Source organism: Salarias fasciatus, chromosome 19, assembly GCF_902148845.1.
Source record: "Salarias fasciatus chromosome 19, fSalaFa1.1, whole genome shotgun sequence".
NCBI lineage: Eukaryota > Metazoa > Chordata > Actinopteri > Blenniiformes > Blenniidae > Salarias > Salarias fasciatus.
The window spans coordinates 21,841,254-21,985,432 of NC_043763.1; the positions used below are offsets into that span (position 1 = coordinate 21,841,254).

Genomic DNA, 144,179 nt, shown 5'->3' on the forward strand with positions numbered 1-144,179 from the left:
CCTGCTGGCTGCGTTCGTAGTTTCCGTCATTCGCGCCCACTGGAATCGATAAAGGAACTGAAAGACTGGGAACCGGTTCTCGATCCCCATCCCTACTTCTACGGCTCGGCTGCTGTGTAGTAACGTTACCTGATTCTTGAAAGACCATTTTATGTTAAACTGTAGTTCACCAGTGATACTGTAACAACACATAGAGACTCATGATCTTCCAAAATAGATCTACGGTTAAATGTAGCAGATAGCACAGACGACGCAAAGCCATGTTGAAAAAGAGGTTGGTTTTTATTTCTCTGGTTTTGATTGTTTGCACAGATTTTGTCCTTAAACTTCAAGGTATGGGAGGTGAGATGAAAACAACCAACGCACGCGTGTCCGATATCGACCTCGACCGTCTTCATTATTGCTACATCTGGAAATCTTCTTCAATTGATGCAATCCACCAAAGCAAGCAGTTTATGGTAATGTACACATGTTAAGGTGAGACACAACAGGTGAGCAGAATTTAACCAAACAGTCCAACTTCACTACATTTCAGATTACTGAAGGATAGTAATTACAATTACTTATTAAAAAGAGTCGTGGAGTTCAGAAAGTAACTTGTGTTACATGTAAATGTCTCCTTTAGCTGGATTACAGTCGTTTTACTGGGACATGATAGCTTGTTGAATTGTCATTAAAGCTCCATTAGCTCGAGGGAGGAAGATGCTCTAATCTGAGACTGAGACTTCAGTTACTCTCAAAATGTAATTCTAATACAGCAGCACATTCTTACATCAAAAAATTTAAAAATAAGCTCAGCTCTTGCTTTTTTTAAGAGTTAAAATGACTTTAAAGTTACTTCTCCAAACAAGTTCTTTATTTATATGACTTTTTTTTCTTTTATAAGTGCATGCACTGTTAATTTATCATTAAAAATGATAGTTTTGGTTTGTTTTACCTGAAATCTACACATGAAAATTCATAAATTATCCTGCAATAAATACATAAATATCTGTTTTTTGGAAGTTTTCACTATAAAAAGAAGATTTGATTCATTACATATATTTTTTTCTGTCCTATTTTGAGCCTTAACTGCACGTACCGTCATGGTGATGCACAAGCTGACTTCTCTGACCTTTAAGCCACCACTGCAAGTCTTTTTGTTTTTAGTAAAATCACAACAGCAAGCATAAAAAAAAAACCCTCAAAGTGACTGAATGCATGAACCTGTCGTGTCTCACCTTAAATAACTGATGATACAGCACTGAGCCCACATGTCAGGAGGAGGGAAGAAGGAACATTTTCTGGACTGAGCAACATGCCTCGATGCTAATAAAGCTGTGTTTGAACCTTGTACATGTCGTTTCTTTGACGCAGGTGAAAGGCCGTAGGGTTTCTCCTCCTCTCCGCAGCACATTGCAGATGGCACTATTCAAGGGTTTATAAAAAAAAAAAAGAAAAAAAAAAAAAAGAAAGTTGGATTGTTGTTTTACATTTTGATGAAGTTTGAGGATTGTAGGTTAACAACAGCAGCTGTCGATCATCACCAGGACCTGCAGGACGGAAACAGAGTGTGAGTGTATAGACAAATTCTGAATAGAAACAAGACATTTTACATTTCTATTCACGTTCAATTTTATTCTTGGTGTAGAAAGCCAGTTTTTTTTTTTATTTTTAACACTAAAGAAGCAAAACTGGATCAAACTGAACAGATCGAACATCAGCACGCCCATAAAATGGAGTTGCTTTGGGAAAAAACAAATATAATATTATTTTTAGTCACTTTAAAAACATTTTGCAGTTAAAATGGAGTCCGTTACAGAGCACATTAGACCAGGCACGTCAAACTCATTTCACTTCAGGTGTGATTTGCTCTCAAATGAGCCAAACTGGGAAATGACAGCATGATAACATATAAATAACTACAACTCTAAATCTCTGTCATTGCTTTAGTGCAACAAAGTATTAATAGAAGTTACAGTTTAATGAACTTTCCGTTGACAATTGAATAAAAGAACTGCAATTTCATCACACTGGATTTTATTGCACTATATCTTCAAGGGGAGAAAACATTTTCCACATTTAGCTGGAACTCAAAAATATAGTCAACTAGTTCATATAATGAATAAGTTGTCATGTTCTAGAAATTATCTTTATTATTTAAATTTAAATGATCTACATCTGTGTAGTAATCCTGAGCACCTGAACTCATCACACAATACAGACTGAAGTGCGCCCCTGGTGGTCAAATCCATGTATTGCAGTTTATGTCATAACTCCTTACAGAGGGAATATTTCATCTGGCATTGGACTGTGGTTTGGCATCAATGATTGAGGCCATTATAGAGTTATTTAAGATATCTTTCCAGGTTCAAACTGGCAATAAAAAAAAGTCTGAATAAAGAAAAAACAAGTTTCTTCTTGTTGCGGGTATAGCTTTGTTAATGTTTTCTTCATAATGCATTTTAACAAACTGTGATGTGGATGTGTATTCTAAGCAGTGTTGTTTCTTCCAAGCCAGAAGATCAGCCTTTTTATGGAATTGCTGCATTTTTCCTGGAGTTTTCTCCCTGTGTCAGATCTCCTGCAGACACTGTTCACTGTACTTCCTGTGATCCGTCTGCTGTCTCATCCTCGGCTCTTACGTCACCTCCACATGATTACGAGCCTGGAAGAGTGCTGCTCGCTCGGCCATAAGCCCCTCAGTCCTCTGCTGCATTTCAGGCTCCAGCTTGTATGTCAGCAGTTCACTGGCGTCACGTGACGTCTGAATCTCAGTTCAGTCGACTTCCTGTCTGCAGTGCACTGATTTCACTCTCTGAAGAGCCATGTGAGAATTTTCCTGTCTTCTAAACATATTCAGCTTCAAAATTTTGCTGCATACAGCAAAACTGAACTTTCCTTCATATAATAAATTCAGAACAATTAAGAAATGTTCATAATTAATTTGTGTTGTGAACTTTAAGTTGAGGAATTCTCGTATTCTCTGTAGCGGAGCGCCTGAATGCCAAAACCGTATTAACAAGAGGATTTCATTTGGCCTGAAAAAAGTCAAACTGACAGAAATCTACGACATTTAATCTCTTTTTTTCAGAGTATCTTCTGTTTCCAGTTTGTCAACTGGAGATCACAGCTGGCTGCATTTACAGAGTCACTTTGACATGAATATCATTGACATTTTACAATATAAGAAATCAGAATGATTCAGGTTTAAATACAGAAGATCAGTCCCATAATGCTTTTCAGTGTGTGTGTATGGTTATCACGTTTGTCACGTGTGCACATGATTCCACATCTAGTTTTACCCGAATACGGCCTTATAAACTCATCTAATCGAGTCTGTTATGTGTTCAAACTGTTGAAGCTGTGATCAGAAAGAGCAACATGTTGACATAAAAACATTGTTTTTGTGTTTTTGTTTCAGAAAAGTTTTGCGTTTACATGGCAATGTTTTGAAAATGACGTCTATTTACATGGAAGCAGCAGGAACACTGAAAATGATGTAGTCAGCATGCTGTTCCACTAGTGGGTGCTGTTGTTTGTTTTAATGAAACCAGAACACATTTTCAACAAATTGTGTTTGCCTCCGTTTCCATGGAGACGGACTGGGAGTAGCTGTTGTTTTGTCAGTTTTCTCAGCACCGTTGTCATGTAAACAAACACCCAAAATGTTACCAAAGTTTTCCATTTTCACTTGACAACCTTGCCGTGTGAACGGGGCCTCATGATTCAGCAGAAATGTGGAATACTGTAGCTGTTTTCACCTCTGCAAATGCTGCGGTACTTTTCCTGCCCGGCTCAGATTTCAATGAGATGAGCTGGTTTTTTTCTTTTTTTTCCTGCACAGACGCCTCCTGGATGAGCTCTCCATATTCCCACGCACTCTCCCTGCTCACTTATTCACCTCCTGCTGCTTCATCCTCTTTTTATCACTATGGCAACAGCTGCATGTGAGAGGGGGAGAAAACCGAGAATCTCCTTTTTCTCTCTCTCTTTTTTTTTAATCTGAGAGATTGTAGGATTAGTGCAGCCAGAGGCCTGTAAAACCTGGCGTTGGCTCCCATGTTGGCTCGTGCATTATTTCCTCTGTCTGCACAGTCAAGCTGAGGTCAGTGTGATGAAGAGCTGCTGTTGTGTGTGATTTTTTTTTTTTTAATTGCATTTGCTGAAGGAGAAACGCAGCAAAATAAAAACAGACAGTATTGCATAAGCCAGGGCAGCTGCTGAGGATTCGTACCTGTTGACCTTGGAAGGCGGACGTTTCACTCTGTGCTGTAATCTGACGTGAAGAGGAGTGACGGTGGGAGGAAGAGCGGCCGTGCTGCTTCATCAGCACGGAGCTCGTGTACAATCCCCCTGTGCTGCATTGTCAGCCTTTAACCTTAAACAAAGTGTCCAGCCCAAGGCTTTCCTCCCACATGCTGCATTCCCGCTGCGTCCACGTGCGTGAAGAAAAGCTCGCTCATTCGCTTTGGGGCCTTGGGACCATTTTCTCTTTCTTATACTTAATATTCCCTTACAGGAGTGCTCCCTTAAAAGCCCCTGGAGTTGTCATGGAGTTGTGCTTTCCTGGTAAACAATGACTCTTTTCATTCCTGCACAGCTTTCAGTCCAGTAGCTGAGACACAGAGTGAAGGGCAAAGAGAAGTAGCGAGGAGAGAGGAGGGGGTCTGCTGCAGCCCCCCCCCCCCCCCCCCCCCCCCCATCTAATAGAAAGCTTCATGTGAAACATCTGATGTGGATCGCAGACTCCTTACATCCATGATACAAAATAATTTTGTCTGATTTAAAGAGGACTGATCATAAAAATGGTCAAAAACATGATAAAACCAGCAGATGGGTAAAGATATGTCAGGGAGAAGTAACACTTTGTGTTTATGAGGGGAAGTAAAGCTGTCGAGGGCCACGATGGAGGCAAGAGCCGAGCACATGACCAGAAGAACAAAGCTATGGGTTCAGTTTTTCATCCAGGCTGGCTTTGAGCTGAGCCTCCAGGGCCATCTTATCGAAGGTGCGCATGTTGGTCTCCTCGCGGACTCGGTCTCGCACGTGGAACGAGGCCCGCGCCACCGAGCGCGCGCTCTCCAGCACCGCCTTCTTCTCCCTGAAGATCTGCTCGCTCTTCTCCAGCTTCCTCTCGATGGACTGCAGCAGCTCCAGGCGCCGCTGCCTCTCCTCCTCCTCCACGCGCTGCCTGTTGAGCTTCTGCAGCCGCTCCTTCTCCTGCCGGGTCTGGACGGCCCGCTGGGCCTTCTCCTTGGCCCGCTCCTCGGCCACCAGGGCCGCCTGCTGCGCCCGCTTCTCCGCCTCCTTGACGCGAGCCTCCAGCAGCAGCTGCTGCTGCCGCTCGCGCTTCTCCGCGGCCTTGCGCGCCTTCTGGATCTGCTTCTCCTCGCGCTTGGCCTTCTCCTTCAGCTCCTGCCCCCGCCGCTCCACGATCTGCTCGTAGTTCTCCAGGGAGCGGCTGAGCTTCTCCTCGGCCGACCTCCGGGCCTCCTCGCGCTCCTCCTGCTCTCGGCGGGCGATCTCCTGGATCAGGGCGGCGTGGCGTCTCTTCTCGGCCTTGTTCAGGCCTCGCCTCTCCTCCTGGGCCTGGTGCTCCTTCTCCTGCCGCTTCAGCTCGGCCATGGTGAGCTTCTCTTTGAGCAGCAGCCTCTCCTGCTCCAGCATGGCGGCCCTCTCCTCCTCCAGGGCCTTCAGGTTCTGCTCCTGCAGCGCCTTCTTGTGCTTCTCCTCTCGGGCCCCCTGCTGGAGCCTCAGCAGACGGCTGCGCTCCTGCTGCTCCGCCAGCTCCCTCCACTGCTCCTCCTTCTCCTCTACCTGCCGCATTTTGGCGGCGGCCGACTCCCGCTCCTGCTGGCTGAGCCTCCGCTGGCGGATGGACACCTGCGTGTGCCAGACTCGTTGGCACTGCAGCACGGCGCGCTGCTTCTCCCGATCCTCCTGCTCCCGGCGCAGCTCCTCCATCCTGCGCTCGCTGTCCCACTGAAGGTGGGCCACGTAGCGAGTCTGGCTCATGATGTCTTCCTCTTGGTATCTGGCGAGCATGAGGGCGGCGATCTTTCGGTCTCGCTCCGACACGGCCTTGAGGCCTCGGCGCTTCACCTCCTTGACGATGCGCTCCACCTTCTGCGTGGTCTGAGGAGAGTGGCTCAGGTCGCCCAGGCTGAGGCTGCGGCCCATCAGGGAGTTGAAGGTAGCCAGAGTGCGAGCTCGAGGGCTGGAGACCTTCATCCAGTGGTCTCTCGCACCTTCCCAGCTGTAGGACGAGGAGGCGCCCGACTCCGACGACGTGCACGTGGTGGTGGTGGTGGTGGAGGTTGAGGAGCAGAAGGGATCCATCCTCCGCTGCAGAGACTCCAGCGAATGGCTTTTCCCTCGCACCCTGGGATGAAATCCCAGGTGTCCATTGTGCTGAGAGAACTGGCCCCCCGAGACGCCGTTGAGCGGCGCCCCGGGACTCTGAACCGCCGGCTTCGATACGGATGACGTCAACGTGGAGTTGGCTCTCGGGAAGGAGGGCGGTTTTGGTGTCGATCTGGGAAACGTGTTGGAAGATTTACCTCCAGACGACTTCCTGACGACCGGCGGAGGGCCAGACGAGAGCGGCCTTGAGGGTTTTGATTGCTCCGGTGATGAAGACAAACCATGCTTTGTAGAACTCTGATATCCAACCTTGGAAGATGGTGTTGAACCAGTTTTTGAGGACAGAGTGGATCCTGCATTGACAGATTTAGGAGAGGTACTCAGACTGGAGGCAGGGCCTTTCGATGAAAGAGCTGCTTTTAAGGTTGGACCTGATGTTGTGGCTCTTGAAGATACTCCTGCATCAGGGGGAGAGCTGGATGCTACGAGAGCAGATTTAGGAGGATGGCTGGAGCCAGAAGTGGTTTTGTCCACGGAGGTCGATGACGTGCCGCTGCTGCTGTTGACGGCCGCCTGCAGAATCCTCCTCTTTTCCTCTCTGACAATCCGCTCCCTCTCCTCCCTGCACTGCCTCAGTTTGGCGTGCCTGTCCTTCTCGTAGACCTCGAACAGCCCGGTGGCAACGCGCATGGAGCGGCCGGGAGCCTCCCGGGCGAAGTCGGCGAGCGGGCGGGGCAGCAGCTCCACAGGCTTGACCCCACAGCGGGCACATGCCTCCAGAGAACGGGGGCTGGTTAGGACGTAGCGGCTGCCCTCGGCGGCCGGCGAGTCAAAGTTGTACAGGTCCAGGTGCAGTTTCGGGGCCAGGTCTCTGTCGTTCTGAGCCTGGGGCTGCTGGGGGGCCGTGTCCCCGCCGGCGGTCTCAGATCCCGCCGGGGCGGCGGTGTGGCAGGGGCTGGGCTCCGAGCTGCCAGTGGGCGGTGTCTGAAAAGCGGCATCCCCTTCCTCCTCTGTCGTGGTGCCGTCAGCCTGATCGGGCAGCCGAGGGTCTTCAGTGGCCACGGCAGGGGTGTCGAGGTGCGGGCCTTTACACTTGCTCTGCTCCTCAGCCTCCGAGGGGTCCACCATAGTTGGCTAACACTGCAAGAACAAAGCGTGACGGATGAGGAGGGGGCAGAGATCAATGGAGGCGGGAGGAAGATCGTATGAAACATGGGTGGGACGGGATAAAATAGCGGGGAAAGGTTTCAATTAGAGGATTACAGCTTTCAGACTGGAGCTTAAGACAGATGCAGTCTGTGGGGGAGGGTCATAATGCAGGCTCCGAGATGCATGCATGCATGAGCACATATTCACTGATTTTTACACCAGATGAGACATTTCCCCTTTAGGGAAGTGACATAACAGACAGAGAAACACCACAGTCCTTTAATAGAGGGCCTATTTTTGGCAGAGTTACTAGGCTGAGAGAATTAGATTACTCAGAGCCATATTTTTCACTCCACATCACACAATCAACCTAAAAATACATCTGACATCAGACAGAGGATTGGGATGCATTATTAGCCAGCTGGTTGTAGATTTAAAATAATAAATTAAAGACACAATGGGGGAGTGTGTGGTAAACACGTCTATTATGCTGCTTACAAACAGTGAAGGCCTGGACTTTTCCCCTCTATATCAGCAGGATAACGCCAGCACTTTCTCATTATACACCACTCGGAGTCGAATGAAGGTAAATGGATATATGTTGGTCGGAAAAAAAATGTGTTTGATGCCGGGTTGAACGAGATGAATTTCAGACAAACGTCCACTGACCTGCCAGTGTGCAAATCGATGTCTGAACCGGTGCTTTGTTCCCCTTGAATCCGTGCAGTGTCCCCGGTTCCCCGCATAATATCAGGTTTCAGGGGGAGAGCTGCGGCCGTCGACCCGCAGATGGAGCGTCACATCCCCGCAGCCTCCGGCAGACACGCACGGACACGCGCACGGAGCCTCTCTGCAGCCTGCCAGCCTCGATTAATACCAAAAACACGGCGAGGAATAATCAAAATCTACCCTATGCAATCGATCCCTCTCATCCGGCCTCGTCTGGTCCAGAGTGCGTCCAGTCAACCCTCCACCTGCCTCTCAGCAGCATCCCTCCATCTCTCCTGCGAGGCTCCGCCCGCTTCTGACAAACACAATACTAACCGTGCAATTAAACACACACGCGCTCTCACAGGCTTTCAACGCGCAAGAAAACACCGCTGCATCTTCTCCCCCGAAGCAACAAAAAACATCCTCTTTATTTAAACCGCTCCCCCCCCTCCAGAGGCGTTTATTTATAGGGGGTGTATGTTTGTTCTCATCAAGTTCTCTGCTTCAAAATGTAGTTTTAGAAAGAATAAAATGCGTCTCAAAAAGGAGAAAAAGATCAAATGTGGAGGGATATTTGTTTAATCTTCACGATCAGATCATCAAAAGTCAGATTATTCTGTCAGACAGCCGCCATCTGTCACACTGCATGTAATTACTACATGTCTCCACCAGAGGGCGCTGCGGTACAAAGGATTTGAGTGGTGGTTCAAAGGTGATCTGCAGCCAATCAGAGGAGCCCACGAGAGCTGAACACACTGCAGAAAGGGATCAGAAAACCTCACACTGTCTTTAAGAAAGCATTATTTTAATAATCACTTTTTCCAAGTGATTAGTTACTGTTACATTAGTGTAATCCATGTCTCAGCTTTCAAAATCTTCAGTCACGAGTGATTATATTCACAACTTAATCTGATATTTAATCCCTCTGATCTGTTCTTAAAATCTCTCACAAGGATTAAAATATACTGTTACGTATCTGCAGTTGAATGTTTGATTTTGACACACTTCATCACACATTGTAAAGATATTTTAAAGAATTTCTCTCAGATATTGTCAAAGTATTCCTATTCTCTTTCATTCTGCCACCATTGATTACATTATTGTTAATCGGATATTTGTTTTTGATCTGCTCTTTCCAACTATCTCTCAAAAAGAAAAAAATATGATTCACTAATTTTAATATTTTTCATAGGATTTATCAAATATAAGAAAAATGTTCTTTCAACAGAGATGATTTTAAGAACTTCTCTCTGGGATTAACAAAGTAAGTCTATTCTATTCAATTAAAAGAATATTCCAGTGCTGCTCTTTAGTGTGCAATTAAAAGCAAAAGTACGTAAGTTATCCGAAAAGCACTTTATAAGAACAACAATAAAAAATAATAATAGCAAAAAGAGTGCCTTGATTATTTGTTTTAACAGAAGTACTTGAGTACAGGTCAAAGAAATTGAACTAAAGTTGGAGTTTTTCATTGACTATGTGTAACCACCACGTAAGTCCTGTTTACTACAATATAAGCTTCATATATTTTGTTTATTGAAGCAGCAATGACATTAAATGCCGAAATGTTAAGAAGGTAAATTTGTGGGGAGTAACGTAAAATCCTTGTTACATTTCTAAAACTAATATGGATGTTAAATAAATACAATCATGCCACCTTGATGCTGTTTTAGTTTATATTTTAACTTTATTCATTTAAAGAGTCTCACACACCACACACACTCATTTTCACATCTACTTGTAACTTAATGCCACTGAACAGGTGCATGTTTTTGGCCTGTGTGAGGGAACTTTCTGGTACACAGGCAGAACATGCAGACACCACACAGAAACATCTCCAAGCTTAGAGCTGACCTGTGGATATTCCCTCAGTGCAGATTTTCTCCTTATTGCTCTTATCTCCTCAAATGTAACAGATATGAAGATGTCCTCTGGATATTTCTTTGAAAAGACTGAAGAAATAATCCGATCTTTGTCCACACAAGGATTTAATTCTCACACTTCATGTGTTTGTGATCATTGAAATTCCACAAAGAAATTTTAAAGTGATTTATGGATGAACAGCTTGAACCTCTCTTATTTATTTTTTTTTTCTTTTTTAGTGGCGTGTGTTTCAGTGTTACACACTGTCATAATTGTTATTGTCTGTGATGATTCTTCTGGTAGAGGACATTAAGATCAGATCTTATTCCTAAAGTAAAGCTATAAAAACAGTATCAAGACTCATAATACGATCCAGATATATACTAAGTGTACATGGGAGGGAACAGCTGGAAGGAGGAAATCTCATGGAGGCGGAGATTCCCACTCTGTAAATGTCTTTCATTTCTAGTTTTAGTGCCACAATGTGATAAAATCAAGTAGAGCGAACACTGTAACAGCAGCCTGTAAACATTAAGAAAAACAATTTGTTCTTTATTAACTGTAATTTAGTTGTAGATGTTAACCAGGTGCAATTTATTTTGCATGTTTCACTACATCAGTGGTGTGACAGGTAGTGTTTTAGACAATCACTCACACACCGATGGGAACAGAGCTCAGTGTTTTGGGACTGAATGACGACCTGCTCCACCGCCGGAGCCTCGGCCAGCGTGCAGTAATCACATTTTAATGTTTAATAATAACATGCAGGACTTTCGATGTGTGATAACAACTGCATTTTACTGGGATGTCACTTATTACCAGTGTTATTAAAGCTACTCAGAGTTAGTAATTGATTGGAGTAGAAACTCCGCTGGTACAATAAAACTGCAAAAAAAGTAGTTATTTTGGAAAGCACAGTTAGTTTGAGGAAGACGCTCTGCAGCAGCTGTCAGAAGAAAAATAGAAATTAAATATGGCTTTTGTATTTCCATATTTAATTTACTGTAATGCTAAATTTTTAAATATATTTTGTGCATATTGTGTATATTATCTATAGTGAAATGAAGGAAACCACCTGAGTGACAATGCAATTAAATGTGGTTGAAAACTGATATTTCTTTGTAGTGTTTTTAGTGGAATTTAAACAGTCTGTGTATTGCATGACTGAACACTGAAAGTCCAGTAATTTCTCATTTCTTTGGAATTTAGCTGTTGGTCACGGAATAACTTTCAATATTTTCTTCTGGTTAATTTTCTTCCTCTTTGTCTTGTTTCAACTTGAAAGATTTATTCTTTTTTTTACCACAGCAAATGAAAAACAATAAAAAAGATTTTTTTCAGCCTTACACTTCGTCATCATAGCAACCTGTGAAAATGAATGAATGAATGAATGAATGAATGAATGCACTGGGTTCAGTCAAAGTGCTCTGGTTTGGTTGAACCAGGATTAGATAACTGTGGGTGAGAAGAGCGATGGTGACCCACTAAACTCCTGACCCGGTGTGGGGAACAGTGCGAGTTTAATTGGCCACATCAGGAGGACAGCGGGTAACAAGCCACAACAGAGAACAACGGGGAACAACGGGGAACAACGGGGAACGTGCTGGCTGGCTTGTTAACCCGGGCGGGGGCACGGTGTGGTCGATGCACAGTTCACTGCTGCAGGGGTATGCCAGGCAGAATGGGAGTGTTTTTGTTTTTGTTTTGGGCAGTTCATGAGCCGGGCTGGAGGGGTTCATCGAGAGGTGAGGGGCTCGGATCGGTCATGGAGACCACTGCGGTGCCCAGCTGGTGGTGAGAGCCCTGAGCGGGCCCTCCTCCACTGGGCCTGAAGCCCTCAATCTGGATGTGAGCAAATAAGAAGATAAAAATATATCAGTAATGAGTCTTCACGGATGGATAGAAGTTTGTCTTTTTTGCATTCGGTCAAAAAGTCCGAGATCTTCAGCGAGTTCTGGTAAAACCAAAGATCAGGTCCGTGGGCCAAAACTGGCCTGCAATAAACTCCAATAACCACCAAGGAAACTGTTAATATTTCAAAGAAAACATTGATTTAGAGTAGCGGACACAACACAACACTGAGACTTGAGCTGAGATATCAGTGATGCTTCCATAGAAGACGGGAAACAAGCACCACCCTCAAAGTCATGCTGGCAGGGTGAGTTTGTAAACGAATGCATAATGTAACAGCGACAGGAGAACCTTTCAGTGTATTTTGCACCAAAAGGTTTCATTAAAATTAGCTTGATGATGAGATTAAATTAATCTAATTAAGTGATTAAGTAATTTAACTTCACTACAAAGAAAAACAAAGAAAAACAGCGAAGTTTAAATTTAAAAGTTATTATGACACTATTTTACCAGTTCGGCTCACTAAAGATGAAACTGGGCACCGTGTGTCCCCTGAAATAAGACATGTTTGACACCTCGGCATTACAGCTTAACATATTTCGTCGGCTGATGTAAAGTGTTGCAGATTGTCCTCACATGGCTGCAGGGTCAGAGTATTGGCTTCATCGGTCATTTCTTGTAGAACAGTATAGACCCTTTACTGTTACTGATAACTTCACAATGAAATTAAAACTGCCAGCCCGTTAGTGATACAGATAAAAAAAAATAGATAAAAGGTGAAGGTAGCGAAAATGCTTTAATAAGTAAATAAATAAATATCAGACATTAATTTCATTAGTGAGATATAAGTTAAAGCTGAGCTCAAAAGTAGCATTTTAGTTCTGAGCTTTAAAATGATCCCTTTTTAAAAATATTTTAACAATTAAAAGTGGAAACGTTTCGTGAATCACTGTCTTTTTTTTAAATGAAAACATGAATAAATAAAATCTAACATTTTCAGCCAAAAAAAGTACTTATTTTTTATTTATTTATTTATTTTTAAACCGAAGCAAGCAAGCTCTGAAGTTAGCATTGGACCAATCGGTCATGTAATACCACTTTCCACCAAAGATGGTGTATTGAGTTACTTTATCTTTCTTCCTATATCTAATGGAAAAGCACCTAATGTATTGGTACATTTTCTATATATTCATATGGCGATGCTAACATCCACATTAGCCTAAAAAAATAAAGCCACCATATCGTGTTCATTTTTAAAATCTTCTCTTAAAATCACAGTACCAATTGCATGAACAGTGATAGGAGTTAGTGACGATGTAAGTTTATGGGGTCCTTGCAGTGATCAAAGCTGGCTGTTTTCAGCCTGCGGAAGCTGGAGATCGCTGCTTAACTTGCTCATTTATACAAAGACAATGAATAGAAAGACATGCGGAGTTTTATTCAGTGATTGATTTTTATGCACACTGTACCTTTAAGAGACTGAAAACATCTGCAAGCAGTCATTGAAAAGATCAGTCCGCTCTCTGTTTTGAGAAATGAATCTCATCGTGGAGGAACAATACATAGAGTTTTTTTTTTCTTCTATTTTATTGTTCACATATTGAATATTTCACAAATTTTCCGAACAAAGTTCTTTGAAGTGCGGACTGTTGGAATGATCTGAACGTGGTCTCGTCGAGGCGAGGGATGATTGATTGAGGTAAAAAACACCAACAAAAAACAAATGTGTGTGTTTATGAGGATCTCTGTAACTATTCTTCACACTGAAAGGCTGAATACAGCCAGCAGATCGCAGCCCAGGGGACGATCCACGCTGCCGGCGGTGAGCGTCTGCAGCTTCAGCCCACATCAACTCATCCGTTTCACGTCCCTGCAGGAGGCAGATCTGACAAGTGCACGGATAACGACATGGCAGACTCTTTTACAGGCCTGGAAATAAAAGAGGATGGAGTCGGGCCTCGCTGCACTTCTTATCCAGAGAGCTTCTGATTTTCCACATTATGATATTTTACTGCTGCTGTAGCGGCCGGTGCCAGGAGGACTGGGTGGCTCCTCTCAACCACTCAGGGAACAGTTTACAGTCTGGGACCGCCTCGCTGAACCAGACATCACCTTTCCCTTTCGTATCTTTATAGGCACCTTCACATGTCACACTATACAGTTTAACTTCACAAAAAAAAAAAGTAAAAAAAAAAAAAGTTGAGTATTAGAATTTATGAACAGTGGATGCTCGATTTAAATTAGACACCGAATCTTAGATCAATTTCCTTGTTTTTGTAATAATTTTCAATCAGTGTTTCAATATTTTAGAGTCAAACAGCAAAATTAATCTGACATTACCATATCTACTCAATTATTATTGTTCATACTGTTATTATTAGTAGATGCAGTAGTTGTAGTTCACAATTTTTACAATTTATTTTTAAATGTTTAATGTTTTACCCATTTTTGTCATTTTTACTCTTTAATTATTTTATTTTTTTTTTTATAGCAATTTTAGCAATTTGTGCTATTTTAAGTTCAGGACATTATAATCCTTTCAAAAAGCAACCTGATGTGCAAATGAAATCACGAATCAGAAAAGTTTGTTCATTTAGTACATCTTGAAAAGCTTCAGTGAGCCACAAATCATGATAAACTTGTAGATTCTGCACCTTGAAGTGAAGTCATTGCGGCTCGGCTTAATGTTACACACAGCTCTGAGCGCCAGTCCAACTCAGATTCATCACAGGAGAATAATGTTTCGTGTTTTCCCACCTTAGAATAAACACCATATTGACACTGGGAAACTACAGGAGGAGGACAATCGAACAAACGGCTGTTTTAAAGGACGCCGAGCGGAGTGGGATTGTGAGAAAGGCAGCTCCGGGCCGTGCACGCTGCCCTGCTGGGACCCGCCGGCCCTGTGAAGACGGAGACCTCTGGTTGCCCCCAGTTCACATTTCCAGCCCGCGTTTGCCAACAGAAAGATCCACGTTTTGCGGACAGTTTCAACAACTCCCCCCTCTGACCCCCCACCTCCACCCCCACCACCGCCGCCCTTCATTCTCCCTCCGCTCTGTGTTCTGGTACAGGGGTCCCATACGGCTGTGGAGGGGAAAAGGTCCCAGAGACAGAGCTGTTAATTCAATCAGGAGAGCGGTATGCTCAATTAGGCATCCATAAGGGCCGTGGACGGGTCCGGGGGCCCCGCGGAGGGCAGGCAGCCCCGTCCCCAGGAGGTAGTAATTGTGGATGACAGTGTGTAAACAGTGGGGTGAATAGACAGCGCAGGTGCGGGACACCCCAGTCCAGACTCAATAGACCTTTTCACACCCGTGTCTCTCTGTTGCCACTTTCTCTTTCACTCTCCCGCTCTGCAGAAATCCTCACATCTCTGATTAATGTCACACATAATTTGGCTTTGTGGGCTTATTTATTTGTTGCTGTGCGTTTTCCGTCATCATACATGCTTCTGTCCCACTGTCTGTGTGTGTGTGTGTGTGTGTGTGTGTGTGTGTGTGTGTGTGTGTGTGTGTGTGTGTGAGGGTAATAAGAGGCCAGGTTTGCTGCTGTCCAGAGCCGCCGGCCGGCCGGCCAAGGGCCTCCACACGGCTCCTCGTTTTCAGGAGCTAGTGAAAATTGCGGCCAGTACATGTAAAATATGTGGAATTTATAAAATGAAATCCAGATGACACTTGAAAAGGAGAGGGCTTTCTATCTGACCTCCGATTTTTCCATTCAGCGCACCACCTGCCCCCTCTCCCTCCGTCTGCCTCCCACTCTGCGCTTGGTTTTGTTTGACAGGACAAACTTTTGCAGCTCTCGTTGGACACGATGCACCGTTTAGACTCGGATTAAAAAGCACCAGAATGTCGTAAACTCCACAATTATTCATATATACACACACATAAACGTAATCTTATTTTTTCACTGTTAAAGTTGAGAGCTGATAGGTGGAGCAGTGGTTAACACTTACGCCGCACAGTGAGGATATTCCCGGTTTGAGTCCACATCCTTTTTCGGAAGATTCTTTTAAACTTTTACTGATCCAGCCTCACTCTAACCTCGCTTCGTGGTTTTATCTCATCAGTACCCCAAGGGACGGGTTAAAGACCCCATCTAGAAGACAACGTTTCAGGTGAATCGCATCATTTTAGTGTTTTTATTTAAAAAGAAGTTTCGCATTTACACGGCAATGACGTGAAAATGATGTCTGTTCACACAGAAACGGCTGAAACGCTGAAAACGACGTAGTTTTCGTATTGGGCCGGTAGCGGGTGCCATTGGCTGTTTGTAATGAAACCACATAAACAGATGCACACAGAGAACAATACGTTATAAACATTAACAACGGTGAGAACACAGACTTTCATATGGACAGATGATGAAGATGGATCACCAACATGGGTGACAACCATCTCTGAAACACACAAGTCCCAGAAGAAAATCAATTTAACAATTGAAATATGTTCCACTAGTTAATCTAAATATTATCATAATACAGGTGAATTGAGTCAGACGGGGGCGTTGCAATAAAAGTGTTGTAAAAGTAACTCATACTAAAAGTGCTTTCACTTGATATTCTTAAAATAATTTAATACAACGAAGACAATTATGACTTTTCAAAATGTTTTCATACTTTTACAAGTGTGCATAAGTTTTGCATTGAGCGTTAAGGAAGTAACTTGTGTTTTTTCTTACTATTTCATGTAAAGTCTACACTCTGTGTCCAGGTGACCTGACGGCTGAACATCTGTGCCGAGTCGGCCCCCCCAGCCCCCCCCAGCCCCCCCCGGCCCCCCCGCCCTCAGGTCTCTGGGTGGCCCCTGAGCCGCTGCGTCTGTTTCTGTGTCTACAGACACCTGCTAATTTTGGGCCGTATGTAGTTGCTGTAAGCCGGCGGGGTGGGTGGGGGATGGACTGCGGCCGGGGCGTCTCTGGAAGGGTAGCTGCAGTAATTGGGAAGTACATTTCCATTCAATGTGCCCGTTCAAGCCCCCCCCCCCCCCCCCACACACACACTTTTTTTTTCTTTCATGTTCGGCCAAATGTCAACAGAACTGAAGTGTCGAGCCATGCTTTCCCTACAACAGCTTTACGCCGCTTTGTTTGGGGTGGAGGGTCGAGGCGAGAGAGGGACGAGCAGATATAAACTGATCTCGTTAACATTCCAAGAGACACTCCTCCTCCTCCTCCTCCTCCTCCTCCTCCTCCTCCTCCCTGCTCCTCATCCTCACCTCCCACTGCATTTCTGAGCTCTGATAATGACACCACTCGGCTGCCCCAGCAGTCTCGACGGTGGTCTCTCAGGGCCGCAGTTCAGATAACGCAGCATCACGAGTTCACCCAGGCCTCAGTTTTCCCTCCCATCATGTACAGCTGCGACCCCCCCCCCCCCCCCCACTCCTCCACCACCTCCCCTCCCTGTCCCTCTCTTCTGTTTCGGCCTGACCCCCTTCGTGGATTCACTCCATCCTTTCTGAGAAAAAGTCCTTTACAGAAAGCAGCCAGTGCCCACTGCAATCATTAATGCTGACCCTAATTGTGCCAATTCCACGAGCTCAATAGCTCTAATTACAAGGCTCTTCACTGGAGCACTCAAAAAGCCGCTGAACTGTCAAAACCAACAATTAAAAAATATCTATAGGGACAAAGAGTGAGAGCAGGGGAGTGGGGGGGAGCAGGGGAGGGTGACCGGATGGCCCTTTTCAGCTCCTAAAAGCCCGGTTTCTGTGGACTGAAGCTGGACACCTGCACTAAACACTCGCTCTCTCCTCCCTTTTAACTCGCTCTCAATGGGCCACACAATTCAAATGAAAGGGAAAAGATGAGGAAAAGGAGAAAGAGAGTGTGTACAGGGGAAGAGGACAGGGGTTCATCTGGCATGCTGTTTCTGTTGGACTGAAGAAAAAAAAACACCATGAAAGTGACTGAAAGATGGAAAAAAAAAATAAACACAAAGTGCAAAAATGCAGGAAAAACTGCCACAGAAATGAAAAAAATGTCATTCCTGAGACAATGTTAGAGCCTATTAACTGAGATAATGTGATTAAGTCAGTAATGTGTTCAGCACAGTTAATATTTCATAAAAAAGTTAAAAAAGGCAAACATATTTAACACATTTATTTGAGACAAACATACTTGGTGCAGGTCTGTAATGGGTCAAATGATCAAAAATAATGAAAACGATGGACTTGATTTTAATTTCCTTTAATAAAAACTATCCAAATTCATAATTAATGTCTAATCATTGACATGCATTGTAACTTTTATATTCATTTATTCCAGTTTTATAATATTTTTAACATATGTCCTCAAAATTCTTGTCAATTACAGTCATGTGAGTAATTCTATCAAAAAATAAGCTGATTTTTTATATTTCAGCCTCGTTATTTCAAAATGAGTGTTAATGAGACGTGCAGATGAATGAAATACTGTGTTGGAGACTTTATTTTGGCTGAAACGTGTCATCTTCTCCTCTAAGGAACTTGGTTTATTCTCAGAAAACCTGTCTCATCATGAGCAGTAATTAGGGATAAAATGGCCCAAACAGCTGTTAGTGGCCAATCAACACACGCACACACACACACACACACACACACACACACACACACACACACACACACACACACACACACACACACACACACACACACACACACACACACACACACACACACACACAGACCCCATGCGGTGCCCCTGACAGCTATTGACTTTACTCAATAGATGTTTTCCATTGTAGCCCAAGTACGCAGGCTAAATGTCACGGCAGCAGGATACTCGGCTATTATGGAGCCTCATACGTCTCTGAATGGGGATGAGAACCTAAAATTTGACCTCACAATTGCTTTGCCATTGTCTGCGCTCTCAAAGACGGTTGCTAATACACCGAGCGTCCAGCTGCTGCTGCTCCTGCATCTCCTGCAACTCTTGCAGCTTCTTCTGCATCTCAGGCAGCTTCTGCGGTTCCTACAGTTTCTGCTACAGCTCGTTTTTCTGTAGCTCTCGCGGCTTCTGCAGTTTCTGCTGCACCACCTGCAGTTTCTATCTAAACTACGGCTTCTTCTGCAGACTTTACAGCTGCATGTCAGGCAGTCCTCTCTCTCTCTCTCTCTCTCTCTCTCTCTCTCTCTCTCTCTCTCTCTGTGGGCGTGGCCGCCCCGTCAAACCCTGGCAGCTGATTGGCTCCTGCGAGCGTCAGTCATCCCCCCCCCCGCTCCCCCCCCTCCCTCTTAAATGAAGCTGCAATGGACACACGCGGGACTCGAACCCGTGGAAGCCGCGATGCGCAGTGGATAAACCCCATCACGATGACTTCTCCTCTCACGCGCCGCACTATGTGAATAGAGGTCGCGGATCAGAACAGGAGATCGTCAACGGGGAAACCCTCTGGAGCGTCTTTTTGAGCCGTCTTGAGATTCGGACCTGTGGCTCACCCGGACGCACGCTGTGCGCTCACCCGACCTGCCGCTGGCCGCTCTGCGCTCACCGCCGCTCCATCATGTTGCTGTCCAGCTTCCTCATCCTCACCTCCTCCTACTGCCTGGCGCCTCTGCTGCTCTGCTACCTGCCCGGAGTGTCTGCTCAGAAGCCTGGTCCCAGGGTGAGTGTCCACCTGTAACCCCCCCCCCCCCTGCTTTCCACTGCGCCACTGCAACATGTCACAGTGTAAAAGCTGCATTACAGTCAATTAAGTACTGACAGACTTTCAAGGGAGCATGGGGGATATGCCTGAAGATACAGGAAATGATCGGTTTTCTGTTGGGATTTACACATAAGTTTGCTTATCAGCAGTTACGTTTGCAATTGATATATCCAACCATTTGTTTAATTCAAAACCAAGAATGCATTAAAAACCTGTAAAACCTGCGAAAAATGAGAACCAATTGATGTAAAAGACTGCTGAGTGTCTATCAAGTACCAACAGACATTAGGATGCATGAAGAATATGTCTGCAAAATACAGTAAATGATAGATCTGCTCATAGGATTCCTGCTTAAAGCTGCCTATATTTTGAGTATGTGTGTGGGAAAAAAAGCATTTTGTTATGCTATTTATATTGTAGTTATGTGAACACAGTGCATTTGTTTAACCACATGTCACATTTTTTGCTTTTTTTCAGTGAGATGCATTATTTAGGTGTGTAATGAAAACGATGCTCTGACAAAATGTAACATTGTCTACAAGGAAAATTATCCGTTTTTTTTTTTAAATTTCAGAACATATATAAATGTTAAATCAATTAAAAGTGAGACATGTTGCCCATGGAGGGGTGTTTCAAGACTGATCATGAAATTAACATTAGGTGTCATTACTATATAATTAAATCACTTTAAAAGTGTAAAAGTAACCAACATTATCACTAATCTCTATCTAATAATACACTAATTGTCAGAATTTTAAAAGATTGTTTCATTCAGAAGAAATATTAAAGTAAAAAAAAAACCGAGAGCTTTCTAGAAGCTGTGTGAATCATCAGGCTGGATGGTTTTATAAGCTACAGTTTCACTTTGATAGTTTGTTTGTGAAGTGGTGAAAGACATTAGTAGACATTAAGAAACCACAAAACATACTGAAATGTTAACGTTAGGACTCTCATGGAAGATGTGTGTGTGAGTGTGTGGCACTGCAATGACGAGTATTTTGTTACTACAGTTAGAATTTTCTCATTGTAAGGCAAACTTCACACCGAGTAATGCTCCAATGCTTTCCACTAATCCTATGAGGTGAATCTATTTTGGAATTCTAAACAACAGACATATTTTATCAGTCCCGGAGGGAAACTCAGTGCCGTGTTGCTCCATACAGAGCAAAGTGAAGTTAAAATTCCAGTAAGAAAGGAAAAGTTGGAAAAGCAGTATGAATGCATACAGGGCTAAACAGTGACAGGTGAAAGCATAGAAGAATGAAATTAACAGAAAAACACAAAGAATTTCACTGTTTTTTTTTCTCTTATTATTTTACCTTGACAATCAAGACCTCAAACAACGAGTTTAACCTGGGTTTGGCTAATAATAGTTATTTATTAACTGGAATTGTCCCTGTTACTGATGTGTCTGGTGGCAGAAAAGACACCAAAAAGTCTCTGAACAAGTTGCAATAGTCACTGTTGAAGTAACTTTCAATGAGAATAAATGCATTTTAGAAAATTTTACAATATTTAAAATGTGATTTTTTTGTTCTTTTCATGTATTAAGATTCCTCTTCGTACTGGAGTGATCAACAGTTGCACTGTTTTGCATGCATTTAAACCCGTTGACAAAATTTTTAAGGCTGCTCTCCCTCTTGCACCTGGTTCTTCCTGCTTTAAGCCTCCTGACACTCAAAGAGAGGCTGGGGCCTCAGCGGGTCTCTTTGCAGAGGCTGGGTCATGTTCGTGGTGGAAGATGAGTCACTGGGGGGTGAATATGTAAAAACTTAGACTATTTGGAATGTTTCGCAACATCTTCAACCCCATCCCCTCTTCACCCAGAACTTTAAACTGATGGGATAATTGTTTTCTTGCTGGTTGAGCAGCGATGGGAGTGCAGCGGAGTGTGTGGCGCTGCGTGCTGTTTGATTCCTGTGGCAGATCCCGGCGAGGATGTTGAGGAGGAGAGAGGATTTTCTGCGCTGTTGAGGTTTTGTCTCTGTGTTGTGATTGATTTCCTGCTTATGAAAATTGCTCCAAAGTACATGTCAGTCATCCCGGAACTGTGGTGCTTGACGTGCGAGCGCTCAATAAAAAGAAACAAACGGATTGCACAACGTTCAGCAAACAATCGGAGCATCTTCCTCTAATTTATTTCTATTGGACTGAACTCTTTGTAAATCTTCCCACTCCTTCTTCTTGTCCGGGCATTGATGAGGCACCGAGGAGCGATACTGGCCCCCGGCCTGCTGCACCCCCCCTCCTCTCCGCTCCTCAGCAGATACTTTTAACATTGCTCACGGCTGCAGTCACACCAGCATTCAGCTTTCACGCCCCCACTTTTCACCTTAATATCACTCGATTTTACAGCCGCCGTATAAAAGTTAAATAAGACCTGAGAGGGGCTCAGGGAGCTTGTCTCGTGTTCCTCTGTTTAATGCTCTGAAGAATCTCTGTAGTGGATCCAGCTTATAAAATTTCAATCTTAGCCTCAGAAAAGGGTTATTTTAGTCTCACAAAAATCAAAGACATTTACACAACAGTGATAAAGAGAGACAAGCTATTCCTGTTTGAATGTCCGAAAAAATGGATGAAAAATTGGATGAAAATCTAAATTTGAGTGAGTTTAAAGTTACTCGTGTGTTTTATTCTTGATGCGAGGGAGTTAGCAGCTCTGCCTGACTTGAAGCAGCTTCAGGCCTCGTTTATTCAGCGTTTCAAGCGAAAACTCATCGTTGCTGTGAAGCTGTTTAAGAACAGTTCCACGGTCGCGGAGCAGTGTTTTGAAAATGACGCAGTTACCATGCCAGGCCACTAGTAGGAGCTGTTTGTTTAAATAATGAAACCACACATGCATGTGTGCACAGAACAAAACAATATAAACATTAACAATGGGAGAACACATACATTCCTATAGACAGATGAATAAGTTGAATTGTTATTATGACTGTCAACTCGAAAAATTGAAATCTGCACAATCTCAGGTTTAATCTACACTAAATTACCAAACCATACTTTTATAAGATGCACTTTGTAATATTTGTGTAGCAGATCTGGTGTCTGGTGAAGCAGAAAATGGAAATCCAAGCGAGGACTGCACACTCTGTGCTGCGAGAGCGACGTCTCCATTCTCAGTGGCGGTCGCTTCTGATTCAGCGGCGTAGAGCTGCACTACATATCGTTTGAGCATCGCCAACAGTCACATCGCAGGGCCCTGCAGTGTCGGACACACACACACACACTGTGCACGACGATCCACCAATCACAGCTCGTCGAAGCAGACCACACCCGCCTCAGACAGTGTAGCAGGTAACAAACCTGTAACACTGCTGACATCCCAGTCTGGAGGATGTTCTCATCGATATTTGTACAACACAGTCGAAGCTGCGTTGTATGCAAGTGCCCGATCTGCTCGCACGAATTCTCAGTGTGTAATAATTAGATTTTAAAAAAGGCACAAGGTTCTGATCTCAATGAAAAACTATGTCTTATGAAAGTTAATGTGAAAAGTTGCTTTGTGGCTTGAAGTTCAAATAAATATCCGTCTAATGAGGCAGGTGGTGCATATCTCCGGTTAGGAAGACTTATCTATAAAAAATGAAGATCGGAACCTCGTTCACCCGCACAGCCTGAATCCCCTCATCACATCGACCTGTCCGGATCAGGACGGGAGCATTTTTTGGTTACAGCATCAGTGCGAACTCCCAAAAATCATTAAAAAACAAACACAAACAGCCCGAGTGGCGAAGCAGCCAAGACTGCATACCATCAGCATGGGAAAGAGCAGCTCCGGTTCGAGAGAGGCTTTTATTGGTGTGAGGTAGATCACAGCCACAGTGCAGGTGTGAGAGTGTGTGTGTGTGTGTGTGTGTGTGAGTGTGAGTGTGTGTAAAACGTATGGATGCAGGTGTCAGAGATCTTAACCGTGCTCAGAAAGGAATGAACGGTGTGGAACCGGACTTCACGTCAAATGGTAACAAACAAGAGAAACCTGAATTGAGACACACGACTTATTTTAAGACATGGCTGGTGTTTTTCCTCACACCTGAGAGTGAGAAGAGACGAGCTCACATCTGCCGGAGCAGTAAAATGTGGAACACGAGTGAAGGAGTCCACTTACAGCTGTTATCTGGACGACGTCAAAAAGGAAGATTGAGAGATAAAGAAGTGGATGAAAAGCAGCTGAGGCAGGTTTAAAGGAAAGGAATACACCTCGGATGCACTGCGGCTTGAAGGCGTTTCTCTGTGGAGTTTGCATGTTCTCCCTGTTGCTGGTGGGGTTTGTTTCGCTTTACAACGCATCTGTTGAGAATCACCTCCATTGGAAATCATATGGTTCTCACAATACGCAAATACGGGCAAAGGTTACATGGCCAGTCCATCACATGTGGGAAATGGGCGACGCCCGTCTTCCTCAGGTACATGTCTTTGGACTGTAGGAGAAGCACAAGGAGAAAACACACCTGCAAATCTGAAAACATGCAACTCAACCCAGAAACCTTGAACCTGTGACTCTCTCACTGTGAGATCAAACCACTGCAGCACTGTGTCGTCCAGTCCCAACTACAATATATCAAATTTACATTCCTGACTGGATGTGCACGAACTTCTCAGTTTCTGGCATGAATCACTGGATCCTACATTTCCCATGATGCAACTGACAGCATCATTTTGTTTGGATCAAACTTCCGAGCCCAGGGGTGTCAAACTTAAGGCCCGGGGGTCAAAGCCAGCCCGCAAGAGGCGCCAAACCACCAAGCAAACTGTAAAAATCTCAAGGAGAAAGTACAATAAAGGCACATTGAGCAAATGTGAAGCAAAAGTAAAACAGCTGAAATACCCAGTCATGACAGTTCTTGATTGCAGCTCTCAAATTTCACAAATGCAACATAAATGGCATTTTTTACAGTGCATTTAGCAAACATACACATGTTTATAAGCTGTGTTATCTTTACTCACAAGGCTGAGATGGCTGCAGAAAAACTTGATATGGAGGAAATTTTGCAAAAAATGTCTCTCTTAGTGATAAACGCTGAAGTGAAAGTGTAAAAAACAGCTGATTCACTCAGACAGAACTTAATGCAGTACTAGTTAAATCAATGAGAAAACTTCCTGTTTTTGCCCCAAAACTGAAATTCCTTCCGAAGAAGAGGCTTTAAACCGAATTTGTCATATTTTGTATGAAATTCATCTAACTGTTGTATCGAGCACTTTCTTACTTTTACTCCAATAAAGAACTTGAATAAGTACTTTTTGCAAACAGATTTTACTAATATCGTCTGCATCTCTGCTCAAGTAAAGAATGTGTTTTCTCTTGGAAACTAATAGCTTTTTAATAGGGAGATGAGAAAAACATTTAAATATTTGTCAGTGTGTCTTGTCGAAAACGTTTCCAAGAGGCGACCTGGAGGTAGATCGGTATTACGCACACGTCTCTGTGTTTTTGATTCATTGCTTCATTTAAACTCCCGTGAGTTGTTGTCCCTCGATCATCAACGATCTGGCCGTACGGCAGAAAGATGATGAATTTGAAGGAATTCTAAACATTCCCGCAATGCGCTGGCGTCGCGTCTGTCAGTACTTTGGATGGATGCAGTGAAAACAGACGATTTCTGAATTAAACAAAATCATCTGGCTGGCTTCAATATCATTTTTTAAATTGCAAATTGGAGGAATAAAAAAAGGGATAATATATTCGTGGTCACTGACAATCAAGAAAAAAAGCAACCCTTTTGCAATAAAAGTAAATGCACAAGTAGGAATAAGATGATTTTATCTATTTTCTGTCGCTTTTCATCACCTGTAATGAAGGCGTGCTGTTTAAATTGATCCTGAGGGAACGGCAGTCAAATATTAGCTAAGTGAACCTCATAAATAATAAATACGAGCATTAGAGAGACGTTACAGGTGGTTGAGGACGCTTCAGAAGAGGAGCTGTGATCACAGATGTGAAGTACACATTTCCCCGTTTAGTCTTTATGGGAAAGAAAATAAAAACCCTTCTTGGCAGAGTAGTAAGGTCATAGTTTGGCATCACTGTTTTCTGTGAGAAGCCATGAAGTCCAAACCTTTTAGATCAACTGTGTCCCGACTCGCGGCTCCGCAGCGGTTTCTGATTAAAGGAAAAATCCCTGAAAACTCAGACTGCTGATGAAGTTTGTGGGTTTTTATTGTTGTGCAGTGACGTGATTTCCCAAACCTATACAACAACATGCATATTAATGGATTTATCAGAACTAATGAGTGTGACAGAAACCACAAATTCAGAAAGACTCACCCTGACTTTTAGCTCCAATTAAAACTGTGGTGTCACATTAAAAAAAAAAAAAAAAGACACAATGATCAGCCATAACATCAGGATCACTTTGGGGAGAAGTGAAGAACCCAGATTTATCGTTTATCTCATGGTAATGGGAGAAAACGCAAAAGTGTCAGTTGACAGGCAAATTAGGAGTCAGGAACATCCAACTTGAGACTGGCTGCACAATATATCCCAAATTTATCATTAAAGGTGCATTAAAGAGTTTTACAACCATAAAAATACTTATTTTCCACCATAAATATGTTACACATTTTTAATGACGTGTACAATGTGCCCTGACATATTCATTACAAGTACCTCTAACAGCGCTAAATTGTCACTTGAAAGTCACAGTGCAGGTCCGGCACCAGCATTTTTTTGGGGAGAATTTGAAAGAAATGACGTAATGCACGCGCTGGCTGTTAGGTTTCGTTTTGTCCGCCATTACTCCGCCAGATGCTTAGTGGGCAACAACTGAGCAGGATCTTCCAGAAAGTAAGAAAAGACTGGCTTCTAGCACTGCCACAGCTCCAACACAGACTCCACCAGGTAGAAGACACTTAAATCTTACTTGAGTGCTTCTAAACGAGCGAGGAAGGAGTTCGGTAACACTTTACTTGAAGCCCCCCTGCATAACACATTATAAGTACATTCATAAAGCATTATAATGCCATTATAACATGTGTAGCTGTAGTTATAAACATTCATAGATGATCACAATGCCAGGACCAAACCCTAACCCTAACCCTAACCTTAATCCTATGCTGTATACTGCTGTATAGTGAGTTATAAAGCATTGTGATCATGTATTAGTGTTTATAACTACTTATAATGTGTTATAAAGAGGGGCTTCAAGTAAAGTGTTACCAGGAGTTCTCCTCTTCCGTGCACACGAGCCACAGGGACGTTTTTTTCACTAAGCTGCATTATGCCCAAGGCCTGCAGGGGGCGCTGTTTCACATAAAACGTGCAAACTCCTTAATGCACCTTTAAGATATGCAGCGTACATATATAAAATAAATCAGGAGCTCAAAGCTACAAAAATCAAGAGAAAAAAGAAAAGAAAGTGAAGAAACTGCTGCTTCTGATCGAAACTGAAACTAGCCTGGTGTAAACACGGGGCAAGAGAAAGAGCACTGGGATGAGGAACACATCCATGTTTAACTGTTAAGGTGACTCGATATAACTTCAAATAAAATATCATCCTCAAAGAAATACATAAAAAGGTAAAGGAACCTGGGCTGCAGAAATCAGGCTTTTAGGACTTTTTCCATTCGAACTCAGTAAAACATGAGAAGCTGAGAGAAACGAGAGCCGCACATGAACGGAAGGACGACTGGATCTGGAGAAGGTTCTCATCGACTCCACTCCTGTTTCACTGGACCCTCGCAGATGGTTTCCAGGGCGACTCCGCCAGCGACCAATCAAATTGCTTGCACATGTTGATTCCCGCTGATGACTCTGTGATCAGCAAACGCATTTCATGCTCAATTTCGGGGCTTTCTAATCAGCGTAATGAAAAGCAGTCGGCTCCGAGGAGCACCTCTCATTCCTCCTGCAGATCCTCCAGATAGCTGCGTTCATGTGGCTGTTTACTCTTCTACGGGAGCTTTTCCGTGGCGAGCGCGGAGTTTTCGGACCGCCTGGTGAAAGAAATGTGGCTGTTTGTAATCCCTGGGATTATCAGGCCTGCAGAAACACTTCCTCTCCCCGTCAAACCAGGCCAGCAGATTAGCTCCTGGTCTGTCTCTTATTGAGGTTTGCTTTGATTCGAGCAAGTGTGTGGTCTGAGTTGAAGCATGTGCACTCGCACGTGCACGCGCACGCTTCCTTGCCTTTCGCAGACGTTGCATTGACTTACAGTCATTTATTAAAGCAGAACACAAACTTTAAACCTTAAAATATGTTCCAGGGTTAAACTGAAGAAGTCTGTAAGTGTGTAAAGAGACGCCGGGCACACACAAAAAACATGATTTTATCTTTACTTACATTCATTTCTGAAAGAATTAGTCTTTTTTTTATCTCTTTTTATTTAGAACGCCACCATTCTTCACATACGGTATATCCAGTCATTGTTATTCACGGACATAAAGAAGCATGGTTTTAAAAAGTGCAGCTTTCATTTTTTTATGAGATTTTTCTCCTGTGGGGAACTCGGATTAGCCATCAGACACGTTACATCTTCATTCATGCTACCTGAGGACGACTAAAACTTTAAAGTTCACAAAACCACAAAATTAAACTGTTTCCTTAAATACTGCTACTGCTATTAATTATCATCATACCATGTACTTTTTAATGTTAGTGTTAACATTCAGAGTTAAGTGGTCTGGATAAGTTGAAACTTTTTTCCTTTTTGAGCATTTGAAAACAGAAAGTTGTTAGCTGTTCGTCTGCTTTTTATTTTTATTGGTGTGTGTTGTGTGATTCAGATTCAGCGTTCCAGTGTGCCCTCACATTCAAGTACGTGCTCATGGCATAACTCAATATATCAATCAATAATCGAAGGAAACAAGTACACTTTGCAAACGGAGCAGAGGGAGATTTCTGAACAGCAACACAAAGCCTGATACCACAGATAGCACATAAGATCAGAATTCACACCATCAGAATAAATGAATACATTTCCACGAAAAACCGTGTATCTCACATATTTCCAGTCATGGTTAAGTATTCAAGATAAAAATGGAGTAACTTATTTTTGATCCTATTTGTGTTATTTGAATTAAAACCAACATTGTCAGAAATGAAAGTTAAACTCAGTGTAATGAAGACAAATCGAGACGATCAAACAAGCTGCGGCCATCTGACTTTCATTTCAAAACTTTAAACTTTAAAACATTTTATAAACTGTTGCTAATGGACACAGCCTTCAGCAACAGAATCTTTTCACGTGAAGTCCGACATCAACTCCGAGCGTGCTGGTTCCTGTGAGATTAAACACACCGACATCTGATCTTGGAGGTCAGAGTGCGACTTTCACTCCGGATTGGATTTTAATAAGGCGAAATGTGTTCAAACTCACAGGAAATGAATGATTTTTACCTTCAGTAACAAACACAGACGTTATGTTTTCATGCCTTGGACATTACATTAATACACACACGCACTTCCCAGGACCGGTGGAGCCAGCCGACTGTTCTTTCGCCAGGCCGAAGCATTAGTGACAAACAAGGAATGTTGTTAATCAGATTTAAAGCCATTTCCGCGAAGGAAGGACACGTCTGGCCCCCCTCACTCCTCCTCCTCCTTTTTTTTTTTTAAATCTAAACCTTTGATTTCTTCACACCACTTCAGAGGAACAATAAGGAAGCCACACCGCTTATAAATCATGAGTTTATCTCCTGACCACAGTCAGTCTGACCGCGGCACGCCATGAGAATCCGTGTTGACCACTTAAATCGGATGCGATCAATCTCCTGCACTTCTTAGAGATAATGTGTGAAGACATCTGTATTTTTTTAGTAACAATAGATCAAATGACTGCGTTCAGTCTGAGAGGAATCACATGTGAGCAACACCGACTTCGTAACTGTCTGCAGTTTTTTGTTCTCACACAGAAACTCCACAGTTTTCTCCTCATACCTCTAACACTCCCTCCTTGTCGAGCATGCACAGTCACAGCGTTTCAGAAAAGACGCGTTTGAAGTCGGAGCGCTTTCAAAAATTAGCATTTTCAGTTTTTGCCGAGCACCGCTGTCATGTAAACTTAGAGCCAACAAAAGTTTTCCACTCTTTTGTTCCTGAATAGGACGATGTTCTCGGTACGGCCGATTTAGGATGCTTTCACACCAGAGTAGTCCTCTGACCATCGATCAGTGAGCGCCTGCTCTTCCTCACCACGAGACCGTTTCTAACTCTTTCTTTGTGCGTCTGCTTCGTCCGACTTGCGCCTTTGGATTTGTTTGTTCTGCTATTTAAATGCATTGAGCTCCACATAACGTCCTCTCACTCCAGCTGGTCGATAGTCCGATAGTCTGCTTTGAGACTGGACGATTCGAGGGAGTTTGCCTGAAATATCCAGATCTCAGTTCAGGGGAGCTTTCAAACAGGCACAAATGATGAGGATTTTCCCAGAAAGTCCTGATTTGGTCTAAAATCCGGATTTACAGGGCTGGTGTGTGAACGCTCTTTAAAGCGATATCAACATTAAGACTGACTGAGCTGTGATAAATTATTTACCAAAGCCCATGAAAATTCCCAAAGATCAATTTATCACAAAAATCCTGATTAAAGGGACTTAGGGCAACTTTACAAAATTTACCTCAGTGCTGCTGCGATAGGCGCTGTGGTGGCGCTGCAGCCACCAGCCAAGGCGGCACGGGAGCGCGCACGAACACTTTACAGTGACCGTCTTCACAGCGCTGCACCAGATGGGCCAGTGACATGGGCCATGTCAGCATCCGTTTTCACTCCCAAATGCAGCTGAAGTTCCCACCATGAATCAAACGCATATCCAATATTTATTCGGGTGCCTGCCCGGCTTCGGTCATGTTTTTTTTTTTTTTGACTCACGAGATAATGCTGATAAAGTCCTTTTTTTCTTCGTGGTGGCACTTTTTTGAGGGGCTTTGAGTGGATGCAGGTCGTTTGATGGCTGCTGAAGAATCCATTTGTATCCCAGCAGTGTTTGAGCCCGTGTCCACGGCGGCCATGTTCTTCCTGTTCAAGAGCTGTCGGCAACGCGCGCATACGGCGTCAGTTTAGGTCACATCCCCACGATTGCGCGGGAACTTCGGATGCCGAACTGCAGTCAATTCTGTGGCACACAGCCTGTATAAGGCAACAGACAGATACGCGGATTGGCCTGTTATTTTAGGTTTTTAATGCTTCACAGCCCATTAGCATTGAATAAACTGGAAATGCATGTGTAGTTTTTCACAAATCTTGCCTTAAGTCCCTTTAAGAGCTTTTAATTGACTGAGAGCTGGAAGAATTTCATACCTGGTGGAAACAGGGTGAAAGTCTGAGGCACGAAAATGACCAAAAGCAACAAACACTGTTGGTTAGAAATGGAGAAGCAAAACAAGGTGCAGAAGGAGTAAATCAGGGACAAGAGACAAAACGTTTTGAAGAAATAAATCAAGTCAATATGATAAGGCACGTTTACCTGATACCGAGCAGCACCGACTCTCAGTGCGTTTCAAGAGAATCAGATCTCTCCGTCTGAGTGACGCTTCGATATGAAAGTGAGCGTGTAAACGCAGCTACTGGGCTGGATCGCAGCTCAACGTTTGGAGCTGAATCTCTTCCTCCTGCTATGAAAAGCTCTCACACTTTGCGCCTCCTGCGTGAGGCTCTTCCGGCTCTTTCCCTGGTTCCCACTCCACCATCTGCCACATTTCTGTCTCGAGGGTTTAAGAACTGTTAAATTGCAGGTTTCGTTTTTTTAAGGATGAGACCCAATTAGGAATTTAAGAGGAACTAAGAAGGAGGATACGAAAGGTACATTCCTTTTTATTTTCTGCCCTGTCTTTTTATAACACGGTTAAGTAAAGTGTGTTAAATTAAACAGCGTGAGCAATGGCATTCGGTTTATGGATTTCCTGAAAACTTGATGCTAATTATCGGACAAGAGTGATTACCTCGGCCCGTTAAACGCTCACCACGGTACACGATCAGCCTCAACTCTGGTGGACAGCTTTCATGGGCTTGTTACCTCCGCGGTTCGCTCAGTTTTATCATCCTTCTCTATCTGACTGATCCACTTGTTGGGAAAAATGCCAAAACCACCCGATGATTAATGACGCAGTGACGGCCGTACATGTATGTATTTATGCATGCGTCGGCGTTGTTGCGTTTGTTTGTTGTTGTTGTGCCCAAAGGGCATAATGAGCCCATCACACGTTAGCGTGGAGCTGGCACACAGAGGCTGTAATGGATCCATCTGTGCATGCGGGGGGAAAAAAAAAAAGAAAAGAAAAGAAAAGAGGCTTTTTCTTCGAAGCGCTGATGTCATTCATGTCGAGGTGCGCGTTCCCGTAAGTAGAACCGACAGTTTTTCCAGCGTGCGATATCAGACCGGGATAAGAGTGAAAGTGAGGCTTTGTCGGGATTTGAGCGGACTTCTCCAGATAAAGATTTACAACTACTGGAGGCTTCAGTCAGACTCAGGATCTGGCAAAAGCGCGGAGCCGTACGCTCCGTAATCATGACCACATTGCAGCTCGTGTGTGTGCAGCGCTGCCTCGGGTTCAACAGCGCAGCCAAATGGGCCTAATATGAACAACATCAGGCTTTATGCTGTTAACACTTTCACTGCTGACAGGCTTTGGCATGTGTGTGATGGCTTTGAGGGCTGTTTCAATCAATCCTCTTCTCCCTTTCATGATTTCTGTAAACACTCAAACATTTTTCACGTTCTTGTCTTCGCTTTTGTGTTTGATTGCAGATTATTTTATTTTCTCAATGATCTTCCTTTGAGACAATTTCAGTTTCATCAGCCTGGATGAAAACTGCTGGATCAAGTTTGCTTTATTGATTGATTTTTAATGTAAAGCTGTTAAAAAACCGAGTTTTTCTCTTGTGTGATAAATCTATTTAACTGTAGAAAAGCACAAGTTCTCAAGCGTGAGACTAAACAGAATAGGCCTAAATGAGCCGAAATATTTAAGAGAAATCCTCCCTGGAAAGTAGAGATTAATACTCAATTTAAACAATGATTTTAAGTAAAGATGCAAAACTTCCGTTGCATTTTGGGCGTCTGTTTACATGACAACGACACTCGGAGTCACTGAAAATGCAGCTTTTCTAGAAAGGCTCCTGAGGTACAACTTTCTGAAAACACTCCATCTGCGTTGCCCTGTAGACAGATGGTAGTTTTCATTAACGATTAGTTATAACATTAATAATTGGTTAGAACACTCATGGCATAGCCTTGCAGTTTGTTCTTTTTTTTTCCAGGTATTGTAACATTTGCCGTGTCTTGGTTTTTTTTTCAGATCTGTAGGATTTACCTTTTTAAATAAATGATTATAGAAAGTGAAACGATGGTTGTGCAACTGTGGAATTTTGGCGTTCCTAACAGTGACCGTATCGTAGACTTTGATTCCAGGACGCCGTCTCTCTTCCAGGAAGCCCCTAGAACCCCATCTTCTTCTGGCAGCTCATAAACAAACAGCCCTCAAACCTGACTTTTTTTTTTTTTTTTTTTTTCAAACTCGGTCCTCCACAAAGAAACACAAACTTTCACCAGTTCATTATAAACCGCTGCAGCCACCGCAGATATGCTGACTAACATCATCCGGTGATGAATATGAAGACCACACCAGTGGATCTGCAGGTTTCACCTCCTCACATCACATCCCATGATGCTCCTCCACCAGCGCATTTGTTTTTATTCCTCACATTTGGGTAAAATTGAGTGCGTAAACTCTTGAACCTTGTTTGGACTGAACTTTCAAACTACCACTTTCAAGCTGTGCCGTGCAAACTTTGGGGTTTATTGTTCCAGCCTACTGTAAGAACGATAGTTAAAAGTGTTTATGATGCTTTTTTTCCCGTGCGGATCCGTTTAAGAAGTCGGCACTACCTCTTAATGAAAATGCCAGCTTTAAAAAAGGGCTTAAGGTTCGCTGTGATGAATCATTGGGATTAAGCAGTTTCTAAACCTCCGATCCCGACGGCCATTCAGACTCTTCGGGTCTGATTCTGGGGAAGTTTGTTTGCACTGAACAGAATGCGATGCCGTGGAGCTGGACGCGTTGGAGGAAGTCATCGTTAGTGCAGGGGTGTCAAACACTGTCGTGAGTGGGTCAGACTGGTAATACTACCAGAATAAACTCAGTTTTTCTTTGTTGTGGCACAGAGATAAATGACTAAAGTGTCTTTATTTTCACTAAACTAAATGATTACAGTAAAAAATGACTACAGTTTCAACATCAATCCAGTGTTGAGGAAATCTTCTGGAGCAACGTCTCTTATACACACTCTCTCACACACACCTGATATTACACATTCATGAAAGGAAACATGCTCAGGCTGACAGCGTTCCTCACTCAGCTTCCATGTTCAGTTTCTACACGGTTCCATTTGGTTCCATTGCTGCATTACTTGTCGGCTTTATATAAAGACTTTCACTATTACTATTTGAATTTTAAAAACAGCAGGAGAAAATACAAAGTCTGCACACAGAAGCTTGTGAATGTTTGACGTTGGTGTAACATTTAACCAGTGAGCCGGTTCACCTCTGGGTGAAGTTTGCATGTTTTCTCTGCGTCTTTGAGGAGAAGTTATTGGTTTGTTCACTTGTGATTCCGAAGTCGTCCCTGAACGTGACTGTTTCTGTGTTGTGATGCTTTAGAAGTCTGCTCACTGTGTGTCTGTCTGTTTCAATAAAGCAGATGTGGAGGATGGATCGATGCAGTGTGGTTTTCTCTGGTTCCTCAGTTTCTACAGCGTTGACTTGGTGACCGAATATCTTTCAGAGTGCGGTTAAAGCCTTGAAATCTAAATGTGCCTCACACATAAATTGTGAGTTCTTTGGGTGGATAAGATTTATCTTCAGGTGTGACTGGTGGATAATATGGTAAAATAACAGGTGTAAGTGTGGAAGTATGTGGTTTGGAGGAGATCCTTCTTTTATGGTTGAAGCATTACCGGAGCTGAACTATCATTATCACTTCTGTGGAAAAAAAAAAAAAAAAAAAGAGCAGAAACCATGAATCCCCCTCCGGTATTGTCTCGTTCTGGATAAACTCCACCAAGTTTACTCATCAGAATATGTTTACAGGCCTCCGGGGTGTTTCCGCATGTGCTCAGCGTAAAGCCTTTTATAGCCTTTGTGTGAGCTGCAGCCACTCTGAGCAATGAGCCGGACTCACTGGAGTCGGTGCCGCTTGGCAGAAGGTTGGAGGAACACAAGGTGTGGAGATAAACACAAGTGACTTTTCCACACAGCCGACGCCGACTCTGGCTCTGCCTGGAGGATCATGGTTGACATGAGGATGAAAAACCGCACTGAGGTGGAAACAGACCTCTCAACAAATGATATCAACGAATAAACTACTTAGAGAAGTTTGAATGTGAATTTAAATTGAAACAAGCAAACGGTACATTCGTGGAAAAACAGGAAAACACAACTTAAATGTCAAATAATGTGAGAATTTATAATCAGATGCCAGGGAAATAATTCTTCATTTATCACATTTATTCGAATTCTGTATTATTTAAAAGCTTCCTGCACACACACCAAATATAGAGCAGTAATGTTTTCAAGAAGTCACAGTGCCAAACTTACTCACATTACTCAAAGCACATACTCAAGTTTCTACTTAAGTATAAGTGTGATCATAATTTCTTTCAAATAAAGTTTGATCAGAGCCACAAAACATGTTCAACCTTCAGAATGACAAAATAAATAAATAAATAAAAAAAATAAAAACTCAATAATATTGGATATTTTTTAACCACTTTAACTTCTCTTTAGTCATTTTACCAGTTTTAATTGAGGTATTTTAGGAGTTGAATCTTCCTTATTCTAACCAGATCAGCTGTTTTTTCATCATTAGTGTTTATTTTTGCTGATATGAGCTGATTTGCTTTATTTATTTTTTAACTTATTTAGTTGTTTTTACAATTTTACTTTTTAAAACTTCAGTCAATAAAACATTTTGGAAGATTTTTTAACATATTCAATTTGAGCTATTTTTGTCATTTTTGCTGTTTTATGTTTTTAGCTTAATCAGGTTAATTTTAATTTAATTTATTTGTTGTAATTTTAACTTTTTTTCTCTTTGGGGCATTATAACTATTTTATCTGTTTTAGAGATTAAAGGTTTTTTTTACAGTTTTAACTTTTTTTTTTTTGCCATTTTCTAACCATTTGTTTGTCATCAGTTTTAGCCATATAACCAGTCAGAACTCTCATCATAGAGTTTGGATTTTCGCAGTTTGCTGTGCAACCAAATTAAATCCACAATAAAATAAGAAAAGAGTCACAGAGGTTAAGCTCAATTATGCAAAGTGCTTGTTCTTCATGATTTTGAATTCTCTTGCAAATAAACTGCGAGTAAATGTCACATATCAGGGATTCAAAACCAGCTCAGAAAACTTCAACAAGCCCCACTGAAGCCACAGCTTATAGCTATAATAAAGTTCAAACAGCGATCACAATGTTTGTGTTGTGTTTTACGGCTGTTTTCATTCTTAAAATCTGCTCAGTGAGCGGTAAACCTCACAGCGTTTACTGTAACAGATTTGTTTACGCACTACCTTTGTTTTGTGACGATTCAGACCTGAAAACGAGGAGTTTCTCATCACATCCTCGAGTCTCGCTCCTCCACCACTGCAGGCTGAGCTGGAACTGTAAAAAAAAAAAAAAAAAAAGAGCCACTTTGCTAATGCTGTAATGGTTGCACAATGGGGGTTGCGTTTCACAGATTTTATGAGTGTTGGAGAGTGAGGTCAGAGATCTGTGCCGTTCTGGCGTGGACGCGTGCGAGCTTGTGTATTCGCGGGAGATTTGGCTTGTTAAATGTGAGAATCTCGATGCTCATTGTTTCCCGGTCGAGATATCAGAAGCAAAACATCACGCAAGATGTTTTTTTTTTCGCCCGCAGCTCATCTTGGATTTCACCTCAGATCACACAGCCACAAGCTGAATTTGTGCAATAAAGCTAAAGAAATAAGCACTTATCCTGTTTGGAAATGAGGAGGAGCGCCTCTGAGCGGCTGTGGAAGGGAGACGGCTCCCTCTGGGATGCATTAAAGCCTCCATTCACAGTGTTGTTTGGCTTCTCCGCCACTCTGGAAATGCTTGATATGAAACTTTGAGTCGCGATTCGCAGCGAAGGAGCAGGTTTAACCAATTAGCGACACTCTGGACTACGTGTAATGACTTCTGTGGGACATTAGCCTGTTTAATTTCAGCGTGTTTGTTTGGTTTGGATTAAAGAATCCAGACAGTTTCTGGCTGTTCTTTAGGCTTTCGATACTGCAGCCGCCGACGGCTGTCAAACACGCACTGGCTGAAGTCAAGACTTGGCTTTTCTTCCTTTACCTCGTCTGTACAGTTCAGACCACAAGAAAGAGTCAAAAGGGTGTCGAAAGCTGTGAGACATCAACCCATAAATCTGTACAAATATTGTCATTATAGAGTCAGGAATGTCAGATATTGAACGTTATCTTACAAGATCTCACTCTGGATGATTCTGTAGCCATTAAATGTAAATAAAACTAGTTAAATCTGGTCATTAAAGGATTAAGACAGATTTTTTTTTTCTTTAATGTAATCTGGACTTTCAGATTGCCGGATTACAGATTACAGTAAACTCTCACCAATATTCCGATCACGTCCACTACATTTGTTTTTTTTTTTTTTTTTTTTCCAACAGTCCATCGTCATGTGAAATTGGTTAACAGAACTTGAGATGATTTATTCACAGGTTGACACATTTGGCACTGCGTTTTGCCATATCTGACATTAGTTTGGGATTGTTTTTCGGCTTGTTTTAGACTGATTCCTGTACATTCAGCATCCGTATTGAACATATTCTGAGGAAAACTTTCAGTCAAGCTTTGAACAGATTTTTGGCACATTTAAGAATAGTTATCAGTTTTTTGGTAGATTTTAGACCAGAGTTTTTAATACAGGTTTTCTGGCTTATTTTGCCCCCTGTTTTTGATGAGTTTTACTCAGATTTGTGGATATTTGACTCCAGAGTTTAACTTTATTTCCCCTCAACTTTTACTCTAGTTTCAGACGGCTTGTTATACGAGACCAGTTTTGTGTTGCTTTGATGGTATATTTTATTTTATCTTTGTGCGGTTATTGGTTTGTAAAATGAATGAATTTGATGCCATTTACATTGATTTCTGCATATTTGAATCCAGTATTGTCTTTTGGGGGGTAACTTTAGACTAGTTTTGGACAGATTTTTGGCACTTTTCATAATAATTTTGAACATTTTTTTTTTCTCTTTTGCATTTTTTTATTACCATTTTTCTGACATATTTGAGTCTCCTCTGAGATTGACTTCTATTAGTTTCTAGACTAGATTCGGGCTGGTTTGGGGCTTTTTGGGCCTAGTTTTGGACCGGTATTTGGTCAATCTTAAAATCGGCTCTGAGCTTTATGTGTTTGACACTGACTGATAATGATCGATGTTTCACATCTGTGTCCACTTTAACGCTTTAATTTTGGGGCAAATGTCACCCACGAAACTTTGAGCGACCAGTTTGAGATGTTGACTTGGTTTCCAAATAATCTCAGTTGAATCACAGGGGAAAAAAAGAGTTGATCAAAATGAGTTCACAGAAAACAATGAAGGGAGGAAAATGGTGACAGTAGCAAATATAGTAGAGCTTTTACAAAGAATTGAAGACTCCGGTTAGCAGTATGGGCCGTTAAATGTACGCTAAAGTTGGAGAACAGCCTTTAATGCCTGGTCTTAGAGAAAAATGACAATATTCATACATTTTTCATGGCTGTGCAGTAAATATATAGATATACCTATAGTATGTACATCGGATTAGCTGAAGAATATTAAATATGAAAACACACTGGTCATGATAATTGTTATTTCCTAATTTCTTCTCAGCTTTATGCTCACAAAAACGCAGTAAAATGACTAATGGTGGTTCTCACAGAGAGATCTTCAAGCATATAAACTCTCAAAATGAAAAGTAGCCCTGAACTGATTTCTGATTGTGTCCGGGGTTTTTTTTTCCCCTCCCTTGTCTTTCGACCTTGGATGTCGCCAGGTTAGTTGCTTCCTGCAGTGTTTGCACTAAGCTGAACTGACCGGCTGTTGGCTGTACTCGGTGTACCATCAACATTCACGGAGGAAGTCTAAATAACTGGGAGCTTTCAGGACCACCGGACCGCTTCCACGAGGAGGAGAAAAATACTCAAATTACTCCTCCAATGCAGGAAGGAAACTTCACTTGAAATCTTGAGATTTCAAGTAACAAGTGTCTAAAGCAAAAGAACGCTATAAACACTGACAGACTGCTGTTCTAGTCCATCTACCATTTATCACAGCTGTTGAGGTTTGAGAAAAGTTAAGGTTTCCCGTTTCCAAGGTGACGGAATATGAGTGTTTTCCAAAAGTTACACCTTAGGAGAAAACTGAAAAAGTTGTGTTTTCAGTGACTCGTTTCAGAGCGTCGTGTAGACGAGGCCCGAGCCGAACAGCTTCTCTTTCCACTCTCCAGTCCACATATTGATCAAGCTACACCGCTCTTCTGAACGATGTCTGGAATGACTTGTTTTTCTCTGGTTTTTCTGGACACGTCATGAATCTGGAGCCTGTTGGCTTTCTAGCACTTCGACACCGGCTGGCAAATTATGACTGACTCTCTGAATAGTGACATTATTTCTCTGAACAATGTTTTTTTTACTTCTCTTGTGTACAATTCTATACAAAAGCAGCAGCAGTTGAGTACATTGCACAAATTATAATTTTCCCTGTTTATTACTCCGAAATTGTGTGAAAACTGGAAAATCTGCAAAATGTATCAATGCATATTTTTTAGGCGGTAGTATATTTTTGACCGATTATGCCGACCAGCAGTTTTAAATTGCTGGGTTTTGGGCTTTTTCTGTTCTGAAGTCATGAAATTGTGATTTTTGTTGTTGTTGTTGTTGGTTTGTTTGTGTATTAGTGAACTGATTGGTCTGCAATCTCTTTTAAGAGGCAGTCTGAGTGTCTTTAACTCGTTACATGTATTATTGTCACTCCTGCGTGGTCACTGTCGGCGCCTTGAAAATGAATCAGGAGGCCTTGTTTGAGTCACTTATTCCTACCTTTGAATAGAACTTTTAAAAACGGACTTTATTTGCGGCAGAAGAACTCCCAGCCATAAATTAGGAGAGTCTCTCTATGATGTGCTGGAGTCTCTGGTTTCACCTTTCCAGGAGATGAGTCTGTGGGTGGGAGGCGATGACTAAGAGATGTGGGTAGAAGTGTTTATTTCCACTTACCAGACAATGATTTAGTGCTCTATTATGACGGTGGCGGCGGACGCTGCATCCATTAGGGCTGTGAGTCAGGGACGGGGAGGACAGGTCGGCCAGTGGGCCGAGGCCGGGCGGACACAAGTCACCACTTTGGATCGTCTTTTACCGATTCCAGAGTTAAAAACAGAAACACGCTGCTTTTATTTATATCTCTGAAGTCGAAGACACTATAACCACCTCTGCTGTGAAAGAGATGAGTCACGTCTTTGTGTTAATGATTCTTTTTTTTCCATTTATTTGATATTTTAGGTTCAGTACAACTGAAATAAGAAACATTATGTTCAATTTACATGTTGCAAAGTTTAAATCGGACAAAAAAAATTATACATTTGTATACATTAATATATACTTTAAATCTCTTTTGGATTCATTTGATCTATTCTGCGTCTGTCTACAATTTATGTCTATCCATCTATTATTCATGTTAATTTATCTAAGATTTATTTCTATGTATCCATCTATAATCTATGTCTGTTTATAATCTTTGGCTATCTACAGTCTATGTCTATTGATCTACAATCTATGTCTATAATCTTTGTTTATTTACAATCTATGTCTGTCGATATATTATCTGTCTATCGATCTATATATGTCTGTGAATTTATAATCTATGTCCGTCCATCTATTGAGCTGTCTAATAGCACACTCAGCTCTTTGGCCTCACATGGAGAAAATCCCCGGTTCGAGTCCAATTTGTATCCTCTCTGTGTGTAGTTTCCATGTTCTCTCTGTGCATGTGTGGATTTTTTTTACTGGTTAATTTCTGCTGTTGAAGCATATGTGAGTGAGATCAGTTGGAGTTTTTAAATCGTCTGGATGTGTTCATCCTGTTGTTGCTCCTGCAAGCGATGACCCGGTGACCCGGCGACCCTGAGCTGTGGAAAGATACACTGGACGTTTCACCTGCTGTATTTAACGCTGTAACAACGCTCATAATCCATCACAGTGTGTCCACTCTGGAGGACCAGTCTGCTTTGGAGCATTTGATTTGATAATAAATCGTTTTAGGCCACACACGCACAGGAAGAACATGCAGCCTTCACACTGCCTGGAATCCAGCTGTGGTTGTAAAAAACATATATTTTTTTCGATATATTTAATCAAAATGAATAAAAAAAAGGGAAAACGAACTGACCCTTAAAAAAATCTTTTAGCAAAGTTAATCTGGTTTTATTTATTTTTTTACTTTCTATTAACTGTAAACCTTATATTGTATAAATATCATTATATCTTTGAAGAAATGTGATGCTTTGGGCTTAACAGAGCACCAATTCATCCTCTAACTGTGATCAAATAGGTTACAAACTCCAAAATGAGAGGAAAAAAAACCATGATATAATGTATGTACATGAGTTGGTTGTAGTTGTTTCAGATTTTTTAAAGGACACGCTTCGCTGTGTTTCCTCTCCATCTGCACTTTCTCATATCCGGATTCATTTAGCTGTGAACTATCTGATGAGAGTTTTCTGGAGCTTGGTGCCAAAACCAGAGTCCCATAAAACTGTCTGTTTCTGTACAAACAAGAGCGCTCTTCTCTGTAGGTTTGATCTCAGCTGGTTAAATAATACAGAACTAAAGAAAAAGAAACGCTTCATGAATCACTCATATGAAATGTACAGTATGCTGTTTTTGGCAACTTTTTTCTCTCTTAAACTTATAATTAATCAGCCACTGAAAACACAAGTTTTTGTGAACAGCTCCAAAGGTGGAACTTTTCGACAATTTCTAGAACACCGTTGTCGTGTAAACAGGCAAAAACGGAACTTTCTGGAAACGCTCAGACTCCGTTTCTGTACAAACTGTGGAAAGGCTGCTTCTGTGAATGCACTACATGGTTCGGTGTGGTTTCACTATTAAAAAAAAAAGAAAAGAAAAAAAAACCCATCAACCAATAGCACCCACTAGTGGCCCAACATGGAAATTCCATCTATTTCTGCTGTTTGTGTAAACGTTTTCAAAACATTGCCATGTACAGGTGAACATTTTCTGAAAGGTAAAAGCACAAAGGATCCCTATTCCCTTAAAACTACCAACATTTGTTACCTCCGCCGGGAGGTTATGTAATCATGTCGGTTTGTTGGTTTGTTGGTTTGTTGGTCTGTTAGCAAGATCCCGGAAAAAGTAATGGACGGATTGCAATGAAACTTTGTGGAAAGGTGGGTCTTGGGCTAACTTAGAATCCATTAAATTTTGGTGATGATCCGGATCACTGTCTGGATCCAGGAATTTTTTGAAAGGATTCTTGATCATTGAGAGATAGGGAGTCTTTCACATGGTTGGGCAGGCCCGCCGACGGGGGGCGACAAACGCCTGGTTCACACAGGACAGCCGCTTCCGACGCGGAAGTGGGAAGCGCCGCGCACCGACTGTCAGATCGGCGCCCCCGTTAACCTATCTGACGGGTCATACAGGAGGCGTGGGACAGCGCCGCATACGTAGCGGCTCACGCTGTGGACCACGGCGCTCCGCTCCTCTCTATTTTCTCCGCGAGCCGCGTGCGCCGTGCACCGCCAGTTGTAAAGCTGGACAGAGCAGATCGCACCAGACAGGAAGTCGGGAACGGAAAATACGAGAGAATCCGGTCAATTTTCAAATTAAAATGAAGTAAAATAACATAAATTATGTTGCTTTTCGGTTTTCCTTTTCAGATAAACACACACACACACACACAGGGAGAGAGGGCGACAGAGAGAGGCACCGCACGCTGCAGCGCTCCGCTCCGATCACACCCCCGATCACAATGTTTGATTATATATGGTGTTCTTATGGTTGTTGGTGGCTGATTTGAGCTGTGGCGGAGGTCTGCGCTCTCTGAGTGCCAATTTCTAGTTTGCTTATAAAATCCCTCCAAAGCTGACGTCACATTTGGTTCAGTCTGATTTCTCCCGTTTTGCAATAAAGGCTGTTTGACATTTTTCTCCAAATGAAGTTTTTCTTTAAAACAAGCCAAACAGATGGATTTCTCATTGACAAGTTCACAAAAAAGAAACCATTTTAACAGTGTTTGATGGATGCAGTTTTAAATGAGGCATATTTTCCTGAAATTTAGACCTTAATTGTGATTACTGGCAGAAAAGGCTCGGAATCTGTAAAGTTAAAAACGAAAAACAAAACAAGATGACTCTTATGAGATTTTGTTCTGGCCCGTTATCATTTTCTTCACCATATTTTGGAATTATAACAAGTCTAAAGTCCTGCGTTGCCTCTAGATTTCCCAAAATATGACAAAGTTAATAAAGTTTCAGTTACGAGAGCAACTTCGGAATCTTAATTTGTTTGCAGCGCTGCTCAGAGTTTTTGATTTGTGAACCATTTTGGTGTTTGATAGATTAAAAAATGAGATAAACTTTACACTTGACTCAGCTTTTGCAGACATGAGACAAAGTGAACTGGAAAAATTCACAAGAAAAAAGAAATCAACGACTGATATACAGACTGTGATCAAAGAAAATAAAACTGTCTGGATATAAAAATAAAAACAAAATTTGCTAATTTGTTCAAAAGCCGAAGCTTTATCATTAAAAAAAAAAAAAAAAAATCTTTTTTCACTCTATAGTTGACTGTCTAATATTTTTTGGCATAACTGTATATCTTTCTTGCGTGTCCATTGAATATTACATTAATTCTGATAACATCCTCGCACATGAAAGAAGTTTTATGATTAAATGTAACTTTAGAAGTGAAGAGTAGGTAAGTGATCATTTTAAACATACAAAGAGACATTTCCAGAAAACTAGCATTATTATCGCATATTGTAAATGTGATTTAATTGAAAAATTTCCCAAAATTGTGGCTTTAGTTACATTTTACTGAGGTCATTCAATTCTGGAATTTGGTATTTTAAGTCTCATCTTAATGTCTCTAAAATCTCAGCATCTTTGATCATGATGGAGTGATAAAGGGATTTAACAGCTGCAGCGGTAACATGATTGCGTGCATGTTCTTTGTTTGCATGGGTTTTTTTTTCTATTTTCACCCTGTTGTCCACAATACAAAAACCTGCATGTGCATCTTTAAAAATGAATTTATTTCTACATTTATAACACATAAACTAAGAAGTTCAAATGTTTAACAGTTGTGATAATGTCTTGTTACAAAAAAATATGAAAAATGCTTCAAATATTTAATAGTTTACATTGCTTTTTGATGTCCATAACTTCAGTTATGAGGGAAATAAGCTTCTCTATTGTACTGTATGAGATTCATTTATATGTTGACTGTGAGTGAATGTCTGTGGAAAAAAGAACTACTTCAAGGAGCTAGACAGATTCCCGTGCCCAGGGTCAGTTTGTGCTGATTTGAGTGCTTGATTGCATTGAAATTGTTTTGAGACAAAGTTGGAAAAGAAATGAGTCCAGAAATACCAGAAGTTTTTCCATCAAAAACAGTCCCCACAATGATACCGATACCCGCAGCGGGTATCTGGCCCTAAACTGCACAGAGTGCTTGTACTCATAAAAAAAATGCTGATTCAACCGAACGAGTGTTAACATGACGTCATGCTACATGCTAGGCATGATTTCAGTATGACTCATGAACAATAACATGGAGAAAGCCTCGTCTTCCCAGCAACAAATTAAAGAAAACTTGCAACCAACTTGACATTTACGAGAACAAATCTCCAATGTCCGACTGCAGTGAATGCAGCACGAGACAACGTCAAAGCGGCAAGAGACTATATTGTTGACACATTCCAAAAAAAATCAAATAGATATTTCTGCCGTATGTTTGATCTCACTTGTTTTGTCTGAGAAGGACAGTCAAAGAGCGAGAAAAGCCCGGCGCTAAATATTCACGATACTGTCATTTTTATGTCACACAGAGAACAAGCTGCGGCACATTGAGAATATTTAATATATCGCCCAGTCCTGCTTTATGGCATTTAATAAATAATTGCATCTGTAATCAGTGTCAGCAAGATTAGTATCATAGAGAACCAGTGCTCGTCTCTATAAAGTGTTATCGGCGCCTCCCCAGTGAACAAGAAATAAGATACCCCTCCTCTGAAGTTTAACAACCGCTCTAAAAGAAACAACCTGTTCCTGCGATGGCTCCTCGTACTCGGGGAAAGTTCCTGCGCCAGACTGGTGACGTGTGAAAGATTCATGTTGCGTTTCGCCCACTGTCAGCTGGCTCCGGTCCTTCCATTCACTCCATGACGGATGGATGGAGAACGGCGAGAAAGAGCTCAGACGGGATGAATGCGGGGGCTTTGGTGGCAGACTGCCTCCTCTCTGATATTAGTAACGCTAACGCAAAGGCACCGAGGAGAAAACTCCTATCAGCGCGCTAATCTGCCGGGAGCGTGTTTGATTAAGAGTGTTTGTGTACACGCTCCCTCTTCCTGACGTCAGCTCTTTGGCGTCGTCACGGCCTGCTTTCTGTTCGCGTCCGTCTGATTGTGCTTCATGTGTTTGCAGAAAATCTGTCTCCGGGCAACATGTGTGGTGTTTTTCAAAATACAGTTTGTTGTTGTTGTATTGGCATTAAGCATCGGGGTCAGGAGGGAAACACGAGGTGCGTTTTCGGAAACGTTAGCTCTCAGTTTCCTCCTCCTCCTTCCTTTATACCTTTAATGGGATCTCCTGTGTTGCTTTAGAGGCCTTGGGTGAAAAAACATTTTCTCCTGCAGCGTTTTTCCAACAAATCTCAGTTTATTTCTGTTTTATAAGCACATTCGGACGGACGCGAAATGTTTAACTACCCCATGTGAGATATAACAAGTGAAACGCTCTCGGATAGTCGGAGCCGTTTCCACGGCGGCTGGCTCAGGTAAGTTCTGGTGCTGCTCAGTGCACACCTACTCCCTCTCCCTACTAACCCACAACTCCATCATCCTGGCAACGCCTGCTCTCCCCTCAAATCCTTCAGAGCTTAAATATATTTGAGGCGGCTGCAAAGCCAAGAACCATTACTGCTGTCAGAGAGACGGCCGCTTTCCAGCAGCGGAGCAGAGGGGACTCGCTAATACATCATGAGTTCAGATCTGGACCGACGGGAGGGAGGAAAGATTCCCGTTGCTCCGGAGTTTGGTTACACTGAAGCTCAATCAAGGTTCAGTCTGTTCTGAGCCAAACATCAATTAACATGTAGGTCCAGCGAGGAAGTCGCCTAAACAAAGAGAGGCAGCAGCAGAGCAGTGTTTAAAAAGCACAAAGATGTTTTCAGCAAAACAGGCATGCGACCCTTGAGTCCAATTTGTACATTAGTTTGGCCTCGTCTCAAATCCAGCTGAATGCAGCCTTTGTTCGAATGCAAGGAGCAAGGGAAAGGACAAAAAGAAAGAACAAGGCGATTCATCAAGGAGCACGGAACAGAAAACTCTTACAAGGAAACCTGGTTAGAAATGTCTGCAGGTCTAAACACACTGTACTATTATGCGACGATAACACAGCGTTCTGAGTTAGCTCTGCAGCTAGCATGAGTTCTCAGACCTGAATTATGTCCAGCAAAAAAGATTCAGATCTTAATCAGAAGCATCTCAGTGTAACAAGTGAAGCAACGAAAGTTTCCACTTCAAGTTCAACCTCATTGTCATATCAGATTAGATTTATAACCCTTCCACCTTGAATAAAATAGAAATGTAACCATTTATGTTAACGTACAGCCGATGCCCGAAGCGAGCCTCGGTCCTCATCAGGTGCGTGTTGTCGTTGCAGTGGCTGATTGGAGACCGAGACAGTCACTGCGGGGTGATCTGCTCGCGGACGCAGGGGAAGCCGGTGTGCGGCTCGGACGGGCGGAGCTACGAGACCGGCTGCGAGCTGCAGAGGGCGCGCTGCAAAGACAAGACACTCGCACTGGCACACCGGGGCCGGTGTCGAGGTGAGAACCGGCGCTCAAACGGTCTCTTTCAGGGTAAACCCAATGTATCTGTCCTGTTTTCAAAGAAATATGGGGTTTATTATAATCAACATCATTTCTTTCTATCAGTATTTAAATCTTATCAGGATATTGGCTGGTATTTTATGATCATGATGCATCCTGGGAAACTCAATTGTAAAAAGTTAAGAACATTAATATTGATATTACTATAGTTTATCTCAAAGGTTTAATATAACATGAAATTAATACATATTGCATAAAAATTATGTATGTAAAGAGAAAAATTATAGCATTTCAGCTAATCCTGAAGAATGAAACGGCAATAATGCCATAAGAGGCTAATTTACTGCTGAAAAGGTTCTAAATTAGGGGTATCAGATATAAATCTAGCGGGTCAATATCGGCACACTTTAACCAGGCCCGTCAAATCACCAAGCAAATTGTAAAACATTTTTTTCCTAACAAATTTCTTAAGAGCAGCAGAAACAACAACATGGAGATCCGAGCTGAGATATCGGCATGACAGACCACGACACTGTTGCTCAAAGTCATGCTGTCAGGGCGTGTTTGTGAAAATATATATTTAATGCAACAGCAAAGGGGAAGTTTTTGGATTTTTCACTGTATTTTGCGCCAGAGGTTTCATTAGAATCGGCATTATGTTGACAATGTAGTTATTTTCGGCAGTAATTGCTTGGCAATGTGAAAATAGACATTTTCATCATGAACCATTTACTGATCTTGAAATTTAAAAAAAAAAAGGGAAAGAAAAGGTGTTGCAGAGCGATAGTAGTCCTATTTATCAAAACTCATGTCAACTTAAGCTCTCAACAGCTGTGCTGATTTTGAATGTGGCCCTTCAGGGAAATTACATGCCCTCCCTTGCCATAGGTATCCATTAAAAATTTGCAACGATTAGGTTAAACTACAGTTTTTAATTCAAGAACACTAAATATATACAAAGACAGAAAAAAAGTAATTAAAAGAGTTAAAAGAGAAAGTCACGGTGATATGACAACTGACTTTACCCATAGAGTTTGATCATAATGTTGGAGCCTGAAGGCACAATTCTCTGAAAATTCACCATCTCTCTCAGAACTTACAGTCAACTGAAGCCGAGTTCTTACTAATTGGATTATTTCCTGCTTCTTTCAGGTAAAAACTGGGCCAAAGCAGATCAGGTCCCGGTGGCTCCAGCACCAACGGCCACAGCCGAGGGGAGAGACTTGGAGCTCAAAGGTCAGAAAAAGGAAAACCTCAGCTCAGGTCTTCAACACAGCTAAGTAACGATAACTTAAAATAAGGGTGTTAATTGTTTGGTTTTGAGAAAATAGAGACATTTTCATCACACACACGTTGCATTATGGCAGTTATTGCCAGCTTGTCTGTCCACTCAAGATGAATTTGGCTGAACATGGCCTCCGAACACCCCTGATTTAAATCGTTACTCCGGCACTGATCGCACATTCAGAAAACACACGTTTAATCTGCATGTGGATTTCGCTGCTGCTCGTCACAGCAGCAGCAGCAGAGCGTCGTGAACAAAGTGGAACCGAACGAGAAGATGTCTTTCATTTTCCGCCTCCCTGTAGGCGTGTAAGTTTTTACAGACCAGGATCACACACTTCCTCCCTCTCTGGATGCCAGCCACTCAACAACAGCAGAGATTGATAGGTCCAGAGTCAAGGTTGGAACTTGGCATTTTCACACCCCCCCCCCCCTCCCTTTTTTCAGCCATTAGAAAAACAAAAGGCCAAGCAAATCCATTTTTGGACAGAGTTTTGTTCCCCATGCTGTGTATGGTAATATGTGGTTTTGTTTCATAATAACTGCGGTGTGCCAAGGGGAAGGGAAGGCCGGGCAGAGCCGGGCCAGGCTCTCGCAGATGCAGCGGGCCTGCTTTGTTGCGTTGACACTGCTGCTTTATTTAAGCAGGCAGCTCTGGAGGCAGGCCGTGTTTACAGTGACACAGACCGGAGAAGGCCGGATGAAGCAGCTGGGAGATCAACATCAAACAGAAAAATTCAAATGCATTTTCACGAACTGCTGAAAAAACAACAAAAAAAAAAAACCCCGACCTCAAACGACACTTATTCATGTCTGCTTCATCAAAGGATCAGAACACTGTGAATGAGCGAACACTTAAAGAATCTCAGCTGTTTTTATTAACATTCAGCTCTCAATCTTAGCATGAGTCAAATTTTCCAAATGTTTTGAGGTGTCTGCTCAATCACAGTCACACTGATTCAGGTATAAATACACACCTGTCTGAAATAAAACCAGAAAATCCATTAAAATTAGTCAAATAAAATAGGTCTTATTTATTGGCCAAAACATGTAAACATGAGGTACAGCTTGCAAGGAGCAGGTTGGATCTCCCCTATTTTTTTTTATTTCTGTCAGCATCAGATGGCCTTCATTCTTGGAACCACAGATGTCTTCATTGCGATATTGCTGGAGAACATCTTTTCTTCCACTTCACCCCAAAGGGGTGTTTTTTTTTTTGGACTGAAAAGTGGCGTCTATGGCGGCACACTGTGTCCTTAAAGGGGTGAAAACGGTCAGCAGCCTCAGGCCCCATTGAACCGTTTTTCAGTGAAAGCGGAATGCTGTCGCGTTCCGGGTGTCCGTTTTGAAAACGGCTCCCAAGGTGGGACTTTTTCAAAAAGGCTCGGTGGAAACAGGGGCATTGCAGCTGCTGTGCTCTCAGAGATACGGGTCTGCAGATCTTGGTTGCAAGCAGGGAGGATTTGTGTTACAGTCTGTCAGGCTCAGCGCTGTGTCGTATAAATACTCTTAAGAAATTTGTTAAAAAAAAAAAAAATTAAAAAAAAATCACTTTTCTTTGAGATTGTTACTGTTAGCTTGGTGGGTCGGATTGGATCCTCTTGTGGGCTCGTTTTGGCCCACGGACCTTATGTTTGACACTCCAAATCTATACACTGAATTCCTGCCTTCAGTCGTTTGTGTTTAATGAGTATTTCTCCTAATGAGAGGTTTGCAGAAAACCTTCTCTGAGCGTGCAACACATGCTGGAGCCGACGGTCAGCAGCAGCAGAGTCACTACTGTCATGCTGAGGACGTAAAGCTGATTCTACAGCTCACACACACACACACACACACTCGGCAATTCAACACAGGCAGATCGTTGGCTGGCCTGATGACCATCGATTCCTGCTGCTGCTGCTTTCAGGGCATGGTTTGAACGCCACAGTCCACCTGAGTGGTGTTTCTAGCCTCCAAAGTTGAACAAAGAAAGCTCCACTGGGATGTTTTGGAAGAAGAGACTCACATCAGGGCGTCGAGCCAACAAACGGCAGCAAAAGTGTTTTCCAGTTTTTAGCACCCTGTTGAATCGTTGCCATCACAAAGTTATTCTGGAAAAAGTGTGTCCAGCATGCTACTAGCAAGATATACCTAATATTTTGTGTATATATATAAAAGTTTATGAGCTGCAGCAGCTTAGTTTTGAGGGTGAAACAGGTTTGCAGACTCCTGGACAAAGTCTCCCCCATTACAATAAACTGCGTCTTAACATGAACGTATTAGGTTTCAGTCTCAAACCTGCCAGCAGCTGCTGATTAATTCTCACATTTCCATAAATCTGGTTTATTGTGGTTGTTTTTGCTCTGTCTCCTTAATATGCTGTTTAGTGAGAGTCCGTCTAAGTCCATGTCCGCTCATGTAACCACGTCCCAGCGGCGTCGCCTCGCCGCTCTGGCCTCGTCACTACAGAGGAGACAACATGTCTGTGTCCTCTCGGGTCCACACACCACTGTTTTCAAACTTTTGTTTATCCAGGGTGAATATTTTGCCGAAAGCGGAGGGCTGCGGCCGCGCCGCTCGGCTCCCCCCGGCGTGAATGTGTACACAGGAGCAGCGGAGCGCGACGCTGGACTGTGGACTCGATGAAAAACAGTAGTTCGCTGACGGGATTTTGAACGAGTGACCAGCTGCTGCGAAGTCCACTTCAAGTACCTGACCTTTAAAGCCACTTCCATGTGTGTCCCTCGCGAGCGGAGCGTGTCTGGCTCATCGTGAGCGCAGTTTCCACTGGCATTTCAAAAATATCAACGCTGAGGACATGACGCACTGCTCTGCACTAACAACGCAGCGTCCGTAACCTCCGCTACTTCTGGCACTGCCAATGGCCGGTGGTGGGAAATGCACTGCTTCTATGGGTCCGTCTATCTGCGATGCAAAGATGATTCAAATGTAGATAAATCTGAAACAAGTTAAATAAGGCTGCTGATTGTTCGGTGGCCAAAGAAGCCAAGAGGCTGGAAAAATGGCTGAAAACTGAAAACAGTGGGTGGAATAGGGGAATAGTTCTATTTTCCCTTTATAAATATCGAATCGTGCCCCTGAGCAAGGCAGTGACACGTCACACACTGAGAGGCCAACGGTTGTAAACTGGCCTAATAATCTCCAAGGTGAAGGAAGTTTATTTGTACAGCAACATTCAGGCACAAGGTGATTGAAGGTGCTTTCCAACAGCGTGGAAATACATTAAAAATCTGCTATGCTCCACATTTGAAATGTTCCCGTTCTGCTTTTCAATGCTGTCTGGGTCAAAACTGACCCATTTTGACATTTGGCAGGAGTAAAAATTCCCTAAATGTCACAATTTTACCTTGAAATACTGATCTTAGTACAAACAGTACAACTCTGTGTAAAGGTTTAAACACCGAAGATGTTCTGGGTCAAAACAGTGTTCTCTGAACGTTTCACTGAATCTGATGTTGACAAATGAAGAATTCAAGAAAATTCATTGTCAAAATCGTAAGATCGTGAGAGTTCTGTAGTCTCGATCCACTTCCTGTAGCGTTTCACAGGAACAAGAAGAAGCACACTACACGCATACTGCAGCAGGTCTGACTTCTCCTTCAACACGTTACAGATGCAGGTCAGCTGAAGTGTCGTGTTGACAGGAACCAGGCTCTGGAACAGGCCCGCCGATCTCAGGAGTACACCTTCATCCCAGAATGCAACGAGGACGGAACGTTCGCTCAGGTCCGTATCAGATCATCCACAGCTTTCAGCTCCCCTCTAAATCTTTCACGCTTCATCTTCGCGTCAGTCTCCTGTGAGGCGTCCCACACGTTTTTTTCTTCACCCAAGAAAATGCATCCAGGAGGAATCCAACACTGACGAGACGCTAAAGCTGCTCTTTGAATTATTCAATCCTGAAGTCAATCGATGGATAGAAGGCTTGAGGCTGACACAGAATTTTATCTACAGTATAAAATTTCATAGGAAATCAACTGTAGGGCTGCTTCACCGTCTGAAGAGGGCTGCATGGAGGAGGAGTGGCTAGCACTGCCACTCCCATAGAAAAACCATAGTTTGATTCCACGCCAAGTCTTTTCAAGGTTAAGTTTATCTTTTGAACACAATCCAGATAATTATATAATAATGTCTTTCGCTCCTCCTCCTTGTCTTTGCAGGTCCAGTGCCATACGCTCACAGGCTACTGCTGGTGTGTCAACAGTGACGGAAAGCCTGTGAGTGGCTCCTCTGTGCACAACAGGACCCCGGTGTGTTCAGGTACTGAGGGGTTGGGGGGGCAGCAAAATGTGGATTCTTGTTATCTGGGGAAGAATCATACAGCAATATACAAAATGTTTACATTGCAACCAAAAAGGAAGGATGTGTTCAACTAAATGAAGCTTGAAAGTTTTCCTGTGGTAAACCTCTTGAGATGCATGATTTGTTTTCAAGAGGCCCCACCATAACACAATCCAAGAAACTAAAAGGAAGAATGAAATGACTGGAGAAACGGAAAATAAACAACGCATTTCAACCACACTGTGGCCAAAAACAATGAGAGTAAGCACAAAACACACAATTCAAGAAGACAGAAGCTCCTTGAAAAGCCACTGATGAAGCTTGGTTGGTAATTTTATTTCACTTTGGCATCATGAATGTAACTCATGATTAGTCTTAAACAGATGGCACCAAACAGAAAGATTAATAGAAGTAATATGTCGCAGATAATTTGCAAGACATAATAGTTTAAATTTATATGTATGATAATGACGTCCTTCTGTGTGAGAATGTCAGTTTAAATGCACCAGTATGAGTGAGAAAAGGACGATTCAGAACAAATCAGCAAAGTCTACTGTAAGCAGTGAAAAGACAGTGTTCATGCTTTCTGATAAACATCACAATCTTCAATACCTGAAGTACAAATCAAGTGAGTGGTTAATACAAAAACATCTGTAAAACTATGAATATCAGATAAAATGTTGAATGCCTGAATTTGAAGACGATCGATTGGATTTATATGTGATGGTGTTATCGGTATAAAGTGGAACATAACGGAGAGAAATCAGAGGTCCCCGTAAGGAACCCTGAGGTCAGTGAACTATTGCATAAAGGACAACGTCAGAGACCTTTTCAATTGTATTAACAATTAAGGGCAAAAACTCATAAATCCAAACAAAACTGTAGACTTGATTGAATTTTTTTTCAGAAATTACAATCTCTCCATGTTCAAGTCTTTTTTTCAACTGAAGCCGAAGCAGGAAAAATCTGTGTGCTGAGAGATGCTTTAAAAATAAAACCAACAATTGCAATGTAGTAAGCTTGATGTAAAACCATCATTATGAAGAGTCACAGATCAGTTTCCAGATTGCAACCAAAAATTACAACTTGCAACAAAGCATGCATTGGTTAGGGTTAAGGACGGTTAAGAGTCAGTTTAGGCTTTGTCTGGGCGGGGAGGACCCCCGGTGGAATTTCAGTCAGGTAAACTGGCAGTGAATTAACCGTCCCTGCTGATGAAAGATGAAAGCTGAGCTCAGCCGGCAGATGACGGAGAACTGAACAGCACCTGTGTATTACATGTCATGTGGTGCATAGCAGGTGCAAGGTCAACCAGGAGGCTAATGGCCGTCCACGGAGGGGGCCTCTCGGCCCTCCCGCCCCTCGTCTAAGTGCTCTCAGCAGGCCCGAGCCGGGCTCCGCACACTCATCCTGGATGGGAACACTTTATGATAATCACCATCATTTTCCCTCAGAAGATAATACACAAGAGTTCTTTGCCAAAATTGGATTGCGCAGCCACTACAGCATATGGTGCACATTTTCTGAGGAGAGTGTGGTGAAAGTGGTCGCACGCCCCTCTGAAACTGCTCCACAGACGACCGACGGCTCCCCTCACGCTCCGTCCCTCCCTCTCTTCCCTCTTTCTGTTCCCGTCTGCGTTTTCGGCGACTCCTCATTCCTCCACTTGTCCACTAATCAGCTGTGCTTTATCCTGCCACCTGCCGTTTTCGGAGCAGCGTTCACCAGCCAGTCATACCAGACAGCCTCGATGCTTTCTTCTGTTTTAAAGACCTCAGCGAGGCATTGCAGACGTTCAGAGAGAAGCTTGAGGTGTTTGAATATTTCTGCAGCAAACATTTTGGAGGAAACTATAATTTTCTGTGTATCACACAAACGCAAAACTTTCGTAGTGTTTTGGGTGTCCGTTTACATGCACCGTCTTCATGAAGACGGCGGGAACGCTGCTGCTGTCCGTGTGCACTGTGCACAGCGGCTGTAGTGAACAGTTCTTCTGCACATGTGCTGAAAATTTATCACTGTAGCCTGGACTGTTTTTCTGTTTTATCACAGTGGTGAATCATGGAAGTGAATGTTCTCCACATGAAATATAAACTCATGTTGCTCCAAACTTTGACACTTTTGTGTTTTATTAGTCGCTGCAGACTGTTTATATCTTTTCTTCAGATATCATTTATCCTTAAAGGAACACAAATAAGGATCTTTGACTTTAAGCCTCCAAATTCGTGTTGAAAAAGTACCTTATCTTCCCAGAAAGGGCACCAGGTCTCCAAATTGATCAAACGTGAACAATCGTGAAGAATTACAATCAGAATAGTCAGAACTCTAAATGCTGTCCGTGCATTTGTCACAATACAAATATATAAACACAGGTAGAAGAGTTGAAATAAAGCAATGAAACGCCTAAAAAACACCCAGATATAAAATAGAAACTCATACAACAGTCAGTGGTTCTGTACTGAATCACAGTAGCCATAAAACAAGTGATAAAAGGCACTTTTGATCCACCTCTTGGGATGACTCAACAATATTTATAATATCTTTTGGAAACAGGTGTTGAAATTTCGTATTTATATGCTATTTTTATACATAAATACTGCTCATTTTGTAGCTTGACTTTAAAAAGCTTTGAAAAGAAAACTGATCCCTGAAATATACCTATTGTAGAGTTTCCTGTGAAGAGTGGGGACTAATAAAAGAGAATGGCAGTGCTGTGGATGAACTCTTTCTGCACAGCAGCACACCTGTCCCCGTTCCGTCCTGCATCCTGCTCCACCTGACGTGCTTACCCCCCCCCCCCCCCCCCCCCCCCACTCTGAGTTAACCGCTGCTGACATGCTCAGACGGCCCTGTACACTCTGACCCAAATCAATCATCTTGCATACGTTTGCAGGAAACTTCCGTGAATTTATGGGAACTCATGCTGGGACGAGTGGATTGTCAGGTAGTAAATTTCCTTCTAGTTGCCTTCGTTCTAAGACCCCCCCCCCCCACCACCACCACTTTTATTTTTTTTCTGTCTCACAACTGCACCGTCTAATTCGCCCCACGTGCATCCCTGCATGACAACAAACACCTGCATGCACCACATGACGATGAAAGCTGTCGCAGCAGATCCTTCCGGTTTGTTGTGATCCGGGTGAAGATGATGAGATACGTTTCCAGTACTAATGGAATGAACATTCAACACTATGACCTGCTAAAACGAGATCGGGAAATCTGTGGGAGCTGTTTTTCCGTGGGCGTGTGTCCTCTGTTAACCTGAAGCGGAAGCAAGGGGTGACTTCATTGAAGGGACGCGCATCCTGATCAGAGATGAACTGCCGTCGCTGCCATCCTGTCTTCAACTTTGTTTGTTTTGATTGATTTTTTCCCCCCCTCCTTCACAGGGTCAGTAACCGATAAACCACCAGTGCCACCAAACTCCGGTCGAAAAGGTGAGCTGAGATCTGCTGCATGTCCTGTGTGCTTTACATGTGGATGTCTCTATCCGGCCCCATTTCTGTTCCGTCCGAGACGAGCGAAGTCCGTGTTTGTGCAGAGCGCCGACGTACATCAGCAGCCGCTCACTTTCAGTTCAGGGAGAAAGCTAAAAATAGTGGAGCGGCTCGCTCAAGGTGTTTTTTACCTTTTTTGCTGGTTAGGATGACGTAGAGCTTTCCAAATGAGCCAGATTAGATCTGAAATACATGTTTGGCTCCAGTGTGCAAACACTGAGGAATCCTAATGGGCTTTGGAGTCGCTCATGCAGCAAGTGCACTCACTGGACAATATAGAAAAATCTTTCTCTAAAGTATTTCAACAAAAATACAAGCAAACCTCAAAATGAGAGAAAGGAGCAAAAAGGACGAAGGCAGCAGGGTAAAAATGAAACGCTGAAAGAGCCGTAAGTGAGGTGTAAAAATAATGTCTGCATAAATATCAGAATGTACATTTGGCTGATCCCTTCAGAAAGTCACGACAGCATGCGGCTTCGTCGTGACTTTTTTTTTCTTTCTTTTTTTAAACAAATTTCTAAAGAGCAGCAAACACAACGCAGCACAGAGACCCTAAGATCATTGTGAAAAACTAGTATTATCCTCAAAGCCACGTTGTCTGGGTAAGTTTGTAAAAACCAAATTTCTGTATTTTGCAGCTGAATCATTAAAACTGGCTTCATGTTGGAATTGGAGTCATTTTGAATCGTAATTGTTTGTGAAGACTTTAAAGGTCATTTTGGCACTATTTAACCAGTCTGGCTGTATGTGGTGTCTGAACTAAAACCTCCGTCTTCGGGCTTTCAGGCTGCAGAATTTATATGCTTTTCATAAAAAAAATAATTAAAAAGAAGAAGCATATGTTTGTCTGTGTTTGCATTTGCACAGTGATAAACTGAGAGACTGCATTTGTAACTTTCCTGCACATATAGTGAGCTGGGATCGGCTCCAGCGCCCTGCGACTCTACGTTAGATGTATCTCAGAACATAAGGTTGATTTTCTATATCCTTTTATCCAATAAATTGTTCTTATTTTTCTCCCAAACTTAAGGTACTAAGTATGTAATAGTTACTCCATCTAATGAAAGTCCACAGGACAGTTTTTACACAGGTATGCCACAGACAAAAGCTCTGTAAAATTCCTTTGATGTTTACTGTAATCTCCATAAAAACGTCTTTGGGTCCAGTAAAAGTTTTAAAAAGGGTCTGTTTGAGAAACAGCCTCTCGGTTGTCATACACAGTGGTGCTGGTTGTGGTGCAGGTGAAGTGAGGATGTGCTGTCTCTGCTCACTTGAACTGTTTTCTTCCCCCTCACAGTTTGTAGCACACAGTCCAGACCTGGATCAAACTGTAATTGACACATACTGTAAGTTACATGCTGTTTCTAAACACGCTCAGCACACACCAAGTGGGTTTCAGGGACGAGTGTGAATTCAACTAACTACTAAAACGCTTGTGTTTGGCCCAGGTTTGCACTTGTCTCAGAGTGACCCCGTAACGTTTTCATTCGCAGTCTGACCACGTCGGGTCGGTCTGACCTGCAGTTTTTCAATCAACTCGCATGTTATCTGATTTTGGAGCCCTGTAGTCGTGTTTACGCTGTTTTGCTTTTGACTGAACTGTTTCTCAAGGAAGCTTCCAGAGGCTCCAAAACTACACGGGGTGAGTATTCTAGGCAGCTCAATTCACCATTTTATTCAGGGTTTCATATCAGTTTTTTAAACCAGACACTGACTCTTTCTGCTTTTCAGTTTGTTTACATTTCCCTTTTTATACACTCTTCAGTAGGAAAAGTCAAGATGGAGACGAAATGAAATATTATTATGGAGATAAATTAGCATCATACAGGCCATCGCCACTCCTTCCAGTCTTTAGTTACATTCTCTGTAATTGTAAAAAAAAAAATACATCTCAAAATACTACAATATATCACAATACATGTTTTTTCCATATGCTACCCAGAGGCCACAGTTAAAATTAGTAACTAGAGCTATCCCAATGTTAGAACTTTACTTTTTATATTGTTGGGAGTTACAAATGAATTGACTGTTAATTAACAGCTACACAAATTGTGCTGAAATCAAATCACACAATGTGCCGGTAAAGGCACAAAACCCCCCAAAACAACCTTATAATACTCCAACTTTACATGTTTTCCCGCTGATCTGAAACAAATCACGGTTATTTCTGATAAAGAAAATAAAACCGGCCCGCAAGAGGCTGCATTCCGGCCCCCCAAACCACCAAGACAATCTTGAAAATTTCAAAGAAAACTGACTTCTTTTTTTTTTTTAAAGAGATTTCTTGAGAGTAGCCTGTGAGAGTAATGGCACTGAGCTGAGAGATCAGTGATGCTGAAATGAAAGATGGTAAACTAGCATTAGCCTCAAAGCCATTCTGTCCGGAGCAGTTTGTAAAAACATGCAACGGCTATAAGAGTTTTTTTCTTAAAGATTATACTACACCAGAAAGCATCATGAAAACGGATTATATGGTGACACTGAAAAATTCTCTATTGTTCGGTTTTATAATGATGTAGACTTTTTCGTGACCTATATTTTTCACTACAACAAAGAAAAACATTAAAGTTGAATTTTCAAAGTTATTATATGGAACGATTTTACCAGTCCGGCCCACTCAAGCTTTCAATATAGCTCAACTGGATGAACCTGTAGGTGAACTGGTTTGGAAAAAAGAGTTGAATTTACTTTGAAGGTGAAGTGTTTCTTACTGTCGCCGTTGGCCGCCTCCACACGACCTGTATTAACCTGGGAGCTCACTCAGAACCGAGACCAGGCATGAAGAAACAAACGCATATACAGACTCTAGGAAGTCTCTGCACAAAATGGGTCTGATTGATTAAGATCCTCTATTAAAGTGTGATAAATTGCTAATGCAAGTAGATTAGGCATTCATTCTGCATGCTTTTTGCAGGTGATCCACCGACAGAGTTTTGTGCACATTAGATGATTTACACCAGAACGATGTGTTGGAAACTGCACAGTTGGTTTGCTTGGGTCAGGCATGCAGTGATACTGTGGAGAGGGATGCACTGATGCAGGAAGCCATCAAACATAACAGCAATTTCATCTCAAGTTGGAAGAAAAGGGAAGATGATTGGTCACAAAGACAAAGCTAAAATATATAATGAAATCTACAATAGAAGTCCTGCAGGTGGCAGCTGTGGAAACGCTTATTCCGTTTTCAGACTTTGGACATCACACTGCACGACAGTATGAGTCACTCTGCACTGATCCAGATGTGATCCTCAGTTTTACTTGAAGTCAGACACGTTTCTGACACTGACAGGCCTCCTAAAGTTGATTATACTAAAGGTGCTGTAGGCAGGATTCTGCATCTCCGCCATCTTGCGATTTGACCCATCTAAGATGGCGATTTGAAACCCAGCACAGCCAATCCTGTCCTGTTTTCTCTGACATCACGCCCTTATGCAAGTTAAGCCCCTCCCACAAGAACTTGCAACGAACACCCCTCGACCAATCACGGTTAGAGCCTCAGGGTCTTCTGATTGGTCAAAGATACCTGGAGCTGTGGAGATTCCTTTTCAGTTCAGAACAGAGACAGATGGAAACGCTGCGCCCTCGCGATAGTGCAGTTATGCTACACTCCTAAAGGATTATCAATGGGTACTCTGACATTTAATCCAAAGAAAACACAGAAAAATTAGCATTGACTAGCAAAATCCTGCCTACAGCACCTTTAAGTCATGAGGGTAAAAGTGACATTTTACTTTTATAAAGGTGCGTCGACCGTTCAGGCCCGACAGAGTGCATTTTATTTTATACAGTTATCAAACCATCACAAGGACTTTTTATATTTATACCTTGCAAATAACTCAAACTTACAGCTATGGAAAATTTTGGATTAAAAAAAAAAATATATATATATATATATTGTAATATTTTACATGATCAGATTTCCCCCTCATGTGGAACATGTGTTTACGGTATACGAGTGCTTTATGAGAACATGGACCTGGACCAACCTGCTGACCAACAAAGCGGATCGAGTCGGAGAACTTGTGGTTGGATTAATGTTGGATTCTGTCCCTGTGAAAATGATCTCCATGTGTGCTGCAGTCATGAGGATCCTGACGGGTGTCCTAATGTGAGTGTGTGTGTGAAAAGTGGCAGCCTGAGCGTGTCGGAACGACAGTGTTTTCTGTATTTGTGTGTTTGTTTGTGAACCACACGAGGGTGGTCGTCCTGTGTTTTTCTATCATTCAGTCTCTCTGTCCGTCCGTCTGTCTTTCTACCTGTCTTGTCTTGGCCGGGCCATGTGCAAATCCCAACCATTCAACAGTTCTGGAGAGTAGATTGTATTAACCTCAATAATGGTAGTCTCTTTCCGTTTCTTTCTCACCCTCAACCCAGACGACGGCTCCAAGCCCACGCCCACCATGGAGACGCACGTCCCTCCCGAGGGCGACGGTGAGCATCCTCACAGCGACAGACAAACGTCACGGGCAAACAAAAAAATATGTCTCTGTTTTCGAGTGAAAACACAAAACTTTCATAGCATTTTGCTGGTCTGTTTACCAAACACTGCAAATGCCAATTTTTGAAAAAGTGGCTCCCAAGCTGGAACTCCCAGAAGGCTACATGACACATGATGCATGTAAACCTTCTGTTGGCAAATCTGTACAAAGATGGCCTCTTTTTTTAATTTTAAACCAGAATTTGCCAAACTTTTTTTCCCCCGTTTGAGTATACACTTGGCCGATTTCTCTGATTGTTGCGTCGCTCACATGCTGCTGCACTGAAATCGGTCAGTGACGCTGCAGCTCACAGCTGTACGGAGTCAGACGATTTCTGACACTTTCTGAAAATAACTGTGACGTCTACACGAGGCGAAATCTGTCGCACTGCAAGATGTTCAGCCATGATGATGGATATCTTCACGATTCGCTCATCTTCTACCTGAGACGAACGAACTCACAGAGCGTGGCAGCCTCACACACAAACAAATCAATCTTTAAATTCAAAACGGTCCTAAATGTTTCACATTATAGTGTGAAATATTTAGGAACGTGATTGGCTGTTTTAAAGAAATGAGTAATATAAATACATTGGAAATCTCATTGTATTTATTGTTTTGAGTTTTATCTTTTATTTCAGGAGGTGCCAGCCTAATGCATTCCTATTTTGTGGTTTTTGTGCACATGTCTGGAATTTAGTGTTCAATTTTAATATCACATTTATTAAAATGAATGGGAGGTTAATTGATCCTTAAATGGATGGATGGATGGAAATGCATCATTCGATTTCAAGGAAAACTCCAGAAACCTCAGCTGATACATGTGATTGCTTTGGGAAGACTGAGTGTTTCTCTCTGTCTCTGCAGAGATCACCGCTCCAACACTGTGGATCAAGCAGCTGGTCTACAAGGAGAGTAAACAGAACAGCTCCACCACCAGGAAGCAAGGTGAGACAGACCATTTCCAATGTCCCCTCCCAATACGACAATTATATCTCGGCTCCAGAAGCAATCATTGGATTGTTGTGTAACATGCACGGTAGTAGCGTTTCAGGTTTTTCTTCCCATTTGTTAGCATGTTCTCACAGTTTTCTCATTTTCAGTGGCTCATGGCGCTGAAAACCAGCACAGATGGACAACCAAAACATAACACAAATTATCTCCAAAATAACAGCTTTTGGTATCATTATTAGTCACGACATGTCATTCATCTTCTAAGCCACGTTTTACAGTGCACAGCTGGAGGGTTGCTTCCAAAACGTTGCACTCATTATCAGCCGTGTTTTTTACATCATACTTCTTACAGTAGATACGTAGTAACAGTAGATGTTGTGCTCTGATAACCAGTAGTCCTATTTAATGGCTTTTACCGTAAATCCTCTTATAGCAGCCGGGGCTTTTGTTTATCTCAACTGGATCTGGCACCAGGCTTTTAATGGAAGGAGGCATGTATAAGAGAGAGGCTTATATTTTATAATTTTCAAAAAGTGGTGCAGTTTAGAGCTTGAGCATATATCGAATTAATTCGAATAATTAGATTTTATTTTTTTCAATCGATGTGAAACAAATTATATCTCAACATCAAGTTGAATGTTTTCTGTCCCTCCGCCATTTTTACCGGATGCATGTAATACACACAGTCGCCATACCAGGAGGACTGGCGCTGTAGCACAGACTACTGTCAGTACAGCGCCGTAGCGCTTCACAGAGAAAAAGAAAAAAAAAAAACAGGCTTATAATTGGGAGGCGGCTTTTATGAGTTTTCTTCAAAGATGCACCCGGTCATTAAAGGAGACGGGCTTTTAAAGGAATACAGGTCATTATTAGAGGATTTACGGTACTTGGAAGTCAGCAAAATGAAGGGCCCCAATAGATGAACAAGTTTGTAGTAAAAAAAAAATCTTATCCTTTTGGAGAGCGAGGGCTCTTGAGGGCCCTCTGGTGGTTATCAGCATCCTTTACACCCAAATATGTTGCTCTGCGTCAGACTGGCTCCGAATGTAAGGCTCATTTATGGTCTCCACATGGAAGGAAAAACAGACACACTTCCTTCAAGTGGTGTGAACCTCAACACTTTTATACATCTAACATGTTAAAATGAGAGTTTGGCCTCCGTTCCACTGGAGGACGCTGATCTAAATCTACATACCGGTGTAACACCAAGAGTTCAGCAATCCAAAGTGTCACGCGAAACTCCCTCTTTGACCATTTGTTTTCTAATCTCAACACTGCTCCTGGTGGCTACTGAAGGTACTGCTCTATTGGTGCGTTTCTGTAAGCTTCGACAGAATGAACAAAAGAGTGCAGAAGCAAGAGAGTAGAACCTAAAGTCTAAATTAAGCAGAGGAAGACCCCGCATGAAAAGTGCCTAAGCCACAATGCCATCCTCTTCTCCACCGTGCCACCTTCCCCCATCATTCGAGCTGCATCGCAGCCTGACACTGAGAACTGTTTAGACTAGCCAAGACCCTCCAGTTAATATGATATGTTACACGACCAGCAGAGTGCACACAGCACACTAAATTGAATTGACAGTTTTTCTATGAGCGAAGCCAGATCGAGCCTCTGACAGCCCCTCCTTCCGCACTGCTTACGCTCCGTTTTCAGCCTAAATTATTAAGCACACGCTGAAAACTACAAGATGTGAAAACTACACCAACAAGTTGTTTGAAGCTGGAACAGAGTGTCGCACGTCGGCCGGCTTCGGAATCCCGGCAGCTCGGGACGAAATGTAAAACATTTCCCCGTGCCGCCGGGATTGGGTTTCTCAGTTTCTTTTCCTCTGGTGTAATTTGTTTAGCTTTCTCTGTCTCCTTTTCAATTACAGCCCGACATGTTCACTAGCCTCTGGGCAGCTGGACGGCTTTTACGCTTCTGTACCGAGTCAGCGGGTGAACGGTGGGGGCGGACGCATCGCTCCGGTTTTATTAAAGCTCAGAAAATCTATTAGACATTTATTTTTTTTGACATATTTGACTTTAAACTTTTTATTGGACGATATACCCATCAGCATTTTATGTATCTGAGATACTTTTCACTGTAAGTTACAGTAAAGAAGAAACATGCTTAACATAAGACATAAAAAGCAGTAGGGAGGGGAAATCTTGGGTTAGATTATATTTCACTCTGAAAGTTTAATAGTTTTAATGAGCTTTTAGTCTTAAATAATTCATACCTACTCATAAAAAGTGTTGTTCTTACAATAAAAAAACACAACTCCAGCGTAGAGCTTGGTCAGTGTGTCCATTTATCATGAGGATTATGGATGCATGAGTACTGTAAATGTCTGTAACCCTTTCACTGACTCACTTCTGCAGCACACGCTCAGATTACGTGCTGCTCTGGACCGCACAAACACCTGATCACATTTTGAGGTTCCTGAGACATTTGAATGATGGCGATGTGGTGAGGAGGGGACGAGCGGGCGGTGACTGAGGCTGGGGCCGCGTTGATCATGTTTTAGCTGGAAGATGTCCGCTGTGGCAGCTCTGTGAAACACCACCGCCCTGTTTCCAATTAGCACGCCCCATCCTGACTTTTCCAACTGAAGAGTGTATAAAAAGGGAAATCTAAATATACTGAAAAGCAGAAAGAGTCGGTGTCTGGTTTAAAAAACTGATATAAAACCTTGAATAAAATGGTGAATTGCGCTGCCTAGAATACTCACCCCGTGTAGTTTTGGAGCCTCTGGAAGCTTCCTTGAGAAACAGTTCAGTCAAAAGCAAAACAGCGTAAACACGACTCCAGGGCTCCAAAATCAGATAACATGCGAGTTTATTGAAGAACTGCAGGTCAGACCGACCCGACGTGGTCAGACTGCGAATGAAAACGTTACGGGGTCACTCTGAGACAAGTGCAAACCTGGGCCAAACACAAGCGTTTTAGTAGTTAGTTGAATTCACACTCGTCCCTGAAACCCACTTGGTGTGTGCTGAGCGTGTTTAGAAACAGCATGTAACTTACAGTATGTGTCAATTACAGTTTGATCCAGGTCTGGACTGTGTGCTACAAACTGTGAGGGGGAAGAAAACAGTTCAAGTGAGCAGAGACAGCACATCCTCACTTCACCTGCACCACAACCAGCACCACTGTGTATGACAACCGAGAGGCTGTTTCTCAAACAGACCCTTTTTAAAACTTTTACTGGACCCAAAGACGTTTTTATGGAGATTACAGTAAACATCAAAGGAATTTTACAGAGCTTTTGTCTGTGGCATACCTGTGTAAAAACTGTCCTGTGGACTTTCATTAGATGGAGTAACTATTACGTACTTATTAACTTAAGTTTTGGGGAAAAAAATAGGAACAATTTATTAGATAAAAGGATATAGAAAATCAACCTTATGTTCTGAGATACATCTAACGTAGAGTCGCAGGGCGCTGGAGCCGATCCCAGCTCACTATATGTGCAGGAAAGTTACACAATACACAGTCTCTCAGTTTATCACTGTGCAAATGCAAATACAGACAAACATAGGTTTCTTCTTTTTCATTATTTTTTTTTATGGAAAGCATGTAAATTCTGCAGCCTGAAAGCCCGAAGACAGAGGTTTTAGGTCAGACACCACATACAGCCAGACTGGTTAAATAGTGCCAAAATGACCTTTAAAGTCTTCACAAACAATTACTACTCAAAATTACTACAATTCCAACATGAAGCCAGTTTTAATGATTCAGCTGCAAAAAACAGAAATTTGGTTTTTACAAACTTACCCAGACAACGTGGCTTTGAGGATAATACTAGTTTTTCGCAATGATCTTAGGGTCTCTATGCTGCGTTGTGTTTGCTGCTCTTTAAGGAATTTGTAAAAAAAAAAAAAAACTTCCTTGAAATTTTTACAACTAACTTGGTGGATTTTTGGGCCGGATTGGAGCCTCTTGCGGGTCAGTTTTGGCGCATGGGCCTTATGTTTGACGCCCCGGCGTAGGGAGCCAGGTTTGATCCTGGTCGTGGCAGTGATGGAGACGAGTCGCGTCGATTCTGTCGTGACTTTCTGGAGCGGTCAGCTAAATGGACGTTCTGATATTTATGCAGACATTATTTTTACACCTCACTTACGGCTCTTTCAGCGTTTTATTTTTACCCTGCTGCCTTCGTCCGCTCTGCTCCTTTTTCTCATTTTTTTGAGGTTTGCTTGTATTTTTGTTGAAATTCTTTAGCGAAAGATTTTTCTATATTGTCCAGTGAGTGCACTTGCTGCATGAGCGACTCCAAAGCCCATTAGGATTCCTCAGTGTTTGCACACTGGAGCCAAACAGACACGTGTGGATTGCATTACAGACGTATTTCAGATCTAATCTGGCTCATTTGGAAAGCTCTGCGTCATCCTAACCAGCAAAAAAGGAAATAAAACACCTTGAGCGAGCCGCTCCACTATTTTTAGCTTTCTCCCTGAATTGAAAGTGAGCGGCTGCTGACGTACGTCGGCGCTCTGCACAAACACGGACTTCGCTCGTCTCGGACGGAACAGAAATGGGGCGGGATAGAGACATCCACATGTAAAGCACACAGGCGTCCTCCAAGGACGAGCGACAAGGTCGACTCAGTCGGAGATGTCTTCACGTTTGAGCGATACGTCTGCATCTGCATGTGATTGCATGACCCGTGTGTGTGTGTGTGTGTGTGTGTGTGCGCCTGATTCCTAGGTTTTGCCTGTGTGTGAGAGTTGGGAGCATTAAACTGCTTCTTACTAACGCCTTGTTTACACGACAACTTTTTCAAGTGAAAATGCAAAGCTTTCGCTGCATTTTGATGATTCATTTACACAACGGTGCAGACAGCTCCTGGAAATGTTCATGTAATAAATACCTTACAGCTCCCGGGGCACGCTGACAACAGATCATGCTGAAGTTATCACACTCATCAGCTTCTTTTTCATTACAGTAACAACTGTAGAAGTTCCTCTGAGATTTCTGTATTCCCCTGAAAGGGTTTGCAAACAGAAAAGATCCGCTGAAACCATCCTTCATGTCTTCCCTCCTCCTCCCATACGCACATAAACCACATTTTTCATTCACCGGCTGCGTCTCTGGATGCTCCATAATTGTGATTTAGAGCAATGTGAAGATTGTTGGTAAAGCGTGTTTGCTTAGGCAAAGCGATGCAGGGTCCATTTTTCCTGCGGACGCCCTGCTGCCAGATGTGCTGAAGTCAAAGTGTGCAGAAGCAGAGAAGTTAGTAAGCTCTGCTTCATGCTTGCAGCAAAGCAAACACAAGAGAAACAAATTGCAGAGCAGACGTAATGCAGTCATGTCATTAATTCTGTATAAAAATCGGCAGTGTGAATGTCATCTTATTTGCATGTTTGGTCAGAGGCGGGATGCACTTGTGTTGGATTTTTCTGCACGATACGTGCAAATGGTGTCAAGGTGACGGTGCTATAAAGACAAACATCTGCTCTTCAGACGCCCCCCTCTTCCCAGCATTTGGACAGTTTTAAATGCAGAGGAGAGAGAGAATATTGCAGCGATTAGCACACAGCTGAAAGCCATTGGAGTGAAACCGAGTGGAGGATGGAGGAGAAAGACCAGGAGGAGGTCGCAGAAAGCTGAGAAGAGGAAAGAGAAATATTCAAAGGTGGTTTCACATGGCTTGAATGAACTTTAACTGAACAATGCTGAATAATAGTGAGTTTAAACCTTCCTTACCACTTCATTAAGCAAGTTCATGTGCATTGCATCACAATTTACTCATTGCTACAGAATACAAGAAACTGCATTTCACATAGTTGAATTTACTGGCGATTGTGCAGAAGAAGTATTTAACATGACGGTCGTGCGCATGCAGTGTACATGCGCACATGGATGCGATCTGAGCGCCAGTACAGATGTTTTCAGTGACTCTGAGCTTCGACATCCAAAACGCAACAAAAGAATCATATTTTCACGTTGCATTAAATGGACTCTGGATGTGGGCCTCTTCATGCAGAGGTTGCATGTTCTCCCTGGGCACAGTAATTCAGTGTGTGGGTTTCCCCTCCGCTGTCCTGCCTTTCCCCAGAGTGAGCCCGGCAAACCTCAACCGGACGAATCGGAATAGTAAACAGATGAGTGAAGACCAGTATGTGCCCGATGAAGGGTTGAACAGTCTGAAAATCACCACAAACAGCAAATTGTTACATTTGTTCCTGACTTCTACGTGTGTGGGTTTGGGATAATATTTGTTTTTTTCTTGTTTCTCATCTTTCAGTTCCTTCCAAAGGGAAGAGAAATAATCCACAAAAAAAAGAAAAAAGTTAAGAAACGAAAACAAAAAATAAATAGAGGAGAAATGCAGATATGCGAGGCAGGCGGGGACGATTGAATTTCACACACAGGCAGAAAACCGAAAGGACTGCATTGCAAGCGTCCAGCCTTTTTCCATTTATATGTACAAAAACAATTTTCTTTTGGGAATCCCTGCGCCTGGCGCCAGCAGAACCTCTGTATAATAAACAGTGCTAAATAATTTGGATGTGAAGGAACCTTGGCCAGGAACAGCACTAAGAACACTTGAGTGTGAGTCTTCACAGGAGAAACCGGTTGCTCGGTAGGCAGCGGAGGAAATATGACCTCCCCAGCTCGCTCGCTCGCTCGCTCGCTCTCCCTCTCCTCTGAGTGTGTCGGGGCCCGCCGCTGAACCTGCCGCCACTCTCATCTCCATCTTTATTCACTTAGCCACGGAGGTTAACGGCAGACTATTGCGTTTCCAGTTTGCGGATCATGTTTTAAGAAGTAATTACAGTCAGTCTCTCTGTGGGCAGCGTCTTTATTGGGATTTGTTTTGCATAAGCGGGACTGTTTTAGTGTTTTCTTCCTGTATGAACACGATACACTCAGCGTTAATCCACAACCAGGAAGACCAGCAATCAATGCTGCTTGTGACCAATCTTCTGGTCACAAGCTCATCTTAAGGCTACTATAGTTTAACTATAGTTTATAGTTCAGAAAAAAACTCCATTATTACTATTTTTGAACCCAAAATTGCCAAAAAAAAAAAAAAAAAAAACTTCTCAGCAACATTGAACAATGTGATGAAGAAAACAAGGATTTGTGAGCTAAAAATATATCAGCATCTGCTGGATGAGACTTAAAGAGGGTGCACTTACTTTTCGGCGTAAAAAAGTAATTGTGTCACACACAGTACTTTTTATTTTTAAACGGATGTGACTTATAGGCCAGGAAATATGGCAATAGAATAAAATGTAAAATCCTCATTAATGCGGCTGTTCCTGAGACTATGATAGAAGCTTTAATTTGACCTAATGGAAGGAGGCTCTATCTCTTTTCATTTCATTAATTTTTCAGGGATTTAAAGCAACATTCAAGTGAAAATGCATCGTTTTTGCATTCAGAAAAAAGTTCGTGTTGACAAGGCCACGGTTTGAGAAGGATGTCCATTTACATGGAAATGGCAGAGACTGAAAACAGTGTAGTTTTCATGTTGGGTCACTAGTTGGTGCCGTTTGTTTTTGTAATGAAACCACAGGCACACACACACACAAACACACACGTGTTCAGAGAACAAAATGCTTCAGACATAAGCAATGGGAGAACATAGGCCTTCGTACGGAGGGACGACCAAGCTGCGTTGTCATTTCGGTGACTCTCAGCTATCAAACTACCAAGTCCCACCCAGGAACGCCAGTAACCATAGAGAGATGTGCCGATGTGGTAACGGGTGTGAGCACTCCTCCATAGTTTAGGAATAGAAAATCGACTCCACATATTCGATAATCTCTTTCCGCCTCCTGAAGCTTGGCCTTTGCATCATTTCTCCTTTTTTTATGTTCTGGTTTCTTTGCTGCACGAGACAAAATATTTCGGGCCTGATGTCCTCAACAAAGTCAAAACGTCACCACCTTGAAGCAGCAGCTTCAAAAAGTCGCTGTGACTTTTCTGCTGTTGGTTCCTAATGTTTCATAGTTCACTTGAACGTGAAATGAAGAACAGATCAGGAGTGGTTAGGAGAAAAAAAAAAAAGACACTTCGTCACCATGGTAACACGTTGTGTTGTACTTGTGCTTAAGAGTGAGCAATGGACTAAATGGATGTGAGTGTAAATACAAGGCGCTGAGCGGGGAAAAAAAAGACACTGTAGGAGCATCTTTAAAGAGCCGAGGCCTCTTTTTGAACAGAATCATGGGAGATGCGAGTCTAAGCAGCCAGAAGCCGCCATTTCCGGTGAAGAGCGGCGCTGTTACCGTTACACCAAACTCCTGTTTGTATTTACAAATCAAACGGAAGTTTTTAAAAAGTTTCAAGGACATCTGCACATCTGATTAGTAACAAATCAGCAAACAGACCATCTTCCTCCCACTAACTATTGACGCACTTCGACGTAACTTGGGCCCCGTTAACATGGCGCTTGCTTTTTGTGCTTTTGTTTCAGAGGAGTTTCACGCTTATACAGCAACGGTTTGAAAATGATGCAAACTCACACCGAAACGAAAGAAATGCTGATATCGCTGGCAAACCTGACTAAAAAGTGCCGTTGTTGGTTGTTTTATATTAAAAACAGGCTGGTAAAGGCATTGAGGACGGTTTTTGTGTGAATTGGACCACCAAAATGAAATGAAAGGTTCATTTTCACTTTAAAACATCTTAATCATTGGGTGAATTACTTGTTAGACTGACTCACAGAGTTGACCCACAGCTGAACGCTTCAGAATAACAACAGCTCTTTTTTTCCATAAGAAGTGGTACATGTGCAGAATAAGTTCTGATTTCTCAGCATCAGAGAGAAAAAAAAGCACTAAAAAAATCTCTAAAATACATCACTGAATGAGCCATTTTCCACAATTATCGGTGCCAGAGGTACTGAAATTTGTTATTCAGGTTTTTGTACATGTGATCCGTGTGTTTTTTTGTATTGAGTGTGTTTCTCATGGTTTTAGAGAAAGTTCCCTCTTGTGACCAGGAGAGACAGACTGCTTTGGAAGACGCCCGGCAGAATCCTCGTGAGGCCATTTTCATCCCCGACTGCGGGCCGGGAGGTCTTTACAAGGCGGTCCAGTGTCACCAGTCCACGGGCTACTGCTGGTGTGTCCTGGTTGACACTGGGCGACCCATCCCGGGAACCTCCACCAGGTAAGATTATGGAAGGAAGAAGAAAAAAAAAAGTTTTCATTGAAGAAAAGCTTTGTTCAGTGTAAACTGACTCGTTCGGTGTTCACTGCCAGTGACACTGGTTTACCTGCAAAGCTAAGTGTCTGTTTAGCACTGAGATTATACCTTTTATCCCCGCCCTCTCCCATGTCAACGTAAACAACACTGAACAGTTCATTTGAGGAACTAACAGGATGTAACTCTGAACATGGGCGAGCGGAAAGGAATTTTCTCAGGTACGCTGAAAAATGTTCCTTGTCGAGGCGTAAAACTGAAGAATGATTCAGTACAAACATTTTACAACACATTGTTTGGTGAAGAAAAAAAAAAAAAGAAGAAGAAAACTAATCTGACAATGCCTCATCCTAAATTTTTGTCTTAATGTTCCGAGAGGCATGTCGGTAACAAATGTCTTTTTATGATTCTGAGGCCCAGTTTCAGCTGAAGATGCACTGTTTTTTTTGCTATTTCATTACAGAAAAGTTTTTTGTTTACACAGAAACGTTTTGAAAATGATGTCCGTTTCCATGAAAACCACACAAACATGTGGGCAGAGAACGATACGCTATAAATATTACCAGTGGGAGAACACGGACCTTCCTATAGACAGAATTGCTATTAAGGTGACTGTCAACTCTAAAACTACCAAGTTCCAGGAGAATCTGGACTGGGAGTCATGACAGTCCAGAGGAAAACGTTGAACTTATTGTCCGTCTTCTCACACATGAGCAGAAAAACTGTTTACTACAATCGGTGGCGCGCATGTGCAATAGCAGCGTTTCCACTGGCAAAACAGAGATGGAGCCCGAGCGTTTACAAAAACTTTTTCCATCTACACACAGCATTTTCCAAAAGTTCCACCTTGGAAACCGTTTTCAAAAAGTTGCATTTTAAGGAATGCCTAAATATATTGTGTTGAAATAGTGTATGTCAGCAGCCTGTTTGATTTTACTGCTTTTACTAATTGCGTGTCAACTGTTTTGTTCTTGCTTCCAAGCGAACTCCACCTCCTCAACAGATGGTGTTTCTTTTCTCAGGGACTTTGAACGGAGGCGGAAAAAATAAAATAAAATTAGAAACAGTGCCGCAAAAGCTATACCCACAAGACTCCCATCTGTATGTTAGCAGCGTTAAAGTATTTAATGTGATTATTGCTCTGGAGACAATTGCATTAAATTTGGATTCAGAACTTCTGCCATTCATCCTCAAGATCTTTCCCCGGTGCAGAGTCATGCATCAGACATCCTGCCTGAGATCAGTGGTTGAATAGACTGTAAAAAGACAAGTTGCATTGAAAAGAAAAAAAAAAAGCCAAATGAAAGACACATGCTCAATTTTCCATCGTGTTCTAAAACCACTGATACAATCGCCAGGAGAAAACGAGTCATGCCACGCACGACGCCAAACAGTTCACCTCCCAAACTGCAGGTCTGAGCGCATGAGATTAATGAAATCCTCCATTGTGCTTGAACAAAAAGGAAAGATGAATCACTGGCAGCGATTTGTCACAGAACAGCAGCAGATTAAAGAGGCCGAAGGGCAAGAAGGGAGATTCAAGACGTCAGGATGCAGACAGAATAATACCTGCTGGGGGAGAAGACAGAGAGAGATGTGAGTGAGTGAAAGAGTGAGTGAGTGAGTGAGTGAGTGAGTGAGTGAGTGAGTGGTGAAATCGTGAGTGAATAAAAAGATAATGTGTGACTGTAAAGATGTGTGGATGAATCAAAGAGTGAGTGATTGAATGACTGTGAGTAAATGAATGAATGCATGAATGCTAGCATGACTGTGACTGCATGACAAAGTAAATAGAGTTCATGCATGAGTGGAGGAATAAATCAGTTTACTAGACAATGAATGGATGGATGAATAAATGAATGGAGGAATTTCATGAGTGGATAAATGAATCAATGAATGATTGCATGTGTGGATGAATGAAGAGGTGAATGGCTGAGAAAATCTATTAACAATTGAATGAATGAATTATTTTACATGGAGAAGTCTGAAATATTTTTTTAATTTCACATAAACTTTATTTTAAATCTAAGGACGTTCAGTTTTTTTCACATTTTAAAAACTAGCAAGATATTTTGCTGTCTTCAGTCTTCATAGCAACACTTCGTGGTTGAATGTTTCCATTTCCAGATGATTTTCATGTGTTCACTTCTCAGTTCTGCAAGGACTGAGCCGTTTTGATTTCCAGAGCCGAGACGATCTGTGAACTTGCACGAGGTGCTGGTTTGATGTGTCAGACTTCTGGCAGGCCACTAAAGCGCTGCGAGTCTTCGTCCTCCTCAGCTTCTGTCTCGTGTCTCCGTCTCTCTGTAACAGGTACCAGACGCCCGAGTGCGAGTCTGTGAACCCACGCCCCGACACGGAGAATCCGTTCCAAGGCCGAGACCTGACAGGTTCCCTCACCTTGCACTCTGACTGTCACTAAACACAGACAACGAATGCAGAAAGCATGCAGCTGTATTTTGGTTAGAAGTGGTGAAAACTGATTCGTGGTGTCGGATTCCCAGGCAACAAAGATCAGAGATTCCAGAGGTCACGACCTCACCCTCTCACTCCTCTGCCCTCGTTAATGCTCACTTACTTTTGCTTCCCCATCATTTCAAGTTGCATTGCAAGTCTTATTTAATTCCCCCACCTGGTGGGTTTACAGAGTGGAGCAAACTCCTGACTGTGCAGCAGATGTGTGGCGTGTTTTATGGAAGGTGTGAGTGTTTCTGGGTACTGTGGGCTGATGTGGGGGGGTTTGAGGGGCTTCTGGGTGGGGGCTGCAGGGAGCCCAGTGGAGCTAGTGTGCCAGCTATCATGTCCAATTTTGCAGTTTTCGTGCAAACTGACATCGTTGTTGAAACTTTGCCGTATAAAAGCAAAACTTCTCCAGAACGAAACCGTGAAGATGATGCGTGTTCACTTGAAACGTTGTCGTGTGAACGGGGCCTGAGTGAGCAGCAGACAAGGAATACAGGGTTAGGGTTCAAAGCCAAACCGTGAGGGTGAATTTGTGAAAACATGCAGAAACTGTCCGTTGTATAAGATTTAAAATCTAAACAGATTCACACAAACTGCAAAATCTTTTCTTACAAAACGTAAAGAGCTGTCAGATGAAAAACATGGTTTTAATAACTTTCACTGTAACGTGCACAAATGGCCATTACCATAAATGATTCAAGCTGAAACTGCTTTCACTTTCAAAAGTTTAACTTGTTCAATTTAATTTTAGTTCAATGTCAATTTACAATGGAATTTTTTTGCAGTAATGCAGTAAGTGTGTCATTACTGTACTCATGTGGACCAACCAACTGAACTAAGAACATTTTTATTCTAAATAAAATGAGTAACTAGGATTTAGATTTTCGAAAGAAAAATGGCATAAACAGTGGTATAACACAAAAAGGTTTTAATACTGCATGATATGGAAAATTATCAGAACAATATAAAAATGATCTATGCTTATTTTTTTCCTCTAGTTTAAGTCTTTAGACCATAGCTCTCCATTCACACAGAGTTAAGGGATTTCTGATGTGACTGCTTGCTGTGATACTGTGTGATATTAAGTTTGCACAGCTCTGGATTGTGGGAGGAAGCCACCATCACACAGGGGGAACATGCAAACTCAGCACAGACACTCCCCGAGCCCACCTCGCTGTGAGGCGACACCACATGAAAACTCACTGTCCTGGGGTTTTTCCTTTTTCTTTTTAATTTCTGACCTGAAAGTGGAAACATCTCCACAAAATTTCCCGAATCTTCCCTGAAACTGTTTTTCGGCCCCCTGATGAGACTCTGCCTCCTCACCCCAGATTCCATCTCTACCTCCTGTATCAACAAACTATTTCAAAGACATTCATTCATGAAAAACATTAATTCTGTTCTGCATTTGCTTTTGTCTTGTGTGGAAAACAATAATAATAGCACAAAAAAAAAAAAAAAAAAAACCTCTCAGACTTTATGGCAGCGTCTGAAGAGGAGTTTTTTTTCCTCAAAGCCACATTTGGACTTTAGGCATTAAAACGTTTTTTTGAGGTTGATCTGCAGCACAAGCTGAAGCATTTTCCACATCAACGAAGCAAAGAGAATGACCGCGATCCACAACTTCTTCACTTTAGCCTTCTTTCCAACAGTTGTCGAGGTTCCTGTTTGACTGATCTCCTGTTTCCTGGATGATGTGCACCTCATCAACCCTGAAATAACTCAGGTTTTAACTCAGCTCGGACATATTTTCACTTTCCCAAGAATATATTTGACAGCGAATAGCTCTGCAGTCCAGCTTAATGTCAAGCAAAACTACCTGGATGACGTTAAACAATAAATTAAATAAAATCCAGCCAGTACTGTTAGTAATTTGAATACACAGCTGTACTGTAACCTTTAGCTGTAACTTCAAAAATAGCATTACTGTCTGCAGCTCTGTGACCTTTGCAACAAACTGCTGTTCACTACAGGACGAGTGTTCCATTAATCCTGAACAAACTCAGTGCTTCTGTCTACATTAGCATTATCCCGTGTCAACAAGTGCCTTAAATTACAGTTAGCAGTGTGAAATAAATGTATGCTTCAGTTTGAATAATAAAAAAAAGTCAAAAGCGGAATTAAGCCACAAGTGCAATTGGTTTCCCTGAAATAGCATGTTTAAAACTCTACATAAGAAAATCCAGATTATAGAGCATCTTCCTCCCACTTAAATGAGTGAGAGGATGCTTAATGAGTGAATGATGCTTAAATGAGTTTAATGAGTGAACCACAATGATTTAACTCAAATCAAAGTCTCCCTATGCACCAGTGTGTTAGGCGGCGCCTATCTCTGTTTCGTAACCCCAGGCCACACAGCTACTACTGTGAGTAGTGAAAGCTACAGTTGGGGGGGGTTAGACCTATGGGAGCTCTGCGTATTCCACCTCCTACCCCGTCCTATTTATGCCGAGCACCTGGCTCGAAGGCAGCAGGTACCATTTTGAAGGTCTTTGGTATGACCCGGCTGGTACACGACCTCCTGGTTGTGAGGCGGATGCTCTACCACTGGGCCATTACTCTGGTAATAATTTTATTACATGCACATTAATGCAGTGCAGTGTGGAAGTGTTTCAGATTGCACTTTTTCTTTCTTCGAGAACATTCTAGGGAGCAGCACAATATCTCACTAGCTCAGCAGCATCGCCCTGCACGGTGCATTCACCCTCAGCAAATTCAAGATAACTGAAAATTGGGCAATTTATTAATAGAAATCTTATCAATGGAGATCTTAAAACTGAACTGGTTGCTGTGGGGCAGAAGTCTGAAAAATCTGAGAAAAATCAGCTGAAATGTTCTCTCTTCTGATGCGCTGCTGGTCTGAAATGCAGGTGTGACGGAAACCAAGACGCAAACAAAAGAACAGTAATCAGTCACAGCAGGTGTGAATTAAATCTACTGAAGGCTTCGTATTTACTGCCAATCATCAATATTTGACAACATTACGGCACGTTTCGTTCACGTCCTGCAGCCCTCACGATCACCTCGTGCTTCATAACACCCCAATTTAACACTTGGATTAAAGCACAGCGAGGCAGTGGCTCTGCCAGCCTCACGTCACGTCGGAAATGCTAATTAGATTCACCTGGCGGGGCGGCGGCCCACCTCCCACGTGAGAAGTGCTCAGAGGAGGTTTGGATCCGCTACGAAAAGCCGGTGAGAAAGAGAGGGAGAAGATTACTTTACTGCGCAGCTGCGTTTGAAGTTTCCCTTTAAGAGACACAATTAAGAGGGAAAAATTTGCACTGGTTAAGCGAGCTATTAAAACCATACATCTGGGCAATTAAAGAGAGCTACCCAAGGTGTTCAGAATCGCGTCATAAAAGTTAACAGGTCTGCAGCGCTCCACAAAGCGCTCTCATCACAGCACACTTCTGTCCCACCTCTCGCCATGTGCCTCGGCTGAGAGGTTTTTTTTTTAAAAAAACAAAACGCTCAGGATGACTCTGCCGCTCACACGGCTGCTTGCCACGTAAACGCGTTTATTTGTATTTGCGTTTCTGCGAAAAGGCGTTTGGTCTCTGACATGGATCAGTCTGGTTTCGCTGGTGTTTGGGGCTTTGGGGACACTTCGGCTTCACTCTGCCGTAATCGCTCAAATTAGTTGCGGAAGGTAATTTTTCTTTTCTTTGTTTCCCTTTTTGTCTTTGATTCGTAACAGGCTGCCCAGAGGGGAAGAAAGTGGAATTCATTACAAGCTTGTTAGATGCCCTCACCACAGACATGGTGCAAGCCATAAACTCACCAGCCCCCTCTGGTGGCGGGAGGTAAGTAGTGTCACGTGGGACTGCAGAGAGAAGAGCTTTTGAGTTCTTTACTGAAAACCTGAACAGGAATAAACTTTCCTGCGGGTCTTCTTCATTGCACAACGCTCACTTTCACTCTGTGTATGCAGATGAGACCGAAACATATTTCATTAAGCGGCTGGCCGTACCTTGTACACTGAGCTTTGTCTAAAACGGCGGTCAAACATGAGGACTGTGGGCCAAATCTGACCTACAAGAGGTTCCCATCTGGTCCACCAAACAAATAGGAAAAATGTCCCTTTTTTTTTAATTACTTATGCGTAGTGGCCACAACATAATAGTGAAACCTATTGTTTTTGCATATTATATTTTTGCAAAAATAGACATTTTCATCACATATTCTCTCACTGCAACAAAGAAAAAGTTTAAAGTTTAAATCTAGAGGTTATTATGGTGCTACTTTACCAATCTGATCCACAAATAATGAAACTGGTCTGCATTAGGTTCCTTTACTAAAAGACATTTGACATTCCGTCAGTCTACCCCAGGGCAGCTGTGGCTACAATAGTAGCTTACCACCACTCAGTATGGAGTGAATGAATAATGCAATGTAAAGCGTCGTTGAGTGTCCAGAAAAGCGCTGTATAAAACCAATGCATTATTATTATTATTCCTGAGTTTAAAAGTTTAATCTTTTCCGAGATGTTAATGCAAGCTGAGCTGTCATTTTAACCCTTAACCCATTACAAAAAAACCTTTTGAAATGTAATAGCTGCATGTAATTATGCAAAACTATTGATGCATTTATTGGGGGTAAAGTTTTTTTTTTTTTTTGCAGGTTTTTAATGTACTTTGACTTTGCTTAAAAAAAAGTGATAGTGAATGGAATAGTCCTACTCATTCATTAAAGAACTGTACTGTGTTATTTATTTATTTATTTTTTGTGTCATTCAGCTGATTATTTTGGGATGTATCACTCAGTATATATCAGTTTAAATCAAATACATAGAAGCATTGCATTAACTGTTTTACACAGGTTGGTTTAATCTTGCCTCAGACTGTCTGTGGTCTTGTGGTTGATGAATGCTACAAGATGCAAAGATACAAAGATTGTAAACGAAGCAATTTGTTGCGATCCAACTAATGTAGGTCATACTTGAATTTAAAAACGTCAAAATAATCTCTGCATATCTGTAAGGTTGCATTACTAGAAGTACATTCTCATCTGAACTAATTTCAAATGTTGTAAAATGTTTACATGAAAGTGTTTTTCCATGTTCGTCTCTTCGGGTGAATCCTCCCTCAGGTTTGTGGAGCCGGACCCCAGTCACACTCTGGAGGAGAGGGTGGTGCACTGGTACTTTGCCCAGCTGGATAACAACGGCAGCCACGACATCAACAAGAAGGAACAGAAACCTTTCAAGAGGTACCTGAAGAAGAAAGCCAAACCCAAGAAATGTGCCCGCAAATTCACCGACTACTGTGACCTGAATAAGGACAGGGCCATCTCCCTGCAGGAGCTGAAAGGCTGCCTGGGCGTCAGCAAAGAGGGTGAGCGGAGCTCAACGACGCTATCTGCACCCTGGCAAATGAGAACTATTTAGCAGCTATTCCACAGGCATTAGAAGTTTTCTCTCAATAGGAAGTCTATTTCCACTTCAACACTAGTTTAATCGTTAAAAATGTCAACTCAGTCAGCAAAGCAGAGTGGAAGATGAAGTAACCGTGGTGCATGTGACAAACAGATGTGTTGGCAGTTCCTGTCGAGGCTCACTGCACCACTCAGCACCTGTACTGCTGAATATTCACACGGAAAACAGCTGCTCAGCACCGAGCGGTTCACCTAATGAAGAATATTACTGATGACAAACAGAGAGAGCTGGAGCCAGACAGCAGTTTAGAGAAGAGGGAGCTACTGACTTATGAGGCAGAATGAAATGGAATCATGCTCTTTAGAATCTGTTCGACCAGTTTTTATCCGCACGTCATGTGAAATTCACGTCCCTGTTTTCTCTTTGCAGGCAGTTCAACAACAAGTGGCAACCAAGGGACAAGGCAAGGGACAAATTTGTTCAGTAAGGCAAACTAACCGGCTTTAACTAACCCGCCTCTGGCTCTGCATGCTGTGGTTAGATCATTGTGTTAATGTTAACCACCATGTTCACGTTCAACACACCCGTATCATTAAGATATTTAAAAACTTTAGCATCTACTGTTGCATTAAAAACAAAAATAAAATACAATTTTCAAGTAACACTCAATCTTAGTAGTTTTGTGATATGAATTAAATGCTGACGTACTTATTTGGTGAAGGTCCAGGTGAAGTGGCGCTACAGGTTTTCAGGAGGATAAAACACAGCGGCAGACGAGAGCCGCAAGGTTAAATTCCTTCTATGACCAAAAAAACCACATGAAACGCCACAACGACTCTTCATGCTCATGACTTGTACTCACCAGTTTCCCTCCACGACACTTCCTGCTACTTCCTGGAGATTCTTGGCTCCGCCTCCAGATTCTCACTGACCTATCAGAGCACAGAGGACAGGTAAAACATCTGAAAGGAGATTTAACACTCTTAAATGAGATACTTCTCTTCAAGCATCAACGAAAAGCTGGATCTTTAAGGAACAAAATGCAATTTCTTTCGGTAATTTAAACAAATTCTTCAGTGTTGAGGCATCTTTCCTTCCCAAGAGGCTCAACGTACTAGAAGGAAACAATTTCTATCTGATCTTTGCACACAGTCCATTATCCAGAGAGACACACAATTCACAAACACACACATTTACAAGCAGCTCAGATTCAACAAATAACACAGAGAAAATGCAAACGTCACAGAATTCTATCAGTTTAGAATTAAATAATACTGTCTTTTCATGGCTTTTACTCACAGGACAACTTTCTACTTTAATCACCTTATTCTGGAAGTCATATTCATCCATTCACACACACAGCGATGACTGTGGCTCCCTCCATCGTCTCACTGTGATTTAGACAGGCTGAGAAGGGACTGAGACCAACACTGGAATTTAAAGATGGTTGACGATACAATTTGAAGCACAGTCATATCTCTGCAGGGGAAATGTGCTAAAAAAAAAACTAATTTTATTTCAATGGAAATGGGGATTGTGGTATTCCATAAGCAAACAATTCTCCTGAATCAAAGAAAAGCAAATGAACGAATTAAAGAATATAGGCTTTAAAAAAAAAAAATCAGTAAATACACTCGAGGCTTAACAACAACAGCGGTGCTTGGAGTAGAAATTTTTCAGAACGGTTCCGAAGGAGGAGCTTTTAAAGAACACTCCGACTCAGGGTCTACTGTAAGTGGTCAACTCCTCAGAGCTGCTGTCTTTATCTCAAGTGTGAAGCTCCCAGTTGTGATAAATCCCTCCTTCCACACTCCCAGGTACTCACCAATGCACCGCTGACTCGCTCCTTTTCCATCTTTGTCTCCTTTTCTCTCTCCATCGCTCTTTTGGGATTTCCCCCGCTGAGTGAATATTAATCCCAGCGGTGGATCCACCGGGCCGGTGCAGCGCCGCTCTGAGCTCATGTGTTTACCCTGGCTCTTCCCCGCATCGCCAGCAGAACAGTGGCTCGGAGCGGGCATAATGTCAGGGCCTTCGCACCCTTGGCACGGCCGCCAGGATAAACAGCTCCGGTACGGGACGAGCGGAGGAGCTCGCTCGGCTGTTTTCGTTATAGTCACTGAATCTATCACCTTCGTGCTTAAGAGCTGGAAGTAAATATCCTGACAGCTTTATATGGCTCCTTGTGCTCAGAGTTGGTGCTGACTATGGAGCGGGCGAGGTATGTAAAGAGAGACAGAAAGCCTGGAGGAACATATGGCACCGTCCTGCCTTGACCAAGATAGACGGCCGTTGTTTTCAGTTACTCCTGGCTGTTCCTTAATGGCCTGGATCTCTTTAAGTCGAGCTGCGCTGGCCAGGCATTAAATCTCCTCGTGGCCTGTCGCAGCTCGTGATCGTCAGCGGAGTGTCGTTGGATGTATTTACAGTTTACAGTCCGTGTGTTTCGGTGAAGGATTTGGAGCATTCGGGGCAGAAATTCCTCTCGCTTGACACGTTGGCAACGGCGAAGGAAAACATCTGAATGCCTCGTGTGAGATCGGAGGTGCTGGAGACGGTGGCATCTATCCTCCAAGGAGACTGGAAACCTCATTAGACATGAAGTCCGGGGCAGAAATCTCTCTCACAGCCTGACCACAAGCGAGCAATAACTCTGAGGTCATTTGTCACTGTGGTAAACAAAAAAGTTTCACTTTCAAACTTACTGCTGTGTGTTATGGCTACAAGGTTCACAATGTTCTATTCACGAACCTAATTCCATTTAGAAGGACGTAAACACATTTTAAAATAAGTACAAACACATGTGGCTGTCCTAGTATGAATGCTTGCACACAATTATAACATATTAGAAGATCAACAGAGAGGATTAAGTTTAATGAGGAGCTGTGGTTTGCAAATAAAAATTCTGCATCCAGTATCAAATCAATTATTGCAACCGATCTGTTTTCTACCAACACAGTTAAATTTCAGTCTTTTGATCTGTTGGGTTTAGATGCCAGTCAGAACATTAAAAGCTTCATTAAGAATTTGCCATTTATCTATTTTTGTCAAACTTTTTGTCTCTGGCATTTTAAAGACTGACAAGGACAGGAACAACAAACGGAAATCATGACTTGCAGGGTTTGTGGGGGGTGACGACAGGTCAGGAGCTCGTGTATGAAACGAGATATTGGACCATGAGGAAAAACCCGTCAGTGTAAACCTAAATACCAACGTAACAGGAAGAGACTGCAGGAAGAGTGACAAACAGTGAGACTGCAGACAGAATTATGGGAAGAATAAGAGACAGACTGACCCACTAAAGCTCTGCATGCATAAAAAGGCTTTTTAACATTTAAAACCTCTGACTTTAAAGTGTTTCAATAGGAAGGCAGAGTCATTTCCAACTTCTTGTTCGTTGATATATAAATATTTTTTGTCAAAGTTTTGACTTTGTCAACAATCCTATATACTATGGCAGTGGTGTCAAACGTGAGGCCCATGTGCCAAAACTGGTCCACAAAGGTGTCCAGTCTGGCCAAACAACCAAGAAATGCATTTCTGAAAAGCAGCCAACACAACACAACAGTGAGAGCCGAGCTGAGATACCAGGGACGCCGCCATGAAAACTAGAAAACCAGCATCAGCCCCAAAGCCGCGCTGTCAGGGTGACAATGTAAAAACAAACATAATGCAACAGCTGTAGAAGTTTTCCGGCCATTATTCTGTATTTCATACCAGTAGGTTTCATTAAAATTAATTTTATAACACTGTAGTTATTTTCATTTGTAATTGTTTAGTTTTGTGAAAATATAGATATTTTCCTCATGTAAAGACAAACTTTGAAGTTTAACATTGAAGTTTATTTTGGCGGTATTTTCCCGGTCCTATCCACTCAAGATGAAATTGGGTTGGAAGTTCCCTGAACCGAAATGTGTCTGACATTGTGCAAGTTGATTCTAAATGTATTTGAAGCAGCAAACTGACGTCTGAAGACTTAATGCTGAACTGCATGGTGTCACATTTCATGTTGTGTTGTGGCGGCTCGGCGCTCCATCCAATAACGCCGCGGCGAACACAAGAAAACAACATTAGAGCAATACGGTTGAAAGATCTTGTAAACTGGGTCTAATTCACACACAATCCTCTTTTCAATACTCCTGTTTGCGCACGATGCCGGCCATGGTGTTGTTCTTCGTTGATGATCCACAAAAGACATGCAAACTGAAAGCACGACCTATTTGCATGAGTGTGCTTCGGGCAGGATGTTTGGAAATCAGGCTTATCGACAAGAGAAGGAGACAAAGATGAAACAAGCAGGGGGATAATGTACATAGGGAAAGAGCATCAGGCAAGTTTCAAGTTTACAGAATTCAATTTAAATAGAACGCTTTCCTCGAGCAGTGCAGCTTGCATTTAAATTTAGCGTACAGCAGGTAGATATGCCAAGGAGACAGAAGGTCAACAAAACAGCAGAACCGAGGCGGATTAGCACGAGTGTGGAGGCCAGGTCAGCACATGGGGGCATATGTAGTTGGCTCTACATTTTCATGACAACAGCTTTCAGAGTCACTGGAAACCTTTTGCAAACAGTTTCCTGATATTTCAAACTGCACAGTTCAGTTTAGTTCAGAGGCCACATTTGAAATTTGTTCAGAAATCCATGTTTTCTTAGAAATGTTTACTTGGTGGTTTGACCAGATTTGAGTCTCTTGTGGGTCGTTTTTCACCCACTGGTCCTATGTTTGACACCCCAGCTCTACAGCGATCCTAATCCAAACATTGTCGTCCAAATGCGAAACTTTTCTGAAACAAAACGGGCCACAAAACATATATGTGACCGGCCTTCGAAGTGGAGAGCAACATGTATGTGCATTGAACTGAAAGTACTTGGACATGAAGTCTAAAATAAAACAGACAAATAACAGTTGACTTCAGAAGACAAAAACACTCGAACAAAAGGATCAGGATCAGGAGGCGCCATGACAACCCAGGAAAACAAAGGAAAAACAAATATCAGCAGGTGAGCAACATTTAGCAGAAGGTTCGATACTTATTGTTTAAAGCCTTGATGTTGGACTCTAAAACACAACCTGCAGACATCAGATCATTTCACATCGTCCACTGATGCGGAAATGTTTGTTTCAAACTCTGAGTTAGCACTGGACCATCAGATCTAAAAGTAATGTCAGACGAAGAAGGAACATTTTGTTTAGAAAATCCAGGTAGTTCTGACGTTTGTTAAAAGTGTCTGAATAATAAAGTCCACCCACTGTGTGAAAACACGGACTAGCTGGCGGCGATGTGCCACCTCCTCACTGAAGGCTTCTTTCTTCAGTCTGTTGGTGCCGTTTTCGAGACGAGCTTCACTCTGAGTGAAGCACACCAACTCACAACACTCGGGCCCTTCGTGTTTTGTCTGCAGATTTATGTGGAACTCCTCTCTGAGCTTCCTCTCGTCTACTTTTCCTGCTCTCCTGTGTTCCTGCCCTGTTTGTCCTGGCAGCGTCTGTCATTAGACCGGAATGAAAGGAGAGCATTATTGAGCGGGCCTGGCACCGGAGCTGAGGGACCATTAGAGGGCCTGAAGTCCGGTCCTCGCAGAGCCAGTGGCAATTACTCCACACCACTTGGTTTTTAATTATTGTGACATATGCTCGACATGCTGGTGTCAAAGTATGGTGGTCAGATGAAGATGACCACCTTACTTTATCTACTGAAAAGTGGTCTTGGTAGTTCTTCGCCCTGTTGCCACCGCATACCGGTTTACCACGATTCCCAGCTGTTGAGCCAAGTCTCCTTCGTGTTCAGTCCCAGGTGAGACGAGGCGATTCTTTGTGGGACAGGATCTGCTTTCAGCTCTTTATCACGAGTGGGGCCAAGGTGTCCGGGGAGAGGCTGGGGGGGCTTTGTGTTGTTAATGGCACAGACAGAGTCCTCAGACTGCGAGGAGAGGGAGGGAAGGGACCGTTCGCTGCGCTGGAGCCTGGTAATTGCAAAGTCAATTCATCAGCGCTACACTGGCTCCGCTCCTTAGAAGCAGGGCATTTATCTGAGGTAAAGTAAAACCCTGTACAGACAACGTTTTCAAGTGAAAACGGAAAGGTTTTGTCGCGTTTTGGACATCTGTTTACATGACAACGGTGTTTGGAGTCACTGAAAAACTTTCTGAAAACTGTACCCATGATAGAACTTTTGAACACTGATTTCAGTGTTTCCATGTAAACACGAAATGCAAAAATAATCACCTGAAACATTGTTTCTGTCCAAACCACCCGTATTAATATGCATTGTTTGAGCATTTTCACTGTTGTGTGTTTGCTTGACTCGTCCCTCAAAGCTGACCCAAACGCATGAGGTTTGGTCTTCCTCCCTCCTGACCTGGTCTCTCTGTGTCCCAGTAGGTCGTCTGGTGTGAGAAGAGACGGATCGAGAAGCTGAGGCGAGAGCAGAGGGCACAGAGGGAAGGCATCTGTACGCCTGCCGACAGGGAAGAGAAAGATGGAGCAGAAAAATTACAAAGTTCCTGAGGTTAAAAAAAAGAGGAAAAAGAAGAAAAAACTAGACAACGAAGCGGCGCCAAAATATTTGCACTTTCTCCCTTCCTATGGTTGACATTTTATCTGTTTTTATGTTTACGTTTCCTCTCCTGAAATGTCTGAAAGTTGTGAAGGGTAAGAATGAGAATATATTTTTAAAGAGATGACGGCAGAAGTGAGTGGACGTGGCCACGTCTGTTTCGATTCTGGCTGGCCTCAGATCAGAAGAACATCAATCTTAAGATTAAATCTATAGATTTGGACAGTGGAAACTCACAGACGAGACGAGTCACACTCAGCCCGAACATTGCTCGATATGGAGGTCAAAGTGGGAAGTGTCTCCACAGGGGGGCGATAGAGACGTTTACGGTACAGCAACAGAAAAAGCAGCGTCCATCCCACTGCTCTGTTTTACAGAACCAGTCATTTGGTTTTATTTTAACGTCGAAATCAAACCGGGGCTCCTCGTGCTCAGACTTAACCACCGCTAGGGAGGGGGCACAGTAACAGAATATAAACTGAAAAGACAAACTAATCAGGACAAAGCAAAATGAAGCAACAGAAACAAAATAGTTGCTGAACTGTCAGTTTATGACACGTGATTCGTACCCACGAACAACTTATAGTCGGAAAATGTGATATATATGAACAATACTCTTCCTGTACCACATCTCAGACGCAGCATCTGGTTGACAATTCTAACTTTTTTTTTCTCCAAAAGAATTATATTGATCGAGAGATCAAGGCACAACTCCTACAGTCTGAAAGCCCCCCCAGTTCAAAGAAATGAATAATACTATGTTGAGAAACTGTTTCTCAACACATTTTCCTTGATGCCCCTCAGACTTCCTTTAAAACACCTCGTTTACACCACATTTTCGAGTTAAAACAGAAAACGTTCGTCTATTGTTGGCCGCCTGTTTACATTACAACGGCGCTCGGAGCCACTGAAAATGAAACTTGATGAAAATGGCTCCCAGGGTGGAGGTGCAAGGCCGTTTTGAAAACGCTGTGGCTCCACCTCTGTGGAAAAGAGCGGAAAAGGGCATTTTTCTGAAGCGCTGCTCCTGCACATGCGCACCGCGCTTGTAGTGATTAACTCTACACAAGTACAGGAAGGATTCATTCATAGAAAAGAATGCACTGTGTGCTGTTGATTCCTGAATTTAACAGCGTTTCTCCAATAAAGTTCACATTTACGACATCACCGTCTGGATCACAGGTAGAGACACAAAGAAATGAAGTTTAAATAAGCTTTAATATTCTCTGCATGCAGACGTAGGTAGTTTTAAATGACATAAATAGAGCAGCCCCTCGCGGCCTTCCAGGAAGACCGTACATCATTTTCAGTGTTTCTACCGCGTAGCTGCAAAACTTTGACAACGAAAATTCTAAACTTGTGTGTTTTTACTTGAAACGACGAGCAAACGGGGCCTTATTGTTATTTTCTTTTAAAAGAGCCTAAAAAAAATCTGAACTTTACGCAGTTCCGCGTCGTTACAATGTCCAGAAAATCTAAATGCTGAACAGTCACAGTAAAAAGACTGAAATAGATGAAGTGGCATAAGATGTTTACATGTATCTTGTTAATATCAGCTCATTTCAGCTGTCATGTTCACGTTTATGCTCGCTTTCATGAGAAAAATGTGGCATTTCCTTATGCACACTTCGTAAAATAAATACTGGAGCCCTCCCTGCAATAACATTTGTGTACCTAAATACAGTGACTGTCCGTCCTCCAACAGCTGAGCTTAGTCTGACACGCATGCTGGAGATTTGCCACCTTATGCAAGACACTGAAGTGGGTGCTTGAAGAAAAATGTGTCCCATAAATAAAAGAAAAAGGCAGAGCTTGGAAGAAAGAGAAGAATGTCCTTCTGCATTTGGGAGCAGTTGACTTTGAAAACAGGCAAACGTCATATCTTTGCTATATGTGTATTTGTTTTGTGTAAGAGTCATTGTAATGGATCATGACCATGAGACAAAAAAAAAGAATGCTCCTATTGTAAATATGTACAATAACCTTTGTTTGTTTGTTTTACTAAATATAATTGAGGGTTCATGTGGGTTTTTCTGTGTTTACATCTTGTCAAACATTAGGCTGTTACAGTAGCTCATTCACTGCTTCAAAAAGCTTAGACCAGACTGGAAGTTATCAGCTCTGAGGACTGTTTATTTTATCCACGCTGAGGTTATTTTACTGTTTTACAAGTCCTGTCGACATCACTACGCAGAGCGGAGGCTGTGTACAGTATCTGGTGCTTAGTTCGCTACAATCACAGGTCCGGTCCAGTCTCATCAGAGCCGGACCAGTTCTGCCAAGAGTGAGAGAGGAAACACTGGGCTTGTGTGTGTGTGTGTGTGTGTGTGTGTGTGTGTGTGTGTGTGTGTGTGTGTGTGTGTTTACTGAAGTGCTTCCAGACGCTGCAGATCACATGTGAGATCTGAAACAGCCTAACAGGCTGGTAATCACTACAAATGGGGGGGTGTGTATTGGATTGGGGGGTGGGGGGTGCAGACGACCATCAGAACCGTCCAGCTCGGTGATACAGTATATGAACACATGAACGTTTTCCAGATCCCAGAAAGAATAAAGCACCAATACTTTTATATAAAAATGGCTAATGTTGATTTTTTTTTTCTTTCCCGGTTGTAAGTCCTCATGAGTTCCTGAGCTGTTTGTAGCTAAAAATGATCAAAAATGAGAGCTGGGGAGCAGCGGCAGGTTGCCTCTGGGGTGCACTGCTGTTTTGTGAAGAATGCGTTGTTTCCCCACGTCAAGTCTAACATAAATTTAAAGCGGTGAAGACGTCTGCCGAAAAGCAGATCAAGTCGGAGACAGAGAGAACTGGTATTCTGTTATTTAACCGTTTCGGTGAAGCCATATGACATTCTGAATAGATGAGTTTGATGACATTATTGTGGATCGCACTGCAGTTTTTCTCTTATGAATCAGTCTTTATAGCAACAAGGTGTCAAAGCAATAAGACAAAACAAGAAAACATTAAATACGATATGAATGAAAGAGAAATTTAAAAAATATCTTTGAGAACACAACTAAACATGAAAGCGACGACGAAAAGCATGGAGCGGTGTTGGAAAGCTCTACAGAAGAGACCCTGTTGCGGTTTTCACCCACATCTGTTTAAACTCTGCTCAGTCTGGACAGTTGAGAAGCTTCTGGAGCTGCAGCTTTGCTCTCAGTTTCCCACTTTCTACTGACCCCACATGGGGAGAAGCTTCACTGCAGCGCTCAGCTCTTATTCATGTGTGTATGCAGCCAGGAGTTCACACATGAACTGACCTTCACCAACTGCCAATAAATATTTCAACGAAAGGCATGGAAATAAACTGGCAGGTAACAATATAACAACAACAACGCATATTATTAAATGTGGAGACTGTGGATGTGGACTTCAAACTGTCTGTGTGTGTTATATTCTGATTTAGTGATGGGACTTCAAAGGTGTAGATGTCAGTGCATGATGGGAGGTTTTTAGGGGGTGGGGGTGGGGTGGTGAAGGGAGTGGTTTGGAAACAGGGTGGAGTAGAGAAGGTGGGGGTGGAGGCTGGAGGGGGGGTATCATAGATGAAATTGGAGCCGAGAGGCAGCTGCAGTACATCTGTCTTGTACTGACACATGTGGCATTTGACTTCCAGTGAGAGGTTCAAAAGAGTTTTATAATGACGCAGCTGCTTAGGGATGTGTGTGTGTGTGTGTGTGTGTGCGTAGGTGGAGGGTGGGTGGCTTTGCTGGAGGGGTTTCATAGGTGAAGGCTGGAATGTGGCTCTCTGAGAGTGACGTGTGGGCCGTACAGGTGCTGCTCCATGTTGTTTTAGACTTACTTAGACGTAGTTCCTCCTACTCCGTTCGGAGTATTGGGCAGCTAATCTCCTCCAACCATCTCTGTCCCAAGCTTTGGTCTTGACTTCCGTCCACTCGATCTGCATATTCCACGTCTCTCTTGAATGTGCTGTGCCAGGTGATGCGTGGTCGTCCCCTCCTTCGAAAAAATAATGAGAATATCTTGGAGAGATCATATCACGGTGTTGTTTTAGGAGGTCTATAAGTTTTCAGTTAGCAGCTTTCAGAAAAGAGGTCAAACAAGAGCACCACAGAGCTGCACTCACGTGTAACCACCGTTACACTAATACTGACTAAATTACTCGAGCAGAGATGCAAAACTCTCCATTTGATTGGTTACTGAGTTTCTTGACCCATAGACTTGATTAATTTTACTTACATGCCTCATTTTTACTTACATTCTATACTTAAAGCACATTTTTCAGGCTTTGTTTTGAATATTAATGCAAATGTGGCTGTACTCAAGTTTATTCTGCTTTTAGAAAAGGTTACAACTGTGCAGAACCATGAAAAAAACTAGTCAAAGAATACTGGTTTTAAAAAAGAACGGATACTTTGTCAAAATGCCTTCCAACAGAACATCCAACATCCGGCTCCCACTTTTAATGATGTAGTTAGCATGTTGGGCCACGAGTGGGTGCCATTTGTTTTTGTACCCACAACACACACACGCACACACGCACACAGAACAATAGGTTATAAACATTACACTGATGAACTGCATTTTCTTACTAAGGTCAGACGTCTGCGAGTAAATGAGACCCAAAAAGTGTGACTAAGGCAACATTGCCAAACCAGAGGACCAAAAAAAAAAGAAAAGAAAGAGTATGCTATATCAAAGTGCTGTTGCACAAACAGTACATCAACAGGTCACTGAAGCTTTATTTACATATATTTGCTTTCGTGGCAACAGGATAACACTAATACATGAATAACTACAAGAAAATGTGCAGACCTGAAGTCTCAGCGACAATAAGGTAAAATAAATGTTGCTATTGTGAATGTAAATAAACGAACACGTCAATAAGTGAATGCAGAAAACTGACTTGAGTGTGTTTGTACCATTTCATTTTTCGGAATGTGATGAAGTGTGTGAACTCATCTGGCCACACTGGACATTGTTTAGCAGTATGAGAAGCCCATACTCTCCAGTTGACATGTATTATCTGAAAACACTGATTCTCAACAGATCTGATGAGCAGGAGCAGAGCAGGGCAGACATCGTTTTGGACTGATCATTCATTTGTTCATCACACATGGTCTAACACAAGAAACCACTATTTTACTTTCAGCACATGTTTTGGTGGTGATGAGAAGCCCCCCCTTCATTTTCTTTTTTTTAAAAACACAACTTTGTGTGCATTGAAACACTTAGAAACGGATCAAAAACACCATTACAGGTAATTTGGAGCGGGGGCCATTAGCCGGCGGATGACTAAACATTTAGCGGTGGGGGGGGATGATGGTGGTGGAGGTGGTGCACTCTGCACGCCATTTGCTCCTGATGCCCCCCCCCCCCGTGCCTGCAGCAGCACCTGCCGAGCTGCCTGAGTGTGCAGGGTCAGGGGGTTGACATTCGGGGAGGCTTGGGGGGGTAAAAGGTCACACTCCAGACAGGCGTATCCACACACTGATTAGGAACTCAGCTGCAGGAACAGCTTGCAGGTGGATGAAGCGTTCTACCCCCTACTGCTCACTGGCCCTTTTTTCTACTCTACTACACACACACACACACACACACACACACACACACACACACACACACACTATGTTTAGTTGGGAGATTTATGTCGCAAATAAAAGCAAATTCATTCACAAGACAGGAAAAAAACTGAAAAAAAAATGCACAGCAATGCACAAACAAGCGCTTCTAAAAAAGGTAGAATATAATCGAAAAATGGAGAACGTCAATTTATTTTGGATTTATTGTGAATAATTATTGTACGTTGCCAGAGACAGACAGACACTCACACTGTGCCCTAAAAGCAATCTGGAAGCTATATCCATTTTTCTTTAACGTGTGTTTCTGGACATTGGGAGAAATCCTCACACACACAGAGAGAATATGCAAACTCCATTTTGAAAAACACCAGACTTTTTTGCCCTTACAGGCCTTCTGTTTAACACCACTGACCTATAGTCACTGACATAGCATCTGAAAGGAACTCAGAGGTTTGCTGTGGTTTTTTATTTCAGCCGTCGACTTTAAGTTTCAACAGGATTTTACGTGAGACTCGACAACAGGTTTCAGATCTCCAGTAAAACTGTTCAAGAAAGGTTCTTCCAGGGTTCACAGAAAAAGTGTCCTGCTTAAACAATTTTTGTAGAGAGAGGCCAACTTCATCCAGTTCCACTCCTTTATTGATCATTTCACGAGTGCTTTGCCTCATTTTATCAGTGACCGCTGAGAACGTCTCCTACAGAACGTCTTGCGCTTTAAACAGCGTGCAGAGTGTGGGAAAAGATGGGCGTCCGCTTCCAGAGATCCTGCTGCAGCGTGCAGGAGACTGGATCTGGAGCAGGAAAGTTTCCCATGAAATGACGTGTCCAACTTACAGAGAAATATCCATCTCAGTTTAATCTCAAAAGAGCAGTAAAATGTAGGATGCACCATTTGTGCACTCTGTTGCATGTTTTACAAACTAGTACTGTTTGGAGCTGAGTTCACTGCTGCTCCACTGATCTCTGGCGAAGTTCACCTGCTTTGACTCTCAGTAAAACAGTGCGACCCCCAGTGGACACATTAGGAACACCAGTTATGTTGGAATGAGTGGGATGCTGCTTGTCGATTCCAAAGATTGGTTTTGATCTGGTTCTGGTCCACGGACCGCATGTTTGACAGCGCTGGATCACAGGGGCTGATGGAGGTGGCTCTTCGTTCTCCACCAATACAAACAGTCCTGTCAGATTTACCTTTCCTTCTGGTCATATGTAAGCCATCGTCTGGATTTGCTGTTTTTGCATTGTGTTCTGGATCTGATCCTGTACGTACATCCAGGGGCTTTATGCGTGTACAAGCAAATGCAGGCTACACAGTGGCCTGTTTGATGCACAAAACTCTGAAGGACTTAATGGCCATGTTGGCTGATGAGACGTTCCCCACAGCTTTGCCACAAAACCACATCGTTTGTGCATGAATATAGTCTTTCTCGTAAAATACTCACAAAAAATATGAAGCGATCCCCTGAGGGCAAGACGCTGATGGGAAGCAGATAAATGCAAACCAGAGAGAAACTCGTTCCTGTTCGAGTGAGTCATCGGCGAAGAACTTGTGTTCCAGAGTCAAGTGATTTTTCAATAAAACTTCACACTTAAGTTCATTTTGATGGCAGCATATTAAAAACTTTATGAACAGTTTAAATCACGCTACTTTAAAAACTCACGATGCTTTCCTTCTATCTCAAATTCTGGACTTTCTTCAATCTTTTTGCAGAATTGGAAGAACATTGGGCTGCTCAAAAGGAGGGAATACACTCAAAATAATTCATTATTCCCAGAGGGAAACTATTTTTTAATTTTTTTCCTTAGTTAAGCAATGGATATGGCTTCAGATCGGGAGGTGACTGCTCGACCAACCGACCCACAACTGCCCCGAACGTTAGAATTTAACTGCAAAGGATCAGTGTGATTGGTAGGCTGTGGTACAACTTTCATCAGAGCAGTGGTTAACACTGCCACTGCACAGTGTGAAGACCCTTGGTTTGAGTTTAGGTAGTTAAAACACACACGAGATGAAGTGGTGCCTCTAAATCACTTCTAAATGTAACTGTGGGTTTGTCCTGTGTTGGACCGGCGAGCCCTCTGTCTGATTTACTGGGATGTTCCATAAAACCTGCTAAATTACTAAAGAGGGTGTGGGGGGAAATCCTCACACACTCATCTCTTTGTTATTTACATACATTGCAAATTGAATTTCCAACCTGAATTCCTTGAAACACGAGGAGGAGGAGGAGGAGGAGGAGGAAGAGGAGGAGGAGGAGGAGAGCAGGCCCTCAGCTGGTATTCTGTCAGGTCAATCACACATTCACCAGCTGGGTGAGATTTCATCACCGAGGTCAGTGTGTGTGTGTGTGTGTGTGTGTGTGTGTGTTCAAATAGACACAGCCACATTTGAAACTCTGGGATGAAGACAGTAACAGTGGAGCGGACGGGGTATCCTGATAAAGATGCTAATATGAGACGTCAGCGTTGAGCTCCTGAACGATTTTCTGTAGAGAAAGTTGGACTCTACTTTTTTCAGACTGGATAAAACAAGACACACTCCACATTTTCTCCACAGTACAGGTAAGGTGGCCTACAAAGGTCTGAAATGTGTTTTACTGGCTTTTTACATGTAGAGTCATCATACACTGTATTCACCATGTCTGTGAAATGAAGCCATAAAAACAGGTTTTTCTTTCTCTCTTGCTGTGCAGGAAGGGAAGGTCCGGAGGAGATAAATGCACGTGCGGCTTCAGGGAAGTGACACCCCGCCTCACCCCAACAAATGGCATCCCAGCAGGTTCGTTTGCACTGAGCATTTTCTGGAAGTGAACGTGCAGTAAATGGAAAGAGCACGGGACGAATCCCTCGGGACATGTTGCCTACATGTGAAATGACTCCGGCTCCTGTATTGCATGACTTTTGACAATAGTTTTAGATAAAGAAAAAGAAGTGAGGCTCTATTTTGAGACGATGTCCCATTTTTCTATGGCTACAGAAAAAAAACTGGCTACAAACAAAATAAAAAAATAAAACAATAAAAGCATTCCAATGACATTTGAATTTTTATTTTTTTGTGTTGTGGAGCAGAAATAAAATATTTAACTCATATTCAAGTGTTTTAAATGCATCTGTACGCAACTGCACTCCTCACAACATATAACAACATTGTGATTTTGCTGTGATGTCGATTTTAAATGTTTTTCTGATGTTGCTAATCCTTAAAACAAATCATTTCAAACCAAAATAATTAATTCTCCTTAGTTAATGGTGAATTTGATATTTTCTCTTTCATTTCTGCTCACCTGACCTGCTTCTGTTGGCACAAAATTTTACTTTTAAAGTATTTGAAATATTTCAATCCATTTCTGATTCTTATTGTTCTGAAGATAGGCACTTTCCACTTTTCAATGAACTTGAGTTTTAAGACTGATATCAATTTATAATAATAATAAACCATGTACATGCAGGGTGGCTGTGATTAAATTAGGTTAATGGAAGAATATTTTGATGTGGACGGAAATTAAAATCATTTTCAAGAGGGCCTTGTTGGAAAACAAAACCTGAATAGTTTCTTTTTAATTGATTAATATCAAATATCAATAATAGAAACAGGAAAGAATGTCAATTGAACTTTGAGTTCACATTTATTTAAAATTATTGTCCTTTTTTTTTCTAACAACTTCCCCTAATGGAACCTGGTTTTAAGAGTTGTTAAATTAGAACATGTTACACTTTTTATTTTCCATTTCCAGATGTCTCAGGAAGTTTGTTACAGCTGGAAATGGTATATTTAATCTTATTCTCTAACCCTAACCCCTTACACATTTCAACACAAATTGAATACAATGTAAAATGTCATTATATATTACAATTCCTAGACTTTTCTTGATTCTTATCATTTTAGCTCATAAGCCCTGAAAAGAAAAAAAAAATCTCAAAAATCTCAAAACATTTCAGGGTAAGTTAAAGACCAAAATATCCCAAATAAATTATATATATTTATATATATATATATATATATATATATATATATATATATATATATATATATATATATATATATATATATATAAAATAAACTGTCAATATTTTAGTTTCTTGTCTGCTGTCATCAGACTTTATGTGCTTTTTACATTTAATTGGACATTTGAAATAAATCTGCAGCTTAAATATTTTTGATCTGTTGGTATTTTGTTCATGTTTTACGTTATTTTCTTGTTTCTGCTTCTATAGATCAACAAATCAATAAATCACCTCTGTCTGTCTTTTCTTCTGAGTGCACGAGATGTTTGACGAGATGTGACGTCCCCCCCTCTGCAGAGCCTTCTGACAGCCCCCCTCCTGACCTCCATCCTGGCCGCCGTGCTCGGATCCCTGCAGATCGGATATCACACCGGGAACGTTAACGCTCCGGCCAAGGTGAGCAGAGTAACAGATGAACATCTATCAGTCTTTTTTAAGTAAATGTTATTCAGAATAAGGATATTTTTTTGTCTGTATTCTTATAACTTTCTGCAAGTTGCGTAAGTTCTGTGAGCATTTACCATTTCTCACAGTGACTGTCTGATATTCAGGCGTCAATAAAACACTAAACAAAGTGAATGATTCCCTCAAACCCTGAGTTTCAGCCCCAGAAATGACTGTTTGGCACAGTGGTGCTTTTTCACAGGAAGACAAACCGTCTACATTCCCTGATGACCAAACGTTTGGCTGTAAAAGCTTCTATAAGGTGCAAAGTGATGCAGATCATCTCCATTTGATGTTGCTCAGATCATTGAGGAGTTTTTCAACCACACCTGGAGGAGCAGGCACAACGCCTCCATGCCAGACCACAGCCTGACTCTCCTGTGGTCGCTCTCCGTCAGCATCAAGGACTTCGGGGCTCTGCTGGGCTCGGTGGGAGTCAAATACGTGGCGGATTGCTATGGCAGGTAGGAGAGGATCACGGATGATTTGCAGATTTTCCATGGCTGCAGTTTCATCGTGGTTCCTCCTCCTCCTTCAGGCGGAACTCCATCCTGATCGTGAACGGTCTGTCTGTGGTGGGCGCCTGCATGATGTTCGCCTCCAAGGCCAGCGAGTCGTTCGAAGTCCTCATCCTGGGCCGGCTGGTGTTCGGCCTCTTCTGCGGCCTGGTGATGAGTCTGAACCCGCTCTACATCCAGGAGGTGTCCCCCACCAGCCTGAGAGGGGCCTTCGCCACGCTCAACCAGGTGTCCTTTGCCTCGGGCATCCTGGTGGGAATGGTGAGGACAGCCAGACCTCCAGAAACCTAACATTTGAAATCGAATTCATTAATTTAAAAATGTGATTCAGATTTGTACTTCAGTTCCCAAAACTACAAACTGAAAATGAAAAAAATCTGCAACTTTAGTTTGACTCAGTTGAGATAACCTGCAGTGACTGAGATGTAGAGTTCCAGTCTGGTCTTGTTCCGGCTGCAGGTTGCCGGTTTGGACACGGTGTTGGGCACTGAGCATTACTGGGCCATGATGCTGTCCCTGTCTCTCATCCCGGCAATGGCCCAGTACCTGGTCCTGCCCTTCTGCCCCGAGAGCCCCCGCTACCTCCTCATCAACAGGGGGGAGGAGAGCAGGGCGGAAGCCGGTGCGTTTCAGTACAGTTATGAGAGAATTCCAGGAATGGAAATCTTGTCGAGCTCTCTGGTTTCTCCGTGTGGTTTGCTGTTTGCGCCCCGCAGCCCTGCTGAGGCTCAGGGGCCCCACGGACAAAGCGTACGCCGAGCTGGAGGAGATGAAGGAGGAGGCGTCCCACACGCAGGGCGGCGTCACAATCCGGCACTTCTTCCAGAAACGCAGCTACAGGAAGCCCATCGCCCTGGTGCTCATCATCAACCTGGGGAGCCAGCTCTCTGGATTCAATGCGGTCGGTCACAAAACGTAAACATCAAATGCAGTGATATTTTAATAAATTGATGGTGTCACACGCAAGGCACGTGGGCCAAAAGTGGTAAATAGCTGAGATCACCTTCACAATGGATCAAGATATCTCTGCCGCTACACTTCTTATTTTGAGTTACCGCTTACACTCATTTCTCTCTGCCATCGCTGAATTTTGACCTTTTTTTTTTCCTCTTCCGCAGATCATCAACTATTCCACCAAAATGTTCCAGGCCAAGTTCGACCAGGCCAAATATCTGACTCTGGGTGTGGGAGCTGTCAACGTGACCTTCACTTTAGTCGCTGTGAGGACAAAATCTGAACCTCTGATATCACTGCTTCACATTCCCAGGTGTAATTTTACAGGGATGTCAAACACATTTCAGTTCAGGAGCCACGTACAGTGATAGAACCAGACCAGTAAATGAGCTTCAGAAAACAGAAAATGCGTTTAAAGTATATATATATATATATATATATATATATATATATATATATATATATATATATATAATATATAATATTAAAAAAAACACAACCTGAAATTAATAAAATCATTTACATTTAAATGCAGTAACAGCTTTTACAAATTTGCTTTATGGCCTGAACACAATATACAACATTTCTAATGCACAAGGGTTTGATCATAAACCTGTGAAATATTCCTGGTTTTCCTCCTTGTTGAATGAATTTAACTAGAAATGAATTTAACTAGAAACATCTGGTATGTCAGTAACGTCTGGAACAAAAGCTTATTTACATTTACATTTTCGTATTTGTACTAAACACCAGTGAATTCAGTTCTGATAACACTTCTGTGCCACTGGATCACATTGTTTCACTATCCACGCCCCGTCTGTCCTGTTTCCCTCCTCTGCAGTTCTTCCTGATGGAGCGGGCGGGGAGGAGACGGCTGCTCCTGACCGGCTTCATCTCCATCGCCGTGTGCAACTTGCTCATGACCATCGTTGACTCGGTGCTGGTAAGAGAGGCTTGTGATGAAATAATCTTTTGTAAATAGATCAACATCTGTATGTTTTTCATGATTTGGGAGGATTTTGTGCGATCCAGATTTGCATGAGCATACAACGTTTCAAGCTGAAACGCATCTTTCTATGCGCTTTCGTTTCTGAAAAGTTTCACGTTTACGTGGCGACGTTTTAAAAGCTAGGTCCAATGACAGAAAAAGAGAAATGTAGCTGTAACACAACATTTTCACTGGAATATTTCCATCCATCATTACAAACACTTGTATGCATGCTGAGCACACCGAGGTTATATTTACTCTGAAACTCTTGATGCTCAGATTAGATTTGCTGCTTTTTTTTCCCACGTTGTAGGTACACATATTTTATCAAGTGACTCAGACGTGATTCTTGTGATTCCTCTTGTCCACAACGTCACAAAAAAATCACAAATCGAACTTGTCATGTTCCCAAACTCCAGGCTACCTCTGAGCCGAGCCCTAACTGCAGTGGATGATGACATTTGTTTGATGCTAATCTTGCGGTGCATGAGGAGTTCTCCAAATACTGCCAGGACATTTTGGCTGTGAAGAATTGCCTCTTGTGGATATTGGAGTGCAGCCTGGACATGCAGTGAAAGTAGCACAGAGATTTTGTATTGTAACTTTAACATGAACTCAAAAATATAATCCTGATCAGATCTGAAGTTAGAATCGGGTGACATCATACTGTTGGTGTAAACACAGCTCTCCTGCCGCTGTCGGAGCACCTCTGATCCAGACTAACCCCCCCACCCCTGCAGCACCTGGTCCCAGAGCTGCGGAGTCTGCAGGTCCTCCTGGTCTTCCTCCTGATCTCGGCCTACGAGCTGGGCCCTGGACCCATTTCCTGGTTCATCGCCGCCGAGCTGTTCGACCAGCCCGGCAGGCCCATCGCCATGGCGTTCACCAGCATGCTCAACTGGGGAGGGAAGTTTGTTCTGGCCCTCCTCTTCCCTCCATTACTGGTGTGTATTTACTCTGGGCCTGCCTGCCATATGACCCAGGTAGACTTCAGGGGAAACTCCAGGGGTGGACTCCTTGTTTGTTTTTACACCTCCGAGACGCCGCTATTAAATAGAGGCCATAAATCTGCTCACTGTGTTGGCATTATCCATAATAAAATGCAGATAAATCTGTTAAATTTTGAATACTTGCAATAAATTTAATTCGCCGTAAACAGGGGGACATATCTGCTTGCTGCACTGCAGCCGACCTGAACCGGACGACACACTGAGCTTTACTTTAGATCACTTTTTATGCCTTTCAGTTGAATAAAAACTAACATCTCTTCTGTCTATTTCACACATTCAGAAAATATGCGGCGCTTATGTCTACCTCCTCTTCATGGTTGTGGCTCTGACCTCCTTCATCTTCACCTGGATTCGCCTCCCGGAGACAAAAGGTCGCACATTCGACGATATCGCTGAAGAGTTCAGAGGAGCAGAGGGGATCCTTTTGCATCATAAGGCCGGATTTAACACTTTCAACTGAGAGAAAACTCCCAGTATTTATTAATTCTGAGAGTGAAAAACTGTTCAAAAAGAACTCTGGATGTATAGATTTGTTGGCATATGCGGTATTGTCTCTTATTAAATCATTCCATCCTAAGCAGAGGAGAAATTTTGTCATAATTTAAATTTATCGCGTGATGCAGTCTCAAGGGATTCCTCTTGTATTTATTCATAAATGATAAGGTAATGTGATTGCTGTCCTTCGAAACGAAACATTACTTGAGTAAAGCCTTGAGCAAGATGACGCACAGTCATAGCATCTCCACCGTCCACACAGGATGCACTCCAGCATTTTCGAACTGTTTTTACCCATTTACATGTCAGTGGAGTTGGAGCATCTTTGAAAAGTTTCACCCTGATGGCCATTTTTAAAAAGTTATCTCTGGAGTAGAAAATACTACTTTAAAAAAAAAAAACAAAAAACACTTGCTTAACTTTGTGTATGAAAAAGAAAGCATGTGTCAGCAGTTGTATAAAGTCGATGTACAGTTAAATCATCGCTCCAGTCATCAACTGAATCCCGAATCGAGAACAATGTTTCCTTGATCGTGGTTTCACTGTGCTGGAGACATGGCAGCAGCCCAGTTCAGTACCGACCTGTGAAACCTGACATATCCTTGAACTGTGTACACGAGTAAGATGTGAAAACCAACCACAGAAATCCAGTAACACAGATATGAAATCCAACCCAGTCCTCTAGGATCTGCAGGAACCACAGACGGAGAAAGAAAAAGAGCCATGCTGGCTTTGAAAACACCAGAATCAAATGTAATTTACTGTACTTGCCACCCCAAAGATAAAAAAACTCTAATATGCTTCTGGACAAACGTTCCCATACTGACGGCTCAATGCAGCCATCTTCTATATGACGAGCATCTGGGAAAACAGATGAATGTAAATGCCGTAAATGTTAACTCTGACACCAGGAAATACACCAGGTGATGTCCCCACGGTGTGATTTTCAAGGTAAGTGTGGAGGAGTTATGGAACACGGCGTCTTTGTTTTGTTGTCGATGACGTTGTCATTTTGGCTCCATGACATGAACGCCTCCAACTTCACGGTCCGTGGCTGAGTGTGAACCAGGTGAGAAGAGGGCCAGCGCCTCAAAGTCTGACAGCAAGGATCTCTCAAGAATAAACATGGCATGATCTGTTCAAGAGGAGGTTCAAATGTCTCGGCATGGTACTCACAAGAGGGGAAGGCATTGTGAGATCAGTTCAGCAGGTTCAGGTCGGTCTCTGGTTGCTTCTTGTCAGAGGTTTATCAGGCACAACCAAATTAGAGGCATCACTGAAGACACAAGAGATGGAAAAAAGGTTTAAATTCTGAATATTACTGTTATGCGCACATGTACAGACAAAGAAACAAAAGTCATTATGTCTGAAGCTACAGTCATCCCCAAAAATGCAAAAAAAAAAAAAAAAAAATCACAAGAGTCTTCTCTGTTTTGAGGAGGCAGCATCCAACTCTGGCTCAGAAACAGGAAAAACAACCATTTACATTTGAGTCAAGGATTTTGATTGGTGAAGGATTTTTGAAAAACTGTCATAAAGTAGCTGAATGAGGTCTTCCATAAAATCTTCATTAAAATCAGTGTCACTGACTGAAAAGTGCTGTTAATTATACTGCAGGTGGACTGCAGGGGGCCCTCCAGTACTGCTGATATGTGCTGCGTGTATTTGCATGTGTGAGCTCACACACTGCAGTGACACTCCCACCTGCAGCTCTTCATGTCTCTGGGACTTTATAAAGCCCTCCAGCAGCAGCTGTCCTGTGCAACATGGACATCATCATCATCAAACAATGCTTCCTGAGTTTATTAGCAGTTTTAATGTGGACTCCAGGTAATTCATAAGCAGCTTTGTGGCATTTGTTCTCTCTCTCTCTCTCTCTCTCTCTCTCTCTCTCTCTCTCTCTCTCTCTCTCTCTCTCTCTCTCTCTCTCTCTCTCTCTCTCTCTCTCTCTCTCTCTCTCTCTCTCTCTCTCTCTCTCTCTCTCTCTCTCTCTCTCTCTCTCTCTCTCGTTTTATTTGAGATGCATCAAAGTTTTTACCTTGATACGAAAACAAAAACACAAGTTTTGTGACTGTTTGTAATTGTGAAACACACAGGTTTTACTGGTGGAAGTGACGTGAACCAGACCTCCACATTGTGGGAAAAGCAGGACAACAATGCCACCATGGAATGCAGACACACCAAGGGAAGCAGCTATTACCAGATGTACTGGTTCAGACAGCTGCCAGGAGAAACCATGGAACGCATCGTGTTCACAACAACAGTCAACGAAAAGCACGACTTTGGACCGTTCAGCACGGACAAATTTGCAGCCACCAAGACGGTAGCTGAGAGCGGAACGTTCACGGTGAAGAACGTGCAGCCAGGAGATCAAGGCTTGTACTTCTGTGCTGTGAGTGCACAGTGATGGAGACGCTCCCAATAGCTGCACAAAAACCCCACAAAGCACACGACGAATACCAAACCTCCTCTGAAGACCCAGCTGCAACTTTTCATCTCCACATGTGACAGTTTCCTCACAGTGTTGAATCAGAGACAATTTTTCTCAGCTGCAAAGCATCTACAACAGGGGTGTCAGACATATGGCCCATGGGCCAAAGCCGGCCCTAAAGAGGCTTTAATCTGGCCAAACCACCAAGACAATTGTAAAATATATATATATATATATATATATATATATATATATATATATATATATATATATATATATATATATAATAAAAATGATAGAAAACATTGATTTATTGTCAAATTCTGCTGAGTGGTGAACAAAATACAACAGAGACACCAGAGTGAAGAGCTCAGTGACCATGAAGCCCTGCTTTCAAGGGGAGTTTGGGAAAAACATCAAAAATGCAACAACTTTAGGAGAATTTTTTGGGATATTTCACTGTTTTTTTGCACCAGGTTTCATTAAAATTGTCTTTCTGTTGAGATTGTGGAAATACAGACATTTTAAATCGCATTATAAAAGAAGTATCAGTTCAAAACCACTCGTCTTACAGCCGATTCATGAAAATTCACCAGACATTTCTGGTATGAAGCTTCTGGAGGCTCAGGAGGTTGAAATGTGGTTGAAACTGACGGAGGTTCGTCCGCCCACATTCTGAAACCTCCTGATGGAAACATTTCTGGCTCCTCCTCTTGTTTCTATGTTTGCAATTTTAGGCTGCAGAGGCTCACATGAAGGAAAAGATCTCAACGGAAGGAATCTGGATTTATTCAACATGACATTAATTGTCATTTTATTTTGTTTTCTTTATTTACCAGGAATCAAGGGTGAGGAAACACTTGTAGATTACTGCGATGCAATGTGAATATTTCCTCTCATTTCAGCTGGTCTGTTTCCCACAGGAGCTTCAGACACAAAAGATGTCAACCAAACGCCTCGGTTCATCACTAAAACAATAAGTCAATCTGTAGAGAGTGAGATCAAATGTTCACACAAAATACCGAGCTATAATAAAATCTTCTGGTACAAACAAGGGAAAGACAAAGCCCTGCAGCTCCTGGGATATCTCAACCTGAACAACCCCAACGTCGAGGAAGAGCTGAAGGGGAAGATCAGCTTCGATGGAGATGGCCGTAACAACGGATCCCTCAGCATCTCTGATCTCAGACTGAATGACAGTGCAGTGTATTTCTGTGCAGCCAGTCTCCACAGTGCAGCACATCTCAGTGGAGTCGATACAAAAACCTTCTGAGCACCTGCAGAGAAGTCTTGGTAGATGTTATCCTCCTCTGACTGTTATTGGAGACCTCATGACTCCATGGAGGAAATTCCATCATGAACACTTTCTAATAGTGTTATTACCATTGACTGGAGGTATGTGAATGAAAACAATACAATAAACTGCTGAAAATCTGCTTTTTAGTTTTGGGTGTAAGAAACAAAAAGTCATTTTGGGATGTCATGAGGATCAGTGAATTTTTTATTGATCAATCATCTTGATCCACCTCAGAGTCTCAAAGTTGCAGAGATCGAGCCAGAAGAGAGCACTGGGAATGTGAAGCTTTAACCTGAAAGATTACATGATGAGAGAAACACTGTCTGTTTGCAAACACCCTGATCTACTTTATTTACTTGGTATTAATATGATTTAAAATGTAATGTCATTGAGTCGCAGTGTTATTCATGGAAAAGCAGAAAAAGCCATCGTCACACTCATTACTTTTAAAGTGAACAAAAAACATGGCATAAGAACACTTTGTCATTTATTTTGAATTCAACAATGATGAAAGATTTACATTTCCATGGTCATTTTTCTACTATTTCCACTGAATCTTTCAAAATTAAATGGCTCGTGATATTTATTAGTCACAGTGACTTTGAAAAGTGTTACCTCTAATTTGAAAAAAAAAAAAAAGAAAAAAAGTTTAAAAGTGTTTTAGTGAGTGTCCTGTGAAATGTTAATGTGAGAGCTTGAGGCGTGTGCATGTACACTGCAGTGGGAGGGTGTGCTGGGCGTGGATTATCTCCACAGCTTTACTGCAAAGACACTTTATGTTTTGTGTAACAGATCATGGATCTCACACAGGACCTCCTGATACTGTCCGTCTTCTTGCTCTGGACCTCAGGTATGAAAATTTAACACTTTAAAATCAAACTGATTTTTCAATGAAGCATTTTGACGAACATTCCTTAATTGTCTGTTGTGATTTTTACAGGTTTATCTGAGGCCAGTGACGTTAATCAAGCCGACAAACTGTGGGTAAACCAGGGAGAAGACGCAACGTTAGCCTGCAACCACACAAAGGATGCAGGCCACTACCAGATGTACTGGTACCAACAGCTTCCAGGACAACATATGAAGCAAATAATGTTCACTATTCCAGACTCTCCAGCCACATTCGAAGCAGGTTTCAGTCAAGAGAAATTCTCAGGCATCAGGCCTGATGTTTACAGGGGGGAGCTGGTGGTGAAAAACGTGGTGCCAGGAGACGAGGCCTGGTATTTCTGTGCAGTGAGTGAACACAGTGATGAAGATACACTGAAGACTGTGACAAAAACCAGCTCAGCTGCTGTAGGGGGAAGTCAAGGACCATGAAACACCCAGAGTCTGGTTCACCTGGAGGATCAGAGAGTCATCAAGGAAAACCACACTCCTCACATAAAACACACACACACACACACACACACACACACACACACACACACACACACACACACACACACACACAGTCTTGTATTTCTATCCTTGTGGGGACCGTCCATTGACTCCCATTCATGTCTAGCCCCTAACCCTGACCCTTACCCTAACCCTAACCCACACCACAACAAAGCCTAACCCTAAAGAAATGTTTTTGCACTTTTACTTTTTTCAGTAACAACAACATGGTCAAGAAAACACTGTTTCTCCTACTTAGGACCGGAAAAAGGTCCCCACAAGGCACGTCGTTCCACGTTTTGCTATCCTTGTGGGGACATTTGGCCCCGACAAGGATAGAAATACAAGAACACACACACACACACACACACACACACACACACACACACACACACACACACACACACACACACACACACACACACACACACACACACACACACACACACACACACACACACACACACACACGTGCAGAGAATGAAAAGTTATAACAATACATGTGCAGCGGCTGTGCTGTCGAAATGTTTTTCACTTCCACAGAGACTGAGTTGGAGCGTTCTCAGAAACTTCCACCATGGAAGTCCTCCTCAAACATTCACACACTGAGTGGCTCAGAGCACCGATTGCTGAACAGCAGACAGTCACAAAGCAAAAAACATCCTGTGAAGGAGGAGAAAAATAACTGGCACCTCCCACTTTATGACTGAGGAGGGTTCAATCAGAAGGCAGGAAATACCTTCAGAGCCTCTCTCATAGCAGAAACACTTTCAGGAGCTTCGTTCCATCAGAAAAACGCAAAATGATTCAATTATTTTTGTGCAGTGTTTTGAACTCGTTTCTTGTTTCAGGTACTATATTATATTCAAATGAAGTTAAATCAGTGGATTTATTTTCCAAAATTCACATTATTCACCTTTTATCTGAACAGGTTCCTCTCTCAGTGACCAAGTACATCAGGATCCTCTCGACATGTACCGACAGCCTGGAGAAACAGCCAAAGTCCGCTGCTCACACACCAGCGACAACTTCAACCAAATCCTCTGGTACAAACAACCGGCTCACAGCCCTCTGCAGCTCCTGGGATACATGTTAGCAACCTCTCCGAACACAGAGCCTGGAGTGGATGTGAAGATTGAGGGGAGTGCAAATAAAGACAAGGATTGTTATTTAATAGTAGAAGGACTTGAGCTGAACAGCAGTGCAGTTTATTTCTGTGCAGCCAGTCGACACAGTGCTGCATGTAACTGCTGCTCAGTACAAAAACCTCCCACCACAGTCTGTCTGTATTAACGCTCACACCCCGAGCAGCTGCACTGAAAACACTGCTTCCTGTGGTTAGAACCACAGGTTCAGCAGGCGGCTGCATGCTGAATACTTCTCGATGTCGATGACATTTTTGTACTAATATGGCAGCAATTTGAAGAAAATTAGTGTTTCCATTTCAATGGAAGAAATGCTGAAAAGGATGTTTTCATGCCCGGCCACTGGTGGGTGCTGTTTTCCTGCCATCAAATTACACACAAGAGCCTGCAGTGTACAAAATTTGTTTTTTGTGTTTTTGTCTTTGACTGCATCGTCTCACACCCGTTATAAACTCAAAAAACAGCTGAAATTCTTGCCACACTATCAATTTGGTAGAAGATATCGAAATGAGGTTTTCACATCTAAATAGAAGACAAAAATGACAACGTTTTGATATTTTAATGATGCTTCTATGTGAAAGTATGGCAAGGCAAGATTTAGTTGTTTGGGGATGATTTTTGTGTGTGTGTGTGTGTGTGTGTGTGTGTGTTTGTTGGGTGACTCTCAACACATGGGAACAAATGCCCAGTTTTTGGCAATTTTTTCCAGAATATTTTTGCCAGAACGCTGAGGAAAGTCATTGCACACCACTCCTGGAATTTAGACATGTTTTGATGTGCTTTTTGTGGTGCTGCTCCAAAAGCTGCAGGACAAGTTACGCGCCAAAGTATTCACATCAGAAGAAGATTATTAAAATGTTGACCCCCGATGAGGCCCGTCTGGGATAGGAATCTCTGCGCCTTGCCAGGGGCAGGCACAAATAATAACAGGAAATGGAGACAGAAGGGCAAAATGGAGAGAGAGTGTGGATTATGATGAGTGGAGAAGCACAATTTGCACGATTTCAGCACCATGGACAGTGCCATGGACTTTATCAATAATATGCTCAAACCAGAAAAAGGTTCAAAAGTAAAGCAGACTAAACCAGCGGGGTGTGAAACAAAGGACAGAAGGTCAGTGACATTCAGCCATGATGGATGCCATACAGTCTTAATAACCTGCATCATCAAGTCACACATGATCAACACAGAAAGGACAACAAACAAATGTACAAGTCACATGTGTGGATAAAGACATATCAAATTTGTTGCAGTAGGTATATAAGGTCATGTTATTTCTAATCAGTCAACTGCCAATTTATGCTATTTCATGCATTATATATAAAGCAACATACTGTCTTTTTATTTTTATATTACATCACGTGGGACATTTAGAGTCGGAAAATAGACATGTGATTTGCTATATCCTGATGATTGGTGACTAATCGCCATGATGCCTTGTGCCTACTGCTTTTCCCTAAAAACTGACAAATTCAAATAAAATCCCTATCTTTTGCTGCAAGTATGTGTGTTTTAAGATGGAAAAAAAAATACGGTGTTGAGGATGCTCTGAAAATGATTGTGGATGGGAATTCAAGTGACATGGAGCACCGTGGGGAAGATGATGATGGTGATGATGAGGATGATGATGAGGATGAAGAGGAATTGATTCCTACTGCAATGACCGGGGAAACCCCAGATTGGAGCTAAACTCCAAAGCAGGATCAGTTCCCAGCATGGGAAATCCGACAGAGATGCAAACAATGCATTGGCCAATTTACCCATGTGTACTGTCAGAAATGCAGAGTACATCTTTGACAGAACAAGAACAGAAACTGTTATTAAACCTGTCAGCATGCAAAATAAAAAGTATTTTTTCCTTTTTTACATTGGTTGTACCACTAGGTGGCACTGAAACTTCAGAAATCCTCCTCAGGTGAACATCAGCTTCAGCAGAATCAACCCCTCAGAAAACGCTCATTCAAATACTTTGGTAAAAAAAATAAAGCAGCCAACATTTATGATATAAAATATAACAGGGGGACCTTTCCGACATTTTCATCAGTTTCATAGTTGTAATGGCTCCAGTTTGATATGGCTGCTATTAACTTAATTCTTTTAGTTTGGGAGATGTGAGGAAATAAAGACCAAATATGTTGGCCTGATGAATTGTTGAGGAGGACGAAGGTGACGGAGGAGGATATAATGAAGAGTCACTCTGCGTTCTGTGTGCAGGAAGTCAACATGTTGGCCTCGTTTGTTCTCTCCTGGCTCTTTGGTAATCAACTTTAGAATCCAGGAAGACTCTTTAACAATCATTTCTACTACGTTAACTCGTCTTCCTTCATTCTAGGTGTTTGTGTCGGAGTTGAAGTCACTCAAACTCCTCTGGAAGTCTTCAGAGAGCCTGGAGAAGACGTCCAGCTGGTCTGCAGCCATGGAAAAACGGACTACACCAACATGCAGTGGTACCAGAAATCCCCTGGAGATGCAGCCCTGAAGCGCATCGGACACGTGAATTATGGCAGCAAACAATACGAGGAGTCATTTGAAAAGCATTTTAATTTCACTGGCGACCTCAGTGGTGATAAACCAAAGAATATTTCTCTGTTCATCGTCGACCTGAAGCTCCAACACACTGCAGTGTATTACTGTGCAGCCAGCTATGCACACTGACAAGAAAGCCCTGATTCTCAATACAAAAACTGATCAGAGAGCTTGAACACGCCCTCCCAGCTCCTCATGGGATGCAGTTATCTGCCAACATGTACAGCGTCACTTCACTTCCTTTTCAAACCTCAGTAAACTGAGTAGAGCTTTCAGTCAGGCTCAAGCAAATCAATCCACCGGTCAATTCTCAGAACTTCAACATGATTCATTTCATCCTTCTTTGCTGTCTGTCAGGTAACATGCTCACTCACACTTGGTTTCTCTGAAATGATGGTCCCTCATGACTTGATTTGAGTTTCCTTTCTCCGTCCAGGTGTTTGCTGGAGTGTGAAAGTCGACCAGTCTCCTTCTGATTTCATCATAAAACCTGACACCAAGGTTCAGATGTTCTGCAGCCACGAGAAAAGAGACTACAGGGTGATTCTCTGGTACCAGCGCACACCCGAAGACACAGCCATGAAACTCATCGGATATTTACACTTTGCAACTCCCACCATGGAGAAGGGATATAATGAGAGTTTCACTATTGGTGGGGATTTGAGTGGAAATGAAAAAAAGAATGTCTCTCTAAGTATTCAAGTCAAAGGAGTGGAAGACACTGCGGTGTATTACTGTGCAGCCAGAGAAGCACACTGACAGAAAGTCTCATCTGAACTTTACAAAAACCTCTCATGCTGTTCTGTCATCAGTGGTTTTGATCAGAGGAGCTGTGAAGCACCTGAGCTTGTGGTTTTGAAACAGAAACAATGTTTCTATTTCAGTTACGGGAAAAACTTTTCAATGAGAGACTCAATAATGAGGAAGAAACAATCCTGACTACTTTATAAAATCCACCTATTGTCTTTGCTGCTGCTGGATTTTATTTCAGAGTTGTGAAAATCATTACTGGGCTGATCAGGTACATTAGTTGACTAATTATGACAGTGAATAAAGCTCAAATCTACACAGTGGCGGCTGTGGTTCAGTGGGGAGAGCAGTGGTCTTGCAATCGGGAGGTTGTTAGTTCGATTCCTGTCTCCCCCTGTCTGCATGTCAAAGTGTCCTTGGGCAAGACACTGAACCCCAAATTACCCCCAGTGGATGGGCTGAGCGCCTTGCATGGCAGCCGCCTCCACTGGTGTGTGAATGGGTGTGTGAATGGGTGAATGTGATATTGCAGTGTGAAGTGCTTTGGGCTCTGTCAATGCAGTGTAAAAGCGCTATATAAGTGTAGTCCAGTCAATTTACCAGAGAAGCTCGAAAATTAACTTCATTTCAGTAATAAAAGTTCAACATTGCATAAGTCATAAGAAAACGGTATAAACACTGAATGTTTGTGGAAATACAAGACATCATGCCATATTATGAGTCATCCCAACACAACTGGGACTGATAGCTTCTGTAAAGCCATATGCAGACGGCGTACATTCATCCATTTTCCAAACCGCTTCATCCTTTTCAGGGTCGCCCAGCTACTTTGGGAGATGGCGGGGTCACCCTGGAAAGTCCACCAGTCTGTCACAGGGCTGACACATATGGACAGACAACCATTCACGCTCACATTCACACCGAATTAGGGTGAACAATTAACGTGACACGCATGTTTTTGAACTGTGGGAGGAAGACGGAGAACCCGGAGGGAACTCACGCACACACAGGGAGAACATGCAAACTCCACACAGAAAGGCCCCGAGCCCCAGGATTTTCTTGCTGTGCAGCAAGAGCGCTAATTACCGCAATAATCATTGCGCCACCGTGCGCCCACCGTATGTAGACCCTGATATCCAATGAGCCTGACACCCCTGCCGTAATCAGAGATTGTTCATAACTTACTGTTTTCATTTCCAAAGAAATGTGAAGAAACGTTCAAAACATCGACTCTTGTTTCTTTCCCAGTTGGAGGTAAAGCATAAATCACATCCTGCATATGTTGCACATGTACTGATTTCATTTCCTTTACTGTTAACATTTCATCAACTGTGAACATGAAAGATTCTGCTGTTGTAGAAAATGGGTGAACAGTTTTATCTGATTTGTGGTAAAGGATTTTTGATTTAGTGGAAAGTTCAAACGGTCTTTACACAAAAGCTGAATGAGCTTTTCTCTAAAATCTTCAGCACAAATCAGTGTGACTGACTGAAAAGTGCATTTAATTATACTGCAAGTGGACTGCAGGGGGACCTCAAGTACTGCCGATATGTGCTGCATGTAGTGTATGTACATGTGTGAGCTCAGACTGCAGTGACACTCCCACCTGCAGCTCTTCATGTCTTCATGACTTTATAAAGCCCTCCAACAGCAGCTGTCCTGTGCAACATGGAAATCGTCATCATCACCTGACGGAGGTTCGTCCGCCCACATTCTGAAACCTCCTGACGGAAACATTTCTGGCTCCTCCTCTTGTTTCTATGTTTGCATCTTTCGGCTGCAGAGGCTCAAATGAAGGAAAAGATCTCAAAGGAAGGAATCTGAATTTATCCAACATGACATTAATTGTCATTTTATTTTGTTTTCTTTATTCACCAGGAATCAAGGGTGAGGAAACACTTGTAGATTACTGCAATGCAATGTGAATATTTCCTCTCATTTCAGCGGGTCTGTTTCCCACAGGAGCCTCAGACACAAAAGATGTCAACCAAACGCCTCGGTTCATCACTAAAAGAGTCAGTGAATCTGTACAGAGTGAGATCAAATGTTCACATAAAATACCAAGCTATCAAAGAATCCTCTGGTACAAACAAGGTCAAGACAAAGCCCTGCAGTTCCTGGGATATCTCAACACGAAGTTCGACAATGTCGAGGAAGAGCTGAAGGGGAAGATCAACTTCGAGGGAGATGGCCGTAACAACGGATCCCTCAGCATCTCTGATCTCAGACTGAATGACAGTGCAGTGTATTTCTGTGCAGCCAGTCTCCACAGTGCAGCACATCTCAGTGGAGTCAATACAAAAACCTTCTGAGCACCTGCAGAGAAGTCTTGGTAGATGTTATCCTCCTCTGACTGTTACTGGAGACCTCATGACTCCACAGAGGAAATTCCATTATGAACACTGTCTAATAATGTTGTTATTACCATTGACTGGAGGTATATGAATGAAAACAATACAATAAACTGCTGAAAATCTGCTTTTTTGTTTTGGACGCAAGAAACAAAAAGTCATTTTGGGATGTCATGAAGATCAGTGAATTTTTCATCAATCAATCTTCTTGATTCATCCCAAAGTCTCAAACCTGTAGAGATCGAGCCAGAAGAGAGCACTGGGAATGTGAAGCTTTAACCTGAAAGATGACATGATGAGAGAAACACTGTCTGTTTGCAAACACTGATCTACTTTATTTACTTTGTATTAATATGTGAAAACATAATGTTGCAGTTTGAGCCATGGAAAAGCAGAAAAGGCCATCATCATATTTAAAGTGAACGAAAACATACGAACACTGTCATATGTCATATATTTTGAATTTACAAATGAAGAAAGATGTACATTTCTATGGTCAGTTTTCCATGATTTCCACTGAATCTTTCAAAAATAAATGGCTCATGATGTTTATTACTCATAGCGACTTTCAAACATGTTATCTCTAATAGGAAAAAACAGTTAAAAAGTGTTTTATTGAGTGTCCTGTGAAGGGTTAATGTGAGAGCTTGAGGCGTGTGCATGTACACTGCAGTGGGAGGGTGTGATGGGCGTGGATTTTCTCCACAGTTTTGATGGAATGACACTATATTTTTTTGTGTAACACAGCATGGATCTCACACAGGACCTCCTGATACTGTCTGTCTTCTTGCTCTGGACCTCAGGTATGAAAATTAAACACTTTAAAATAGAACTGATTTTTCAATGAAGCATTTTAATCCAAAATTGTCTGTTGTGATTTTTACAGGTTTATCTGAGGCCAGTGACGTTAATCAAGCCGACAAACTGTGGGTAAACCAGGGAGAAAATGCAACTTTAGCCTGCAACCACACCAAGGGTGCAGCCTACTACCAGATGTACTGGTACCAACAGCTTCCAGGACAACATATGAAGCAAATCATGCTCACAACTCCAAACTCTCCAGCCACATTCGAAGCAGGGTTCAGTCAAGAGAAATTCTCAGGCATCAAGCCTGATGCTCACAGGGGGGAGCTGGTGGTGAAAAACGTGGTGCCAGGAGACGAAGCCTGGTATTTCTGTGCAGTGAGTCAACACAGTGATGAAGATACACCGAAGACTGTGACAAAAAGCAGCTCAGCTGCTGTAGGGGGAAGTCAAGGACCATGAAACACCCAGAGTCTGGTTCACCTGGAGGATCAGAGAGTCATCAAGGAAAACCACATGAAACTCCTCACGTGACACATACACACGTGCAGAGAATGAAAAGATATAAAAATACATGTGCAGCAGTTGTGCTGTCGAAATGTTTTTCACTTCCACAGAGACTGAGTTGGAGCGTTCTCAGAAACTCCCACCATGGAAGTCCTCCTCAAACATTCATGCACTCAGTGGCTCAGAGCACCGATTGCTGAACAGCAGACAGTCACAAAGCAAAAAACATCCTGTGAAGGAGGAGAAAAATAACTGGCACCTCCCACTTTATGACTGAGGAGGGTTCAATCAGAAGGCAGGAAATACCTTCAGAGCTTCTCTCATAGCAGAAACACTTTCAGGAGCTTCGTTCCATCAGAAAAACGCAAAATGATTCAATTATTTCTGTGCATTGTTTTGAACTCGTTTCTTGTTTCAGGTACTATATTATATTCCAATGAAGTTAAATCAGTGGATTTATTTTCCAAAATTCACATTATTCACCTTTTATCTGAACAGGTTCCTCTTTCAGTGACCAAGTACATCAGGATCCTCTCGACATGTACCGACAGCCTGGAGAAACAGCCAAAGTCCGCTGCTCACACACCATCAAGAATTACGACCAAATCCTCTGGTACAAACAACCGGCTCACAGCCCTCTGCAGCTCCTGGGATACATGTACGCAACCTCTCCAAACACAGAGCCTGGAGTGGATGTGAAGATTGAGGGGAGTGCAAATAAAGACAAGGATTGTCATTTAATAGTAGAAGGACTTGAGCTGAACAGCAGTGCAGTTTACTTCTGTGCAGCCAGTCGACACAGTGCTGCATGTAACTGCTGCTCAGTACAAAAACCTCCCACCACAGTCTGTCTGTATTAACGCTCACACCCCGAGCAGCTGCACTGAAAACACTGCTTCCTGTGGTTAGAACCACAGGTTCAGCAGGCGGCTGCATGCTGAATACTTCTAGATATCGACGACATTTTTGTACTAAAATGGCAACAATTTGAAGAAAATCAGTGTTTCCATTTCAATGGAAGAAATGCTGAAAATGATGATTTCATGCCCGGCCACTGGTGGGTGCTGTTTTCCTGCCATCAAATTACACACAAGAGCCTGCAGTGTACAAAATTTGCTTTTTGTGTTTTTGTCTTTGACTGCATCATCTCACACCCGTTATAAACTGAAAAACAGCTGAAATTCTTGCCAAACTCTCAATTTGGTAGAAGATATCGAAATGAATAGACGACAAAAATGCCAACGTTTTGATATTTTAATGATGCCTCTGTGTGAAAGAGGAATGGATTCCTACTGCAATGATTGGGATAAACCCAGATAGGAACTTAACATTGAAACAGGATCAGTTCCCAACATGGGAAATCCGACAGAGATGCCAATAATGCATCAGCAAATTTACCCATGTGTACTGTCAGAATTGCAGAGTGCATCTTTGACTGAACAAGAACAGAAACTGTTATCAAACCTGTCAGCATGCAAAAACGAAAAGGCTGTAAACTGCTAAATGAGTATTTAATTTTATTTAAGGTATTTAAGGCATCACAGTGATAGTTTGTAACCAGATGTAGTTGCTGTGTGTGAACGTGTGTGAACGTGTGTGAACGTGTGTGAACGCTGCAATGGGAGGTTGAAAGATTTGTTCACACTGGAGCCCACTGACTCTCATGCTGAAACACTCAGTCTGCTGTGATTACATCGGATCACACAACATCACTGTGGTCCTACACAAACTGGTTGTGTTTGTGATGCTATCACTGTTTCTTCAAGGTACAACACCACCGTCATTTTGTCAACAACACATGGGAATATATTTGTTGGATGTTTTTATCCGAAACTGAATTTCCATTAATTGGAACCCCACACCCACTTAAGTCCTCCCCTTTCACAGTCCTATCATTTGCCGGCCACAAAATCAACCCAACAACTGCCGTCACCAACCTGGGTGTCCGCTTTGACCCCACCCTCTCCTTTGACCTCCATATCCAACACATCTGTAAGACTTCATTTTTTCACCTCCGGAACATCTCCAAACTACGCCCCTTCCTCTCCCTCCCCGTTGCTGAGAAGCTGGTCCATGCTGTTGTCTCCTCCAGGCTGGATTACTGCAATGCAGCTCCTCATCGGGATCTCTGGAAGAAGCCTACAACGGCTTCAGTTGATTCAGAACTGTGCTGCCAGGATCCTGATGAGGGTGCCAAAAAGACACCATATCACCCCCATTCTCCATAACCTTCACTGGCTCCCGGTAAGGTTCAGGCTGGAATACAAAATCTGCCTCCTGACCCATCAGTGTGTCTACGGTAGTGCACCAGTGTACCTAAAGGAACTTTTCTCCCCACATGACCCGACCAGACGCCTCCGCTCCGCCAACATCAGTTTGCTGAAGGTCTCCAAAACCAAGCTGTGCTCTATGGGGGGCAGGGCTTTTCAGGCTGCAGCACCCCAACTGTGGAATGCCCTGCCTGCCCACCTGAGGGCGCCACAGTCGGTGGACTCATTTAAATCTCGTTTGAAAACGTTTTTGTTTATGAAAGCTTTGAATGATTTTACTTGTTCCCTGTTGTATTTTATGATGTGTAAAAAGTATGAGTGTTTTATTGATTTAGCCTGTATCTGTTACTTTTAATTGTCGTTGTTTTTAAACTCCACTGCAGCACTTTGAGATATGTTTTACAAAGGTAAAGTGCATGATAAATAAAATTCATTATTATTATTATTATTATTATTATTATTATTATTATTATTATTATTATTATTATTGTTATTATTGACATGTAAATGTATGTTGATTGAAATTGAAATGCTGTCATCAAAAATCACTGTTTCATATTCAATATGTGTGCATGTTTATTTCTTTTTTGATCAAATGCATAATTAAATGTCTGATTTTTCTCTCACAGCGCACTGCGGGGATCCAAAGCCCTGAGATCAGCTGGAGTTATGTCTCCAAACATGCAGTGTTGCAATGCAGACACACAAGAGATCAGAGCCACAACCAGATGTACTGGTTCAAACAGCAACCAGGGGAGAGCATGACCCTCATCGTCTACAGTTTTGGAAGTGCGGACAGACTTCAGGGGCTTGATCCCTCAGGCTAAATATTCAGCCAATAACAGCAGCATGGAGAGCGGGAGTCTCACTGTGAAGCTCCTGCTGCCTGAAGACAGCGCTGTGTATTTCTGTGCCGTCAGCAGGCACAGTGATGTGAGAGGTGCAACTGTCACAATAAAAAGCTTTTAGTTTCTTTCTTTACATTGCTTGGACCAGTAGGTGGCACTGAAACTTCAGAAATCCTCCTCAAGTGAACATCAGCTTCAGAACAATCAACCCCTCATAAGTCATTCATTCAAATACTTCTGTAAAACAAATACAGCAGGGGACTTTTATGATATAAGATATAACAGGGGGACTTTTCAGACATTTTCATCAGTTTAATCGTTGTAATGGTTCCAAATTATTATGGCTGCGATTCACTCCATTCTTTTAGTTTGGGAGATGTGAGGAAATAAAGGCCAAATATGTTGGCCTGATGAATTGTTGAGGAGGAGGAAGGTGACGGAGGAGGATATAATGAAGAGTCACTCTGCGTTCTGTGTGCAGGAAGTCGACATGTTGGCCTCGTTTGTTCTCTCCTGGCTCTTTGGTAATCAACTTTAGAATCCAGGAAGACTCTTTAACAATCATTTCTACTACGTTAACTCGTCTTCCTTCATTCTAGGTGTTTGTGTCGGAGTTGAAGTCACTCAAACTCCTCTGGAAGTCTTCAGAGAGCCTGGAGAAGACGTCCAGCTGGTCTGCAGCCATGGAAAAACGGACTACACCAACATGAAGTGGTACCAGAAATCCCCTGGAGATGCAACCCTGAAGCGCATCGGACACGTGAATTATGGCAGCAAACAATACGAGGAGTCATTTGAAAAACATTTTAATTTCACTGGCGACCTCAGTGGTGAAAAACCAAAGAATATTTCTCTGTTCATCGTCGACCTGAAGCTCCAACACACTGCAGTGTATTACTGTGCAGCCAGCTATGCACACTGACAAGAAAGCCCTGATTCTCAATACAAAAACTGATCAGAGAGCTTGAACACGCCCTCCCAGCTCCTCATGTGATGCAGTTATCTGCCAACAAGAACAGCGTCACTTCACTTCCTTTTCAAACCTCAGTAAACTGAGTAGAGCTTTCAGTCAGACTCAAGCAAATCAATCCACCGGTCAATTCTCAGAACTTCAACATGATTCATTTCATCCTTCTTTGCTGTCTGTCAGGTAACATGCTCACTCACACTTGGTTTCTCTGAAATGATGGTCCCTCATGACTTGATTTCAGTTTCCTTTCTCCGTCCAGGTGTTTGCTGGAGTGTGAAAGTCGACCAGTCTCCTTCTGATTTCATCATAAAACCTGACACCATGGTTCAGATGTTCTGCAGCCACGAGAAAAGAGACTACAGGGTGATTCTCTGGTACCAGCGCACACCCAAAGACACAGCCATGAAACTCATCGGATACTTAAACTATGCAGCTCCCACCATGGAGAAGGGATATGATGAGAGTTTCACTATTGCTGGGGATTTGACAGGAAATGAAAAAAAGAATGGCTCTCTAAGTATTCAAGTCAAAGGAGTGGAATACACTGCGGTGTATTACTGTGCAGCCAGAGAAGCACACTGACAGAAACTCCCATCTGAACTTCACAAAAACCTCTCACGTTGTTCTGTCATCAGTGGTTTGATCAGAGGAGCCGTGAAGCACCTGAGCAGGTGGTTTTCGTTCATTTTCTGAGCCGCTTTTCCTTTTTGTGGGGGGGCTCCAGGTACTGCAGCTTCCTCCCATGGTCCCCTTGTCTGTCTGTATTGTTGTATTTTGTGTTTTTGTCAATGGTTTTTCACCAAAACAAATTGATCAGAGGAGTCTTCAAGCACCTGAGCTTGTGGTTTTGAAACAGAAACATTGTTTCTGTATCAGTCCAGATCCTGAACTGAAGACTGAGTCTGACACCCCTGCTGGATTCAGATTGTTAGTAACTTACTGTTTTCAGTTCCAAATGAATGTGAAGAAATGTTCAAAACACCGACTGTTGTTTCTTTCCCAGTATGAGTTAAATCATAAATCACATCCTGCATACGTTTCTCATGTACAGTACTGATATCATTTCCTGTACTGTTTACATTTTATCAACTGTGAACATGAAAGATTCTGCAGTTGTATAAAATCGGTGTACCGTTTTTCTGTTTTGTGGAGAAGGATTTTTGATTTCCGGGAAAGTTCAAACTGTCTTTACACCAAAGCTGATTGAACTGTTCTCTAAAATCATTACAAATCAGTGTTACTGACTGAAAAATGCTGTTAATTATACTGCAGGTGGACTGCAGGGGGACCTCAAGTACTGGTAATATGTGCTACAAGTATTTGCATGTGTGAGCTCACACACTGCAGTGACACTCCCACCTGCAGCTCTTCATGTCTCTGGGACTTTATAAAGCCCTCTGGCAGCAGCTGCTTTGTGGTGTTCGCTCTCTCTGTCATTCCTTATATGAAATGCAGCAAAGATTTGACCTTAATATTTAAAACAACTGTTAAACACACAGGTTTTACTGGTGGAAGTGATGTGAAACAGACCTCCACACTATGGAAAAAGCAGGGAAACGATGCCATCATGGAATGCAGACACACCAAGGGAAGCAGCTATTACCAGATGTACTGGTTCAGACAGCTGCCAGGAGAAAACATGGAATGCATCATGTACACAATAACAGGAGGTTGAACGGTGGTTGAAACTGACGGAGGTTCGTCCGCCCACATTCTGAAACCTCCTGATGGAAACATTTCTGGCTCCTCCTCTTTTCTATGTTTACAAATTTGGGCTGCAGAGGCTCAAATGAAGGAAAAGATCTCAAAGGAAGGAGTCTGCACTGATTCAACATGATATTAATCATCATTTTATTTTGTTTTCTTTATTCACCAGGAATCAAGGGTGAGGAAACACTTGCAGATTACCGCAATGCAATGTGAATATTTCCTCTCATTTCAGCTGGTCTGTTCCCCACAGGAGCCTCAGACACAAAAGATGTCAACCAAACGCCTCGGTTCATCACTAAAAGAGTCAGTGAATCTGTACAGAGTGAGATCAAATGTTCACATAAAATACCAAGCTATGAAAGAATCCTCTGGTACAAACAAGGTAAAGACAAAGCCCTGCAGTTCCTGGGATATCTCAACACGAAGTTCGACAATGTCGAGGAAGAGCTGAAGGGGAAGATCAACTTCGAGGGAGATGGCCGTAACAACGGATCCCTCAGCATCTCTGATCTCAGACTGAGTGACAGTGCAGTGTATTTCTGTGCAGTCAGTCTCCACAGTGCAGCACATCTCAGTGGAGTCAATACAAAAACCTTCTGAGCACCTGCAGAGAAGTCTTGGTAGATCTTATCCTCCTCTGACTGTTACTGGAGACCTCATGACTCCACAGAGGAAATTCCATTATGAACACTGTCTAATAATGTTGTTATTACCATTGACTGGAGGTATGTGAATGAAAACAATACAATAAACTGCTGAAAATCTGCTTTTTTGTTTTGGATGTAAGAAACAAAAAGTGATTTTGGGATGTCATGAAGATCAGTGAATTTTTCATCGATCAATCTTCTGGATTCAACCCAAAGTCTCAAACCTGTAGAGATCAAGCCAGAAGAGAGCACTGGGAATGTGAAGCTTTAACCTGAAAGATGACATGATGAGAGAAACACTGTCTGTTTGCAAACACACTGATCTACTTTATTTACTTTGTATTAATATGTTAAAACATAATGTTGCAGTTTGAGCCATGGAAAAGCAGAAAAAGCCATCATCATATCTAAAGTGAACGAAAACATACGGACACTGTCATATGTCATATATTTTGAATTTACAAATGAAGAAAGATGTACATTTCTATGGTCAGTTTTCCATGATTTCCACTGAATCTTTCAAAAATAAATGGCTCATGACGTTTATTACTCATAGCGACTTTCAAACATGTTATCTCTAATAGGAAAAAAACAGTTAAAAAGTGTTTTATTGAGTGTCCTGTGAAGGGTTAATGTGAGCGCTTGAGGAGTGTGCATGTACACTGCAGTGGGAGGGTGTGATGGGCGTGGATTTTCTCCACAGTTTTGATGGAATGACACTGTATTTTTTTGTGTAACAGAACATGGATCTCACACAGGACCTCCTGATACTGTCTGTCTTCTTGCTCTGGACCTCAGATATGAAAATTAAACACTTTAAAATAGAACTGGTTTTTCAATGAAGCATTTTAATCCGAAATTGTCTGTTGTGATTTTTACAGGTTTATCTGAGGCCAGTGACGTTAATCAAGCCGACAAACTGTGGGTAAACCAGGGAGAAAATGCAACTTTAGCCTGCAACCACACCAAGGGTGTAGACTACTTCCAGATGTACTGGTACCAACAGCTTCCAGGACAACATATGAAGCAAATCATGCTCACTACTCCAAACTCTCCAGCCACATTCGAAGCAGGTTTCAGTCAAGAGAAATTCTCAGGCATCAGGCCTGATGCTCACAGGGGGGAGCTGGTGGTGAAAAACGTGGTGCCAGGAGACGAAGCCTGGTATTTCTGTGCAGTGAGTCAACACAGTGATGAAGATACACTGAAGACTGTGACAAAAAGCAGCTCAGCTGCTGTAGGGGGAAGTCAAGGACCATGAAACACCCAGAGTCTGGTTCACCTGGAGGATAATAATAATAATAATAAACTTTATTTGTATAGCACCTTTCGCAGATAAAATCACAAAGTGCTTCACAGTGCAAAAAACAAAAATAAAAACAATATCAAAATAAACGTGATAAGAACAGACAGCCAATCAATCGCATCAGAAACGTCCAGTCAACTAAAAGCCCGATTAAATAAACGCGTCTTCAGCTGCTTTTTAAAGGAGTCAATCGTATCAGCCACACGGAGGGACAGAGGCAGGGCGTTCCATAGTTTTGGAGCCACGGCCTGGAAGGACACATCTCCTCTAGTTTTAAAACGCGTTTTTGGTACCATGAGGAGGTTCTGGTCTGAGGAGCGGAGCGAGCGGCCAGGTGAGTACGTTTGAAGCAGATCACAAAGATACTTAGGAGCCTGATCATGCAAGGCTCTGAAAGTCAATACTGGGATTTTAAAATCGATCCGAAATTTAATAGGAAGCCAGTGAAGAGAAGACAGGACTGGCGTAATGTGTGACCATCTGCTGGACCCCAGGATCAGAGAGTCATCAAGGAAAACCACATGAAACTCCTCACATTACTGACACACACACACACACACACACACACACACACACACACACACACACACACACACACACACACAGAATGAAAAGTTATAACAATACATGTGCAGCAGCTGTGCTGTTGAAATGTTTTTCACTTCCACAGAGACTGAGTTGGAGCGTTCTCAGAAACTCCCACCATGGAAGTCCTCCTCAAACATTCACACACTGAGTGGCTCAGAGCACCGATTGCTGAACAGCAGACAGTCACAAAGCAAAAAACATCCTGTGAAGGAGGAGAAAAATAACTGGCACCTCCCACTTTATGACTGAGGAGGGTTCAATCAGAAGGCAGGAAATACCTTCAGAGCTTCTCTCATAGCAGAAACACTTTCAGGAGCTTTGTTCCATCAGAAAAACGCAAAATGATTCAATTATTTCTGTGCATTGTTTTGAACTCGTTTCTTGTTTCAGGTAATATATTATATTCAAATGAAGTTAATTCAGTGGATTTATTTTCCAAAATTCACATTATTCACCTTTTATCTGAACAGGTTCCTCTCTCAGTGACCAAGTACATCAGGATCCTCTCGACATGTACCGACAGCCTGGAGAAACAGCCAAAGTCCGCTGCTCACACACCATCAACAACTACAACCAAATCCTCTGGTACAAACAACCGGCTCACAGCCCTCTGCAGCTCCTGGGATACATGTACGCAACCTCTCCGAACACAGAGCCTGGAGTGGATGTGAAGATTGAGGGGAGCGCAAGCATAAACAAGGATTGTTATTTAATAGTAGAAGGACTTGAGCTGAACAGCAGTGCAGTTTATTTCTGTGCAGCCAGTCGACACAGTGCTGCATGTAACTGCTGCTCAGTACAAAAACCTCCCACCACAGTCTGTCTGTATTAACGCTCACACCCCGAGCAGCTGCACTGAAAACACTGCTTCCTGTGGTTAGAACCACAGGTTCAGCAGGCGGCTGCATGTTGAATACTTCTAGATGTCGACGACATTTTTGTACTAAAATGGCAACAATTTGAAGAAAATTAGTGTTTCCATTTCAATGGAAGAAATGCTGAAAATGATGATTTCATGCCCGGCCACTGGTGGGTGCTGTTTTCTTGCCATCAAATTACACACAAGAGCCTGCAGTGTACAAAATTAGCTTTTTGTGTTTTTGTCTTTGACTGCATCGTCTCACACCCGTTATAAACTGAAAAAAACAGCTGAAATTCTTGCCACACTCTCAATTTGGTAGAAGATATCGAAATGAGGTTTTCACATCTAAATAGAAGACAAAAATGACAACGTTTTGATATTTTAATGATGCTTCTATGTGAAAGTATGGCAAGGCAAGATTTAGTTGGTTGGGGATGATTTTTGTGTGTGTGTGTGTGTGTGTGTGTGTGTGTGTGTGTGTGTGTGTGTGTGTGTTTGTTGGGTGAATCTCAACACATGGGAATAAATGCCCAGCTTTTGGCAATTTTTTCCAGAATATTTTTGCCAGAATGCTGAGAAAAGTCATTGCACACCACTCCTGGAATTTAGACATGTTTTGATGTGCTTTCTGTGGTGCTGCTCCAAAAGCTGCGGGACTAGTTACGTGCCAAAGTATTCACATCAGAAGAAGATTATTAAAATGTCGACCCCCGATGAGGCCCGTCTGGGATAGGAATCTCTTTGCCTTGCCATGGGCAGGCACAAATAATAACAGGAAATGGAGACAGAAGGGCAAAATGGAAACTAAACTAAACTAAACTAAATTAAACTAAACTATCTAAACTATATTAACTAAATACTAGTTTAAATACTAAACTATTCACAAAGCTGCCCTAGGAGCTAGAATGCTGTGGGAAGTACGGTGCACTGAGCCCTATCCTCTAATTGTCTGAATGTTATTCCCTTTAGTCCGTTCATTGCTTTTCACCTGCTGTCCCCCCCTTCGAGGGGGAGTGTTCTCCAGTTTCAGTTGCTGACTCCACTATCACGAGGGCCTACGAACAAGCTCCGGCTGGACCGGGAGGACACTCCTGTCGGTCCTGCCCGCGGACTGGCTTCAGTTCTATCTCTGGGATCCATAGTTCCTGTGCTGGACCGTCCAACGGACTGTCCTCAACATAGTCCTAGGCTTTACTTCTTATTGTCTCATGCTCGCTGTTGCCAAAGCTGTCCGTCCCTGGGAGAGGGATCCCTCCATACTGTGGTTCTCCCCAAGATTTCTTCTTTTCCCACTGGGTTTTTGGAGTTTTTTCTTGCTGGATGTGAGGGTCGAAGGCGGTGGTTGCTTCGTTTTGTCTCGTTACTGTGAAATGGACATATTAATATTATGCTTATTCACTGTTTTTATTTTTACCAATCAATGTAACATCTTGAAGCCCTCTGAGGCAGCTGTTGTTGTGATACTGGGATATACAAAAATAAATTGATTGATTGATTGAATGATTGATCGATTGAGAGAGAGTGTGGATTATGATGAGTGGAGAAGCACAATTTGCACAATTTCAGCACCATGGACAGTGCCATGGACTTTATCAATAATATGCTCAAACCAGAAAAAGGTTCAAAAGTAAAGCAGACTAAACCAGCGGGGTGTGAAACAAAGGACAGAAGGTCAGTGACATTCAGCCATGATGGATGCCATACAGTCTTAATAACCTGCATAATCAAGTCACACATGATCCACACAGACAGGACAACAAACAAATGTACAAGTCACATGTGTGGATAAAGACATGTCAAATTTGATACAGTAGGTACATACAGTCATGTTACTCCTAATCAGGCAATTGCTAATTTATAGTGTTTCATGAATTATATATCACATAAAGCAACATACTGTCTTTTTATTTTAAAATTACATCATTCGGTACATTTAGAGTCAAAAATAGACATGTGATTTGCTATATCCTGATGATTGTTGACGAACTGCCATGATGCTTAAAGCTTCCTTGTGCCTACTGCTTTTAACTAAAAACTGACAAATTCAAGTAAAATCACCATCTGTTTTTGCGTGTATGTGTGTTTTAAGATGGCAAAAAAATATGGTGTTGAGAATGCTCTGAAAATGATTTTGGATGGGAATTCAAGTGACATGGAGCAGTGTGGGGAAGATGATGATGAGGGCGAAGAGGAATGGATTCCTACTACAATGATTCCAGGCTATCGCACAAGGTATTTCAGGCATCACAGTGATAGTTTGTAACCAGATGGAGTTGCTGTGTGTGAACGTGTGTGAACGTGTGTGAACGTGTGTGAACGTGTGTGAACGTGTGTGAACGTGTGTGAACGCTGCAATGGGAGGTTGAAAGATTTCTTCACACTGGAGCCCACTGACTCTCATGCTGAAACACTCAGTCTGCTGTGATCACACAACATCACTGTGGTCCTACACAAACTGGTTGAGCCTGAAGACAGCACTGTGTATTTCTGTGCCGTCAGCAGACACAGTGATGTGAGAGGTGCAACTGTCACAACAAAAAGCTTTCAGTTTCTTTCTTTACATTGCTTGGACCAGTAGGTGGCACTGAAACTTCAGAAATCCTCCTCAAGTGAACATCAGCTTCATAACAATCAACCCCTCATAAGTCATTCATTCAAATACTTCTGTAAAACAAATACAGCAGGGGACTTTTATGATATAAGATATAACAGGGGGACTTTTCAGACATTTTCATCAGTTTAATCGTTGTAATGGTTCCAAATTATTATGGCTGCGATTCACTCCATTCTTTTAGTTTGGGAGATGTGAGGAAATAAAGGCCAAATATGTTGGCCTGATGAATTGTTGAGGAGGAGGAAGGTGACGGAGGAGGATATAATGAAGAGTCACTCTGCGTTCTGTGTGCAGGAAGTCGACATGTTGGCCTCGTTTGTTCTCTCCTGGCTCTTTGGTAATCAACTTTAGAATCCAGGAAGACTCTTTAACAATCATTTCTACTACGTTAACTCGTCTTCCTTCATTCTAGGTGTTTGTGTCGGAGTTGAAGTCACTCAAACTCCTCTGGAAGTCCTCAGAGAGCCTGGAGAAGACATCCAGCTGGTCTGCAGCCATGGAAAAACAGACTACACCAACATGCAGTGGTACCAGAAATCCCCTGGAGATGCACCCCTGAAGCGCATCGGACACGTGAATTTTGGAGACAAACAATACGAGGAGTCATTTGAAAAACATTTTAATTTCACTGGCGACCTCAGTGGTGATAAAGCAAAGAATATTTCTCTGTTCATCGTCGACCTGAAGCTCCAACACACTGCAGTGTATTACTGTGCAGCCAGCTATGCACACTGACAAGAAAGCCCTGATTCTCAATACAAAAACTGATCAGAGAGCTTGAACACGCCCTCCCAGCTCCTCATGTGATGCAGCTATCTGCCAACATGAACAGCGTCACTTCACTTCCTTTTCAAACCTCAGTAAACTGAGTAGAGCTTTCAGTCAGACTCAAGCAAATCAATCCACCGGTCAATTCTCAGAACTTCAACATGATTCATTTCATCCTTCTTTGCTGCCTGTCAGGTAACATGCTCACTCACACTTGGTTTCTCTGAAATGATGGTCCCTCATGACTTGATTTGAGTTTCCTTCCTCTGTCCAGGTGTTTGCTGGAGTGTGAAAGTCGACCAGTCTCCTTCTGATTTCATCATAAAACCTGGCACCAAGGTTCAGATGTTCTGCAGCCACGAGAAAAGAGACTACAGGATGATTCTCTGGTACCAGCGCACACCCAAAGACACAGCCATGAAACTCATCGGATATTTATACAATACAGATGCCACCATGGAGAAGGGATATGATGAGAGTTTCACTATTGCTGGAGATTTGATGGGAGATAAAAAAAAGAATGGCTCTCTGAGTATTCAAGTCAAAGGGGTGGAATACAATGCGGTGTATTACTGTGCAGCCAGAGAAGCACAATGACAGAAACTCCCATCTGAACTTTACAAAAACCTCTCATGTTGTTCTGTCATCAGTGGTTTTGATCAGAGGAGCTGTGAAGCACCTGAGCTTGTGGTTTTGAAACAGAAACAATGTTTCTATTTCAGTTATGGGAAAAGCTTTTCAATGAGAGACTCAATAATGACGAAGAAACAATCCTGACTACTTTATAGAATAAACCTATTGTCTTTGCTGCTGCTGGTTGGGATGACTAATGTGCAAAATTCCTCACAACTGCAGATGAACAGCTGGAAAGCCCTTCGATCAGCTTGCATTGTATGGCACGTTCACTTTAAATTTAATGTGTTCGTTTCATAGAAGTACAAAGTATTATGTTGAATATTAGACTCAAACAGGAATTCATAAGTATTGAAAAATTTGAAGAAGTTTAAGCAAATGTTTGAAGTTTAAATGTTTAAGATTACTTTGATAAGATTACATGGTTCGTTATTGGCAAATAATAATTAGTTCTCATATTACTTTGAATGAAACCTTTGTGAACGACTTTAAAAATACTACTTGTGGGAGTAACTGGGTTGTATTTTGTGTTTTTGTTAAAGTTTTTCACCGAAAGAAACCTAGCACAATCTGATAAATAAACTAAGGAAACCTAAAGAATTCGAAAGAAAGCAAAAAGAAAAACCAAAGGAACTTAAAGAAAGCTGAGGAGCCAAAGAATTGCTAAATAAATAAATACATTTAAGAAGCACAAAGAAATCCCAGAGAACTAAGGAAACCTAAAGAAATGGAGAACAAGAAAGCAAAAGAATATTGTGGAAAATTGAAGAAATCCAAAGGGCTCAAGAAATCTACAATAACCTGCAACTGAAACCAGATATGATGGCAATAAAAAACTGAGAGAAAACTTGGACTGGTTCTTTGAGTGAAATCCTGTGGATCCTCCCGTTAACAAAACGTTCTGTTCACATCTGGAACGGGACAAAATTTCAGAGGACTTGACACAGTGAATGTTTGTGGCATTAATAGTTAAACACACAATATCATGACGAGTCAACCCAACGTTACTTTATTGATGAGTATGCCAGATTTACTTATATATCAATGAAAGAATCCAACTGTGACATCCATTTCCAAAACCTGCTGTACGCCGGATGTAAACCCTGAACTGAAATGAGTCTGATCTCCCTGCTGTATTCACAGATTGTTAGAAACTTACTGTTTTCTCAACTCTCTCAAATCAACTCAGTTTATATATAAAGCTCTATAAAACATCCATTATCGCAACAAAGCGCTGCAGATAAACACAAAATAAAATTTAAAAACATCAAAATAAAACAATAAAAACTCTGAAATGGCAACACAAAAACACCAGCAGAGTCTCAAACTGGGTAAAAAAGTCAATGAGTAAAAATGTGTCTTTAGACCTGTTTTAAAAACGGACAGTGAAGGGGCCTGTCTCACATTCAGTGGCAGCTCGTTCCACAACTTCGGAAACGTGACAGAAAAAGCTCTGTTCCCCTCTGAGCTTCTGCTTGGACCTCGGTACCTCCAGGAGCAGCTGATCAAAGAATTTTAAAATGAACTATAAAATGCACACGGGCAGCCCGTGGAGGGAAGCCAGGATGGCAGTCAGTTGTTCCCTCTGATGTGTTCCAGGTAGGTTTCAGTTCCAAAGAAATTGAAGAAATTGTTGCATTATTGACTCTGGTTATTCTCCCAGTAAATCATAATTCACATCCTGCACACGTGGCTCATGGACTGTTGTCATTTCCTTCACTGTCAACATTACATTAACTCGACGTGAAAGTTCAATCAAGTGTCTGCTGTTGTACAAAGTAGATGTACAGTTTTCTCTGACTTGTGGTGAGGATTTTACAATTTCCTGGAAAGTTCAAACTGTCTTTATACAAAAGCTGAACAAGGTTTTCCCTAAAAGCTTCATGAAAAATCAGTGTCACTGACTGAAAAGGGCTGTTAATTATACTGCAGGTGGACCGCAGGGGGCCCTCCAGTACTGACAATATGTGCTGCATGTATTTGCATGTGTGAGCTCACACACTGCAGTGACACTCCCACCTGCAGCTCTTCGTGTCTCTGGGACTTTATAAAGACCTCCAGCAGCAGCTGTCGTGTGAAACATGGACATCATCATCATCATCAAACAATGCTTCCTGAGTTTATTAGCAGTGTTAATGTGGACTCCAGGTAATTCATAAGCCGCTTTGTGGTGTTCGCTCTCTCTGTTATTCTTTATTTGAAATGATGCAAAAATTTTTCTTCAACATTTAAAATACAAACTGTAAAACACACAGGTTTTACTGGTGGAAGTGATGTGAACCAGGCCTCCACGCTGTGGAACAAGCAGGGCAACAATGTTACCATGGAATGCAGACACACCAAGGGAGCCACCTATTACCAGATGTACTGGTTCAGACAGCTGCCAGGAGAAAACATGGAATGCATCGTGTACATAGTAACAGCCAGCAGAGAATACCCCTGTGGACCGTTCAGCATGGAGAAATTTGCAGCCACCAAGATGGCAGTTGACAGCGGAACGTTCACGGTGAAGAACGTGCAGCCAGGAGATCAAGGCTTGTACTTCTGTGCTGTGGGTGCACAGTGATGGAGACGCTCCCAATAGCTGCACAAAAACCCCACAAAGCACACGACGAATACCAAACCTCCTCTGAAGACCCAGCTGAAATGTTTCATCTCCACATGTGACAGTTTCCTCACAGTGTTGAACGAGAGACAAAGCAAATATTCCAGTGTTCAATTAACTCTGAAAGTGTTAAACAGTGGTCTCATACATACACTTTTATAGTGTTAAAATCTCAACACTGACCAGTGTTAATTTTCTAATGCTGACACTCTGTGGAGTCATATTAATATTCCTCTCTGTTGACCAGTGTTCCTATTTAACTCTATACAGTGTTAATTCTTAGAATGAACACTTTAAAGTGTATATTTTAACACTTACATTTAACTCTACAACAGTGTATATATGAGACCACTCTTAACACTTAAAGAGTTAATTCAACACTGGAAAATTTGCTGTGTGCAAAGCATCATCTATGACCTCAAAGCCATGGTGTAGGGGGGAGTTTGGAAAAACACCCAAAAACGCAACAGCTTTAGGAGACTTTTTTGGGATAGTTAACTGTTTTTTTGCACGAAAAGGTTTCATTAAAATTGTCCTTCTGTTGAGATTGTGGAAATACAGACATTTTAATTCACATTATAAAATAAGTATGAGTTCAAAACCACTCGTTTTACAGACGATTCATGAAGATTCACCAGACATTTCTGCATTTCAGGCCGTAACAACGGATCCCTCAGCATCTCTGATCTCAGACTGAATGACAGTGCAGTGTATTTCTGTGCAGCCAGTCTCCACAGTGCAGCACATCTCAGTGGAGTCAATACAAAAACCTTCTGAGCACCTGCAGAGAAGTCTTGGTAGATGTTATCCTCCTCTGACTGTTACTGCAGACCTCATGACTCCATGGAGGAAATTCCTTCATGAACACTTTCTAATAGTGTTATTACCATTGACTGGAGGAATGTGAATGAAAACGACAATAAACTGCTGAAAAAGGTTTTTTTTTTTTTTTGGATGTAAGAAACAAAAAGTCATTTTTGGATGTCATGAAGATCAGTGAATTTTTCCATCGATCAATCTTCTTGATCCACCTCAGAGTCTCAAAGTTGCAGAGATCGAGCCAGAAGAGAGCACTGGGAATGTGAAGCTTTAACCTGAAAGATTACATGATGACAGAAACACTGTCTGTTTGCAAACACCCTGATCTACTTTATTTACTTGGTATTAATATGATTTAAAATGTAATGTTATTGAGTTGCAGTTTCATTCATAGAAAAGCAGAAAAAGCCATCGTCGTCATCATTACTTTTAAAGTGAACAAAAACCATGGCAAATGAACACTTTGTCATTTATTTTGAATTAAAAAATGATGAAAGATTTACATTTCTATGGTCAATTTTCCATGATTTCCACTGAATCTTTCAAAAAGGCTCATGATATTTATTACTCAGTGACTTTAAAATGTGTTATCTCTAATTTGAAAAAAAAAAAAAAAGTTTAAAAGTGTTTTAATGAGTGTCCTGTGAAGGGTTAATGTGAGAGCTTGAGGAGAACACTGAGACCTGAGCTGAGATGATGAGGATGCTGCCAATAAACTTGCACTCGCCTCAAAGCCATGGTGTAGGGGGGAGTTTGGAAAAACACCCAAAATACGACACCTTTAGAAGTTTTTTTTTTTTTTAATGCATATTTCCCTGCATTTTGCACCAGAAAGTTTCATTAAAATTGTTTTTTTTTTAGACTGGAGGAATATAGATATTTTAATTCACATTAAAAAACAAAGATTAGTTCAAATTCACTTGTGTTACAGCAGATGTATGAAGATTATCAAGACATTTCTGGTGGTGTGAAGCTTCTGGAGGCTCAGGAGGTTGAACGGTGGTTGAAACTGACGGAGTTTCGTCCACCCACATTCTGAAACCTCCTGATGGGAACATTTCTGGCTCCTCCTCTTGTTTCTATGATTGCACCTTTGGGCTGCAGAGGCTCACATGAAGGAAAACAGCTCAAAGGAAGGAGTCTGCACTGATTCAACATGATATTAATCATCATTTCATATTGTTTTCTTTATTCACCAGGAATCAAAGGTGAGGAAACACTTGTAGATTACCGCAATGCAATGTGAATATTTCCTCTCATTTCAGCTGGTCTGTTTCCCACAGGAGCTTCAGACACAATTCATCACTAAAAGAGTCAGTGAATCTGTACAGAGTGAGATCAAATGTTCACATAAAATACCAAGCTATGAAAGAATCCTCTGGTACAAACATAGGAAAGACAAAGCCATGCAGCTCCTTGGATATCTCAACCTGCACCTTGTCAATGTCGAGGAAGAGCTGAAGAGGAAGATGAGCTTCGATGGAGATGGCCGTAACAACAGATCCCTCAGCATCTCTGATCTCAGACTGAATGACAGTGCAGTGTATTTCTGTGCAGCCAGTCTCCACAGTGCAGCACATCTCAGTGGAGTCAATACAAAAACCTTCTGAGCACCTGCAGAGAAGTCTTGGTAGATGTTATCCTCCTCTGACTGTTACTGGAGACCTCATGACTCCATGGAGGAAATTCCTTCATGAACACTTTCTAATAGTGTTATTACCATTGACTGGAGATATGTGAATGAAAACAATACAATAAACTGCTGAAAATCAGATTTTTTGTTTTGGATGTAAGAAACAAAAAGTAATTTTGGGATGTCATGAAGATCAGTGAATTTTTCATCGATCAATCTTCTTGATTCAACCCAAAGTCTCAAGGTTTCAGAGGCCGAGCCAGAGAAGAACCCTGGGAATGTGAAGCTTTAAGAATACATGAGAGATACTGCACATCTGTTTTTAAACACCCTGGTCTTATTTTATTTACTTTTTCATTGATATGATTTAAAACATGTCACTAAGTTGCAGTTTTAGCCATGAAGAGGTAGAAAAAGCCATCATAATTGTTTTGAAGTGAACAAAAACCATGACTTATGAACATTTGGTCATTTATTTTGAAGTGACAAATGATGAAATGTATCCATTTTTAAGGTCACGTTTCCATAATTTCCACTGAATCTTTCAAAACTAACAGGCTCATAATGCTTATTAGTTGTAGTGACTTTAAAAATTGCAATGTCTCATTTAAAAAACCTTAAAAGAACTTAAACATTTGGAGCAAAGACATAAAGACTCAAATAATTCAAGTTCAATTCAACAGATCAGGGAGGTGAAGACCACAATAAAGAGAATAAAGATATACTAACTAGGAAAAGAGGCAGAAAAGAAAATTAGGTTCCTGAAACAAACTTACGATCAATCAGCGAACAGAACAGAGCCCAGCCCCCACCTTGGTGCCTCAGACCACATCTCCCGCCTCATGGTTCCTTCGTACAGCCCAGTATCCAGAAGCAGAGACTCTGTGACCAGAACCATCACTGTGTGGCCGGACGGAGCTGTCCCTGCTTCAAGACTGCTTTGAGACGACCGACAATACTGCATGAACAATGTGATAACCTCAAGGACCATCACCATCAGGCTAAACCAGAAACGCTGGCTGAACGCCACAGCTGCTCCCTGCTGAGAACCTGTGATGCTGTGTTCAAGGATGATGCAGCAGCACTCAAAGCAGCCAGAGAGAATATGTCAGTGGGTTTCAAGAGAGCAAAGTCCACATATACTCCATCCAGATCCAGAGCCATTTTCAAACTAACGACCGACAGAGCAGATGCATTACGGACTATAAAAAGAGTGGTGCACAACGCCCTGTGGACTCAGAGCTTCCTAACATCCTGAACACCTTCTACGCCCGCTTTGAGGCCTCCAACACCACCGCTCCCACCCGACTCACCTCCTCCCCGATGAGCCCCCAGCTAATAACATAACAGCTGAGGTGACGAAAGGCTCCAGAGGATCGACCCCAGGAAGGCCCCGGGCCCTGACCGATTACCAGGCAGGGTTCTGAAGGACTGTGCACACCAGCTGTCTGAGGTTTAGGCAGACATATTAAACTGTCCCACACTGTCCCAGGCCAGAGTTCCACCATGCAAGACATCTAAAATCATCCCTGTGCCAAAGTCCTATGCAGAATTGTGCCTCAAGGTGTGCGGTGTGTTCAGAGACTTTTTCCGGTCGGAGCCGCTTGGGAGGCATCGGAAGGGGAGATCTAGAATAATGAACATGTTTTATATCTCTGATTGTAAATCCTGTGGTGTGGTGCCCTGCAAGAGGAGCCGATCTTCTATTGTCTTCCAGTGTGTGGTCTCTGAAACAGGGAAGAATGAAAAAATCCTGGAGTGTGTACCAGGCTTAACTAACGAAGTATGAGTGACAACAAGAGGCACGTGACGTGAGCATTGCTGTTTGCAGCAAGTTCCTGGTCAGTGTCCTGCCAGCCGCTTTTATCCTTTCAGGTGGCTTTGCAGGATTGGCTAACAAACTGCCCTCTCATCAGGCTCCCCAGGTGCAGGCGATGAGGCGATTGCTGCGGTTCCTGCAGCAGAAGCAACCTGGGAAACCACACTCACACAGACACAACACACTCACACACTTGGGGAGAAAAGTACAAGACAATATGGCGACGGCCGTAACACTGAGGAACTGGATGAACACAGTAGTGGAGATCTTTAACATGGAAAGACATAAGTTGAGACTGAAACAAACTGAATTCGACACCAAATGGGAAAAATGGACAAGGTACCTATCTCAAAACAGAGACACTAACGGAGTTTTAAACAAAAAATAAAAATACAATCACTGATTTTACTTCAGCTTTGTACCTCACTGCCACTGCTGTTCTGTATTTTCTTTTGTTAAAATTATTAAAAATCGAGAGTCAAAAAAGAAAAAACCTTGAAAAAGTATATTAGCGAGTGTCCTGTGAAGGGTTAATGTGAGAGCTCGAGGCGGGCGCCTGTACACTGCAGTGGGAGGGTGTGCTGGGCGTGGACTATCTCCACAGCTTTACTGCAAAGACACTTAATGTTTTGTCTGACAGGTCATGGATCTCGCACAGGACCTCCTGATACTGTCTGTCTTCTTGCTCTGGACCTCAGGTATGAAAATTAAACACTGTCAAATCAAAATGATTTTTCAATGAAGCATTTTGACTAATAATCCTAAAATGTCCGTGGTGATTTTTACAGGTTTATCTGAGGCCAGTGACGTTAATCAGGCTGACAAACTGTGGGTAAACCAGGGAGAAAATGCAACGTTAGCCTGCAACCACACCAAGGGTGCAACCTATTACCAGATGTACTGGTACCAACAGCTTCCAGGACAACATATGAAGCAAATAATGTTCACTATTCCAGACTCTCCAGCCACATTTGAAGCAGGTTTCAGTCAAGAGAAATTCTCAGGCATCAGGCCTGATGCTCACAGGGGGGAGCTGGTGGTGAAAAACGTGGTGCCAGGAGACGAAGCCTGGTATTTCTGTGCAGTGAGTGAACACAGTGATGAAGATACACTGAAGACTGTGACAAAAACCAGCTCAGCTGCTGTAGGGGGAAGTCAAGGACCATGAAACACCCAGAGTCTGGTTCACCTGGAGGATCAGAGAGTCATCAAGGAAAAACACATGAAACTCCTCACATGAGAGACACACACACACACACACACACACACACACACACACACACACACACACACACACACACACTCTTGTACTTCTATAGTTGTGAGGACATTGACATAATGCATTTCCTTTTCCATTTTCAGATGACATTTAAAAACATTAAGTTCAGTGACAGACTGTAAACGCAGAGGAAGAGAGTTCCAGAGCTTCGGGCCAAGAACAGCAAAAGAGCGGCCACCAAACTTTCTATGTCTTGCCCTGGGGACAACCAAGGAGGTGTGGCTTGACGAGCGTAGTGTCCTGGCAGGTTGATAAATTTCCAACAGCTCTGAGATGTAGGGGGGGGGGGCATGCCCATTTATAGCCATAAACACAAACACCAGAATCTTGTATTGGACTTGGAACTGCACCGGGAGCCAGTGGAGAGCTTGAAGGACCGGAGTAATGTGTGAGTATTTTGAGGAGTTGGAGATGAGACGAGCTGTTGCGTTCTGAACCAACTGAAGTTTATGGAGAAGTGAGTGATTAAGTCCAGCGTAAAGGGCGTTACAATAGTCAAGCCTTGAGCTGATGACAGCATGAGCAGCCTTCTCTGAATCTGCCCGGGACAGGAATAGCTTAACTCTGCTCAGAAGCCTTAGTTGGAAAAAGCCCACCCTCACAACTGAACTGATCTGCTTTTCAAAGTTAAGTCCATTGTCAAAAATCATACCCAGATTCCTAACAGCAGAGGCAAATTGTGGAGTGGATGAACCAAAATCTGGGGAACTACGGGTTGGGTCAGGACTGAAGAGGATATATTCAGTCTTTTCCTCATTCAAATGAAGGAAATCCTAGGACAACCACTGTTTGATGGTGTGGAGACAGTTATTGAAAGGGTCTAGCGCAGAGCGATCATGATGGATAACTGGAAGATAAATCTGGAGATCGTTCTCATAAAAATGAAATTGGATGTTGTGACTGGAGAAAAGTTCACCAAGCGGCAGCATATATAATGAAAACAGAATGGGACCAAGAATAGAGCCTTGAGGCACTCCACACGAGAGAGGACCAACAGAAGACGCAAACTCATTTATATGTACTGAAAAAGATCAGTTTGAGAGAAAAGAGGAAAACCAGTTGAGAACCGCACCCTGCAAGCCTACAGTGTGCTGAAGTCGGGAAATGAGGATGGTATGATCCACCGTATCAAAGGCCGCGGTTAGACCTAGCAACACCAAGACAACAGAACTTCTGTTGTCTAGAGCTGCCAAGATATCATTATGGACCCTCAACAGTGCAGACTCGGTGCTATGTCTCGACCTGAAGCCTGATTGAAATGTATCCGCAATGCCATTGGAATTAAGGTGAGAGAGAAGCTGCGACAAAACAAGCTTCTCCATCAGTTTGGAGAAAAAAGGCAGGTAAGAGATAGGACGGAAATTAGATAAACGGGAGGGAACCAGTCCGGGTTTTTTAAGCAATGGCTTAACAATGGCGTGCTTAAGAGCTGCTGGCACAGTGCCCAAACTAAAACTGCTGTTTATGAAGGAAACAAGGCATGGGCCTCAGATGTCAACGGCCTCCTTCATAATACAAGCAGGGACAGTGTCTAGTGTACAGGTTGTAGACTTCAACACCTGGACAGCTATTTTGAGGTTCACAAGAGTAACAGGGTCAAAATTCTCAAGCACACATTGTGCAGCAGGAGTGGATGTAAAAGCTGTCGGAACAGGTGTAATAGCTTGCCTAATAGACACAACTTTGCCCCAAAAATATTGCTTAAAAGCATTGCAGGTTTGTTCAGAAACATCGTTCAAAGCAACAGACACAGGGATAATTACAGAATTAATGGTTTTGAACAGTACCCCAGAGCGGGGGCTATTGTTCCTGATGAGATTGGAGAGGTACTGCCCTTTAGCAACCCCTGAAAAGCGATGAGGCTGTCCCTAAAAATGTCCAGTGACACCTGGAACCTGTCCTTCTTCCATTTGCGTTCCGCTTGTCTACACCGACACCTCAGGGCTCGAGTTGTATCATTGAGCCATGGGACAGAGGTAGTTCTAGTAGTCACAGTCTTAAAAGGTGCTACAGAATCCAGGATCTGGATACTTCATAATCTTCAGAGATACAATTGGAACATTTGAAAAGGTATGCCCCTAATTTTTTGATAAAACATATACATGCAGACAGACAGACAGAAACATAGATTGATTTGTTGATCGATTTATAACAGAAGAGGAACAAAATTGTTCCGGCACTACAAATATAGTACTGAATCAAAAACAAATAGTAAATGAATATTATTTGGAAAATCAAACAAAAGTTGTTATTTAATGCACAGAAGACAAATGTTATTAGTTAAAGAGCAAAAGTCATCCGTCCTAAAAAAAAAAAAAAATCCAGTCCGTGATGCACATCAACTTCCTTACGGGTCATAGGTCAGAGTCCTTAGCAACCCGTATAGCAACCAGTCAGCTCTGACAGCTCTGCAGAGAAAGCATTTAGACTCTGCACAGTGCCAGCCTGTGATGACACAGCAGATCAATTACGAGCATTAATAATAAGAAACAGAGACAGAAGGGCAAAACGGAGAGAGTGTGGATTATTATTAGATGATTAGCACAATTTGTGCTATTTCAGAACCACGGACAGCGCCATGGATTTATCATTAAACAACGAAAAGCTGATAATCAAAGCACTACAACTGCCAATAGGCCATTTCAGGACCATGGTCAGCACCATGGATGTTACCAATAAGCAGAAGCAAAAGTCACAGAGCAAGGTGAATTCACTCAAAGATTGTTCACCCACTCAGGGAACGTAAGCTAGGATTAGACCATAGTGAGACAGGTTAGTTTTACCCTACTGATGATGTAACAACACTGCAATGTTGTGGTGTTTTACTGTGCAGTGAGACAAGCACACAAGACAGAAACTCCCATCTGAACTTCACAAAAATCTCTCATATTCTTCTGTCATCACTGGTTTTGATCAGAGGAGCCTTGAAGAAGCTGTCTGTGTGGTTTTCAACCAGTGGCAAGAAATATTTCAATGAGGAAGAAATAATCCTGAAAACTTAATAAAATCAACTTATTTTCTTATTTGCTGCCAGATTTTATTTCAGGCTGGGATAACTAATGAAAATCATTGTTTGAGTAGTTAGGTACCATTAGTTGTTTACTAAATCTGACAGTGAATAAAGCTAAAATCCAAGCAGTCTGGACACTGAATTTATTTAAAGAACGAAACTGCTCATATTATCATATTATCGACTCCAGTTACTTTCCCAGTCTGGGATAAATCACAATTCACATCCTGCACCTGTGGTATATGTACTGATGCCATTTGCTTTACAGTTAACAATTCATTAACTGTGCGTTTAAGTTCAATCAAGTGTCTGCTGTTGTAGAAAGTAGATGTACAGTTTTTTTCTGACATGTGGTGAAGAATTTTTGATTTCCTGGAAAGTTCAAACTGTCTTTAGACAAAAGCTGAATGAGGTCTTCTTTAAAATCGTCATTAAAATCAGTGTTGCTGACTGAAAGGTTCTGTTATTTCTTCTGCAGATGGACTGCAGGGGGACCTCAAGTACTGCCAATATGTGCTGCATGCATTTGCGTGTGTGAGCTCGCACACTGCAGTGACACTCCCACCTGCCGCTCTTCATGTCTCTGGGACTTTATAAAGCCCTCCAGCAGCAGCTGTCCAGTGCAACATGGACATCATCATCATCACCATTAAACAATGCTTCCTGAGTTTATTAGCAGTTTTAATGTGGACTCCAGGTAATTCATAAGCAGATTTGTGGTGTTGGGTCTCTCTGTCATGTTTTGTTTGAGATGCAGCAAAGATTCGACATTAATATATATATATTTTTTTAATTGTGAAACACACAGGTTTTACTGGTGGAAGTGATGTGAACCAGACCTCCATATTGTGGGAAAAGCAGGACAACGATGCCACCATGGAATGCAGACACACCAAGGGAGGCAGCTATTTCCAGATGTACTGGTTCAGACAGCTGCCAGGAGAAAACATGGAATGTGTTGCTTACACAAGAGTAGGCATCAAAGAACATGACTTCAGACCATTCAGCACGGAGAAATATGCAGCCACCAAGACGGTAGCTGAGAACGGAACATTCACGGTGAAGAGCGTGCAGCCAGGAGATCAAGGCTTGTACTTCTGTGCTGTGAGTGCACAGTGATGGAGAAGCTCCCAATAGCTGCACAAAAACCCCACAAAGCACACGATGAATACCAAACCTCCTCTGGAGACCCAGCTGAAACCATTTATCCCCACATGTGACAGTTTTTCCTCACAGTGTTGAATGAGAGACAATTTGTCTCAGCTGCAAAGCATCATCTACAACAGGGGTGTCAAACATAAGGCCTGTGGGCCAAAACTGCCATTCATGAGACTCCAGTCCAGCCAAACCACCAAGAAAACATTCAAGAAAACATTGATTTATTGTCAAATTTCTTATGAGTAGTGGACAAAACACAACACTGAGACCAGAGCTAAGAGATCAGTGACAACGCCATGAGAGATGAAAAAGTAGTACGAGCCATGCTGTCAGACTGAGTTTGTAAAAACACCCATAATGCAACAACTTCAGTTTTCTTTGGACATTTCATTGCATTTTATACAGGAGGTTTTCATTAAAATTGACTTCATGTTGAGATTGTTGTCAAACATATTTTAGTTCACATTATAAAACAAGTATTTCTTCAAAACCGCTCGTGTTACAGCCGATATAAAAAGATTCACCAGACACGTACGTATCCACATACATTTTCTAACAGGGCCGGGTCTACGCAGGGGCAAGAGGGGGGCTGGCCCCCTCAAATAAATGTTGTGCTCCCTCAAACTAAATCCCCCAAAATATATTAGCACGAGCACGCACCACACCATCCTCGCTCCGACGCTACATGCGGACGCCCCCCCCCACCCCCCTGAACGCACATTTGTGCCCCCCCCATACATTTGATATGCCCCCCCCTAAGACGAATATCTGGCAACGGGTCTGTTTTCTAATAGTGTTGCTATTACCACTGATTGGAGATATGTGAATGAAAATGAACTACTGCAAGAAACTGCAGAAAATCTGCTTTGTTGTTTTGGATGTAAGAAACAAAAAGTCCTTTTTGGATGTCATGATGATTTCTCATCCGCCAACACATTCTGAAACCTCCTGATAGCAACATTTCTGGCTCCTCCTCTTGCCTCTATATTTGCAACTTTAGATTCCAAAAGCTCAAATGAAGGAAAAGATCTCAAAGGAAGGAGTCTGCACTGATTCAGGATGACATTAATCGCCATTTTATATTGTTTTCTTTATTTACCAGGAATCAAGGGTGAGGAAACACTTGTAGATTACTGCAATGCAATCTGAATATCTCCTCTCATTTCAGCTGGTCTGTTTCCCACAGGAGCCTCAGAAACAAAAGATGTCAACCAAACGCCTCGGTTCATCACTAAAACAAAAAGTCAATATGTAGTGAGTGAAATCAAATGTTCACACAAAATACCGAGCTACAACCATATCCTCTGGTACAAACAAGGTAAAGACAAAGCCCTGCAGCTCCTGGGATATCTCAACCTGAACTCTGTCAATGTCGAGTCTGAGATGAATGGGAAGATCAGCTTCATTGGAGATGGCCGTAACGACGGATCCCTCAGCATCTCTGATCTCAGACTGAATGACAGTGCAGTGTATTTCTGTGCAGCCAGTCTCCACAGTGCAGCACATCTCAGTGGAGTCAAAACAAAAACCTCCTGAGCACCTGCAGAGAAGTCTTGGTAGATGTTATCCTCCTCTGACTGTTATTGGAGACCTCATGACTCCACAGAGGAAATTCCATCATGAGAACTTTCTAATGTTGTTATTACCATTGACTGGAGATGTGTGAATGAAAACTGCAATAAACTACTAAAAATCTTTCTTGTTATTTTGAATGTAAGAAACAAAAAGTCATTCTGGGATGTCATGAAGATCAGGGAATTTTTCATCGATCAATCATCGATCCACCTCAGAGTCTCAAAATTGCAGAGATCGACCCAGAAGAGAGCACTGGGAATGTGAAACTTTAACCTGAAAGATTACATGATGACAGAAACACTGTCTGTTTCCAAACACCCTGATCTACTTTATTTCCTTCTTTAATAATATGATTTAAAACATAACGTCATAAAGTTGCAGTTTTAGCAGTGGAGAAGCAAAAAAAATCCATCATCATTATTTTTTGAAGTGAACAAAAACCATAAGTTACAAACATTTGTTCATTTATCTTGAATTCACAAATGATGAAAAATATACATTTTATGGTCAATTTTTCTTGATTTCTATGGAATCTTTTAAAATTAAATGGCCTATGATGTTTATTTTCCACAATGACTTGAAAAAGTGTCTTGTGTCATTTGAAAATAAAACCATGAAATATTTTAGTGAGTGTCCTGTGAAGGGTTAATGTGAGAGCTTGAGGCGTTCATGTACACTGCAGTGGGAGGGTGTGCTGGGCGTGGATTATCTCCACAGTTTTAATGTAATGACACTGTATATTTTTTTGTGTAACAGAGCATGGATCTCACACAGGACCTTCTGATTCTTTCTGTCTTGCTCTGGATCTCAGGTATGAAAATGAAACACTGTCAAATAGAACTGATTTTCCAATGAAGCATTTTGACTAATAATCCTAAAATGTCCGTGGTGATTTTTACAGGTTTATCTGAGGCCAGTGACGTTAATCAAGCCGACAAACTGTGGATAAACCAGGGTGAAAATGCAACCTTAGCCTGCAACCACACCAAGGGTGTGAACTATTACCAGATGTACTGGTACCAACAGCTTCCAGGACAACATATGAAGCAAATCATGTACACTATTCCAGACTCTCCAGCCACATTCGAAGCAGGTTTCAGTCAAGAGAAATTCTCAGGCATCAAGCCTGATGCTCACAGGGGGGAGCTGGTGGTGAAAAACGTGGTGCCAGGAGACGAAGCCTGGTATTTCTGTGCAGTGAGAGAACACAGTGATGAAGATACACTGAAGACTGTGACAAAAACCAGCTCAGCTGCTGTAGGGGGAAGTCAAGGACCATGAAACACCCAGAGTCTGGTTCACCTGGAGGATCAGAGAGTCATCAAGGAAAACCACATGAAACTCCTCACGAGAGACACACACACACACACACACACACACACACACACACACACACACACACACCACACACACACACACACACACACACACACACACACACACACACACACACACACACACACACACACACACAGAATGAAATAAAATAAAGCATTTAATTTCAAAGCACCTTTCAAGACTCTTAAGAACGCTGTACAAAGATGAAAACAACAAGAAAATAGAAACAAAAACAGAATTAAAAAGTTACAAGATCAAGTGCATCGTGGTCGAAAGGCAGATTTAAACACGTGTTTTGAGTCTGGACTTGAAGAGGGGCAGAGAGTCAATATTTCGGATGTCAGGTGGGAGCAAGTTCCAAAGTTGGGGAGCGGAGCAACGGGAAGCTCTGTTCTATTTGGTGCCGAGACAGACGGAGGGGACAGAAAGGTGAAGAGAGGACGAAGACTATCGGGAGCGAGAAGGGGTAGTGAGATTAGACAGAAAGGGGGGGAGGTTGTCGATGGCTTTGAAGGTATACAGGAGAATTTTTTATCAAATTTTTTATATGAAAAAAAGAACTTTAGCAACTTTCACAATCCAGGGATGAAGCTCCGTGTATGGAGCTTTTGCCGCTGAACGGGTGATCCCTCCATGAGGAGGACAACTTGTTGAGCAGCTCGGGGAAGACAGGGAGCAGCTGCTTAGCTGTCCTCGCAGCCTGTGGGAATTTCATCCCTTCATAACGGGACCTGGTGGTCTCCGTTACTACTTCAGGCCAGGGGATGTTCAGCCGGGATGCAGCACGTTTGCACACGGCCTGCATGTCCATGCTGACAGCGGAGGGAGCGGGCGCGCTACCCTCCTCATCCCCGAGGACAGCCTCAGCGCCTGGCGTGGCGGGCTGAGCGACAAGCTGAGCGGAGGGAATGAGGACATTGTCCTCACTCTCCTCCTCGGATATGAGGAGCTCCGAGATTATCTCGTAGTCATCCTCATAATCCAGCTCCAAAACGTCTTCCGCGAGTGGAGTCGGGGCGGCTAGGTCCAGCTGGGAGGCCCAGCTGCCGCGAGCGCGGGCCGACAAAAGCATCTTCACCTTCCTTCTCCCCGCTGGTGACAGGCGTGTCACCCACAGGAATGAAGGGGTCCTGACCGGACGAGCTAGCTTGGCGTGCTTGGTGTCGTCGGAGACACTTTTAACAGTGAAGCTATGAAGTGAAGCAATGCTCGCATGAACCTGGGGCCTCGATAGCCTGCCGGGCGTGTTGCAGCCCGGGGCAAAATGAGCAGACCTGGTGTGAGTCGCGGCTTGATATCTTATTGCCGCAGGCGCAAAGCTGGGCATGGGCGTCTATTGTAGTTAGCTAGAAGCTAACCTGAAGCGCCAGGAAATTAGCTGGTGTGCTAATTCAGCGGGACGGTGTGAGCTGGTGTGCTAAACCGCGTCAACCTTCCTGTGGTGTGGTCAGGCAGTGGACTCTCCAGGCTATGGTGAAGGCTGGAGGGTCGCGAAGTATGGCAGCTAGCGCTCGGCGATGGAGCAGAAATAGCTCCGTCTGTGAACAGTTAAGCTAGCTGTCACTGAGGATAGAGATGTGCTACACGACGCGAGAAGAGGTGCCTGAGTGGCTGCGTGGATAACGCAGGCTACTTAAAGGGTAGGTGGCTCCACCCTCGGTGGGCGTCGCGATCAGCAGCCTATCAGGATTGGCGTAATGAGATAAATGCTTCTGAGGCATACAATGGGGGCGTATCCCATAGTGAGACATCGAAACGAATGCTATGAATGAGAACATAGATTACACATGTCATTCACAATGTTGTGCTTGTGTCACCACGTCTTTAATTCTAAATCTAAATGAGATGTTAAGAGAAAGATCTCCATTAAATGAATAGACAACATTTAAAATTAGAGAAAATTGATTCAAATGTTCCATCTTTTCTGTCATTGAGATATTTCCTATCCTGTATATAAATATCCAAACTTACTATCATAATGAAAACAATCAAAATTAAAAATTATACAGCTCGGAATAAAAATGGACAATGAGTTATAACATGTTTGTCAACACATATCTGACTACTGTGATCAACAGCTTATATTGTGAAGATAATGGTGGCGATGGTAATATTGTACATATATTTGTTTCCAGAGCACTTCATAGTATCTGGTGTTAATCCCAGATATAAAATCTCAAACCTGGAAGAGATCACCATTCTCAAGATATTCTCCAAGGTCATTTTAATTTCTCTCCAACAGTTTAAGATAGCTGGGCAATCCCAAAACACATTGAAATACATTTCTGTACACAGGATCTCCAGCAGGATGAATTCCCTCCAGCCGACAATCTTTGAGCTGGGACCCTGAAAAACCTCACTATATTTTTTCCATCCAAACTCTCTCCAACACAGGGCTGATGAACTTTTCCACTGTTGTAAAAGGATTTTTTTAAATCTCTTTTATATCTCTTCATGAATCACAATGTTACTCTTTCTCCCATTTTCCCTTTATATATGTACTCCCTTCCCCTTTTAACTCCTGGAGTGCCTTATATATCTTTGAAATATTTCCACGGCCTAAATCTGATCTGTTGCCCCGGGTTCAATAACCCAGAATTAAATTGTTCAGATTCTTTCTTTCTTCATTTATTATGGTAATGTCTAAGTTGTAAGAATCTACAGAAGTCTTGGCTGGTTAAAGGAATACTCCGAAGATTTTGGACCCACGCCCTTTCCCTATCATTGACAAAGTGAGCTAAGCTCATAAATACCTTTTTTGTGTCTGTGCGTCCAGTGGCTGGATCCAAGCTGTTAGCATCATAGTTAGCTTAACTCAATTGCTGGAGGTGAATAGGAGACAGAGCCGGACTGACGAAAGTGGATAAAATACTTCTTACAGTGGTCCAGGGGATGGCATATTAGCACGTGAAGAAAATTCGAATGGTTATAAAACATTTTAAAAGACGTGTTTTCTTTTCAATCCGTTAAAATAACGTTTTGATACACACGGATCTGCACAAGCATAGTGCTCCGCGGAAGGATATACCAGCGCACAGCAGCTGAGTCTATGGCTTCGACTGCTGTGCTCTGGTATATCCTTCCACGGAGCACTGCGCATGGCAAAGTAAAAAAAACAAAAAAAAAAACACACAAAAAAAAAACGACCCCCGACCATTTCCATTTTTATGGCAGAATAGCTGCCAATGATGTCATTTTCATGTTGGGGCACTAGTGGGAGCTGTTGTTGTTATCAAATTATACACAAGTGCATGGAAAGCACAAAAAACTATTTGTGTCTCTGTAAATTGTTTTCCTATATGTGTCTATACTGTTTGATTTCAGGACTTGCCTCTTTTATTTATATTGGTAAATGTATCTATTTGGAGAATAGTCCATGTTTTTATTCTGCATCCATGTGTAGTCTTCTTACATTTGTGTTTTTGTCGTGGACTGTTGTCTACTCACAACTCCTGCTCACGTCTCATCTGATGACTTGTCAAATCTTGTTGCATTTTTAATCTGGGCTCTATTTGTTGTTTGCTTACATCTCTTGTCTCCACTTGAAGTCGTTTCCATTCATATCCTTGTCTGTACTTGGCGACTCGTTTCATTTGCTGCCGTGTCTCAACTTGTACTCGGCGAGTTGGCAGTCCTGTTTTTCATCTTTTCTCACTTTTGTTCTATTCAGTCTTATATCTTCAGTTTTTTGTCATCAGTTAGTTGCAGGTGTAGAGCCAGTGTCACCCTGCAGAGGGGGCAGGACTGAGAGCCTATTGGTAATTTCACTTGTTAGCAATTCACATGACAGATCTCATCTGCTTAAAGGGGACTTAATGAACTGCTTTAGTTTCCAAAATGAAAAGAAAGTCTCACTTTGGACCATCAAAATATGGAATAAAATCACAGATCAACAAAGAGAATCAATTTGATTC

General features: G+C 42.4%; 4 protein-coding genes and 6 gene segments (V, D, J or C); 9 read left to right on the forward strand and 1 right to left on the reverse strand.

Moving 5' to 3' along the window:
* Positions 1 to 2,381: 2,381 nt before the first annotated feature.
* ccdc177 (coiled-coil domain containing 177) lies at positions 2,382 to 8,370 on the reverse strand. Its single transcript, XM_030117309.1, has 3 exons — positions 8,164 to 8,370; positions 4,929 to 7,485; positions 2,382 to 2,397 (listed from the first exon to the last, which is right to left on the reverse strand). Coding segments are annotated over exons 2-3 (2,547 nt in total). The 5' UTR covers positions 7,474 to 7,485; positions 8,164 to 8,370; the 3' UTR covers positions 2,382 to 2,395.
* A 10,813-nt stretch (positions 8,371 to 19,183) lies between these two features.
* On the forward strand, positions 19,184 to 86,640 carry smoc1 (SPARC related modular calcium binding 1). 6 transcript variants are annotated; one of them, XM_030117413.1, is made up of 15 exons: positions 19,184 to 19,507; positions 46,455 to 46,620; positions 47,776 to 47,859; positions 51,521 to 51,633; positions 52,068 to 52,167; positions 55,082 to 55,132; positions 55,578 to 55,625; positions 60,027 to 60,116; positions 61,030 to 61,110; positions 70,038 to 70,230; positions 72,577 to 72,653; positions 76,427 to 76,532; positions 77,818 to 78,062; positions 78,533 to 78,586; positions 84,484 to 86,640. In XM_030117413.1, the coding sequence occupies exons 1-15, from the start codon at positions 19,406 to 19,408 to the stop codon at positions 84,498 to 84,500; spliced, it is 1,527 nt and encodes a 508-aa protein (XP_029973273.1). In that variant the 5' UTR covers positions 19,184 to 19,405; the 3' UTR covers positions 84,501 to 86,640. The 6 variants fall into 6 exon arrangements, with proteins under 6 accessions (XP_029973273.1, XP_029973271.1, XP_029973272.1 ...); XM_030117411.1 differs by having other exon boundaries at positions 78,533 to 78,566; XM_030117412.1 differs by having other exon boundaries at positions 78,533 to 78,566; positions 84,487 to 86,640.
* Positions 86,641 to 92,972: 6,332 nt separating this feature from the next.
* On the forward strand, positions 92,973 to 98,636 carry slc2a1c (solute carrier family 2 member 1c). Its single transcript, XM_030116946.1, has 10 exons — positions 92,973 to 92,987; positions 94,511 to 94,609; positions 94,961 to 95,121; positions 95,196 to 95,436; positions 95,635 to 95,797; positions 95,892 to 96,076; positions 96,294 to 96,395; positions 96,971 to 97,072; positions 97,858 to 98,061; positions 98,408 to 98,636. The coding sequence occupies exons 1-10, from the start codon at positions 92,973 to 92,975 to the stop codon at positions 98,585 to 98,587; spliced, it is 1,452 nt and encodes a 483-aa protein (XP_029972806.1). The 3' UTR covers positions 98,588 to 98,636.
* Positions 98,637 to 100,388: 1,752 nt separating this feature from the next.
* Positions 100,389 to 102,326, forward strand: LOC115407164 (uncharacterized). The gene is made up of 3 exons (XM_030117528.1): positions 100,389 to 100,452; positions 100,719 to 101,018; positions 101,977 to 102,326. The coding sequence occupies exons 1-3, from the start codon at positions 100,389 to 100,391 to the stop codon at positions 102,324 to 102,326; spliced, it is 714 nt and encodes a 237-aa protein (XP_029973388.1).
* An 819-nt stretch (positions 102,327 to 103,145) lies between these two features.
* Positions 103,146 to 103,670, forward strand: LOC115407165 (T cell receptor beta variable 18-like). The segment is given in 2 exon segments: positions 103,146 to 103,200; positions 103,291 to 103,670. Coding segments are annotated over 2 exon segments (435 nt in total).
* A 3,428-nt stretch (positions 103,671 to 107,098) lies between these two features.
* LOC115407166 (immunoglobulin kappa variable 1-39-like) lies at positions 107,099 to 107,530 on the forward strand. The segment is given in 2 exon segments: positions 107,099 to 107,132; positions 107,208 to 107,530. Coding segments are annotated over 2 exon segments (357 nt in total).
* Positions 107,531 to 107,650: 120 nt separating this feature from the next.
* Positions 107,651 to 108,234, forward strand: LOC115406816 (immunoglobulin kappa variable 1-8-like). The segment is given in 2 exon segments: positions 107,651 to 107,758; positions 107,838 to 108,234. Coding segments are annotated over 2 exon segments (357 nt in total).
* Positions 108,235 to 109,927: 1,693 nt separating this feature from the next.
* LOC115406810 (T cell receptor beta variable 3-1-like) lies at positions 109,928 to 110,547 on the forward strand. The segment is given in 2 exon segments: positions 109,928 to 110,038; positions 110,114 to 110,547. Coding segments are annotated over 2 exon segments (402 nt in total).
* A 16,563-nt stretch (positions 110,548 to 127,110) lies between these two features.
* On the forward strand, positions 127,111 to 127,595 carry LOC115407167 (T cell receptor beta variable 29-1-like). The segment is given in 2 exon segments: positions 127,111 to 127,177; positions 127,285 to 127,595. Coding segments are annotated over 2 exon segments (378 nt in total).
* Positions 127,596 to 132,548: 4,953 nt separating this feature from the next.
* On the forward strand, positions 132,549 to 133,073 carry LOC115407168 (T cell receptor beta variable 29-1-like). The segment is given in 2 exon segments: positions 132,549 to 132,603; positions 132,694 to 133,073. Coding segments are annotated over 2 exon segments (435 nt in total).
* Positions 133,074 to 144,179: the final 11,106 nt, after the last annotated feature.

Excerpts from the sequence above, each read along its gene's own strand:
- ccdc177 (XM_030117309.1), bottom strand. The coding sequence starts at position 7,473 with ATGGTGGACCCCTCGGAGGCTGAGGAGCAGAGCAAGTGTAAAGGCCCG.
- smoc1 (XM_030117411.1), top strand. The coding sequence starts at position 19,406 with ATGTTGCTGTCCAGCTTCCTCATCCTCACCTCCTCCTACTGCCTGGCG. Across the intron at positions 46,621-47,775 it reads ACACCGGGGCCGGTGTCGAG|GTAAAAACTGGGCCAAAGCA; the intron begins GTGAGAACCGGC and ends TGCTTCTTTCAG. Across the intron at positions 55,133-55,577 it reads TGGGACGAGTGGATTGTCAG|GGTCAGTAACCGATAAACCA; the intron begins GTAGTAAATTTC and ends CCTCCTTCACAG.
- slc2a1c (XM_030116946.1), top strand. Across the intron at positions 95,122-95,195 it reads GTGGCGGATTGCTATGGCAG|GCGGAACTCCATCCTGATCG; the intron begins GTAGGAGAGGAT and ends CTCCTCCTTCAG. Across the intron at positions 96,396-96,970 it reads TGACCTTCACTTTAGTCGCT|TTCTTCCTGATGGAGCGGGC; the intron begins GTGAGGACAAAA and ends CCTCCTCTGCAG.
- LOC115407164 (XM_030117528.1), top strand. The coding sequence starts at position 100,389 with ATGGACATCATCATCATCAAACAATGCTTCCTGAGTTTATTAGCAGTT. Across the intron at positions 100,453-100,718 it reads AGTTTTAATGTGGACTCCAG|GTTTTACTGGTGGAAGTGAC; the intron begins GTAATTCATAAG and ends TGAAACACACAG. Across the intron at positions 101,019-101,976 it reads CTTGTACTTCTGTGCTGTGA|GAGCTTCAGACACAAAAGAT; the intron begins GTGCACAGTGAT and ends TGTTTCCCACAG.